At 45.6% G+C, this 133,578-nt stretch overlaps 11 protein-coding genes across 22 annotated transcripts; 8 read left to right on the top strand and 3 right to left on the bottom strand.

Moving 5' to 3' along the window:
• The first annotated feature begins 17,202 nt into the window (after positions 1 to 17,202).
• Positions 17,203 to 31,146, top strand: s1pr2 (sphingosine-1-phosphate receptor 2). Of its 3 annotated transcripts, none has more exons than XM_057014131.1 (3): positions 17,203 to 17,629; positions 27,466 to 27,629; positions 28,047 to 31,146. In XM_057014131.1, the coding sequence occupies exon 3, from the start codon at positions 28,172 to 28,174 to the stop codon at positions 29,285 to 29,287; it is 1,116 nt and encodes a 371-aa protein (XP_056870111.1). In that variant the 5' UTR covers positions 17,203 to 17,629; positions 27,466 to 27,629; positions 28,047 to 28,171; the 3' UTR covers positions 29,288 to 31,146. The 3 variants fall into 3 exon arrangements, with proteins under 3 accessions (XP_056870111.1, XP_056870113.1, XP_056870110.1); XM_057014133.1 differs by having other exon boundaries at positions 27,450 to 27,629; XM_057014130.1 differs by lacking the exon at positions 27,466 to 27,629 and having other exon boundaries at positions 17,204 to 17,629.
• Positions 31,147 to 32,862: 1,716 nt separating this feature from the next.
• On the top strand, positions 32,863 to 42,174 carry dnmt1 (DNA (cytosine-5-)-methyltransferase 1). Of its 3 annotated transcripts, none has more exons than XM_057014127.1 (35): positions 32,863 to 33,092; positions 33,521 to 33,557; positions 33,843 to 33,950; positions 34,045 to 34,255; positions 34,352 to 34,424; positions 34,530 to 34,614; positions 34,698 to 34,738; positions 34,826 to 34,877; positions 34,943 to 35,026; positions 35,132 to 35,241; positions 35,364 to 35,482; positions 35,574 to 35,666; positions 35,757 to 35,908; positions 36,054 to 36,241; positions 36,348 to 36,362; positions 37,069 to 37,252; positions 37,336 to 37,433; positions 37,592 to 37,739; positions 37,830 to 37,945; positions 38,019 to 38,220; positions 38,295 to 38,428; positions 38,497 to 38,673; positions 38,759 to 38,983; positions 39,070 to 39,262; positions 39,357 to 39,447; positions 39,526 to 39,660; positions 39,748 to 40,030; positions 40,109 to 40,250; positions 40,444 to 40,610; positions 40,693 to 40,870; positions 40,960 to 41,155; positions 41,241 to 41,404; positions 41,484 to 41,600; positions 41,728 to 41,821; positions 41,893 to 42,174. In XM_057014127.1, the coding sequence occupies exons 1-35, from the start codon at positions 33,046 to 33,048 to the stop codon at positions 41,928 to 41,930; spliced, it is 4,497 nt and encodes a 1,498-aa protein (XP_056870107.1). In that variant the 5' UTR covers positions 32,863 to 33,045; the 3' UTR covers positions 41,931 to 42,174. The 3 variants fall into 3 exon arrangements, with proteins under 3 accessions (XP_056870107.1, XP_056870108.1, XP_056870109.1); XM_057014129.1 differs by lacking the exon at positions 32,863 to 33,092 and adding an exon at positions 33,170 to 33,194; XM_057014128.1 differs by lacking the exon at positions 36,348 to 36,362 and having other exon boundaries at positions 32,864 to 33,092.
• A 225-nt stretch (positions 42,175 to 42,399) lies between these two features.
• On the bottom strand, positions 42,400 to 44,669 carry eif3g (eukaryotic translation initiation factor 3, subunit G). Its single transcript, XM_057014134.1, has 10 exons — positions 44,550 to 44,669; positions 44,418 to 44,464; positions 43,866 to 43,954; positions 43,634 to 43,693; positions 43,453 to 43,557; positions 43,162 to 43,357; positions 42,959 to 43,069; positions 42,749 to 42,885; positions 42,565 to 42,671; positions 42,400 to 42,487 (listed from the first exon to the last, which is right to left on the bottom strand). Exons 1-10 carry the CDS (start codon positions 44,570 to 44,572, stop codon positions 42,472 to 42,474), a joined length of 891 nt encoding a protein of 296 aa, XP_056870114.1. The 5' UTR covers positions 44,573 to 44,669; the 3' UTR covers positions 42,400 to 42,471.
• Positions 44,670 to 45,386: 717 nt separating this feature from the next.
• On the bottom strand, positions 45,387 to 51,131 carry LOC130515343 (suppressor of SWI4 1 homolog). The gene is made up of 13 exons (XM_057015506.1): positions 50,938 to 51,131; positions 50,532 to 50,702; positions 50,213 to 50,314; positions 50,083 to 50,133; positions 49,749 to 49,919; positions 49,468 to 49,544; positions 48,873 to 48,980; positions 48,677 to 48,800; positions 48,516 to 48,594; positions 48,195 to 48,324; positions 47,969 to 48,123; positions 47,542 to 47,892; positions 45,387 to 46,426 (listed from the first exon to the last, which is right to left on the bottom strand). Exons 1-13 carry the CDS (start codon positions 50,947 to 50,949, stop codon positions 45,456 to 45,458), a joined length of 2,502 nt encoding a protein of 833 aa, XP_056871486.1. The 5' UTR covers positions 50,950 to 51,131; the 3' UTR covers positions 45,387 to 45,455.
• A 1,157-nt stretch (positions 51,132 to 52,288) lies between these two features.
• Positions 52,289 to 56,050, top strand: LOC130514670 (angiopoietin-related protein 2-like). 2 transcript variants are annotated; one of them, XM_057014396.1, is made up of 7 exons: positions 52,289 to 52,473; positions 53,581 to 54,058; positions 54,123 to 54,260; positions 54,336 to 54,537; positions 55,103 to 55,296; positions 55,399 to 55,669; positions 55,748 to 56,050. In XM_057014396.1, the coding sequence occupies exons 2-7, from the start codon at positions 53,600 to 53,602 to the stop codon at positions 55,930 to 55,932; spliced, it is 1,449 nt and encodes a 482-aa protein (XP_056870376.1). In that variant the 5' UTR covers positions 52,289 to 52,473; positions 53,581 to 53,599; the 3' UTR covers positions 55,933 to 56,050. The 2 variants fall into 2 exon arrangements, with proteins under 2 accessions (XP_056870376.1, XP_056870375.1); XM_057014395.1 differs by having other exon boundaries at positions 55,745 to 56,050.
• Positions 56,051 to 56,195: 145 nt separating this feature from the next.
• Positions 56,196 to 62,034, top strand: LOC130514668 (hemicentin-2-like). The gene is made up of 13 exons (XM_057014388.1): positions 56,196 to 56,351; positions 57,186 to 57,437; positions 57,646 to 57,963; positions 58,049 to 58,285; positions 58,480 to 58,781; positions 58,877 to 59,128; positions 59,280 to 59,597; positions 59,683 to 59,919; positions 60,111 to 60,413; positions 60,509 to 60,760; positions 60,911 to 61,228; positions 61,314 to 61,550; positions 61,745 to 62,034. Exons 5-13 carry the CDS (start codon positions 58,652 to 58,654, stop codon positions 62,017 to 62,019), a joined length of 2,322 nt encoding a protein of 773 aa, XP_056870368.1. The 5' UTR covers positions 56,196 to 56,351; positions 57,186 to 57,437; positions 57,646 to 57,963; positions 58,049 to 58,285; positions 58,480 to 58,651; the 3' UTR covers positions 62,020 to 62,034.
• A 129-nt stretch (positions 62,035 to 62,163) lies between these two features.
• On the top strand, positions 62,164 to 64,293 carry LOC130514671 (peroxidasin homolog). The gene is made up of 6 exons (XM_057014397.1): positions 62,164 to 62,391; positions 62,543 to 62,859; positions 62,948 to 63,184; positions 63,283 to 63,510; positions 63,579 to 63,845; positions 63,925 to 64,293. The coding sequence occupies exons 2-6, from the start codon at positions 62,595 to 62,597 to the stop codon at positions 64,053 to 64,055; spliced, it is 1,128 nt and encodes a 375-aa protein (XP_056870377.1). The 5' UTR covers positions 62,164 to 62,391; positions 62,543 to 62,594; the 3' UTR covers positions 64,056 to 64,293.
• Positions 64,294 to 64,342: 49 nt separating this feature from the next.
• Positions 64,343 to 66,360, top strand: LOC130515342 (angiopoietin-related protein 2-like). The gene is made up of 5 exons (XM_057015505.1): positions 64,343 to 64,357; positions 64,636 to 64,948; positions 65,414 to 65,607; positions 65,709 to 65,979; positions 66,058 to 66,360. The coding sequence occupies exons 1-5, from the start codon at positions 64,343 to 64,345 to the stop codon at positions 66,240 to 66,242; spliced, it is 978 nt and encodes a 325-aa protein (XP_056871485.1). The 3' UTR covers positions 66,243 to 66,360.
• A 219-nt stretch (positions 66,361 to 66,579) lies between these two features.
• icam5 (intercellular adhesion molecule 5) lies at positions 66,580 to 75,830 on the top strand. 2 transcript variants are annotated; one of them, XM_057014386.1, is made up of 11 exons: positions 66,580 to 66,661; positions 72,001 to 72,252; positions 72,461 to 72,778; positions 72,870 to 73,106; positions 73,301 to 73,603; positions 73,699 to 73,950; positions 74,099 to 74,416; positions 74,502 to 74,738; positions 74,827 to 75,054; positions 75,123 to 75,383; positions 75,463 to 75,830. In XM_057014386.1, the coding sequence occupies exons 1-11, from the start codon at positions 66,607 to 66,609 to the stop codon at positions 75,657 to 75,659; spliced, it is 2,658 nt and encodes an 885-aa protein (XP_056870366.1). In that variant the 5' UTR covers positions 66,580 to 66,606; the 3' UTR covers positions 75,660 to 75,830. The 2 variants fall into 2 exon arrangements, with proteins under 2 accessions (XP_056870366.1, XP_056870367.1); XM_057014387.1 differs by lacking the exon at positions 66,580 to 66,661 and adding an exon at positions 71,432 to 71,666.
• A 252-nt stretch (positions 75,831 to 76,082) lies between these two features.
• trip10a (thyroid hormone receptor interactor 10a) lies at positions 76,083 to 87,643 on the top strand. Of its 5 annotated transcripts, XM_057014390.1 has the most exons (16): positions 76,083 to 76,481; positions 79,711 to 79,826; positions 80,295 to 80,351; positions 80,688 to 80,835; positions 81,713 to 81,775; positions 81,958 to 82,062; positions 82,152 to 82,280; positions 82,420 to 82,566; positions 82,661 to 82,849; positions 84,437 to 84,601; positions 84,797 to 84,820; positions 85,463 to 85,572; positions 85,754 to 85,886; positions 86,022 to 86,110; positions 86,189 to 86,322; positions 86,412 to 87,643. In XM_057014390.1, exons 1-16 carry the CDS (start codon positions 76,458 to 76,460, stop codon positions 86,561 to 86,563), a joined length of 1,785 nt encoding a protein of 594 aa, XP_056870370.1. In that variant the 5' UTR covers positions 76,083 to 76,457; the 3' UTR covers positions 86,564 to 87,643. The 5 variants fall into 5 exon arrangements, with proteins under 5 accessions (XP_056870370.1, XP_056870371.1, XP_056870373.1 ...); XM_057014391.1 differs by lacking the exon at positions 84,797 to 84,820 and having other exon boundaries at positions 76,094 to 76,481; XM_057014393.1 differs by lacking the exon at positions 84,437 to 84,601 and having other exon boundaries at positions 76,096 to 76,481.
• Positions 87,644 to 104,524: 16,881 nt separating this feature from the next.
• olfm2a (olfactomedin 2a) lies at positions 104,525 to 133,211 on the bottom strand. 2 transcript variants are annotated; one of them, XM_057014870.1, is made up of 6 exons: positions 132,750 to 133,211; positions 112,325 to 112,474; positions 109,079 to 109,234; positions 107,669 to 107,888; positions 106,993 to 107,099; positions 104,525 to 105,505 (listed from the first exon to the last, which is right to left on the bottom strand). In XM_057014870.1, the coding sequence occupies exons 1-6, from the start codon at positions 132,804 to 132,806 to the stop codon at positions 104,831 to 104,833; spliced, it is 1,365 nt and encodes a 454-aa protein (XP_056870850.1). In that variant the 5' UTR covers positions 132,807 to 133,211; the 3' UTR covers positions 104,525 to 104,830. The 2 variants fall into 2 exon arrangements, with proteins under 2 accessions (XP_056870850.1, XP_056870849.1); XM_057014869.1 differs by lacking the exon at positions 132,750 to 133,211 and adding an exon at positions 118,536 to 118,938.
• Between the last annotated feature and the right edge of the window lie 367 nt (positions 133,212 to 133,578).

The raw sequence follows: 133,578 nt of genomic DNA, 5'->3' as shown, positions 1-133,578 counted from the left end.
AGCTAAGCAGGCAGGAACGTAAACTTTGTGTCATCTGGACCCACAAAGTCTTGTTAGATGTTTTATTCTACATCCTAGCAATAAAATGCACACCCTCCCTATAGTAAAATGTGTTGACAAGACATTTTATGTGAACAGCAGCCTGGAATATCAACTTTGAATCACATCCTGCTTTTCCTCTGAGCCCTGTATTTCAGATTGTTACTGAATTTTAATTGAGGAAATGACAGGTCGTCATGAAAGCGGATTTTGGGGGAGAGCGTACAGCAGAGTGATAACATCCTCCCCTCTTGTGCTCTTGTGACCGACACCAATGAGAGCAGAACAATGAGCTCGTAGTCCAAAACTGGGCGGCCAAGAACGCTGACAGTAAACAGCGAGGCATCTCTAATCCCAGTGGGGTCAAAGGTCGTTCCATCTGCGTGGGGGGCGGTGGAAGAGAGAAGAGGAGATATGCTGAGGGAGGCAGGAGGACAAACGGCCAGCTTCATTTAAGAAAACAAGCCTTTGCGATTCCAGTCATGCAGCTGCTCAGAGACCAGAGCAAGAGAAACACACACGTTTCGCCTCAGCCTCGCGCTCGCGGCGCATTCAGAAGGTTCTCGCTCAGAGCTCGCACTGCTGCTGGCCTCCTGCCAAGCTTCAACATCCCAACCTGGTGTGTTCCAGTAACCCAAAAGGCTTTCCCGGAATCTGTAGGAAGGGGGGAGACTGGGGACAAGAATGTTACATTACACTGGCCTCTTTGATAGTTCCCCCGTCGTGTAGAAAGATCATATTTGGTGGAACCCTTATTGTCCCCCTATTCTTAACCAATAGGTGCAGAATTTTGTCCTTTTATCTGTTGTTCCGATGACAAGAACAATGGAATTTTTCATTCTGGACCTCAACTGAAAATGATTACCGGTAAGTAATATTTTAGGACACACGAAGGAAAGTCCCAGTGAGCAATGGGTGTCATGAGGAAGCCGTTCTATTAAGAAGGGTGAGAGAATCACACTGGAATCAAGCTGAGCCTGCAGGTTTCTGGCGACCGCTGCTCTGAGGACGAAAAACCAGAGAAGCTGCCCCAGTGGCTGCTGGGAGCAGGAAGTTGCTGTATCTATATGGCAGATACACTCGCGTTTCCACTATTACCAGAGTGGCTGGAAGGGAACGCTGAAGAGATGTTCTGTCTCTTTCTCTGCTTTTTTTGACACAGTGGCTTTGATTTCTGTGCACCACAGACCGGAGTTAAGACCCACATACCACAACACTGAGTAAGATGAAACCCTGCCAAGGATTGTTTCGCTGTTTTCCCCCCTCCCTCTTCATCGTTTAGCCCAGCGCCAGACATTGCTGGAATGCTCGCACACACTCAATGGCGACATTTCCAGACTGTGAAATACACAGCTTTGGTTTCAGAATCACAGATGCAAACATTGTTGTTGGGATTTCAAAAAAACAAACAAAAAGAAACGTATGGCCACCATCGTACTGTAAATACCTGGAGGATGAGACTGTCTTATGCTGTTGATGCTAGTGTTGTATTCTGAGTACTAAGCCAGCAGACACACACGGCGTTGCACCTTTATCACCGGGCGACCTTTATTTTGACCTCTGTTTGTTTTTATTTGGTCCATGATGGACCACCCTGGACTCAACGGGGCGTTTGTTCCAACCACCCCTGCTGGCTATGCATTAACTTGGTGGACTGACGTCAACGCTCTTCCAGCAGGAAGACGACTCTACAGAGAAGAATGTGGTGCTTTACAGTACCTGTGGCGTTGCCAGCATCTTTGTAAAGCTAAATTCAAAACCCAACACCGGATTAAACCTTCATATTTACATTAAATGTAAAGATGTGAATTTATGTCAATAGTTTGAACATTTGGTCGTGGATTGAAGACTCAAATCAAACGCGGCCGACGCAAACACACATCGGTAGCGCCGTCGTCCCTCATCAAATCAAAGATCACCAAAGGATCCACATATCAGCAAAGCTGCTCTTTATTCACCCACCCCACCCCCTCAACCACACACACACACACACACACACACACACACACACACAACCACACACACACACACACACACACACAAACCACACACACACACACACACTCACACAGCTCTTCCGCTCACTATGATAACTCAGAAAAATGATGAAATCTCCTGCTGACTCCAGACATTAAGGACCTTGACCTGTGGGCAGGAGGTGAAAGGAAGCCACAGCAAATCTCTGGATGTGGTGTCACATGCGCACAAATGTTGGATGTTAACCAACACAGCATTAAAACACGCTCCTCCTTTGTTGCTCCTTGTCTAAAGTATCTGCGACCTGGGGGACATTCTTAAAGAATGATTGCAGGAACTAGATAACAACAAGGAAATGTCAAAAACTGTAAACTGCAGGAAAAGGGTCTCTTGTGTGGGCGAGGGCACTGTTTTCCAGGAGTCAGACCACCTCTCGTGATCATGGGGAGGTGAATCTTTTCTTTCTTTAAATAACTGTCTTACAAAGGGTCTGCTTACATGGCCTCCGCGCCATCATCAGACACACAGCCTTGGTTTTGCTTCTGTTGCTACCCCTCCTTATATGGTTCTAAATGATCTACTTCCTTCCTCCTGCTTCTTTCCAGTGTAATGGGCCAATTGCCTTGAAAACAATGTGATGCTGATTCTGAAAACTTTCATTTCACAACTGAGTCAAAGGAGAAATCCCCTTCCAGGAGGTCCAGCCTACGCTCAGCCATACCCAAAGGTTTGTCAGCGAGCAGGATGCATCACAAATCCTCATCAAACGTGGGGGGGGTTTCCAGTAAATCACATTTTTACCCATCTCCCTCAGCCGGCAGGGAGTCTAACAAAGTCCAGAACAGGCCAGATGCACGCTGACAGACGATTCCAGGTCCTCTGTGTGAGGGAGGGTCTCTTACGCTTTTCCAACAGAACTTCTCACGGATCTCTTGACCTCGCTGTCTTTGTGGGAATGTTTAATTGCTGCAATTCACTTCTACTTTATTTAGGTGGCATCAGTGTTACAATCAAGACTGCTCATGGGCTACAGGGACACGCTCACACAGAAGCACTGAGCTGTGCAATTTAGCCCAGCTAGATTGAATTTTATAAAGATTAAGAACAAAACCACACAGGACCTGCCGGGGGTTGCGGACAGCCTGAAATCGATCCCGCGAAGAAAACTGGGACACATATGTTGTTCTGGAGAGTGTGGACGCTGATGTCATGCGCTGTGCATGGAAGCCGCACACTGTAAATATTTCTCCAGATGAGACAGAGACGACCTCCTCCCACGCTATCTGGGTGAGACTGTGGTGATGAAGTGACCTCCGACCCCGTCGCATGAGTCCTCCCATATGAGTGACATCTGTTCATGAGCCCAAACATGTCTGCAGGGAGGTGCTGAAGGAAACTGAGATTAGGTTCCTTATTCTAATGGCTTCGGGAAGTGGGGGGGAGGATTTGAATGGACCAATAGCTCCCCCACTTGTTGGATACGACATGGTGTTCTGAGAGCAAATCATCCATCCATCCATCCATCCATCCATCCATCCATCCATCCATCCATCCATCCATCCATCCATCCATCCATCCATCCATCCATCAGATTACTGATCAGATCCTCAGAACTTCACGTGAATCAACTTGTCTCAGAGGGCTTTGCTCTCTCTTACCATCAGGTGGCGCCAGGTACACCTGCAAAATTGTTTTGACACCTTTAGCCCCCAAAAAAATCCAATGAGAGAAAAAAATTGTTATAAAGTGGGAGAAATGAAGACGAAACAAATGCGCCCCGATAGATATTCAGGGATGCACGTCCTAATTACTCTTTATAGCCGCTAGATGGCAGCAGTGTCGAGATAAATCCGCAGTATCCGAGATAAATATACAATTCGTGAGGAGATGTTTTTTAAAGGGCAGATTTAGTTTAAAGGTGGAGGAGGGGGCTGCTGAGAGTAGTCGGGTATCATATGGATTTGGTAAACCTCAGCGACGACCACAGCGGCCACATACACTCACAGTGAAGCCATAACAAAGCCTTCTGGGAAGACCTAATTAGGAAGGTCAAAGCCACTGATGTTAAGACGAATGTAATTTGAATTGATCATAAAACAGCCCTGAGACCTCTGTGAAGGTAGATTTAGGTTAGAACAGCTTATGTTTGCCCTGTCTGTCACCACAGACCATAACAGTAAAAAAAAAGTCACTTAAGACAACATATACCTGTTTGACTCCATATCAATGGAATCTTTCCAGTGCATTATCAGACATGTTTGATCACTCTAAATGGAACTATATGATTATGAAGAGAAACACATATAATCTTAAAGAAGAGATGATTATTCAGACTACCTCCAGCATAATTTATGATTTAATGGAAAAGAGAAAAAACTTATATCCAAAACACAAATTTACCTTAATGGTTCCGTAAATTATCTGTATGGTTGCATCTAAAATCACTTTGTGGCCACTGCTGCTGACCCTGGATTGTGCATGATGCAGCAGCAGCAGAAATGGGCCTACGTCTCTGAATCAATAAACGTCTATCATGTTTTTGCGACACAAATCTGTCGGCTATGATTCTTTTGATAGGAACTGAGACTCAAGTGCAGTTCTGTAGGAGTTGTGTCATATACCCCCCGTAACGCATGTTTTCAACACTCACTAGCAGTCACCGCTATTGCAACACTTGCAACATCCTGCACACTGTTGCAGTTTCTATGCAAGAAATTTGCTGTAAAATGAGATGTTACATTTGGATTTGGTGCCTTTTGTCAGAGAATGGAAAAACGGATGTGATACTGAGGAAGTTATGTACCACAACTTTGTAGATGGCATTTACAGGTTGTTTTGTCACACATTCTAAAAATTCTACCTTCCTCGTGCAGCAGCCAGGTGCTCTTCAGTGGCCATTGAAGCTTGACTGGTTGTGTTGTGGTGTGATGAACAAAAAAACTGGCACTTTCTCAGACTTATGAAACGGTAACACCTCGGTCCTCTGTTTGTTTGAGCCTTGAACATGGAGATGGGCTGATTTTCTGTGGTTTAAATTTAACTTGTTTGCTTTGGGCTGGGTCCAGCGTTGCCGCACATGGAGGCTTTTCTCACAGCTCTTCAATCTGGAACTCTCTTCTGCTCTCTCCAATGCACTCCTCTCTTCTTAGGATTTGGAGATCACCCTTGACCTTTGAGGATCCGCGCTCCAGCTAAAATGTTTATGTTGTTTTGTCCCTTTGCCCCAGCCGGGCTAACAAAGCTTGTCCTTTGCTGCTAATTAAGGAGAACACCATAAAGCATCATTGCGAGCAGACCTTATTGATTACTGCCTCTCATCACTCAGATGAGCATTAATGAATAACAGCCTCTGCAGCAGCAGCTCGAGGAGCACAATTGCTGACTAGATAAGACCGTTGAATTTGAAAACAAGTCCTGGGGACACGGAGCAGATCATTACCCCTTCGAGCAACATGGTCGTACTGAGAAAACAGATGGGGCCTTTTGCAGATCAATAAAATGCAGTTTGTGACAAGATCAGACTGTGAGGGTCACGAGGAAAAGGGGAAAACATCGTCATAACACGGGTCGGCTCTCCAATGAGCTATTTTCTCCCTCCATCTTCTGAAGAGTAGGTCACAGCTCTGGAATATGGCAGAAGTTGATGAGCAGCTGAAGACCAAATGAAACCTAGTAGTATTTACCATTATTCATCTGGACAGCTGCAGGGGACTTTGTTATGCTGTTTGGAAGTCCACCTCCTTTTATCCGATACTACCAGGATGTCTTTTTAAACCACACCCATGCTCCTCACACAGCTTTTCATTTGAAACCCAAAGAAGGGAGAGAGATCGGTGATTACCCTGTGAAAGGGAAAGGATGCCGAGGCCTTTTCGTAGGCACAGTAGGAGCCCCAATGGTCTTGTGACCTCCCCTCCCCCCTCAGAGGCCTCATGGGCACCATTAACACCATGCACGGACTTTCAAAGTTTGGTGGGGTTGGAGAGTGCAGCATCTCAACATCTGGAAGGCATTAACGTCATTTCGGAACAACACTGGAACAGTGGGTCTCAATGATGGAAGAAAGCCTATGTGTGTTTCCAGCAGGCTGTGTGTGCTTAACAAAGAACCACTCACTTACATTGTTTTGTGAGCATTAGGATACGCAACTGTGACCTCTGGAGGAGTAGTCAGAGGTGAACGAGGGTGGCAAAGACAAGTCTAAACAGAGAAAATTGGAGATGGGGAACCCCTTTAATGTGAAGGGGTGCTGCGGGTGCCTGTGCGTAGAGTCTATAAGGCTCTTTGTCCCCGCTGTTCTTTCGAGAATCGGCCCTCCACTGGGCAGCAGGATGTAGATCTCTATCCTTGGCAAGAGAGCAGTTCCATTTGGGGCTGGCTTAAACAAGATGGCTTTGTATGTGGGATTGCCTTTCTGCCCCTCCCTTCCTTCCTCTTACTCTGTACCTACAGCCGCAGCCTCAGGCTCTGCATACCAGGTGTTCCCCCTTGCTCATTTTTTTTGTAGGGAGCACCAGTAACTTCAGAGGAACTTGCCTGGCGCTGGAACCGAAGCTCTTCGATCGAGAGCGCTCTGACGGCCTGCCACATGTTATGGGTTCATCACAGTCGGCGATGGTGTGATAAGGCTTTGTGCCCAAGGAAGTATTGTGTTTCAAATGGCAACAGACAATCAGCGTGTGGACGCTTCGTTTGATTGGCCAAAAAACACGATCAGCCTCGGGGTGTTCTGGCGAATGTCCCGTTTCCGCTCCGAGACTACAAATTAATGAATTAAATTTGGGCTCCACGCTTTGCCGAGCAAGCACTAATTGGCGCATATGTGATTAATGAAAGACAGACAGTTCTGTCAGATGGGAACGTTCTCAGCAGTTTTGTGAGATTTTCCTGGCTGTGCAGCGTTCATACCCCCCCTAGCATATATATATATATATATTTTAAGAGGGAACTGAATCCTCTCCATAACACCAACACAGGCTGTGCTCTAGCAACCGCCTCAGGCTCCGAAGATACAGGCGCTGGGTAGCTCCTCCACCCCCACGTCAACCTGTCATCTACCCCTCTCGCCTCACTCCTGTCCCATTCCCCATTCTGGATCCTCCCCCTTCTACGCCGATGTCCTGCCGCCCGTCGGTTGTTATTAAGCAGGGGTTTCACAGACACTCCCACTGAGACCAGTGACCTCATCAGCAGGCAGGAAGTCAAGGGTTTAAGTTCCTCCAGCGAGAGTAATCCCACACATCTTTACGCATTTGACTGAAAAAAGAGCGTCGAGGGGCCACGGGGGTGTGGAGTCCCCGCGCTGGAGAGGTTCTCACTCCTGGATCATGCCACATCATCATCGGAGGGGGAAGCAGAACAATACAGTATAAGTGGAAGCCTAAATCCAGGTGTCCTCACTTCCCCGGCGCTGAACACCAGCCGCACAGCGGTGGAACAATGTGAAGGAAAAGATGAGCGTAGAAGAGAAGGCAGCGAACAGGAAGGGGCTCTTACGGATGAAGACTTGTATATTTAACCATTAATGGACAAAGACACAGTGTGCATATGGTCAAAAACAGACAAAGACTGCCCTGTCCTGAATGACATCAGAGGATAATCATTAATGTGAAACGTCAGGGACTCGTCGACTGATTGGCCGATTTTCCCTGAAGTGGGTCAATGACCTTGAGTGTTTGACAGAACGTCCCGTTGCACAGCAAATAACAGCAATGAGGAATGAATGTTCAGAGTGGTATAGTTCATGGCTGCACAAGAGCCTATTCTTGTTACTCTGCAGATTTTCTTTGGTGAGGAAATGTTGCATGTGTGTTCTTGTCTCTAGAACGTTACACATTCAGCATATTTCAGCAGATCGCTGAGCAAGGTCTTCCATGGAACTGTTTTCAAGCTATAGCAATGAGCCATTTACCACTCATCACATCAAACTGTAGCAGATGACTTCATGTTTACAGCGGATCAATGAGGAACTGATTAAATGTATCCTGGAGCAATATCACGCAGGCACGCAAGGGCTTCCTAAAGCACGCACACCCGTAGCTCTTTAACAAGGCTGTAAACACACTTTCCACACACTCATGTCTCTCACTGGAGTGGCAAATGTGAGCGGCAACAGTCACAGGTCTCAATTTGCTTCCAACACGGTGCTTCATCACCACGATTCCAGAGAACTGCACATCGACAAGGCCATACTTGAGCGTTGCTTGAAGGATCGCCAAGAGAGAATATGTCGTTGGCGGTCACAGAGCACTGCTAAAGGCAACATTGTGCCCAGATGTGTGGGAGGGGATGAACAAATGTGCCGCAATACCAGGCGCTTGGCAGCGGCCGCTTGATGACACATCAGAATACACAGGCAATGAAAAACCGCTTTACAAGTGTGTTCTTGCACGTTTACCGCTTCCAATGCTGATTTAAAGAAGGCCTCAGTGTGCTCCTGAGCAAAAAAACTGTAGTTTCTGGGAGACAGCGGGCCGTATCACAATCAGCCCTCTCTGCAGCAGACGTGCAGTCAACATGGAGGCTCTGTGTGTCCTCAGAGACTTTTCTCCTCTTCTGTCTGACAGGGAGCCAACGTTCGTACTTTGGTGAAACGGAACATTCAGATACAGACAGCAGTGAGACTGGGAGTGTATTCACTGATAAACTCTGAAAGCTCACAATGAGAACATTCAGATGTCTCCTTCAGCGATGAGCGCCCGGCAGAGACCTTGAACTGGGAGTTTGGGACATTTCATCTCTCTCCGCTGATCTGAGCGTGTTGTAGCTTACGTGGAAAAAGCCGTGGCGTTCCGATAAAACCATCGTCATCGGTGCAACAAGATGGAGGTGCGGAGAAAGAGGAGCGATAGAGGAGGCATGTGAAAGTGAGAGAAAGCGGAGATAAGCGTGGGTTGGGGGAGTCTGGCTGCTCCGGGGTCAAGAAGGTCAGTGCTGATGCAGAGCCACGGAACGTCATGAACCGCTGCAGTGTGGGAAAAGAGTGAAGGGGAAGAGGGAATATTTTCAGGTCTGTTTGGGATAATTGAAGTGCGTCCTTCAGCTGGAGCGCACGTCGGTGGTGCTTTGGTCCTGCACAGGGTGGGGGGAAATGAAGGGGAAGGGGGCAGGTCTGGTTCCCATTAGACCAGAGGCCCTGGTTCAGTTTGTTTGTACAGGCAGAACGTCCCAAAGGAGAGCAGAGGCAGCTTGACGTGGCTCCTCCCAGCCTGACTGCCATGGAGGGAGTATCAGCTGCAGTCCTTCACTCTCTCTGTCTCCCTCTCGCCCCTCCTGTCCTCGTCTCCTTTAGTGCGTCCTTCTCTTCCACCCCTCTTATGGACCAAAGTCCAAAGCGCGTCTTCTAAACTGTTTACGGATGTTTGCTGGTTATGTGCACGCAGAGAATTCCTGCCAGAGCTCTGCTGTCCTTGAAGCGGAGCCATGGGATGGATGTGTGGTTCCGTGTGTTCTTCTGTATTAATTGGCTCGCCTACACCGAGCGGGCATGCAGAGACAGGCCCGTTACAGCACTCACACGGGTTGGGCCACAACACGGCCGTCAGGCACAGAGGCCGATCAATAAAAACATTTTTCAACTTGTGCTAGGCCGATGCTTATGTAACACTTTTTCCATTAGAGCGTGGAACGTATTCAAGAAACGGAATCTGCGGCTCGTCCCTCTCTGTCGCCCCCTCAGGAGGTCTCCCCGCAGGAAGAAGGTTTCTTCTTGTTTCTACACCAGTAAAACGGTGGTGGCCCAGACTTGACTGGCACCGTCTTTGTGGATTGAGGCCAATAAAGGCCCAACGACCCCGTGACCACTTGCAGGAACACTAACAGGTAAATAAAAGCACCCAGACCGACTGAAGCAGCATGACTTTGACGCCGCCATGGTGTGACAGACAGGGTCATAAAGATCAGAGCGTGCAGCGGGCGAGACCTGCTGAGGCTGCGGTAGGATGTGGAAGTTCTCCACGCTGCTTTAGAAGAGTCTGGGTTGGGGGGTGGCTCCCTCTGTCCTCTGCAGGGAGCGGCTGGGGATTTGAACTGTGATTTATGGGAGCCGGAATTTTGCTGTTACTTTTCCTGGAATTGTGGGTTCTGCCGAGGAAGAGGTGAGGGGGCGAGAGCGGTCCGAGTAAGAGCGATATTTCACTCGGGCTGATAAAAATCACTTCAGCTGTAACAGAAAGGCAGAGTGAGTGAATAATCTTTCTTTTTGGCGTAGAGCCTCTTCGGGGTCACACAGGTCAAAGGGCACCTCCTTAAAGTTGGACAGACCCCCCCGTTAAAAGCATTATTGCAACGGGCTGTGGTCATCGTGTGACTGAAGCATTCGCACGAGGAACAAAGCTGATGAAAAAAGCTGCAGCCAGTGAGGGAACCTCCCAGTCTTTCCCACTGGGAGCATCATAAATCTCTTCCAACCCAGTCGATAAAAAAACGAGATCATTTTGAAAAGTGAGACCCTGACTGGATAAATATTTGGAAACCTAAAATGAAGCCCCGTTACGTATTTATTGCAAGAGATAATGAACAGTGAGTCTGTTTGTCTTTACGATACGTAAAAGAAACGAATGTTGCATTCAGTCGACTTTCACTATGACGATTTTCACTATGACGACTCATTCGCCAAAGTCAGACTTTAGCATTGACTGTGCATTTCACGGTTGACCTGGGTCAGGTCCAACAGCCAGACATATCAGTACAGTGAGGTGAGAGGGAAGACGACATGGTGTCTGTGCCTTTCTCCAGCAGAGAGCTCCACCTGGAAGCTGCACTCTGCGTTTTCAGCCTCTTGCTTCTACTGTAATGACTCACGGATCTCAGGGCCCAGCCAGCCCATCTGGCAAGCAGCAGCATGACTTAACAGCCATCATCATCATGTGAGAAACTCACTCCCAGATGTGTGTCTGCCTGTCCGACGGATCCACTTGAAAACAATTGAGTGAGACGTCTAAATGGTGGGTGGCGTGCTGCAGTCCTCATTGCTCATCGTGAACTTGGTGCGGCAGTGAGCTAGCAAAGTGATTATTTGGCGACGTGATGCGCCAGTTCTTTAGTCTGTGGAACCCTTCGCTCCAGTTAATTATCTTATCGCACACAATATGCTTTTCTTTAATCCATAAAATGTCTATTTAAGGTTAAACTCCTTGACGGCAGCTGGAGACTTCCATCTAATTTCAGAGTATATTACTGACATTTCTGTGGGTGTAAAGTAATGTAGCACCGGTTTGGACTGGTTAGTGAGGTCATAACACGGTTAAAATTCAGTTGAATCAAGCTCCCCCTTTTCTAAAAGCCTCAACACTCCTTCAGGAACAAAGAGAAATGAAAAGGAAAATCCTCCACAGACGCCATAATTCTCTAATTAACGAGACATCCAGAAAATCTTCCGTTGATCCAGTGATTCAGTGCAATGTAGTATGAAATGTTTCTTTAATGATAAAAACAGCATGTTTGATGTTGTGATAACAGGGAAGTCGCGCTCACTCGCTTCCACATAAAGGTGTCAAAGGTCATGGAAAACAGAACAGATGGAGTGAAAGGGGAAGATATTATCTCTCATGTAACTCCAGGAACATGTCAGCAAAGCCACGCGCCAAATCAGGAATATGCAAAACTACGCACTGCTATGATTCCGCTGCACGTGCTAACTTAAAGAAAAGAAGGGGGGGGGGGGGGGGCTCAGACCCTGGACTGTGGATTCTGTCAACGTGACCTGGGTGATTTGTGAAAAACTAAAGGCACTCCAGCTGTCGTCTGTAACCCGCTAAAGACGAGGATGGGAAGAATGTGTTGATCAAAGCGTGACCTCATAGGTGGCGTGTGAAGCTCGACCACAGGGGAGGGAAATGTGCACAATCAGTTAACCTCAACCCCGTTTCTACGCTGACTCTGAGCTTACAGGCTTTCTTAAGAGCAATTAAATATGTGTCAAAAATAAAAAGGTGTCTCTGTCGTAATTCTACCTTCTAGCATGTTTCCCAGTTTAAAGGGTCATTTCCCTTTTTAAACAGGATGTAAATAATCAGTAGTCTTGAGAAGGCGGAAGACACACAACTCAATCTGCAAACAAATTCCATCCATCCGTGGAAATTTAGTTTATTGTGCCACAATAATAATTGCGACTGCAGGAAACTACAACTAGCTTCATTGAGCCGCCTCCTGGGAGTCACACTGGCGAGCAACAAAACAACAGTGGTGCTCGAGGCTGCATCAGGGGGGTGTGATATTTACTCCCCCATTGGTCCACTGTCACTGCGCCTCACACGCTCATTCTCTTCTTTTTTTTACCACTTCGACGAGAGCTTGGTTCACAGAAAGCTCTGAGAGGACTACAGGACACGAGAGCAGCTGGGCCAAACTAGTGGATTAAACTAACGGCCTTGCCCTGAACTATCTTATCTGATGACCCTCAGCATTGACCCCGGCAGTCAAGTGCCAGGAAACAGATGATAAGTTCTGCTGGGGGGGAGAAATGTGCACCTACTGACACACGTGTTTGCACAAATAGACTTTCGTAAACGCTCTTCTCCAAACAAAGACGGAAACAGTGCGCCTCGAGCCACAGCGCACATGTGGAGATCGGCCTGTTTTGGCCTCCGTGTTTCAGTGAGCACGTCAACCTTCTCCAGGCAAGATTCCAATAGGTGCACGCTTGACCTGGTGACTGAAAGCTTATTTTATCCTCTATTGACTGACTTCATTTCATTTCCTTCCCTGCCATGCTTGTGCGCATCCAGGCCTCTTGAACTCTTTAAATCCTCTTTCTTTCTCTTCAAGGGTGCAGGGGGTCTGTTTTGTGTGCCGTGCGGGGCCTCTGCTGTGCAACACGTGTTCACCGCCTCTCGCTGCAACCTTGACAAACACGTAGCAGCCCGAAACTAAACAGCGACTCGAGCAGATGGCTCTGTGGCCGCCGCAGATGAGATAAACCAGCCAACCACGCTGTGCTCAAGCAAACCTCACAACAATGAAACCAAGAAAGGAGAAGATTAATTCCAGGTAAGGAGTCATGTATTGGTTTCTGATCATGTGCCCCTTGACATGTTCGGCTAACCTTTTGACCTTGACGTTTTCATGAAAGCGGGTTTTGACCGACGTTTAAAGGACAGAGATCAGGCCTGTTGCTGCACTTTCAACAGGCGCATTCGAACTCAGAGCGAAGGCGCCGCTACATCCAAAACAGGGTCTGGTTGGCATGTAGACAGAGGTGACATGCAGGGGTTGCATCACGCCTCCCGCGGCAACTTCTGCTCTCTGTCAAAGCTTGCGCTGTCTGTTCCACTGGTAATGGGAAAGACGCTCATAATGGATGTGGGGATTTGACGTGCTTTGCTAAGGGTTCTCCAGCACGCTTCTATAAACACTGTACTAATCCACAGGAAGCCACAAAAGTCATGACTCCCCCTAAACCACGCAGTCCCCCCCCACTTAATTTCACTGCGACAGTTCACCATGGGACAGTGGGCACAACAGACACTTAATACTAAGTCTCGTGCATAGCAACCAGCACACAATCTATGGAAATGGGCTTTTCAAACATGACTACAGAACTGAATACTTCTGAGAGCAACTCTGCGAACAGAGGGTGCAGGGGGGGAGGTTTATATCTGGAAAAATGTACATGTTCAGTTGCTAAACCACACGTAGCGATGCTCATTACAATAACAAGAGACAAATGTTGAAGAAGCATTTCCTCTGTCTCACGGCGTGATACGGTCTTAAAGAGGACAGTTAGTGAGACCGAAAGAAGAACTCGATTGGAGGAAGAATTTGCCTGACGCTCTGGAGATAATCAGTAGAATAACACTGCGCGTCTTGCTGGGGAGGGTGAACGGATTCCTTCTAAACCTGTGAGCAGGCGAGACATGTGGCACAGCCAGCACTTAAGCCCATTGTTTGGAGTGCAGAGGGAGATAAGCCATCCTGACTCCAGGCGGCACTTGTTCTCTTCAACTGCCGGGAGGGGAAACCAAACCTCTGCTGCCACGAGCACTGTCTGTGTTGATTACTGCTACGCTCACTGCCCTAGATCACGAGGCCAGCGAGTTTTGAAATCATTCAACGTCCTTATAGAAACTCTCATCTGAGTTAAAGTGCGGAGGCGCGATCACAGATGGCATTGATGGCCTTTGAGTTAGTGTAATTGTTTAACTCTGGGGAAACAGCTCTGTCATCACTGCACAAATCAACGGTAACAACTGTCTTGTTTCCTTCTGCTTTAAGCTGCTGTGCTAATGTCATCCAGACCAAACCACCGAACCACGCACATGACCAGGAGAATATTAGCATAGCTAAAAATACACTTTTCAGAAAACACAACTTTTGGAAAAGAGGATGGTTTTCACCGCAGCTGGCGTGTTGTTGGGGTTTTTTTGGATGAGGAAGTGATAAGACTCGCTTTCATGGGCATTTCTGTTTTAAATCAAAACATTTGCTATCTGGAAATGTGTTATGTCTGGAAAGATTAGCGAGCAGGGAAAACACACCGACTGGCTCCTGCGATGAACACAATGAGCACACAATAGACCATGGCGCTCTCCCTCATGTCCTGCATCACATATTGTCATCAGCATCAGGGCTTCAACTTTACATTCTATAGAACTGCAGATTAACAATGGATGGAAAGTCCCTACGCTGAAAGGCTGATCTTGAGAACACGGAGAGTTTATTCGCGGTGACGTCCCTGGAGTCATTTAGCCAATTTGCTTTTTGGGGTTTGAGGGTTTCTGTTTTTTTTTTAGAAAAGAGAAAAGAGTAATATAAATAATATACTGTGGTCACAGTATTTGTGTGTCACTGCAGTCATCTTCATTCCTTCACCTCAGCTCACAGTCCCGTTTTTCAGTGCAGAGTTCAGGACTCGGTCAGGCTTTGCTGCCTGTATGTGTGACAGAAATATGGAAATTCCGGCATATTTTGTTTATTTGGGGGACTTTGGGACTTTTGTTGCAACTGCTGTTCTGTAGCTTTGGCCCGGAACACAAAAAAATGATTAGATTACACATAAAAACACCTCCCAAAACCTCTACCCATTAATTATCTTTACAAGCCATTAAAAAAGAGCGAGAGAACCACAAATGACCAGGTTGCCTGGCAACTAGCAAACAATATTATCGGCAGCCACCAAGAACACTTTATCTAAAAACCAGTCGACTAAAACAGAGGGTTTTATGTACATCTGTGACAGAATAAAGGGGCAAATAACACAGCAGCCCTGGACGATTTTAATGACTAAATGTCCCAGAATAAACAACACAGCAGCAAAGGCAAAGAGACAACAGCCACATTGCTCCAGCGCTCCAGTACAGACGGATAAGTTCTATTTTTATAGGAATTTTCAGGGTTCTGATGTTTTTCTTTATGAGCTCATTTAGGACAGTCTATCAGAACTGTATGACTAAATGCAGGAGTTGTAGATTTTTTCTTCACAGGACAGTTATGTAATACATGTTTTGAATCAGTCCTTTGATTTCTCCACAATAAACACAAGAGTATAATGCATGACACATGCTGGCAGATGGATCCTGTTTGGATAATAACCTGCTGATTGAAGTAGTGGAAATGGCGTGGCAGCGGCGGCGGCGGCGGCTCAGGAACCAACATTATCGCAGGGGATTTATTTTAAGGTGCACATCTACCAGCACATGTAGTAATCTTCCTCTGGGAGGCTAGAGCGGGAGAGGGGGTGAGGAAGGTTACTAATAACAGCTGCCAGATGTGCAGAATCCCCCAAGCACATGTACATTCTCACAGACAATGGAATGCTTGTGAGGAGCCCAACAGGAAGTGAGGTCAGGGCTCTTGACCCCTCCCCTAAAAGCCTAACAAGAGACGCAGCAGTGGGGCAGCTTTAGCTCCAAACTGTCCCATCATAAACCGCTGATGGTGAGAAGTCAGTCCGTAAAGTCTGTCTGCAACTTGTCCATTAATCACGTCTCTTCCCACCAGACGGTTGTCAAAACTCACAGACGTGTATCACACACGCCTGGCGACTGTTACAACCGTTAAAGCTGTCCCCATCTCCTGGAATTGCAGGTTTAAAGGATTTTGCAATTTGCACGTAGTGTCACGAACCCGTCGTTTTTTTTAAAAACCCTCTTCTTCGCAGAGTGTGCTCACTACGTGGAAGATGATGACGGAGGTGGCCAGTGTGGTGAGAGTGGTTATGCAACCTTCATCCTTTCATCAAGAGCTTAAGTAGGTGAAACTGTGGTGGAGAACATCTGCAACTCAGCTTTATTTGACAATTTCTGGTGTGTGTGTGTGTGTGTGGATGGGTGGGGGGGCTGCTCCAGCTGGAGCAGGTAAGAGGAACAGGCTCCTCTGACTCCAGGCTGGTTTCCCAAGTTCCCAAAACATCCTTACCTCCAACTGAACCATCACCAACATTCGTTCTGTTTTGTCCCAAGCAGAAACTTTTACTCTCCAGACGTGCTGGGTCCAAATGTGTCATTTGGAAACAAATCATGGCTTCTGGGCATTTCAAAAACAACGAAAACAACAGTGAGACCAATTCAAGAATATTATATTAGAATATTACAGCAACATTAGGCAACTCCCCCCTTTTACAACGGACCTATGACATCAGTGCCTCTTGGGATGACTTTGTCTTTCAGCACAATGACTGGGAGGACATTATTACCTGTTTTAGGTCTGCATAGAGGCTCTTTCACTCAAGCAAGCACCTGGTCTTTTTGTCTGGTTACTTACCGTAGAAGGGGGGGTTTCATCTTCACCCTTACACTTAGTGCTACACCGAGGTTACACGGGGAATGTGAGAAATCATCAAGAATAAAGATGAAAATCATGTCATTTGCTCTGCAGAGATCATTAGAGGAGTCCATCAGAGTCTGGAGGGTGAAGCGAAGGTGTTACTTCTACCAGGCTTTAGTTACGCATTTACAACTCTCCAAAGCTCAATGGGTTGGGAAATGTGGGATTTGCTAGGCAAGAGAAAGTGAAGATTTGGAACATCTGGACTTCATTTGTTTGCAAAATGAGGGAAACGTCCAGAAATAGATTTTTTTATTTAAGGAAAAAAAAGGTGTTTTCCCACATTGATTGCTGTTTCTCATTGCTATTTCTCGTGGGTATTTATGAGCATGTTTCCACAGTCTTTCTTTTGCGTGTGGGTGTGTGCTTGTGTGTGTGTGTGTGTGTGTGTGTGTGAGAGAGAGAGAGAGCCCGCGTGATGCGTGCGCCTCCCTGACGCTTCACAACCCCGCCGAGCCCTTGTTCCCAGACAGCAGAAGGACAATCAGAGGGACTGCTGGATTAGAGCAACAAAAGAGAAAGTGCAAACTCCACTTTAAAAAAAGTCTCCTTTGGCTTCCAACGTTCCTCGGTTCCGGGGGAATATTGTCGCGTTTCTGTTGCCTTTTTTGCATTTTCTTTTGTAGAATTTCCGCGGTGGCGTACAGACCGGCATGGATTTAACAACTGCCAGACGGGACGCGCCGTCTGAACCGAGACTAAAGTTTTGAATATCACCGTTGCGACTTGACAACAGAGCTAAAAAAAAAACAACCTCTTTTGAGGTGGTGAGATCATCTGGTGTCCGTATGCGCGAACCTGTGGAGACGCATAAATGCCGGAGTGACGCTTCGCTGCTACTTCTCATGGGGTAAGTTCGCTTCTCCAAACATTTCTGTGTGACAGACTGAATGAAGTCCAGAGCTCCAACAAAGGGCCCTACAGTATGTCCCCCCAACTGTCCTAAAACAGCAGAGGAAGTCAATTCCTCAAACTTGGATCGCTGATATTCATCCTTGTAAATTCACGCTCGTACAATAAAGTCGCTGTTTGGATGAATAGGTGAGGACCATCTCCTCGACCATCGCTGACAGTCATCACCCACGTTTGCAGGAGGGCCACTTCTGCACTTCACATGCATCTGCTGTAGGAGGCTCCGCATTTTGAAGCTCCTTAGTGCGTGACAGCTGCGTTTGGTCGGACGCAGCGCGCGTTTTAATGAGTAACAAAGATTATTTATTAACGCAGCACCGGAGTTTTGCAGTCGTGTGTGTGTGCGTGGGTGTGTTTTGGGGGGAGGTGGGAGTGATGCCGTGTGCCGCATCATACTTTGTGTAGCGGTCTTTGGAGCCTGACCTTAGGCGCGTCCTACAAACGCGCACGCATGCACGCACGCAGTTTCCCCCAGCCGTTGTGCGGCCTGCTGTGAACCCCCTCCTCCGCCGCCCCCTATAGCTCTGACCCCTCCGACGTTGTTGAGGCTTGTTCATCCGTCACTCTAAAGAAGGCATTGTGTTGCAAGGATGTATTAATAAGACAAAAGCCCCCATTATCCCCCCACAAACCAGAGTTAATCTGGGCTGGGGTGGCGGCAATTGCGGAAGTTTCGAACCTTTACAAGCAAAACCACAACGTGGCACTGCAATTTTTAGTAAACTAGAAAATACATCACACATTAAAAAAAGAGAGAGAGAGGCATTTGAGGGGTAATGTGTGTGCCACCCCTGGTAGATGATTTGTATTTGTACAGTCATAAAGATGCAACTCACTGAACAAACATCATTTCCTTTCGTGCCAAAGCATAAAACCTGCCGAAGAGGATGCGTAGGTGTCAGCAGGACAGCCATTAAGCATCCTGTGGTGGAAGAATGCTTAAATCTGAACGAGATAAGATGATAAGCTGCAGGAACTAATGTTTATTGCCCAGATAAAAGCCTCCATCCATCATTCTTTACCCTGTAGTTGCTGCTGTCTTGGTTTTTGTTTTGCTTTTTTCACCAACTGGCTGATGGAAACTGAAAAGGCAGCGAATGGTGGCATTATCTCAAGGTCCAGTCGTGGATACGGGTCTAGAAACCCAAACCCAGTAAAACGCGCATGGATGCTACAAAGCCCTTTGAATGAACCAAACACCTCTCTGTGATAACATCAGGAGTAGGGGGTGAGGAGGAAGCACGCTCAGCAGCAGCAGAAGGGGACTAGTAGGTGTTGAAGGCTCTGTCAACAGGTTTCTTGATGCACATGTTGTGCAAGAGCGGCTGGTTTTGCTTGTTTAGTGCAGTCTTCTGGATCAGGTGCTGAAGATGGGAGGTGATACAACCAGATGGATGGCTGTCCGCCTTTGGTCCACGTTTCTCCACTGTTCATTGCACCAGAACCCTCCACCCCCACGACGGCCTTTCAATTTTATTTCACATTTCCTTTCACGGGCAAGACAGTTTCCTCCACATTCACATGACATTTGTGCTAATAGTCAATGTGGGAATTTCGATTCTTTTCATCTTAGATTGGGGCTCCAGCAGACATCACAGGTTCAGGATTTGCATGTTTCTGACCCTGCTTCATGCTCTGTTCTCTGGCTTCCTCTATAAAACTGTTGTAAACAGACCCTTCTCAATGGGGACAGCCTGGGCTAGCGTGAGAATTGCATTCAAATAGATGAATAAATAAACAGATGTACAAGTGCACAGCCCGATAAGTAAATTCATGGTAGATCAGCGATGGGAACGACATTTTAAGGGCTTTTTTTTTTTTTTAGAATGGGTCACTTGGGGGTTGAAGGCAGGGATGGGCGGTGGGCGGGCGGCTGGTGTCGATCCCTGGTGGATGCTCGAGTTTCAGCACAGGCCTGAGAGCGGTTTGCTTATAGGATACGGCGAGAAGGCTTTTCCTTTGGGAGAATGACTTATCTTTTGTTGTCTACACGCACCACTTTATTCATCCATGCTGGGTGGGTAACGACACTGGGAGATCAGAGGAGCGACCTGCCTGAGGTGCCCTGGCTTTTTCACCCGGTTCAATGGAAACAGGTACAAAGGCTTTGGGGAAAAAAGAATAGGGACTTTGGAAGAACAGATGAGACAATGAAGGTGTTTCAGTTTTATTCGAGAGCTATTCTCTGACATGAATCTGCTGGCAGCCTGCTGGTGTGTAGCTGGTGCTCCCTCTTTGCCTGGAAAACACTTTTCCTTGGGTGTGGCAACTGGAGCTAAAAAAAACAAAAAAAAGCCTTGTGTTAACTGCTGAAGCACAAGTCACAACACACAGCTGACAACATGTAGCCGTGTGATTCATGTCCAATGGCTGGGAGTATCTCAGATCACACAAGCAAAAGCAGAGCCTTCTGCTTCTCACCCACTTTGTCTGTTGAATTGAGTTCATGATGTCACTCCAGATTGCGTTACTCCTCTCTTATTATATGAACATTTATATCAGCTGTTGTTTGGTGCAGGGGCGAAAGGTGCGGCGTTATCGTGGGACAAGGTTTGGATCAATGTAAGGAAAAATCCATTAGCTTAAAGTATCCTGTGACATTCCTTTTCCACTTGAGGGACTTGGCCAAACTATTTCACCCCCTCCATCGTGAAAAGGTGCTAATGCTTGTAGCAGCATGCAGTGATTTCCTGAAACCTTCCAAGGTAAGGATCGGGTTGATCTTGTGTCAAGCTTGGACCAGCTCTTGTTCTAAAAAGCTGCCAGGTGGAAATGATGCAGATGCTGCTCAATCAGCCATTTTCAGATCCTTTGGCAGGTCTCAGAGACAGGAGCGTTGCGTTTTGGGGTTAATATTGTGGGTTTGAGCGGGAGCAGCAGGTCAGGTAGTGCAGTTTATGAAGTGAAGTAGATCAGTCTCAGGGTGACAGATATAATCGCCGTGCTCATGCCGTGGTTTCTGCTCACCAGCACCATCCTGGAGCAGGTACACATGAAGATGCTGTGGCTCCTCTCTTGGAAGCTTTTGTTATCCACCGGGCTTTGTTTGTGCAGCTGGAAATCTCAACAGGGATAAGTCCAACACCCCACCTCCTCACATCCCAAAGCAGTTTTCCTGGATTAGGAATTGCCCCATGCAGCCAGCGAGAGCCTGTTAAAGCCATTGATTTTCTTTCCACCGAAGATTTTTGTCAGATTTGCTAAAGCCAGTCCATAAACAGAAAGCAAATGGTTGTGTTTTAGCCCGAGGCTCTCCTCAGCCTTGATTGATGTAACCTCCTGCCAAACAGACATCCTGACAGGGGTCAGACTGCTCCATTTCAACTGACAGACTTTCCGCTGACGTCAATCTAATGTGACATTTGCTCAACCGCCTGTGTCACATCATTGGGGTCTAGGTCACAGTCAAGGAGCTGGTACCTCATCCTCCCCAGCAAATGTTGCACCACGACACTGTTCTGAAGTGCTACTATAAAAGATCTCGTCAACGCTGGCCTTGGGGTTCACTAAATCTGCGTAAAACGAAGTCTTTACAGTGGGGGAAAGGAAGTCAAGCAGACGGTGCATCGCTCCGAAACTCTAATGTTAATTACCCTTGGCTCCCTCTCAAAACAAACACCGGCTGGTCTTTTGAAATCAGTTTGCGACTTTTTTTTTACCCTCTGCCCAAGGCTTCATACCAATTTATATTGACATCATAAGAGATTGTGTGATTCGAAGCAAAAAAGAAAATCTTCCATAAAATTGAGAGGAACAACTGTGGGCTGTGTGGACACAACACCGATCCCTCTCCAGGCAACCATGTTGTTCTCATGAGAGAGCTGTGTTTAATGGACGCCTTTGCCAGAGAAATCTGGAGCCTTTCCTTGTGCTCTACCACACGGAAAGATGGAGGGTCTCTATCGAGTCATCGTCTTGTTGGTGGACAGTCAGTGGGAGTAATCCCAGCTGCCTTGTGCTGCTGTGCGTCAGCCTGTATAGATGTTATCCATTGTCACTGTGTGCATCTTTATATGGCTTCCCTCCCCTGCTTCTGGCATGCGGTCCCATGATCGTCACAGCATCGGTGGAACAAACGCGATTGTCACACTTACTGCGACCCTCCATGTTCCCAAACATACAGAAATGCATGGACATAAAGGACAATTGCATGTCTTGTGCTTCCTGGCATGCCATACAGCAAATAATCACGAGCTGTCACGGCAGCCTCGCATTTTCACAGCAACGCACCAGAACATGAGAAGGGGTGGAGTTCAATGTCTAGCAAGAGAGTAGAATACGAGTAGGGATCGAGGACAAAAGAGGCTAAAAAGAGGATTCAAAGCTATTCATTAGTGGAGCCTTCTTTGTAAAAAAAATAAAAAAAAAAAAAAAAAAAAACCGTGGAAACGTGTGAACGTGCAGAACATCTGAAACTTAAAGCAAGCGTTAACACCTTGGGTTTGTGATGCAGCCCAGCCAGACCGGATCTCCCTGCATGCACACTCTGTCTGCCTGAGACACCATGTGGTTAACACTAGCACCCTTTGCACACACAGACCTGACAACTTAATGGCTGAGTGACTCTATTCGTGGTTTACGCTATTTAATTATGAGAATACGACTTTTTTTAAGCTCCATAACGGTATTTATATGTCCCTGGTTTGCATTTATTTGTTGTAATGAGCCAATGGTGTTAATAAACAAGCAGCTTGAATCATTCCAAATTCTTCTTCTAACCCTGAACAGAGATGTGTCATTGTGCTCTCATAGGGTCTCTAAGACCATGTCTGTTCCAGATGTGAGCTAAATGAATCCTTGTTGATGTGCCACTTTGTGGTTGTGTCCTTTGATCTCTGGTAAAGTTTAAAATATAGGAGGAGGACGAGGTGGTGATGTTGGTGGGGGTGGGGGGTAGCCACCCCCCACCCCCACCAACATGCCTAGGGTGCAGATGATGTGGCTCTGCAAGTCAGGGAGCGACATGAAAGCAAATATGGAAATGAGAGCTTTGCAAAATATACATAATTTGGAATCTAGCAGCTTAGTCTGACAGTGACGGTCCGAGGGTGAGAGCATTGCGATAATTGCCTTTCAGGCGCCACCCATTGAGATCCCACCACCCCACCCCAAAACTAGGCAACCTGGGGGGAGGGGAGTCCCTTTTTCTGCAACATGACAGAGAAGGCCAGAACGAAGCAGCAGAGATGAGTGGAGGAGGAGAGCAGGAAATGAGATCGTTCACAAAACAAGTCAAGTGCTGTTTGGTTCTGGCTGAACCGTGTCGGCAGAACGGACCCCCTAAGAAGTGGCTGTACCCAAACTGTCAGATGCATTCACAAGCGAAAGGGCAATCCCTAATTATCCGATAAAGCCCTGTATCGGGGACATCCCCCCGACCCCTCCAGCGGCTTATATGCCCAAATGAAGCACGCTCGTCTGGTCACAGTAAGAATCGAGAACAGGAAGGATGATAAAAATTTGATCTGACAAAGTTACACTTCTCGTCTGTACTCTTGTGATGATAACGCAACCCCCTCATGACCCCTTACGTTGGCATGTTTTGCATTTATCTCATCATTGTTTGAAGAATTCTCGTTTCCTCTCTTCCCTCGAGTCTGAGGCATTTTCAGCCCCCCTTCTGGTATCTGTGTCCTGCCTCTCGGCTGTATAACCGGCGCACTTCTCTCTGCTTAACTCGACCACCGACTTTATGCGTAGTGGGTGAGATCCTGTTAACTTTAATGTTTGATTTCAGCATAGCTCAGACGGTCACGCTGCCTTTTCTATTTTAGGAAATGTGGTATCGTAGCACCATGCAGCACCGTGAGACAGGACTGAAGGGCATTCATAAGCTGTATTTATGATTCTGCATGTCTATGCTGACATTCAGGAGGAAAAGCTGAAAATCCTTGTTAACTTGTTTGGAATTATGTGATTTATATTTTGACAGTTCTTAAATGAAAATTTAAATTGTTGGTCGTGAGTCGACTTTTCACTTCTGCTTTTTGACGCGATCATCTCCCCAAAGTTGTCATCATCAGTGCGCTCTCTGTGGCGTGTGGCCGAGATAATGGTGTCGGTTGAAGATTAACGCAGGCCCTGTTTAGGGTTTATACAAACATTATGTGAGCGGTCCCACGAAATAAGACTTTCTGCATGAATGCCGTCCCTGATCTGTCTGTGTGGGGGTCATTTGAAGGGCCTGAATGCAGAAGAGGACTCGTGCAACAGCAGAATGGATCCACTTCATCCCAGTTACAGTGATAGCGGAAACCCTGATGCTTATTCCCAGAAATTGACCGTGAACAATCAATGAGGTTGGTGCGTTGACATGAAAGAAAAAAAAAATCACACACACACACACACACACACACACACACACACAAGGCCTGTGATGCAGTGATGGACAGAGCTGTAGGTTTTAGCCGCCACTGAGTAGAAATAGTAAATCATTTTCTTTCTGTGGTTGCACGGCATGGTTGCACAGAGGCTTGAAATACATTTTTTTAAAAACAGGGCCCATCTGTTCTGGGCCAATTTTAAACTACTAGTGCTAAAAGCTGCACGCATGGGATCCTCCTGTTAAATCACTCACTCACTCACTCACTCACTCACTCATTTTCTACCGCTTGTTCCTCCACTGAGGGTCGCGGGGGGGCTGGAGCCTATCCCAGCACAATGGGCGGAGGCAGGGTACACCCTGGACTGGACGCCAGTCAATCGCAGGGCTAACACATATAGACAGACAACCATTCACTCTCACACTCACACCTACGGGCAATTTAGAGTTTCCAATTAGCCTAATCCCCAATCATGCATGTCTTTGGACTGTGGGAGGAAGCCGGAGTACCCGGAGAGAACCCACGCAGGCACAGGGAGAACATGCAAACTCCACACAGAAAGTCCCCAGCCTCAGTGCCAACCGGGGATCGAACCCAGGGCCTTCTTGCTGTGAGGCAACAGTGCTAACCACCACACCACCGTGCCGCCCCCCTGTTAAATCATTTTCATAAAACTGAAGCTCCTTTGGTAAAAGTGGTGAAGCTCTGTGGTAGGACTTGTGTTTTCTCCAAGAGTGTTTGACATGTCAACACTTGACCAGGGAAATGTTCTGACAATGTTGCTGTGCGTTGCACATGGAATTTTCCTGTTAGGATTACAGCTCTTCTGCACACGCTCTGAGGTCACCCTGATGCCTCTATGCCACTAATACTGAAGTGCCCCAAAAACCTCATTTGCTTGCTTATAGTTCCATATGAAATGAGCATTTATCTTTTCCATTGCACTTGTCTACCACACACACACATGCAAACAGTTTTCACGAAAAACTGCTACAGATAATATATTGTACGCTGATATTGTACGCACACCGATCTTGCCATTACACTGAACAGGAACCCATAACTCACTGTTGCAGATACTGATGGATTAACATGCAACTGTTACTAAACCCAAGAACAGATGAAAGAAGTTCCAAAAGAAAAGTCTGGTCTCTCGCTTCCAGAGTGCAGGAAGTCATTAAATTCCACTAAAATGTGAAAAATAGGCATTTATTCACTCATCAGACAGCATCCTAATGAACAAAACATCTATATTGCGCTGTTTTTACGAGCAGAAATGCCTAACAGTCACCTTTCCAGCTTCTTTAATTAGTTTTTTTGTTCTGTAAATTTCAACATTAAAGTAAGGAGTGGTGACCTCACACTGGCTTGTGGGTAATTAATATAATCTGCCACGGACAGCAATGTGCATGGAGTGTGAAAAGCACAAGATGTTTGAGGCCACAAACGGCGCCAACATGTGAAGCAGGCTGTGCGAAACAAGCTGCGACGGCATTTCAATGACGACCTGGGTCTATTTAACCTCTGGTTTTAGCTAAGTTTCCTCCCCTGCAGTGAAAACAGAGCTGGTTCCTAGAGGAGTGTCACAGGTAGCAGCTGGTGTAATGGTGCAGCATTACCTCTGTTTTTGGTGAGCAGATGCTCTGCTAATTGGGGCTTATCAGGTGTTTCTGGGAAAAAGACCTGAGGCTTTTGTCGAGTGGTCATCCCGTGATGGAGCTGTCTGTTGTGGGTTAAAAAAACAAGAGTCCAATTTCAGCGACAGGCTTTATTCTCTTCTGAGATGCTCTGTGTCTTAGATAAACTACCTAAACTAAACCCCCCCCCATTCTTAGTTGTTTAACTTTGTTTAAACTTTTGGTCGTTCGATTTATTAGCTAACGTTTTGTCTGTGCTTTCTGTGAACAGTACACAGGATATTGTGTCTGACTGTGTTTGCTCTCTGCTTCTGATTTGTGAAACCACAAAGGAAAAAAAAACATATGCAAGTGTTTCTGTGCCGTGTACTTTTGCATGTGCATTTCTGTCAACTAATTGAAACTGATCTGTGAGGTATAGATAACACACTTTAAATTTAAGGTATTAATAATTAAGAATCCAGGCTAGATGCTGATGCTTTATGTGCTTAGCTTTATGTAATGCTAAGGGAGCCGGAGCGATGATCGCGCCCTCCGTGAAAGTGAAAACTGGTGTCTGGCAGCAGGAAGTCTGCATTGTCGCCACGCAGTCGCTGAGGAAACTCCCGAGTGCCACATGGCAGGTAGAGGGGCAGGGCAGAAATGAGACCGAGCTGCAGGAGAACCAGCCTGTCAGGTTTCCCTGTACACAGTGAAACCCCTTGATGACTGATGCAGAGGACTGAAGGTGACAGGAAAAGCTTGAGCTGTCTGCACGACGGGCCAGAGAGCACTCAGCAAGTTTGTCCTCTCAGCAGACTGGAGGGTGTGGAGGTAGAGAACTGCTCTGTGTATCTAACTTTCCAATAAGAAAATCAATATAGGCTGCAGAACTGTAGCCTAATGTAATTGCACTGGTGCAGCTTACACACACTCTACACATACACACACAGACACATACATAGACACACACACTCATATTCAGGCTTCGTATTTGCGCCGAGGGTTCTAGGAATAGAGTGGGGTAAGGGTGTGTCAGATAAGAGCGCTCAGATCCAAATGGAAGTGTACTGTCTTATTATTGAGACTCAGGGGCAAGGCTCTCCGCACCGAGGGAGGCCATTGTTCTTTGTTCCTGCTTGAGGAAATGTGGCGTTGCTCATTACCAGTAACCAGTTGCATCTCCCCGTGCAAGCCGCTCACATCTCAGCCAGAGTTCAGTGCATGCGCTAAGTTGAATTTGGCGTGCCGCAGCACGTCACACGGATGAATCCGCGCGTGGACGTCACAGCGATGTCTCAGATTCTTGCCTTTGTGTCCAGATGCCATTCCACATGCATGCTCCCTTCTGTCTTTGTCCTGGTCCCTCTCCATGTTTCATTCCCTTCCATTTTGAAGCTCGGGCACCTCCAGCATCCACTGGCGCTCGCAGTACAGAGCTGCTGCAGCTGTTGGATGGAGGCAGCGGTGTTCAGTTACATCTGGAGCCGCTCTGCAGAGGGATCTCGTTACCACTGACAGGTTTAAAACATCAGCTCTGCATCTAATTAGATTTCCAGAGCAGCTCTGAGTTTCCTTTGTTTGCAACTCTAAATCTGCGGTCCATCTTGTTCTGTTTACAGGCTCCTCTATGAATAATTTACAGCTACACCAGCGTTAACAGACTTTTTGAATCATGTCAAAAAGACTTGACACCACCATAGGGCAAAGGTGTTTAATATTGGTCAGGACGTTTATGTTTTCAGTCACTTGATAGATTGACGGAAATCTTGAGAATGGTAATTATTCTGAGCAGTTGGCTGGGATTGGATTTTTACAGATATCTGGCCTTTCAGACTCGATATTTGATCTGCTGTTGACATCTGCGAGCTGGTTGGAACGATTAAGAAGTCTGGCTGATCCGTGAGCTATTCTGAAGTTACAAGAGGGGGCTCACTGGAGCGGAATGGTTCGCTCCCCACAACAATGCCATGTGTTGACAGCCGAGTGTGCGGACAGGGTTAGTGGAATTTCTCCTTCAGTCTGTGAGTGCAGCCCTTTGTGTAAGCCCCGGCATTCTGCCTCCCTCTTTAATTCTTTGACCTTATCTCCACCTGCACAGGTTGGATAGTCAAAAATAGGCAAAGTCTTGATGATAACACAGGACAATTCCCTGGCACCTTTACAATATTCCCTTTAGAGCAGTTACACCTGTGGCCTGTGTGCCTCTGGGGCTGCAGTTATAGATTTAAAACAGTAAGTACTGCGAGACTGTTTAGTTTTAATATGATTGTCAGTGTGCGTGAAATGTAAAGCTGAATGCATTTTGGAGGAAGACTGCTTAGCATTTGCTGAACAACTTTTCCATTTAGTTACAGTGATTTTTATCTGTGCAGCAAGTAACACAGGCCGTCTCTTCCTTTCTGTGTGTCCGCAGGTGACCCATATAGAGTTCCTTAGACGTGACTGTGGGACGGGCCATCTCCTTCCCAGCCTGGGCCCTCCCAGTGTCCTTGGAGGACAAAGATTGGCTTAGAAAGTTTGTACACTTCCACTGTGTGAATGAATCTTTGCCGTAAAGCCGCTGTGCTCTGCCATCCTGTCGCCATGAAGAGCAAGTATTCCCAGTACTACAATAAGAGCCTGATCCACTCCTACTATGTCTTTGCGAAGAACCTGACCACCCAGGATCTGGATAAACGAATTGAGGATAAAAAGCAGCTCCCCACCCTGAACATTGTCATTGTGGTCCTGTGCACCATAATCATCCTGGAGAATCTGCTCGTCTTAATCGCCGTCTGCCGCAATAAGAAGTTCCACTCCGCCATGTTTTTCTTCATCGGCAACCTGGCCTTCTCGGACCTGCTCGCAGGTTCGGCCTACATAGCCAACATTTTTCTCTCGGGGTCGAGGACCTTCGATCTGATGCCCATACAGTGGTTCATCCGGGAAGGTACAGTTTTTATCGCCCTGGCAGCTTCGGTCTTCAGCTTGCTGGCGATAGCGATGGAGCGCTATCTCGCAATCACCAAAGTGAAGGTGTACGGCTCCACCAAGACATGTCGCATGTTTCTTTTGATAGGAGCTTCTTGGGTCACCTCGATCCTGCTCGGAGGACTTCCCATTATTGGCTGGAACTGCATCAACAACCTCCCAGAATGCTCGGCGGTCCTGCCGCTGTATTCGAAGAAGTACATCCTCTTTGTCGTCACCATTTTCAGCATCATACTGCTCTCTATTGTCATCCTCTATGTGAAAATCTACTTGATTGTACGCTCCAGCCACCAGGAAGCAACAAACTCCGCTGCCTATGCCCTTTTAAAAACCGTCACGATCGTGCTGGGCGTCTTCATCATGTGCTGGCTGCCTGCTTTCACCATCCTGCTCTTGGATTCATTTTGTCAGATCCAGTTCTGCCCAATCCTCTCCAAATCACAAATGTTTTTTGGCTTCGCCACTCTGAACTCGGCGCTTAACCCGGTGATCTACACATTGCGCAGTAAGGATATGAGGAAGGAGTTTCTGCGCGTGTTGTGCTGCTGGGGGGTGCTGCAAAGCGGGAGGCCCACTGACCGTTGCCTGGTCCCTCTAAAGAGCTCCAGCTCTCTGGAACACTGCACCAACAAACATGAACACCAGACCACGCCTATCATGCAAGACTGCACCACCTGTGTCTAATGCGGTGCACAGAAGAGTGTGTGTGAGAGATTGTGTGTGTGTTTCTGTGTGCGAGCGAACCAAAGTATGTTTAGAGGATCCGAGAGCAAGGTAAAGTTTAAAAAAAAAAATTTAAAAACATGCAAGGACTTCCTGGACAGACTCAGGTCTGCCGAGGTGGCAACAGCCATCAAAAGAGTTTTTTTCCGAGAACAATCAAAATTGTGTGAATTCACAATCAGCTTTAAAGTGATTCCACCAGGTAAAAAGGCAAAGAAGTAATGGAACCAGTTTCTTAGGGATGAAAAATGTGAAAATAGATACTGGGTAAAATTGGTACTCGCAGTAGTTAATAGACACGCAAACCATTCTCAATGACTGTCGCATTGTTATGAAAAGCCAAAAACAGTATAACACCTATAATGTCATAGTTATGGGGAGTTGTTTGGGCCTCGCAAGAACTGCAATCAATGCAACGCTTTCAAAGCTGCACTTTGTAGATGACATCAGAGATTGTGACTCTTTTAAAAGTTTAACCTGTTACGCTCCTTGAATGATATGATAAGGTTTGTATCTTTAAGCCTGATTCGTTGCTCGCTCCCTCAGGAAACGGAGGCAGCGATGGACTCCACGCTTCACTCCACCGAAGCCAAATAACCACACGCACTCCCTCCAGAAAACCAGGGCTATGTATTCCTTATATAACCTTGTTTAAACGATTTGATTAACTACATCAAACATACTTAATCCGCGTACATTTAATGCATGAACTCCTAACTTATTTGTAAACTTGTATGACTTGTATGATATAATCCAGCTCCAGCTTGTACCACTAACACCTTTCCCATCTTGCTCTTGTTTGTTGTCTGGTGGATCTCAGCGTCTGCAGAGGAAGGCCAAATCAGACAGTGCATTTCCCGACATGAGTTTGGCACTGATGAATGTCCCTCGCGGACAGCTGGCCAGCAGCTTTGACTCACCTGACCCGCGTCCCGACAGTGTTGTAGCAGCAGAGTGCCGCCTCTGTCCCTGACTTCCTCTTTGGGAGCTATAGGCTGAATGAATGTATGTATGAAGTGTTTGGGGCGGTGCTCCGTTTTTGACAGTATTATCGACCATTATTTTGAATTACATTGACGTTCAGAGAGTGGAGAATTGGGGGGTGGGGGGTGGGTGTCACTGGCACTGTGAAGTCCTAAAAAGCACCATGAACAAAGATTTTGAACATTCCGGTCTGACCTATAGCCTTGCACAACTAAAGATGTGCAAAGGTTTCATCTTTCCAATGAGACCCTTCAGAATGGAGGACGGATCCGGTTACAGATGCAGAGAGGAGGGCTGCCCTCCCCAGGAAGTCAGCTTCATTCTCATTCTGCGGCGTCCAGCAACCCCACGGCTTCCCTCAGCCGAAGGAAGTCCTGCTTTTCAGCGTCCGGTTCCTGTTGTTTAGGGATACAATAATCTTCTTCCTCTAGACATCACACATTTAAATCTCTTCTTCCTCTGTATTTCTTTTTGGAATTAATTTTTCAAGTAGAAATGGTGAAAAGCACTTTGGCAGCTTCGCTTGTTTTCCCCGACTTGTTTTTTCCAGACGCAGAGATGCTCTGTTCTGCGTTACCCATCACTTCCATGTGTTTTGCTTGACTATGAATTCATGATCAAGACGAACTCTGTGTGTTTTGTAATTATGTAAATATCTTTGTATAATATGTCTGAGTTGTGATGTATGAAATAATGTCTTGTGTGCAATAGCCTTGTGTGTCCAGTAGCACGCTACCTGTGTTCATTTGGTACAATCTGAAAACACTAATGTAGGTACATAAACATTTTGTTAACTGCATTCCCTTTTCTACAAAATGAATAAAATACTAAAAGAACATCTTTTGCATGTTTGAGTTTGTTTCTGAGTCAAACTGTAATTGCAGCTTCTTTTTTTCTTTTGGACTTTTTGAAACCATGATTAATTGTGCACGGAACTAAAAAAGTATTCAAATCCAGCATGCAATTAAACATGCCCTGACAGGGTCACCACACACTTGAGTCAACACGAAAGCCCAAAACTGTACAAACAAATACTACCTAGTCATTAATCACAGCCTTTTTACCTTGGCTAAAGCAAAATAGGACAAGGAAGGGAAATATGGCAAAGCATGGAGAAAAGCAGAAATTCTCAGCGACATAAAGAGAAGTCCGAGGAGATGCTTTTTTGGTAAGGGGGGACTTTGGGCGAGGAGAGAGGTTGAATTATTGTGGCCTTGGGAAAGTTGGGTCTGTTTTTTGTCAGACATCCCAGATTCCTGGGTGGGAACAGGACTGAACTAACCCCAGGAGGCTGCACTGGTTGGGAGGTCTGCCAAGACTCTGCAGTCATCCTCAGGATGACACCAGATTCAGAAACCTGAAAGGCAAAATAGAACTGTGTATACAAAAGCTGATTGCCCCACAAATACATTCAGGATTTATGTACTTTATAATTGCCAAGAAACAAAAAAATACTATCATGATATAGACATTTAATTCAAAGAACATGCCTTTTAAGCCATAAACATCAGGTGAGATCCGTTGGTTACTGCTCAATAAATAAGTGCAATTTGAGCAGATGGTGATCAGAAAAAAAATTGATTTAAGTAAAATGATATAGCTGTGGACGTATTGTCGCATACTATTTATTTCATACGGGAAAAAACTCAATTCTCTGGTTTTTCAATCAATAAAAACAACATATTTTTTCCAGAGGTGACAGACTGCCACCTTGCGGTAAAAGCTAGGCATAGCGAGTAAACGAAATTGAAGTGGTTAAACATGAAACACATACAAATATTTAAGGAGAAGGTTTATGCGAGGTAAGACTCATAAATATGCATCACCACATCCACACCTTTTCTCTGCAACTTATTTTATAACATCCTGAACACGTTTTCTGCAATGACTGGTTAGACTGTATGGAACATTTGATGAAGACGGCATATTTTACTCAGCGTTTAATTAGTTCATTTACAAATTGAATATGTAATCTCTCTAAATGTTGTTTCAAAAGTGAATTTGCCATTTTCAGAACGCGTAGTGTAAATGTCTAAGATATTTTGTCTTGTGTTAAATATAGATATCGTTTAACAGATAGAAAAGAAGGAACAGTGCTTTTCTGTTGTATTGGTGTTGGACAAACGAGTCTCCATGAGCGTGCGTGTTTAATTAATTAGTTTTTACATATAAAAAGGTGGGACCGTGGTTTCTGTGTGCATAACATTTCACTACTTGCATTAAATGATTATTTCACTGAAATGGCAGCGATTTGTAAAACGCGGCTCCTGTCCACCCGGACAACAAATCAGTAAACAACATTCAGAGTGCTTCCGCTTGGTCAGTGGTCCACAACCTCTAGGGAACAGTCAAGGTGTGACGACTTAGTTGATATTTTCTTGAAAAATATATTTTAGAAAATTTGAAATAAATATTGCAACTATTTTCGTTTTCAACATAGTTTTGTTTCATGTTAGTCTCTTATACGCTTAGATAGTACACGAAATTCCAAAATATAGAGCGCCATATTAGTATCTTCCACCCCTAGATTAATATAGTGGTACAATCCACAACACCCAGGTTTCCGCGCGAAAAGACGGCCCGCGCGCCTGAATCGCTTATAGCATCCACTGGAAGAAGAGTCAACCAACGAGTGGTGTCGCCACGTTGTGATTGCTAACAGTGGGTTTAGGCGTCGTTTTATCTGGTTTTAGGACACTTTTATTGCTTCCATTTTAAAATTTTCGTGAGTTAACATGCCAACCAGGACTTCCCTGTCTTTACCAGAGGATGTCAAGAAAAGGTGAGGTGATGGTAATAAGATGAGTGCTAATAATATTCCGATGTAGCATCTTTGCCTCTTGTCTAGTTTCAAAACCACGACACCGCACATCATTGTAACACGGTAAATAAGCCGCCTGGGAGTTTGACTATACTTGGTCCGCTTAGACACTGCTCCTCCGTACGCTTCGACTAGCCCCCGCTGCTAATGTTAGCTTGCTATCGCATAAGAGGCAAGCTTGAAAGCGAATGCAGAGTTGGAAAGGCTTCTGTCAACGCTAGCCAGTTAGCTGCTTGTCTGTCAGTGGATGAACAACATCTCGGATTTGGCGCCACTCAGGAAGTTTCGTTAGCTTCTGCTAGCTCGCATCACACTGGCTCTATTGCTTTTCCATTGAAGTCACCAAAGCTGCTGATTATTATTAATTTATTATTTCCTCTCGTTCACAGGCTGCAGGTGCTGGATGAGGATGGATCCACAGAAGAGGTGCTTTCTGCTTTCGACGCCTCTTTCCACTTAATCTTTAAGAATTATTCGTCATTAGGTGTTGATTCGCAGTGTATCATATTTACCAATAGATCTTACCTCTTTTAGCTTTTCATGAATAATTGCTTATATTTCAGATATAAATCTCAATTAGGTAAACAATCTCAAAGTCAGCTAACACTAATTCTGCTAAATAATGTATTATATTTTAACCACAGCTTTTCTAAAAATGGATTTTAACTAATCTGATGGCTGCTGGCCATTTTATTTGACTTGCTGTTCCAGGATCATGTAAAAGAAAAGCTCAAGCTGGTGCAAAAGTTCCTGCATATTGATGCTCAGGATCAGCTTACCAGCTTAGAGGAGAGCATGAAAAACTCTGAGATATCAATGGTACATCACTCGCTGCAAGATGAGAATGATTAAGACTCTTAATGTGTTGCTCAGTCATATTTTACTTTCCTGTCTTTATCTATTGTTTTTCCAGGATGTCTATATTTCTAAAGTAAAGGCTTTGCTTGGGAAAGAGCTTCATCTTGAAAATGGAAATTCAAATGGTTACACAAATGGTTCTCACAAAGATGAAGATGGTGAAGAGGCCAGTATGGATGTACAGGAGGGAGAGGAGACTATGAAGTCACCAACTGCTTCTAAAGGGAAGGGTGGGCGCAGGAGCAAGGCCAACTCTGATACCAAAAGTTAGTCTCCAGTATTTATTATAATGCAACAGCAATTCAGTTGAAATAACTACACGGCAAACTAAAAAAAAATTTTTTTATTTTTTTATTTTATAGAGTCTCCAGCCAGCACCAGGGTTACACGAAACAGTGGGAAACAGCCAACTATTATGTCTATGTTCTCTAAAGTGTGAGTATGTTGGTGAAGCACACACTATACTAATGTTTTGTTTTTGTTTTGTTTTTTTATAAAAATGAATGGGCAGTTCTCTCATTTTAAGTTGATTTCTCCTAGTCAAAAACGCAAGTCCGAAGACCTGAATGGAGACTCTACAAATGGTCAAAATGAAGACAAGAAAGAGGACAATAACACTGAAGAGGTTGGGTGTTTTGTTGGCAATTGTTTAATGTCAGGAGTTTGTTTGGAATGTTATGCTTTAATATGAGTTCCAAATGTTTGCAGGCACGGGAAGAGAAGCGCCTTAAAGTGGAGTCGAATGAAAAGTAGGTTCTGAATCTGCACAAAAATCTGTGTACGCATATTTGAATGGTCTTCAATATTCTAACACACTAATGCTTTTCTTCATGCAGTGAGTCTACAGAAGAAATAAAGCCTGAGACCAAGCCTGTTCCTACTGCCAAGGTAATAGTGTTTTAAATATTTTATTTGACGTCGATGTTTCATACTGACGTGCTCTCTCTTTAAAGACCCCTCCCCCCAAGTGCCAAGACTGTAGACAATACTTGGATGATTCCGATCTCAAGTTTTTCCAAGGTGATCCCGACACTGCCGTAAGTGTTTTCACATTCTAAATTATTTTTATAGAAAGATGAATAGTGATCTCTCAGTACCGGTCAAAAGAATGTTGAAGCTGAAACGATCTATTTTGTCTCCAGCTGGATGAGCCTGGAATGCTAACAGATGAGCGCCTCTCGCTGTTCGACTCAAATGAGGACGGATTTGAGAGCTATGAGGATTTGCCGCAACACAAGATTACAAACTTCAGGTAAGTCGTTTTAATGTCAAATGGCACTCACTTGCCTCGTGTGTTTATCTTTCGCAACAATGAACTTCATGTGGGAGAATCTGGTGTTCAGTTAATGACGTTTGGAACTATTGTGCCTGCAGTGTGTATGACAAGCGTGGCCACCTCTGTCCATTTGATTCTGGACTTATCGAGAAGAACGTGGAGCTGTATTTCAGCTGTGTCGTCAAACCCATTTATGATGACAATCCTTGCCTGGATGGTATTAAAAACCTACAATATTTTGTTTTTGAATGAAATGTTGCTTCCATTTTGGCATTAGTCTTTGTGCTAAGCGTTGAACTCTGTCCCAGGTGGGGTTCCTGCCAAGAAGCTTGGACCTATTAATGCCTGGTGGATCACCGGTTTCGATGGAGGAGAAAAGGCTTTGATTGGTTTCACTACAGGTGCTTCAGTACTTCAGCTCCACTTCTGATTTATTATATCTGTATTGGTTTATCTCCATCCTAATGCTGCTTCTTTTTTCTTTTCTTTAGCATTTGCTGATTATATTCTAATGCAGTCCAGTGAGGACTATGCTCCCATCTTTGCACTGATGCAGGAAAAAATTTATATGAGCAAGATTGTGGTGGAATTTCTCCAAAAGAATCGGGAAGCTACATATGAGGATCTCCTCAACAAGATTGAAGTGAGCATTTGTGTGCACTGGAAGTGGTAGACTGGTCGGTAAATGTTAAAAGTGTGACACTTTAGGAGGAGGTTTGGTCAACCTTTTTGGGAGGGGGGAAAAGAGACAGTATAGCTTTGACACACTTGTGCATTGCTGCTTTCAGACCACGGTGCCTCCGGCAGGACTCAACTTTAATTGTTTCACTGAAGACACACTTCTGCGCCACGCCCAGTTTGTTGTGGAACAAGTGGAGAGTTATGATGAGGCCGGTGACTCTGATGAAGAGCGAATCATCGTGACGCCCTGCATGAGAGACCTAATCAAGCTGGCTGGAGTCACTCTAGGAAAGAGGTACGGATGAAGACTGTTTGAAGTTATGCATTTTTTTTAACAAATTGGTTTTTCTGCCCCTTTTTTATCCTCCCTAATGTGTTATGTCTGACATTTCCTAATGCAGCATGCTGCTGTCCTGGTAGGTTGGCCTTATTGCGAATGCATCCACAGCTTGTATTGTGGTCTGTTAGTGTGCCTTAGCAGAAACTACACAGACGGAGATTTACATCAAAGCTCATGCTGAGGGTTTTTGTTTTTTTCCCCCCTTCTCATTGTAACTTATATTTATTTTGATGACAATTAAAGTGACCAAAGAACAAGCTTTGTTTTGTAGGTGGGCAGGAATCTAGATGAAATTTGGCCACAAATTAATTTGGATTGAAGTTACATTAATAAGGGAAGAAAATTCCAAAATGCATGTGTGACATTGTGGAGAAGCAAAAGACTTTTTTTATTTTTTATTTTTTTTTTTTTACTGAGGGCAGACAAAATCTGTTTAGATGCTCTGAGAATCTGACCAGGCTAAACTTCACATGTCTGCATGTAGGGGGGAATTTAAAGAGTAAAGGAAAGATTTAAAAAGAAGCTTTCCTGCAGTTTTCAAGTTGTGGATAGCGGTAAAATACACGCGCTAAATACTTCCCTGCAAATTCCTGATCTTTTCCAGTTGTTCATACCTCATTACAGGTCTCTTTTGTACATTTGTTTGGTTTTGTTTGCCTTTCATGTTGCATGGCCTGATGTGATGTGTCTACTGCCAGGGGCTTCAGTGCCATCGCTCCACAACTCGACAGGCGTTTAACGGTGGACTCAACTTCTGGACTTAATTGTTCTTTCATTGACAGGAGAGCTGCCAGAAGACAGGCCATTCGTCACCCCACTAAGATAGAAAAGGACAGTAAGGGCCCGACGAAGGCGACCACGACCAAACTGGTGTGTCAGATCTTTGATACGTTCTTCTCTGACCAGATAGAACAGAACGATAAAGAGGTCGTAGGGGTGAAAAGACACCGCTGTGGCGTCTGCGAGGTGAGCCTCGACAGTTTTTCAGCATCAGAATAACTGCATGCATTATATGCTGGTTTTACATCTGCACATTTTCTGTTTATCAGGTGTGCCAATCTCCAGACTGTGGCAAGTGTACAGCCTGCAAGGACATGATCAAGTTTGGTGGAAGTGGGAAAAGTAAACAAGCTTGTAAACAAAGAAGGTATGTCATTCATAATGGACAATTTTAAAGGTATAGTATGAGTCTCCACTGATATGGGTCTAGTTTTATTTTGGTGCTAAATGTATTGGTATGATTAAGATTATGTCTGAGTGTGCTTCATTGTTCATCTTATGTGGCACTTTTTAATGTGCATCCAGGTGCCCTAACCTTGCAGTAAAGGAGGCTGAGGATGATGAAAATGTTGAGGAAGACGACGCTCCAGTAGAGAAAACCAAAAAGGTTTCTCATGCCAAGAGGAAGAAGCAGACAGAATGCAACCTGACTTGGATTGGTGAACCAGTTTTGGTAATTTCCTTCCATGATGCTGTTATTTGTAAGATCCCAGTATTGTGTGTACAGTTTCTAAATTATGTTTTTGCCTCCACTCCTTTTCAGACTGAAGGGAAGAGGAACTACTACAAGCAGGTGTCTATAAATGATGAGGTGTTGGAGGTGGGAGACTGCGTCTCTGTGTCTTCAGAAGATCCATCCATTCCTCTGATTCTGGCAAGGTGAGTATTTTGTTTTGTATAAAATTCAGTAATTGCGTGAGAAATAAAATGACCCTAACGAGTTAACCTACAGGATCACGTCTTTGTGGGAGGACACGCATGGAAAAATGTTTCACGCCCACTGGTTCATGCGTGGGATTCACACGGTGCTGGGAGAATGTTCTGACCCCCTGGAGCTGGTGCTCGTGGATGATTGTGAAGACATACAGCTCAATTATGTGCAGGGCAAAGTCAACATCATGTATAAAGCTCCATCTAACAACTGGTTTATGGAGGCAAGTATGAGCTCTGAGCAGGTTTTTGTCTTCATACAAGATTTTTTGACCCTTTTTGGTTGATTCTGTATCAGGGCGGCTTGGATGTTGATATCAAAGTAATAGCTGATGACGGGAAGAGTTTCTTCTATCAGTTCTGGTATGACCCAGAGTTTGCCCGCTTTGAGACTCCTCCCAAGACCACACCATCGGAGGACTGCAAGTTCAAGTAAGTGCTCGAGTACGTGTAGTGCTGCATCCACGGTGTTTTTAATCTTACTGTTTTGTTGCCCTCAGGTTTTGCAGCAGCTGTGTTCGTACTACCGAGCAAAAAGAACAGGAAATACCTCATGTGTTTGAATTATTGGATGAAGATAGTGACTCCAAGGCTCTGTTTGCTCTGGCATGCTTTAAGGGGGAACAGTTCAAGGTGGGAGACAGTGTCTACCTGCCTCCTGATGCTTTTAATTTTAGGTGAGGAAACGGTTCAAAATGGGATACTTGGTGAAACCGTATTCATAAAAGACAATTACACACCCATCTTTTGCTCCCAACCCAGTGTTAAACCAGCCAGCCCGATGAAACGCTCCCATCGGAAAGATGACGTGGATGAGGAGCTTTATCCAGAATATTACAGGAAGTCTTCGGACTACATCAAGGGCTCAAACCTGGACGCTCCAGACCCTTTCCGGATCGGCCGCATCAAAGAGATCTTCTGTCACAAGCGCAGCAATGGGAAACCCGACACCTCGGAGGTCAAACTGCGACTCTACAAATTCTACAGGTCAACGCATGAAATGATGATCAAAGTCTGTCTTCTGTAGCACGTTTCTTTCAACATTGCCAACTAATCTCTGTTTCGTCTACTAGACCTGAGAATACTCACAAAGGTGTTAAGGCCACGTACCACACAGACATCAATCAGCTGTACTGGAGTGATGAAGAGGTGACCGTCGATATGGCCCAAGTGCTCGGACGCTGTCAAGTGGAATATGGGGAGGACCTGAATGAGCCCGTCCAGGAATATTCTAGTGGCGGACCCGATCGCTTCTACTTCCTAGAGGTACACTTGCGGGTGTCATGCAGCGATTTGTTGTTTAGTAATCAGGCCGCAAGCATTAAGCTGCAGGTCCTTCATTTTTGGATTGCTTTCACAGGCCTACAATGCAAAAACAAAGAGCTTTGAAGACCCTCCAAACCATGCTCGTTCAGCCGCCCATAAAGGCAAAGGAAAGGGCAAAGGGAAAGGTAAAAGAGAAAAGTGTAAAAGTAACTGATTTCAGAGGTGGAGAATCCTAAACTCTTCTCTTTGTTGGGGTGTAAAAGGTAAAGGCAAAGGAAAGGCTGCGCAGGACTCCCAGGACACTCCTATTGAACCACAGATGCCTAAAGTGCCCAAATATCGCACATTGGATGTGTTCTCTGGTTGTGGTGGACTTTCTGAAGGATTCCACCAGGCTGGTAAATGCTGCTTCACACCCACAAATACACTATACTACCAAGCATTTCTGCTCTTCACAAACAAGTATTCATTTATTTGAAATGCAGGCATCTCTGAGAGTCTGTGGGCCATCGAGATGTGGGAGCCTGCAGCACAGGCATTCAGGCTCAACAACCCCGGGGCAACCGTGTTCACCGAGGACTGCAACATCTTACTGAAGCTGGTCATGTCTGGAGAGAAGACCAACTCTCTTGGGCAGAAGCTGCCTCAGAAGGGTGATGTGGAGATGCTTTGCGGAGGGCCGCCCTGCCAAGGCTTCAGTGGGATGAACCGCTTCAACTCTCGCACATATTCTGCCTTTAAGAACTCTCTTGTGGTGTCTTACCTCAGGTGTGTGATCAAACGTTGGGATGTATTCTATGCTGTGTTTTGCTTGGTTTATGGTTAATTTTTTTTCCTGTCTTGCAGTTACTGCGATTACTACAGACCAAAGTTCTTCCTGCTTGAGAACGTGAGGAACTTTGTCTCATTTAAAAGCTCCATGGTCCTGAAGCTGACCCTGCGCTGTCTGGTGCGCATGGGCTACCAGTGTACTTTTGGCGTGCTTCAGGTGAGTGACCTCACTTATGTAGCGTCTGGGTGGTGATCAGGGCTGCAGGCTAATCTTTGGGTTTATGTTTTATCCTGAGTGGTCATGGGAACGCTTTAACATGTGATCTCGCACAGCCTAAACTTCAACTTGAACATTTCAGATGATCTGCTTTACTAAACCACCTAACCTGGTGCCCCCCCCTCCTCATTAGGCTGGTCAGTATGGTGTTGCCCAGACCCGCCGCAGGGCAATAATCCTGGCCGCTGCTCCTGGTGAAGAGCTGCCCCGTTACCCCGAGCCTTTGCATGTGTTTGCTCCCAGAGCTTGTTCTCTAAACGTGGTGGTGGACGATAAGAAATTCGTCAGTAACGTGACACGGTAATGGAAACACTCCGCACTTGTAGTTGGGAATCTGACATGGAACATAAAAACGATTGTTTGTTTGTTTGTCTGCCACCAGAGGAAACGGCGGAATTTACAGAACCATCACCGTCAGAGACACCATGTCCGATCTGCCCGAGATCCGCAACGGTGCATCCGCACTGGAGATTTCCTACAACGGCGAGCCGCAGTCCTGGTTCCAGAGGCAGATCAGAGGCACCCAGTACCAGCCCATTCTCAGAGATCACATCTGCAAGGTGGGGGTTTGTTAGCACCTCTGTTATTCTGTGACCAACTCTCAATTATAACTTAGCAGGAATAAACGTAATTGGGATTGTGCCCGCAGGACATGAGCGCTCTGGTGGAAGGTCGAATGCGTCACATCCCACTGGCTCCAGGCTCTGACTGGAGAGATCTGCCCAACATCGAGGTCAGGCTGCGAGATGGCACCATGACGAAGAAACTGCGCTACACGCACTCGGATAAGAAGAACGGACGCAGCAGCACCGGTGCGCTCAGAGGCGTCTGCACTTGTGCCGGAGGTATTCAGCTTTATTTCTCCTTCAACTCTGGAGTAGAAGCGAACGGTTTGGAGACATCTGATCATGTGTTCGCGTGTGCCTTTAGGGACACCATGTGACCCTGCAGACAGGCAGTTCAACACCCTGATTCCTTGGTGTCTGCCCCACACCGGGAACCGCCACAATCACTGGGCAGGACTCTACGGCAGATTGGAGTGGGACGGCTTCTTCAGCACAACCGTCACCAACCCTGAACCGATGGGCAAACAGGTAGAACCCGTCCTATATCATTCAAACCAGACCTCCAAGTGCCATTTTCTTATATCAACTCAAACTTTTTGAATTTAAGGGCCGTGTCCTGCATCCTGAGCAGCACCGAGTGGTCAGCGTGAGGGAGTGTGCACGTTCTCAGGGATTCCCCGACACTTACCGTTTCTTTGGGAACATTCTGGACAAACACAGACAGGTAAGTAGTGATTATGTTGAGATTTTTGTTCTTATTTATACTGGGAGATGAGGATTATCTTCCAGTAGAGACCCTGCGTGCTGCTGCCCTCAAATGGTTTGAAAGATAAAGTTTATCCTGTTGCCAGGTTGGAAATGCCGTTCCTCCTCCACTGTCCAGAGCGATCGGCCTGGAGATCAAGAAGTGCGTCACGATGCGAATGAAACAAGAGCAGGCGTCAGGTGAGTCTCGTCCCTGCGATGCCCGTTTGAACGTTGAACAGTTTTTATAAACTTAAGTCTCCCGTTTGCAGAAAATGTCAAACACGAGAAGATGGAGCTCTCTGAATAGTTCTTGGATAACCTCCCAGCAAGAAATGGTTTCAAAAATCCTGTGATTCAGGCACTCATTCCTTTTAAATAAGCTTTCAACTGTGTCATTTTGTGGTCACCATGGACATTCTGTGTTGTACCATTTCAATTGTTTTTTTTATGTGCTTTTAATCATGTTGCTGGGAATCGACCATCCAGTGTGGTACATATTGTATGTAGTTTTTCTATGTGTAATGTTTCAAATAAAGCCCTTATGAAATTTAGCTTGTGCAATTGCTCAGATTATTTCACATTTGATTTTAATGAATCTTCTTAATCGCAAGAAAACCAAGAGTGCAAATGAATCTCTACATTACATTTCTGGGACAAAGAGGGATCAGAACTGTTGGATCTAGTGTAAAGCGTCAGGTAAACCTTGGATCATTTCAAGTCTCAAACTAACGCTGAATTTAAAACATGGCTGGAAGCAAAAGTTGCAAGACAAGTCATTCTGATACCAATTTTTTATTTAAGAAGCCTTATTTTTCTACACTTGAATCTGGCCTCCTCTGCTGGATTCTTCAGTTGTTTGAAGGCCTGTGAAGAGGTTAAAAAAAGGGTGTAAACATGAATAAATAAATAACACCTGTTAAGCAGTGGGAGATCGCTCTTACTTGGCCCATTCAACATTGAGAATAAGGTGATCGTATCCAAATCCTGACACTCCTGCGATGGCTCTGGATGCGTCCTCCCGACGATGGAAACTGATGAAAGCAAATCCCTGAGAGAAAGGATGAAGACATTTTAGCAAACACAAGTAGACAACTGCCTCATGCTGGGGTCAAGACCAGCACCGACCTTCGACTGCCCAGTGTTCTTGTCCTTGGCCAGGTAGATCCTTGAGATGGCACCAAATGGTCTAAAGAGTTCTTGCAAGTCTGTCTCCCGGGTGTCCTCGGACAAATTGGTCACGCGAATAGTTGCGTTGTCGTCAGCTGTTGGGTGCAAACGCGCGTCTGATCAGCATTGTGTGACGTAGCGTGACCAAGGGCAACAACTTGAACGCACCTCTGCGGTTGGGTTGCATGGACTCCCCTCTGCGCGTTCCTCCATCCCTGAGGCTCGGAGGCACATACTTCCCGGTCTTGCTTTGTGCTGGCTGTACAGGTTCTGGTTCTGCTACTCAAGGAGAAGGGGAAAAAATGCATCAGAAATCAGCTGCACCTTTAAATGCACTCCAATGATGAAACGTCTTGGAGGACCGGTCGCACCAGAGCCAGCAGGTTTGTCCTTGTCTGCAGTGGAAAGGCCGAGTTGCTCTGCCAGCTCCTTCTGCATTGGACCCAGGGTGTCCTTGTAGGGACAACGGGTGGTCCAATGGTCACCTTTGCAAATACGACAGGACACAATCTTCTGTCCTTTAATTTTATTCATGGGGTCCTCATCCTGGTCTTGGGCATTCAAATCCTAAAAAAAAGAGATCAGACGCTGGGTTCATATGTGCCTAACATGTGGTCTGAAACCCGACATTAAAAGTGCAGAGTGAAAATACAAACACTCACTTCCTTGCTAGAAATGAAGGTCATGAAGACGTCATCGCTGACAGTGGTGGTGGCAACATTTGGGCCAGGGGGGTCAAACTCAGAGTTCCCAAATTTCTTCCAGTTCTAAAATGGGGGAACAAACCTGATGTTAACCAAAGTCGTGTCACATTCAGGATTAAATTTGTCGTCCAGTTAAGACCTTTCGCCTTGCAATTGCTTTTGAGGCTTTTCTCGTCTCAATCTTGAAGGTCCGCACAATCTGTACGGAAGAAAAAAGAGTAGCAGGAACCCTGTTATTTAGACCATTTTAGTTACGGCACTAGTGTACAACTCAGAATTAGCTGAGCTTTACAAAAACGTTATTACTGGAGACTATGAACCGAAAGAGGGTTTACAGACTGGAAACCCTTGCTAACAAAGTCTGAAATTACCTTGATCTTTTTCCCATCATCATCTATTTTATATTCCGTCACAGTTTTTATATTTCCCTTAATGGTTTCCTTGGGGGATGGTAGAGTACCTGTCAAAAATACGGACAAGAATCGTGATGTTTTCTTTTACATATACAGTAGATTATCAATAAGACTGGGCGTCTGACTAATACTTCTGCGATTACTCTACACGAGATCTGAAACATTGTACAAAAACGTACATATTTTAAAAACAGAATTACATTTTAAGCTGATATTTATTGAGTAAAAGTCAGAAATACAGCTAGATTGACACTGCCTACGTCACTTTTTAAGGCCCGCAGCATATGTCGCGAGTCATTTAAGTCATTCTTTAAAACTGCCAGTTTACGTCAGCCACTCAAATCTATAGACTGGACTTGTAAATGATCTGACATTTAAAGGTGCATATAGATGTAGGTTTAAACAAGAGTTCAACAAACACGTGGAAGTGGAGCCGCCTGACCGGCCTCTGTCTCAAGCACCAAACTAATGCTAGGCTATGATAAGCTAGCTGGTTAGCTTGCTACTTACCTTCATCTCCTTCTTCTTCGACTTGGTCGGCCCAACTGGGCTTGGAACTGTAGGAAATGGATAGATGTAGGATATTAACAAAAAGCAGTGGACATAAAAATAATCCATTATGAGGAAGTGAACAAAACTCACTCGTCGTATTCAATCGAGGGCATCCTCTCGGCTAGCACGGAGCAGTGAACGCGGCAGAGCGGACCGAGTCGCCGTCACACGCACTTCCGGTTAGACGTCCGGCAACATTCAACGAGCCGACTTTATGAACCGCTTAGTTTGCCCTAAAATCGTCGACGAACGAGCCGTTTGATAGAACCGCTTTACTTTAACTTTGAAACTTTGCCAAAACGGAACAAACGCTGCACGTATTTAGACAATTCAGTTTGATCAAAAAACACAATTCAAAGATCTTTAGTGATTAAGGGATTTCAAACCCAGTATTTATAGTAAATTTGGATACCCATAAAGTGTCGTTATTAGTAAAAATGGCCACTTTTGCTATTTCCTAGCATTCCTGGAGCATGTTTTTACAAAAGTAAAGTTAAAACCATTAAAATTATGACTAGTGGTAGCTTAGTCGTAGGGGACTAGGGAGAGGAGAGGATGAGAGGCGAGTTCCAGGTTTAAACCCTAGTGTAGACATAACATAGAAGCAGTTCTGATAGAAGGGGTAGGTGCCAGAACACCTTTAGAGCACTGCCAAGGTACCCTTGAGCAAGGTACCGAACTCCCAAATGCTCACTTAGCAGCCTGCAATGAGCTGGAAACTCATCCAGGGGGGTACCCTCCTTTCACCCATATACAGATGGGATAGATTCCAGCACCCTCTCCGTGGCCCCGAAAGGAATAAAGTGGTCAAGAAAATGAAATGAAATTATGACTTGCTTTGATATAATATACTTAGGATTGATATAGACGGCACTTCATTCTGCCAAGTCAATTAGACGTAATGTGAGAGAGAGGACTGGGACAATATTATGGACAATGCCTTTATTAGTAGTTCAAATGTTTAATTGTACTGACGTCAATGAAAAATCAAACATTTCATAGATTGTCACTGAGCTCTTGCCTGTCTGATGTGCCTTGCTTTTGTTTTGGGGTCCTCCTACAACACATTAGACTGATGCCGTCAATTACAGCCATGTAAAGGATTGGATGGATACACATGTTCAGTGATGCCAGTCCCTTGGATACCTGGTACATATCAAATACCCAACAGCTGCTATTTTCATTTGGTTGGATTTTCTGGTATAAATGATAGAGCAGCAGGATGTTGTATGGCAGAAATGAAAAGACGTACAATACGAGCACTGATGCGACCAGCAGTGCCACCTTGCACTTCTCCATTGAGGTTATGTTCACATTTCTCCAGACCACATGGATCACCACACAATAAGAAGTGAAAGTCACCAGGAAGGGAACAAAGCACCCAAACACACCGAGGAAGAGTTTGTACTTGAAGTATAAGTTTACATCGTCCTGCTTGTAGTCACAATAAGACACACACAGAGTTTTGTTATGTTGTTTGCAAGTTGAGGAAAATTTGAACACAGGGCACGAAATGAGTCCCACAACGATCCAGATGATGACGCTGATGACCTTGACCTGGGCTGGTTTTACGTGGGATCGAGCGAAGAAGGGCCACTTAAGGGCCACGCAACGGTTCACACTTATCGCCATGATGAAGAAGATGCTCACGTATATGTTGCAGGTGAAAAGGAACTTTTCGATTTTGCACAAAGGAACGCCAAACGTCCATTCTTTCCCCCGAGAGTAGTAGATAATCAGCAGCGGCAGAGTCAGTATGTACAGCAGGTCGCTGACTGCAAGGTTACACGACAGAACCACGCCAGTGTGCCAATTCCTTCTTTGTCTGGCCACAAGAAGCCATAGAGCAAGCAGATTTCCAACCAGAGCCAGTATGAAGACAAATCCATAGACTGATGGCAGCAGGGCAAGCTGAAACCTCACGCAGTCAAAGTTATTCATCTTGGTTTGTGCCGGATTTCCAATATCTGGAAAATCACATGATAATTCACTTGAATTTCAACACTAAAAAAAAAGACATTATTTTGACCCAAAAAGCAACTTACGGTGAGCTCTCGTGTGCCAAGGAAAGGAAAGAAGATGCTTACCGGTCGCTCTGCAGATTAAATCGGTGCCCTGAGATACATATCAGCGTGGAGGAAACACTGAGCCCAATTTTATTTATCTCTGTTATCTCAGAGGTGGAGAGTCTGCCAACGTCTGAAATAACTCATCACTTCCTGTTCTCTGCAGAGCCGCGTTGCTCAATTTGTGAAAGCTGAAGTAGTGAAAGGCATTAGAAGCAGCCTCTTGTGAACGCAGTGTTCGGTATCCACCATGAAACGGACAATAAACGTGGATAAACCACCGCTGCACGGCATTTTTCAATAGGATGCATATTATTCCCATTTCTACTGTATTTAAAATCAGTATGCCTCTTTCTAAATTTGAACGTTTCTATCAGTTTCATGATTCGGGCATCGAAACCACATGACAGGGAAACTTTTACCCAAAGAAAATGTTGTGTGCAAGACTGCGTAAAAGCTTTCCATGCGTTTTTTGAGACATCGCGGCTCAGGGCGCGCTTTATTCTGACGCGAACGATTTTGGGATTCACTTAAAGTTTAAAATAAGTTCATAGAACAATTCCAAAAAGATGTTGATACTTACAAGCCGGTTCCAAAGATTCGAAGTCTGCATTAAAGACAAGTTATGACGCGCCGTGAACCGCGCCTATTCTGGCGGTTGAGGTAATCTGTCAAAGCCAGATTCCAGGAATTCCCAAGCAAAAGGGTAGAAGAACTTATATATGCACACCATCACTAAATTTAAATCACCGAGGCAATAATGAGAGTCTGCATTGAAAAGCTCTTCTGATTGCTTACATGAGATTATTCAAAGTAAATGGAAAACATAAAAACATCGATGGAAATAAATGAATCCATGTGCACAGAAACATTTATTGGTACATTTAAATTGAAATACAAAACTAAAATATAGCACTTCTGCTCCGATGACTCCACTGGAGCTCCTGCCACCAGCTGCACCAGTATGGCAGCACAGTCACCGTCCCAGTCCCAGTCCAGACTAAGGTCTGCAGGTCAGCCTTTCCCCTTCCTCTTTTTAAAGCCTTGCCTTGCTCCTGCGCCTTTCTTCTTGAAACTCTGGTTGCCATTGTGTCCTTTAGATTTAAACAGCTTGTCCTTTTTGTTCAATTCAAATTTCTTCTTCTTCGCCCCAAACTTATTCTCTCTGCCACCTTTCTTTGCTCCAAAAGTCTTTCCTGCTGGCTTTGTTTTTTTCCCAAATGCTTTCTCTCCATCTTTGGACTTCTTCCATCCTCTTCCTGCTCGGACTTCTGAAACACTTCTCTTGGCAGAGTGGGCTCCTTTATCTCCGCCTGGATATTTAGCCGGGAATGCTCTTTTCCTCTTCTTGGCACTAGGAAACATGTCTGCACAAAAGTGCCATTGAATAAATGAATTTAAAGTAAGAACCCAGCGTCATTATTTGAGAACGGTTTCACGCACCTTCATCTGGCTCCGCGCCGACAGCCTGTCTGTAATACTCCACCTCGTCATCAGACTCAGCTGCCGCTGCCTCGTTCTGCATCCCTGGATCCTCCACTTCGCTATCCTCTTCAGCTGACGAACGCTTCCTCTTCATACCTTCCAGACTCTTTTTCCTGTTAAACATTCTACTTTAAACTCCAATCCAAAGCTGGTGGAAGGATCATTTCACCAGAACAAAAATTACTTGTTTTCCTCTCGCTTCTCTTTCTTCTTAGTGACATTTTGCTCCTGGTGCTTGCGCCGCTCCTCTTTTTCTTTAAGCTGCACTTCTTTCCTGTTTAGGAGTTCCTGGATTTCCTCCTCCGACTTGGAGACTAGGTAATATGGATTATAACAAGAAGTCATTAAAAGAGCATCTTCATCTCTCTGTAATAGAAATATTAAATCACAGGGTGCATCAGTAAGCGTTTACTTTTTAGAAATAATCATTGAATTCATAAATGCATTGTCATCTTGTACACCCGAGCAGAGCAGAGAGAAAAGCACTGGCCTCACTAGTACTCACTCATGGAGTGATAGAGGACGTTCCCTTCTCCCATGCCTTCCTCTATCTTCGTCAGCTGCAGAGTCATGCGAGGACCAATCTACAGACAGCACAGTGCAAAAACCTCAGACGGGGTTTAAAAACCAGAGGGCTGTTTTTAAACCTTCCCTCCGCTCGCTCACCTCAGTCAGGCGGACGGCGCTCTGTTGTGACGCCATGTTTCCCCTGCCAGAGTAGGCCTGGGGAAGCTCCGTTATGTTGTGCTCGCCATCTTGTTCTGCTTCACTCTCTGAAAGGTTCGCCCCCCTGGGAGACGACGACGATTTTACATTCACAGAAAGAGAAATGTGAATTAAAACTCACTTCTGAGGACCATACTTCATCAGCAGCTCGCTGATGTCCTCAAACTTGCTCATGTTGGGGAATTTCTCCTGCATCAGCTTCTTCACGCCGCGGCTCATGCCCACGGGGACGACCTTCAGGCTGCTGCAGGTTAGGGACGTGATAATGTGTGTCAGAGTTGTGTCTTATCAGCACAGCAAAGAATTCTAGCGGTCACAACCAGGCTCATCAGTGCGTTTACTTTGAAAACATCACTGAACAGTCAATTTACAAGATGTCATCATCTGAGCCCAAACTGTGACCATGAACAGATCTGATGCCGCTGCAATATTAATATTAATAGAAAAAATAAATGAACTTAGTATTTAGCAGAATATCAGAATACGCTGGTCTCAGCATGATATAAAAAGAGATTTAAAACTAAACTAAAGCCCCAGGAAAAAAACTCAAGTATGTTTTGTTGAGCAGAAAGGGGAGGATCTGCAAGCATTTGGAGATGCACGTAGATTCCAGAAATCTCTAACGAATGATTTAAAGATAAACGGGGCAGTGCTGCCAAACTGTCATGATCAAAAAATAAAGCACCAGAAACAAGCGTGCAAAAGCTTTTTTTTTCTTTTTCCAAACTTACTAATGTCGAAACTCAATTTCCTTGGTCTCTGTGTTGTAATTCAGCAGCACACACCTCTTGATGTTGTTGAGGTTTACCTGAAAAACAAAAACACCCTTATTTTCCTTTCCAGGAGGGTTAAACCTATAAACTTCCACTCCACTCAAGATTAAAAATTCAGAAAGCGTTTACTTTTAACAACTCTTCAGAGGTCACCTCAGAAGACTATACTGTCATCATGCCAACGAGGCTTTAAATCTTGAGTCAACCAAAGTGTAGCAGGTTGAAATAAAGGAACCCACCTTGTGCACATTAATGGAAGGGAACATGTGCTGAAACATGGTGGCCATGAGTTTGACCTGCATGCCATCCGAGCCAAAGTTGTTAAGGACGAGAAGGGGATGATGTGTGAACTGCTGGTCGTGCATCCGGTGTTTCTTCAGAGTCGACACCACATCTTTGATGAGGGAATACTGCGAAAAATCCAGTCATTAAGAAACTGAGAAGGGCCAGTAGATGATTCAGGATGGCAGTTTGGGCACCTCGTGAATTTACTTTGAAAACATCATCAATCAAATGTGAGCATCTTAGCATCTGAGCCCACAATATTTGTTGTTCTCTTAATCATGCGCCTACCTTCAGCACTCTGAAGTGAAGCATTGGGCCTTTGGGAAGTCGAGCAACCCTCTAAAGGTACATGAAAAGTGTTAACAAATAGACAATCAGTTGACTGGATGACAGATGTCCAGTACCAACCAGGGCTTACCATATTTACACTGCTGGGAGTTTTGTTGAAGATCATGAAATGCGTCACTCCTAGAGGTCCAGCAACAGCCACGAAATCTTTCAGCACGTTCTTTCTCCTAACCTGGCACATTAAAACAGGACGGTATAGGTATGGTGAGGATGGAAGAGGAAAAAACATCAGAAATTAACAATGTGGCTTCAATATGGAGGCTCATCAGTGCGTTTACTTTGAAGACATCACAGAATTGTCACGTCAAAAAGTGGTCATCATCCAAGCGAAACCATTTACCTGTTCTATGATTTGGCCCCTATTTAGCTGGTTCTATGCGTATACGAACCTTAAGAGACTCTGCCGTGTAAGGCTCCATTACTTTCCGCACGTCCAGAATGAGCTGACCCACGTTTTTCCCAATCTGACCCCGATGAAACACAAACGAGTGCGGCACGGAACTGTAAGCCTCCTGCGCCACATGGTTGGCTGCTGCTCGGGCTTTTTTCTGGCTCTTGGTCTACGGATAAGACATCCACAAAAATGCCTCTTAGCAATTACGTAATATTTTAAACGGGTGAAAACAATGTGATGAATATTAAAGCAATCTATGTTAACAAGACATGCAATGCGCCACATTTCCCCTTTTACACGACAAACAGATTACGATGCGTTTCTCTTTTTGGTTAAAAACTAGTACAGTGTCTGGGATACCTCTCAAACGTGGCTAAACTGAGGCAAAGGCCGCTACTTACCTTTGACTTCATGCTCAATCGAAAACAGAGCAGAAAACTCTCAAAACGCTTATTTCACACCGTGAAATGTCGATCAAATGTTACCGATTCTTTATATTTAAAAGAGTAGTCGTATACAGTTCACATAATTCAGCTACGCAGTCAACCAGACACCCTCCACATGGTTCTAATGAGGGCGTCACACACTAATCTTTCCGTGTTGTTCCTAAGCCAGAAAATCGTTCCCGGCAAAACTGACACAAATTGACGTCTGTTACATGGGTTTTTCATTGTTGAGATCATTGTGGATTTAAAAACAATCATTCATGTTAATAAATAAATAAAAGTACAGGGTTTTGTACTGGTGCAGTTGTAAGTAGAATTTTAGTTATTTTTAAGATAAGTTTGGTCTTTCATAATTTCATGTATTCGTTGCCCTCTAGTGGTTAAATTGATAAATGACAGCAAAATCTTGCCGGCGTGTGAAATAACGGATGTATCAGTTTAGACAAGTGTTGTCAAAATAAAACACTAGAAGGAAATTACACACGACTTTCTAGTAGGACACAACTCCAACCGAGTTAAAATAGGTCTTTCAATTAGTGATCACAGATCAACACAATTGCTGTGTATATCAATAATAAGTGTATATCAACACAGGCTATAACACAAGACATGTGTTGAGACATTATTTTCCAATAGTTGAAGTGGCGGGAAAAAGCAAAACCACTAAGTCTGTTGGCAGCTGAATTGTGAAAATCTACTTTTCTTTTTATTGAAGTATGATTATTAAATTATAAAATGCGGTATTTGCAAGCACAGGGCAAATACCATGGGCACGAGCCATCTCACGGTTGATCACTTTGTTCACATGGTTCCAAGCAGCACTGAGGAAGTGTTGAATGTGTTATTTTTGGTGTGCGTACACCAAAAACAACACATTCAACACTGTTTTTTATAGAGAAGAGGAGGAAGCTTTGCGAAACCACAAAGAAAAGAGTCTGTGAACATCTACTCTTCTTGTGAAGTTTTGTATCAACTACTGGGATATATCACAGAGGAAGAGCAATTTAGAAAGTAAAAAACCACCCAAAAGCACACTAATACCAGAAGCAACACAGTAAAATACTTACATAATCCATAAAAAATATAATATATTTCATTGACACACATGCAGAGAGCGTTCAAATAAAATCAGTGCTTGAATTCCACCCTTGTCCAGCTCGTTACATGACAGAGCATGTGGACGGACAGCATGGTGGAGGGAGGAGACGACCCCAGATTCCAGCGTCGAGTTACCCCACAACTAAGGAGGCGGCATCATTTGGGTGGCTTCTAATTAGGCTTCTCCTTTTTTGGGAATCCTGACACTGGACGTTCAGAGAGAAGATGTAGCTGCTGACCTCTTCACTCCATTAAGGCATTTGTAGGAAGGAGCATCCGTTTTTGGTGGAAAATGTAACCTTTTCTTTTATTGCATTCCTTTTCCTTTTCTGATCAGTGTCCTGGAAGCTGCAGCACATCCAAAACCTTAGAAAACACATTTTACAGCTGCTGGTGAGTTCCTAAATTCAGATTCAGATTCAGATTCAGATCCTTTATTGTCCCACACGGGGAAATTTACAGTGCAACAACAGCAAGAGCACGCAGAGAAAAATAAGATAAAATAGAATAGAATAGGATTTGGAATATACAAAGAGGATGTATATTTACAATAATCCAGATAAATGGATACTCGGCCTCTGTATACCTGTACATAGTACAGAGGGTGAATACAATGTACATATCAGAATATATAATATTCAGATTGTGTTAGCGGGCGTTATGTTTATTGTGCAGTCTGACAGCAGCCGGCAGGAAAGAAATGCATCACTTGGGAAGATTAACAGTGACCTTATTAAGATAGAATGTTGACCCACTCAGAAACAAATAGTTTATGGTTTAGGTGTCTTTTTTGGCAGCATATTGTAGGGATACAGTGTCAGAGGTCAATATTGACTTCTTCGGCTGTGTGTGTTTATGGAGTCAACTGTAGTTGCTGTGGCTGGTTGTGAAGGCTGCTTCTCTGTTGACTGTCAGATGGTCACATGTTGATTCTGGCTACTTGATGTTGACTGTTGTCCCCTTTGCCGTTGACCCGCTGATAAATACCATTCTAGAGGAAACTTGGAGACATCTGGCAAACACCCAAAAACCATAAAGAAACTTTTCAACCTTCTTTTGTAAAAATTCAGACTGACACAACTTTGAATGATTCTTGGTGAAGCATGTTTCCAGAACTTCAGAATTTACATTTTGTTGCACTTTAATGTCTGACACACATGCTTAGCCTCCAAACATTTGTTCTTTTTCTCCCCTAATAGATAGATGACAACTTAATTTGCTATAGAATAAAGCTGCACCATAGAGAAATTAGTGCATTTTCAAGCATACACTGAATACTGAAATATTGAAGGTGTAGTTTATCCCAGAGTTTAACAAATTCGCACTTGATTCTACTGAGAAAAATGTAATAATACAATTTATCCAGGATTTATAGTATACCTATGCTGTATGTTACTTCTGACATGGTGGATTTCAGTTTTTACAGGCACATTATATTTTATAGATCTTGATCTCTAACTCAAATTCAAGGCTTTTTCTTTTTTGAACTGATCCTCTCAGGGTGCCCTGACATAGGGTCATGGAGACAACCCTCACTCTGGGCTTGGTTCTTCTCTTAACGCTCTGTGTGGGCGTAGCAGCGTCCGGGGGGACTCCTGGCGACAACGCTCAGAAACGTTCTTCGCGACCCGTGGACACAAAAGCGGGCCGCTGCTCCTACACCTTCATCGTCCCGCAGCGGACACTGACAGGCGCGCTGTGTTTGAACACCCAGTCTGTCGCAGCCAACCGGTCAGAGGTGGCTGCGCTGCGGACAGAACTCGCGCGGCAGCAGGAAGAGCTGGAGCACCTCAGGGGCCAACTGCAGCAGGAGGGGTCGCTCGCAATGGAGGTGAGAGCTCTGCGCAAAGAAAGCAGCAGCATGAATTCGCGCATTGCCCAGCTCTATGCACAGCTGCTGCATGAAGTCATTCACAAGAAGGACCAAGCTCTGGAGCTGAGGCGGGTTGAGAACCTGCTCCTCAATGCCACAACACAGGTGAACACACCTTTTACATTTCTTGCCGATATTGCAGCGTCTTTATCAAAGCGTGTGCGTTCAGGCCCTGCAGGTGTCCAGTAACTACAGGGAGCTGGAGAAGAAATATGGAGTCCTCACCTCCATTATGACCTCCCAGAATCAGTTTATCGCTCGCTTGGAAAAGCAGTGCAAGTGCGGGGACTCCTCCCAGTCCTCCCTGGTAGGGAACATGCCTGTTGCAGATCTCTTCTGGGATGTCGCTCAGAGACTAAGAATGTTGCCTCTGTGCTGACAGGTGCCGACTGAACCACCAAAAAGCCACTCAAACGTGCATCCTAATTACAGCTCTGAAGGTATCGAAATGACTAACGACGTTCAAAGGGACCAAAGTGCTTCTTCTTCCCTGCAAGAAAAAAACACTCCTGACATCACCACCACTGCAGCCAGCACTCTGACAGACCCTCCTTTCATTAGTTTCCCTGCCACAAAGGCCCCAGGTAAAACATCTCAAGCATGTCTATGTGTGTGTGTGTGTGTGTGTGTGTGTGCATGTATGTGTGTGCTAGTGCGCTGTATTCATGCATCAATCTTCTAAGTTATTTAGTTGTTTAGATTAGCAGAGATTGCTGGAGTTGGTGACCTGCCTGGTAGGGAGCTTGTCTCCCTGAGAATGTCTAAACAGTGTCAGAAGCAGCCAGCAGCAGCTCTTAATGTAAACAAGCCTCCGATAATGTACAGCTGCAGCAGTGGAATGTCCACAAGGACAAACTAGAGGATTCACGCTGCCATTTCAACACGGCGAGTCACTCGTCGCTTCCTAAAACAAAATATAGTGTTTGTGTGAGGGTGTATGAGGGTGGCGGTATGTCATCAGGGACGAGCAACAAACACGATCATCAGGGACGAGCAACAAACACCATCACAGTGTGCACGGGGGATTTTCTTCTGTGCATTTCCAGGCGCTTCCCAACATCTGTCTTATCGTTTTGTAAGTTTTGTATTTGAGCATACTCCTCCAACGACGCCTGACTCGGCTGCATGTATGTGTTTCTCCCTCCCCAGGGCCGTGGCACGACTGCCAGCACGTGTTGGACTCTGGGGAAAACACCAGTGGGATCTACCTGCTGCGTCCGCAGGGAACCAACCGCCTCCTGCAGGCGTGGTGTGAACAGAGTCGCGCTCAGGGAGGCTGGACGGTTATCCAGAAGAGACAGGACGGCTCGGTCAACTTTTTCAGGACCTGGGAGCAGTACAAGGTGACCGCATACATGCCTGAAAAAAAACCCACAAAACGTACAAAAAGTTGTACCAGCATCCTCCAAAAAATCCCCGAGATTAAACATGTGGGTCAATTCCAGCTCGGCTTTGGGAACCTGGATGGAGAATACTGGCTTGGCCTGGAACACCTCTACTGGATAACCAAACAGGCCCAGTATAAACTGAGGGTGATGCTGGAGGACTGGCAGGGTCGACAGGTATTTGCCGAATATGACAGCTTCAGCCTGGAACCAGAGAGTGACTGGTACCGACTGCGTTTGGGCCAGTACAGCGGCAACGCAGGGGACTCACTGTCGTGGCACAACAACAAGGCTTTCACCACTCTGGATCGAGACAAGGACAGCTACACAGGTCTGTCCCCCCGCCTTGTTGCTGTCGCTCTGTTGGCAGCCGAGCTTTGGCTGTTAACTGTTCTCAATTTGTCAGCAGGTAACTGTGCTCATTACCAAAAAGGGGGTTGGTGGTACCACATGTGTGCCCATTCCAACCTGAACGGCGTGTGGTATCGGGGAGGCCACTATCGAAGCCGGTACCAGGATGGGGTGTACTGGGCCGAGTTCCACGGGGGGTCTTACTCCCTCAAACGAGTTTCCATGATGATAAAACCCACATGACATGGAAGACTGATGGACATATTTGAAAGAAATGCAGTTAGAAATAAAGTGCAGATAATGTGTTTTTTTTGGATGTTTTGCAATTTGTACTTATCAATAAAAATCTATCACACTTGTATTCTCTTATCAAATACTTATAAAAACAACAGTTAACCCCTAGAAAGGGACCCGGATACTCTGTGGTTATGTTGTCAGGGTTTCATTTCATGACCAGTTTCTTGGAAACTAGGGTGTTGCACACTGTCATCAGGTTCTGCCCAAAATGGGTAATCATCAGCTACTGGATTCAGAGCGTTTGCTTGTTCTTCTGAGTCTGAAGAGCATCTGGATGTTCCAGTTCCATCAGCCTACCTGCTGGTCCAACATGTCCCATCTCAGGAGGATGCTGGGCTTTCTCATACTCATGTTTTTACAATGTGGTGAGTGAATATAAACTTCAAATATGTCCAATACAGTGATCCCTCGTTTATCGCGGGAGTTGCGTTCCAAAAATAACACGCGAAAAGTGAAATCCGTGAAGTAGTCATCTTTATTTTTTTTATTATTTTACAATGCAATACTGAACTATAGAATGAAACCAAAAATCAAAACCTGTTTTAAAGCCCAAAATTTGTTTAAAACAATAATTTTAATCTAGTAATACAAGGTTGGAAACATTGTCACTGGCGTATTTCAGTCCCAGCTGCGCCTCTTCGTCCTGACTCCGCTCCGCTGGAGCGTCTGTTTCTACTGAAGGCGCAGGAGTCTTTCTCCGAGAGAAGAACATTGTTATGGGTAGTTGTTGGCGCTCTTTCTTTTTCTGAGCAAGAAGATTTTTATAAACGGATATGCCACCTTCGATTATATTTGAGAACTGCAATGAACGACTCGCAAAAAAAATCCGTGAAGCAGCGAAGCCGTGAAAGACGAAACGCGATATAGCGAGGGATCACTGTATTACACTTTCTTAAGTGCAGACATAAAACTGCCAAAAAATAGAAAAAAGAACACGAGAGTTGAGAAATGTATATTTCCAAGTAAATTTGTCATGTTAAATTTCATGACCCGTATTTGAGAATTCATGCAGTAGAGGACTGGTAAATACTTCCTCTGTACCTTGTGACAGTTGAATTGTGTAGTTGTGTGTAAACTGGGCCAAGCGTTCAAATGAAATAGGCAGTCACCCCATCCCTTTGCTCATTTATGATCATTGATGTATTTAGATTTACTGAATTGTTGCAGAACATTAAATGCTCCTGTTAATCTCTCCACAGAGGCAGACAAAAGCTGTTCTCCTGACCTCATCAACCTGGATCCTGAGGTTGTAGTAGAATATGGAGAAATTGTAGTATTAAACTGCACCAGCACTTCTGAGGATGACCTGGATGTGTTTTGGAAAATTGGAATGGAAGAGAAGCTTAGTTACGTCGAAGTTCCTGTGACAAAGTGGGATATGAAAGTTGAGTGTGTCATTCAGTTGAATGACTCTTTTCAATGCAGCAATGAAGTTAATATTGTTGTGTACAGTAAGTGTCACTTCAAATCATGGTCCCTGTTCCATAATAATTAACATTGCTTGCAGAGACTCCAGAGTCTGTCAGGAGTAGCTGTTCTTGCTAATGGAAATTACTCTGTAAAATATGATAGAAAACAGGAAAGGGCGTAAATTCCTTTTACATTTAAGTTCATACATGTAAGATAGGGTTGCATGTTCTTCTCTTACGTTGCTTACAGAGACTCCAGACTCTGTGTCAGTCTCTGCTGATGTGACGCAGGAGGGAGCAGAGATGGTCCTGAGCTGTGATGTCACTAACGTGGCCCCTCTTCAGGCGCTCAGAGTGAAGTGGTACATAGGCAATGACACGGTGCACACACAAATGTTTGATGACACCAGTAGGACTCCAGCCAGCGTCATCTCCACCTTGAGAACCACTGCTGGGAGAGAGGACAATGGAGTGGAGTTCAGGTGTGCGGCTGAGCTGCACCTCGGACCCAACGGACCAGAGCTCGTCCCTACAGTGACCTCATCAGCTTACACTGCTGTTGTGCTCTGTGGGTTCTTATCATTTCACCCGTCGCTCCAGTTTTACCGCTGGTCCACATTTTCTGGTTAATTTCTGTTCCTGTGTGACTGCAGATAAGCCAAGGATCCAAGGGTGTTCAGGCCACTTCAGCGGTGTGGAGGGTGACATTACGATAGACATGTTGCCCTGTTATGTAGATGGGAACCCTCCACCCACTGTCCAGTGGTACCATGGGGGGACAGCGATCAGTGCATCTGTGCCTCTCACCAGGACTGGCTCAGGAGAGTACACAGCTGAAGTTGTGAACAGTCTCGGCAAAAGCATCACCTCTGTCTACATCACCGTTGAATGTGGGTTTATCGTTACTGTGCAGATGAGAATTTATGATTTTTGGTTTTATTGGCACTCTCATGGAAGTAAATATACCTGCAAACTTGTTTCTATCCATCGTGCAACCCAAACTTTAGTAGTATGCTCAACGACATGTTTACAGCTGAGGTGTTTGATGGGTTTTGCATGATGCTGTCTGTGTTCATCTCCTCAGATGCTCCCACCTTCAAGGAAAACTTGTTGGAGATTTCTGTTCCTGTAGGAGCAAACGTTGACCTGAGCTGTGATGCAGAGGGGCACCCTCAACCACACCTTAACTGGACCTGTGATGGTGCACATGAGAAGGAGACCACAAATCATCTCTACATTGGCCAAATAGAACACATATGAGATGTCAATGTACAGCCAGCAATTATCTGCACAGTGCAACAAAGGAATTCATCATTGTGGTGGTTAAACCAAGCACAGCAGTGCCCCCTGCAGCCATAACCACTCCTGAGGCAGTGCCACAATCTGGTACTGCTCATCTTTTTTTTCTGCCCTTTACTTTTCACTTTTTTTACACTTAAAATGACAGCGATTGAATATTAATGCATTGAAACTGATTGCAGCATGTCCTGTAATACTGACCCCTGCTGAAGTGGTGGTGAGATTTGGAGATCCACTTTCAATTAACTGCAGCACGTCGGCTGCAAACGTTGAGGAGATCGACTTCATTGTCTCATTTGGAAAGAAGCAGGTTGAACAACCTTTGTCTGTCAGCTGGGATGTGGAAGAAGTCAAGGAGTGGGCGGTAAACGCTGAATGCTTTGTGACTCTGGAACAAAATCAGTGCTCTGAGATGCCAAACGTCATCGTTTATAGTGAGTACTGAGCAACAGGAGTAGCTGTTCTTGCTAATGGAAATTACTCTGTAAAATATGATAGGAAACAGGAAAGAGTGGAAATTCCTTTTACATTTAAGTTCATACATGTAAGATAGGGTTGCATGTTCTTCTCTTGCGTTGCTTACAGAGACTCCAGACTCTGTGTCAGTCTCTGGTGATGTGACGCAGGAGGGAGCAGAGATGGTCCTGAGCTGTGATGTCACTAACGTGGCCCCTCTTCAGGCGCTCAGAGTGAAGTGGTACAGAGGCAATGACATGGTGCACACACAAATGTTTAATGACACCAGTAGGACTCCAGACAGCGCCGTCTCCACCTTCAGAACCGCTGTCATGAGAGAGGACAATGGAGTGGAGTTCAGGTGTGCGGCTGAGCTGCACCTCGGACCCAACGGACCAGAGCTCGTCCCTACAGTGACCTCATCAGCTTACACTGCTGTCGTGCTCTGTGGGTTCTTATCATTTCACCCGTCGCTCCAGTTTTACCGCTGGTCCACATTTTCTGGTTAATTTCTGTTTCTGTGTGACTGCAGATAAGCCAAGGATCCAAGGGTGTTCAGGCCACTTCAGCGGTGTGGAGGGTGACATTACGATAGACAGGTTGCCCTGTCATGTAGATGGGAACCCTCCACCCACTGTCCAGTGGTACCATGGGGGGACAGCGATCAGTGCATCTGTGCCTCTCACCAGGACTGGCTCAGGAGAGTACACAGCTGAAGTTGTGAACAGTCTCGGCAAAAGCATCACCTCTGTCAACATCACCGTTGAATGTGGGTTTATCGTTACTGTGCAGATGAGAATTTATGATTTTTGGTTTTATTGGCACTCTCATGGAAGTAAATATACCTGCAAACTTGTTTCTATCCATCGTGCCCAAACTTTAGTAGTATGCTCAATGACATGTTTACAGCTGAGGTGTTTGATGGGTTTTGCATGATGCTGTCTGTGTTCATCTCCTCAGATGCTCCCACCTTCAAGGAAAACTTGTTGGAGATTTCTGTTCCTGTAGGAGCAAACGTTGACCTGAGCTGTGATGCAGAGGGGCACCCTCAACCACACCTTAACTGGACCTGTGATGGTGCACATGAGAAGGAGACCACAAATCATCTCTACATTGCCCAAATAGAACACAATATGAGATGTCAATGTACAGCCAGCAATTATCTGCACAGTGCAACAAAGGAATTCATCATTGTGGTGGTTAAACCAAGCACAGCAGTGCCCCCTGCAGCCATAACCACTCCTGAGGCAGTGCCACAATCTGGTACTGCTAATCTTTTTTTCCTGCCCTTTACTTTTCACTTTTTTCACACTTAAAATGACAGCGATTGAATATTAATGCATTGAAACTGATTGCAGCATGTCCTGTAATACTGACCCCTGCTGAGGTGGTGGTGAGATTTGGAGATCCACTTTCAATTAACTGCAGCACGTCGGCTGCAAACGTTGAGGAGATCGACTTCATTGTCTCATTTGGAAAGAAGCAGGTTGAACAACCTTTGTCTGTCAGCTGGGCTGTGGAAGAAGTCAAGGAGTGGGCGGTAAACGCTGAATGCTTTGTGACTCTGGAACAAAATCAGTGCTCTGAGATGCCAAACGTCATCGTTTATAGTGAGTACTGAGCAACAGGAGTAGCTGTTCTTGCTAATGGAAATTACTCTGTAAAATATGATAGGAACAGGAAAGAGTGGAAATTCCTTTTACATTTAAGTTCATACATGTAAGATAGGGTTGCATGTTCTTCTCTTGCGTTGCTTACAGAGACTCCAGACTCTGTGTCAGTCTCTGGTGATGTGACGCAGGAGGGAGCAGAGATGGTCCTGAGCTGTGATGTCACTAACGTGGCCCCTCTTCAGGCGCTCAGAGTGAAGTGGTACAGAGGCAATGACATGGTGCAGACAGAAATGTTTAATGACACCAGTAGGACTCCAGCCAGCGCCGTCTCCACCTTCAGAACCGCTGTCATGAGAGAGGACAATGGAGTGGAGTTCAGGTGTGCGGCTGAGCTGCACCTCGGACCCAACGGACCAGAGCTCGTCCCTACAGTGACCTCATCAGCTTACACTGCTGTCGTGCTCTGTGGGTTCTTATCATTTCACCCGTCGCTCCAGTTTTACCGCTGGTCCACATTTTCTGGTTAATTTCTGTTTCTGTGTGACTGCAGATAAGCCAAGGATCCAAGGGTGTTCAGGCCACTTCAGAGGTGTGGAGGGTGACATTACGATAGACAGGTTGCCCTGTCATGTAGATGGGAACCCTCCACCCACTGTCCAGTGGTACCATGGGGGGACAGCGATCAGTGCATCTGTGCCTCTCACCAGGACTGGCTCAGGAGAGTACACAGCTGAAGTTGTGAACAGTCTCGGCAAAAGCATCACCTCTGTCTACATCACCGTTGAATGTGGGTTTATCGTTACTGTGCAGATGAGAATTTATGATTTTTGGTTTTATTGGCACTCTCATGGAAGTAAATATACCTGCAAACTTGTTTCTATCCATCGTGCAACCCAAACTTTAGTAGTATGCTCAATGACATGTTTACAGCTGAGGTGTTTGATGGGTTTTGCATGATGCTGTCTGTGTTCATCTCCTCAGATGCTCCCACCTTCAAGGAAAACTTGTTGGAGATTTCTGTTCCTGTAGGAGCAAACGTTGACCTGAGCTGTGATGCAGAGGGGCACCCTCAACCACACCTTAACTGGACCTGTGATGGTGCACATGAGAAGGAGACCACAAATCATCTCTACATTGCCCAAATAGAACACAATATGAGATGTCAATGTACAGCCAGCAATTATCTGCACAGTGCAACAAGGAATTCATCATTGTGGTGGTTAAACCAAGCACAGCAGTGCCCCCTGCAGCCATAACCACTCCTGAGGCAGTGCCACAATCTGGTACTGCTCATTTTTTTTTCTGCCCTTTACTTTTCACTTTTTTTACACTTAAAATGACAGCGATTGAATATTAATGCATTGAAACTGATTGCAGCATGTCCTGTAATACTGACCCCTGCTGAGTGGGGGTGAGATTTGGAGATCCACTTTCAATTAACTGCAGCACGTCGGCTGCAAACGTTGAGGAGATCGACTTCATTGTCTCATTTGGAAAGAAGCAGGTTGAACAACCTTTGTCTGTCAGCTGGGCTGTGGAAGAAGTCAAGGAGTGGGCGGTAAACGCTGAATGCTTTGTGACTCTGGAACAAAATCAGTGCTCTGAGATGCCAAACGTCATCGTTTATAGTGAGTACTGAGCAACAGGAGTAGCTGTTCTTGCTAATGGAAATTACTCTGTAAAATATGATAGGAAACAGGAAAGAGTGGAAATTCCTTTTACATTTAAGTTCATACATGTAAGATAGGGTTGCATGTTCTTCTCTTGCGTTGCTTACAGAGACTCCAGACTCTGTGTCAGTCTCTGTGATGTGACGCAGGAGGGAGCAGAGATGGTCCTGAGCTGTGATGTCACTAACGTGGCCCCTCTTCAGGCGCTCAGAGTGAAGTGGTACAGAGGCAATGACATGGTGCAGACAGAAATGTTTAATGACACCAGTAGGACTCCAGACAGCGCCGTCTCCACCTTGAGAACCGCTGTCGTGAGAGAGGACAATGGAGTGGAGTTCAGGTGTGCGGCTGAGCTGCACCTCGGACCCAACGGACCAGAGCTCGTCCCTACAGTGACCTCATCAGCTTACACTGCTGTCGTGCTCTGTGGGTTCTTATCATTTCACCCGTCGCTCCAGTTTTACCACTAGTCCACATTATCTTACCGGTAATTTCTGTTTCTGTGTGACTGCAGATAAGCCAAGGATCCAAGGGTGTTCAGGCCACTTCAGAGGTGTGGAGGGTGACATTACGATAGACAGGTTGCCCTGTCATGTAGATGGGAACCCTCCACCCACTGTCCAGTGGTACCATGGGGGGACAGCGATCAGTGCATCTGTGCCTCTCACCAGGACTGGCTCAGGAGAGTACACAGCTGAAGTTGTGAACAGTCTCGGCAAAAGCATCACCTCTGTCTACATCACCGTTGAATGTGGGTTTTGCCTTATTACAATTAAATAAATGAATCCATACGTTCCACATGCACCACATGCATCGTGTTCTGAAAATATTTGGTCTTTACTTTTGCAGATAGCCCTTCCTTTACCTGCAACCAACACTATGAGATTAAAGAAGATGCTCAGGTCCAGAGTGTGTGTGAACCAGATGGTCTCCCCCCTCCTATCATCACCTGGACAAAAGATGGAGCAGTGATACCAACCCCGCCTCGGTGGACAAAACATGACAGTGGAAACTACTCACTTACAGCAACCAACAAACATGGCACAAGGAGTCATTGGCTCTATCTTAACGTTCTGTGTATGTTGTCTAGCAATGGCTACAAAAACCTGTGTGTTGACTTTCCTAATCAAACATCTTATTTACAGATGCCCCCGTGTTTAACCTGGAAAGTTACACCCAGGAGGTTTACCCAGGAGAAAGTGTCAACCTTAATTGTTCGGCTGAGGGTAACCCTCCCCCTGAGATCTCCTGGGAATATGCCCCTGCAGACAATGCGATGGTCACTGGGGGGCGCCAGAAGAGCATCAGGATCAGGATCACAGGAGCCACGTCTACCAACGCCGGTGTTTACGTCTGCGTCGCCAAGAGTAAAGCCGGGCGTGTAACAAGATCCGTCACACTGCTCATGAAAGGTGTCACGATTGTGCGATGACACTGAAGGATGTGAATGTAGCAGATCAATTTTTAATTACATCTTGTCTGTAATTCCAGGTGAAAGCAGCCGAGTCCCACCGGAAGTTCTCTGGCTGCTGCCGTTATTGTTAATCATCATAATCCTTCTTGTCGTCCTATTTGTATCGCACGTGCAAGAAAAAGCACGGAGAGTACAGATTTGTGGCTGACAGGGCCAAAGATAGCTCTGATGTGTCCATCCCTTTAACCACCAAACACAAGGGAGTGCAGGCCTAGTGTTGTTTTGCTTTACGTGAAATTGTAAAATAAGTATGATGGGAATAATCTCAAAGACTCGATATTTAATTCCACTTTGAATTTAGATTTTTCCAGGATGAGATATGAACTGTTTTACTACAAAATTTTACCTGATGTTATTTAACCTAATAAAGGCTTTCTGGTACTCCAGCTTCTGCTGTTACAGTTGGTTTGACGGGAGTCTTCTGGGAAGAAGCGGATGCTAGAAACGACAGTTAAAGCCCATTTTCACGAACGGTGTGAAACGTTGCAAATTACTGAGGAGCGTCACAAGCTTTGCAGCCATTTCTGCTGCCAACGCAGCTGTGGTGGCGTCGTGTCTGCTGGGATCAGCCACCGCCTCGGTTTAATGATTAAATAAGTCTTGGCTGACAACAGTTGGGTGTCTTGGAGCCCAGGAGGACTCGGGATAAAGTGTGGCCCCCTGCGCTCAACGTTTCTGCGTGCGGCCCCTTTAAGGTTTAGGATTTCGGAGTGACGCGGATGTGAAAGCTACTTTATCCCGTTTTCCTTCCACACCAAAAGTTCCCGTTCAAACTACACGAGATACTCTCAATCCTTCATAACCATCTTATCACCATCCTAGTTCGCGTTAGTTTCCAATCCAAACGCGGTTGTGATGTGTGGCGGTTACTGATTTATCCACTGGGGATTATACTTAGGAGCCCCCCTCCTCCTCCTCCTCCTCCTCCCCCTCTTCCTCCTCCTCCGAGCTGCTGGATAACTTTGGAGAAGTTCTTTGTATTCGGCATAGTCGCACAGCTTGGCCGACAAGCTGAACATGGACTGGGGAACGGAGCTTTGGGTGAGTCCACCGCACGTTTGGCTTTGGCGACGATGTTGGAAATAAAACGATCGTTGTCGATGGCGCCCGTGGCTCAGGCTGGGCAGGAGTCCACGTCTGAAGGAGCGAGCAGGGGCTGCACAGCTGCACGCTTTTCTACCTTAAACGGTGCATTGGCGAACCGAGGCGTGTTTTTGAGACTCGTACTTTTAACGAAGATCGGCTCAGCTGGCGCACCGTTGCGCCTCATGTCGCGGCGCGCTTTGCGCGGCAGCTGCGTAATTGTCTTTTGATTGGATCCAGTTATGTTTTGGGATTTGCGCAAACTGTCACGAAAATCTGTCCATCAGGAGGTAAATCAAAGGGGTCCCGCTGTGCAAATCGGTGTTTCTGATCTTTTCTGCAAACATGAGTTCAAAAACGACGAGAGCATACTCCTCCAACGACGCCTGACTCGGCTGCATGTATGTGTTTCTCCCTCCCCAGGGCCGTGGCACGACTGCCAGCACGTGTTGGACTCTGGGGAAAACACCAGTGGGATCTACCTGCTGCGTCCGCAGGGAACCAACCGCCTCCTGCAGGCGTGGTGTGAACAGAGTCGCGCTCAGGGAGGCTGGACGGTTATCCAGAAGAGACAGGACGGCTCGGTCAACTTTTTCAGGACCTGGGAGCAGTACAAGGTGACCGCATACATGCCTGAAAAAACCCCACAAAACGTACAAAAAGTTGTACCAGCATCCTCCAAAAAATCCCCGAGATTAAACATGTGGGTCAATTCCAGCTCGGCTTTGGGAACCTGGATGGAGAATACTGGCTTGGCCTGGAACACCTCTACTGGATAACCAAACAGGCCCAGTATAAACTGAGGGTGATGCTGGAGGACTGGCAGGGTCGACAGGTATTTGCCGAATATGACAGCTTCAGCCTGGAACCAGAGAGTGACTGGTACCGACTGTGTTTGGGCCAGTACAGCGGCAACGCAGGGGACTCACTGTCGTGGCACAACAACAAGGCTTTCACCACTCTGGATCGAGACAAGGACAGCTACACAGGTCTGTCCCCCCGCCTTGTTGCTGTCGCTCTGTTGGCAGCCGAGCTTTGGCTGTTAACTGTTCTCAATTTGTCAGCAGGTAACTGTGCTCATTACCAAAAAGGGGGTTGGTGGTACCACATGTGTGCCCATTCCAACCTGAACGGCGTGTGGTATCGGGGAGGCCACTATCGAAGCCGGTACCAGGATGGGGTGTACTGGGCCGAGTTCCACGGGGGGTCTTACTCCCTCAAACGAGTTTCCATGATGATAAAACCCACATGACATGGAAGACTGATGGACATATTTGAAAGAAATGCAGTTAGAAATAAAGTGCAGATAATGTGTTTTTTTTGGATGTTTTGCAATTTGTACTTATCAATAAAAATCTATCACACTTGTATTCTCTTATCAAATACTTATAAAAACAACAGTTAACCCCTAGAAAGGGACCCGGATACTCTGTGGTTATGTTGTCAGGGTTTCATTTCATGACCAGTTTCTTGGAAACTAGGGCGTTGCACACTTTCATCAGGTTCTGCCCAAAATGGGTAATCATCAGCTACTGGATTCAGAGCATTTGCTTGTTCTTCTGAGTCTGAAGAGCATCTGGATGTTCCAGTTCCATCATCCTACCTGCTGGTCCAACATGTCCCATCTCAGGAGGATGCTGGGCTTTCTCATACTCATGTTTTTACAATGTGGTGAGTGAATATAAACTTCAAATATTTCCAATATTACACTTTCTTAAGTGCAGACATAAAAAATTTCATGACCAGTTTCTTGGAAACTAGGGCGTTGCACACTTTCATCAGGTTCTGCCCAAAATGAGTAATCATCAGCTTGTCACACAATATTCTCCAGCCTCACACTCACTCAGTGCCAGATTGTTCTTCTGCTCTCATGCAAGACTTTCCAGCGTTGTTTCCCTGCCGGATTACCCGTTACCGACCCTGCCTGTCTTCGTTCTGCCTGCCTTGCCTGTTCCCCGGACAACCTACCAGCGTTCTGCCCCTGACTACGACTTCTGCCTCAGCGTCTCTGGTTCCTGTCGGTTCACCTGGTTTAGACTTCTCCGCCCGGCCCCGACTTCGCTGCTGCTCGTCCCACTCCCCGAGCCTGCAACTCATAGACTTTGTGCGGGCCCAGAAGAACGGACTATTTCCTGTGTTTCCTGGTCTGCCTGAGTTCCTGTTTGCCCGTGGGTTAATAAAAGTCATTACTACGGTCCAGCTTTCCAGAGTGCTGCTTTTGGGTCCTAAACTGCACCCGTCACAGTACAATCTGGCCAAACATGGACCCAGCACACTCGTCACCACCTCAGTCTCGTTTGGACCAAGTGGAGGGAAGGCTCCAACAATTCGAGGCCCAGCTAGCCTCCAATGCTGCGGAGGCTCGGGAGACAGCATCGGCCCTAGAGCAGGCATTAAGGTCAGTAGCCTCCCAGGTCCAACAGCTGGTGGTCTCAGTGTCGCAACCGGCCGCTCCAGCTCCTCCTCCTCCGGTTCCTGCTCCCCCACCAGGCACTGTTCCAGAGCCCCGGGTGGGAACCCCAGAGCGTTATTCTGGGGACCCAGAGGGCTGCAATCCGTTCCTCACGAACTGTTCAATCCTGTTCGCTCTGCAGCCCTACACCTTCGCCTCAGAGGCGGCGAGGGTCGCCTTTACCATCAATCACCTGACTGGCAGAGCACGCCTGTGGGGAACGGCAGAGTGGGAGAGGAGCACACCGGCCTGTTCCTCTTTCCAGGCCTTCTCTGCGGAACTTCGTAAGGTTTTTGGGCCTGTTTCTCTGGGTCCGAATGCCATCGGGGGACTCATGAGCGTGAAGCAGGGAAGTCGGCCCATTGCTGACTACGCTATCGACTTCCGTACCCGGGCCCGGCTTAGTGATTGGAACCCAGCAGCCCAGTGCGACGCCTTCCTCAATGGGCTAGCGCCATATATAAAGGATGCGTTGGTTCCCTTTGATCTTCCGCCCTCCCTTGATGGACTCATCAACCTGACTTCAAGGCTGGACAGGCGCGTCCAGGCAAGGAGAAGAGAGCTACGCCAGGGAGAGGCGGAGCACCGGTCGTCTGGCCGCCTGCGAGGATCTCCAGCCGCCTCCAACCTTCTCACAGGGCCCGCATCTGGGGGGGCCGAACCCATGCAGGTGAGACGCACCAGCCTGACTCCTGCGGAGCGAGAGCGACGACGACAGGGGAACCTCTGTCTCTACTGCGGACAGGCTGGGCACTTTGTCTCTCATTGCCCAGTAAAAGGAGAGGGCTCAGCAGTAGACAGGGGCGGACTGCTTAGCCGGACTCAAGACTCTGCCCCCTGCCCACGGCCATTGTTTCACGTCCGGCTTCTGTTGGCGGGGGGCTCTCACACCCTCGCCACCTTCATAGACTCCGGGGCTGATGTCAGCCTGATCGATGAGGAGCTCGCCGTCCAGCTGGGTATCGACCGGGTTCCGTTACCACATTCAGTTCCTGCCAGCGCCCTGGATGGCCATCTCCTAGGGACTGTCACTCACCAGACCACGCCCATCCACATGCTTCTGTCAGGCAACCACCACGAGACCATACAATTCCACGTCTTGAAGTCACCTCACCTCCCACTCATCCTTGGTTACCCCTGGCTCCGTCGTCACAACCCCCACATTGACTGGGCGACGGGTTCCATTCTGGGGTGGAGTTCCTCCTGTCACCAGGTCTGCCTTAATCAAGCTGCCGCGCCTCTATTATCAGTCGAATCCATTCCGGCCCCCGACCTGTCTGCGGTACCCTCTGAGTACCATGACTTCCGGGAGGTGTTCAGCAAGGCTAAGGCTACCTCCCTGCCCCCTCATCGACCCTACGACTGCGCCATAGACCTTCAGCCCGGCACCACGCCTCCCAAGGGTCGTCTCTACTCACTGTCTGCACCAGAAAGAGAGGCCATGGAGGTCTACATTAATGATGCTCTGGCTGCCGGGATTATCCGTCCCTCCTCATCGCCTGCTGGGGCAGGGTTCTTCTTTGTGGAGAAGGACAGGTCCCTGAGGCCCTGCATCGACTACAGGGGCCTCAATGAGATCACGGTCAAGAATCGATACCCTCTCCCACTCATCGCTTCAGCCTTTGAGCTGCTTCAGGGGGCCATGGTCTTCACCAAGTTGGATCTCCGCAATGCCTACCACCTAGTCCGGATCCGGGAGGGGGACGAGTGGAAGACCGCCTTCAACACACCCACTGGACACTATGAGTACCTGGTCATGCCTTTCGGCCTTACTAATGCCCCGGCCGTCTTCCAGGCACTCATTAATGACATTTTGAGGGACATGCTCAACAAGACTGTGTTTGTCTACCTGGACAACATCCTGATCTTCTCCCGTTCCAAGGAGGAACACGTGCATCATGTCCAGGCCGTCCTCCAACGCCTGCTGGAGAACTCGCTGTTTGTCAAGGCCGAGAAGTGTGAATTCCATGCTACCTCCGTCTCTTTCCTGGGATACATTATCGGTCAAGGCAGTGTAGAGATGGACCCCTCCAAGGTCTCTGCCGTCACCTCCTGGCCCGTCCCCGAGTCCCGGAGACAGCTGCAACGGTTCCTGGGATTCGCCAACTTCTACCGGAGGTTCATCTGGGGATACAGCACCGTGGCCGCTCCGCTCACTTCTCTCACCTCCTCCAAGGTACCCTTCCGTTGGTCCCAGGCTGCCGAGGAGGCATTCCAGAACCTCAAGGCCCAGTTCACCTCAGCTCCCATTCTCCTGGTTCCTGACCCTGAAAGGCACTTCATAGTAGAGGTCGATGCTTCTGATGTGGGGATCGGCGCCGTTCTCTCTCAACGCTCTGCGGATGACCAGAAAATGCACCCCTGTGCCTTCTTCTCCTGACGTCTGTCTCCGGCAGAACAAAATTATGACATTGGGAACCGAGAACTGTTGGCAGTGAAACTGGCATTGGAGGAATGGCGTCACTGGTTAGAGGGGACTAAATTGCCCTTCCTGGTTTGGACGGACCACAAAAACCTGGAGTACATCCGGTCGGCTAGGAGACTGAACTCCCGTCAGGCCAGGTGGTCCCTGTTCTTTACCAGGTTCAACTTTTCCCTCTCCTATCGGCCGGGCTCCCGCAACATCAAGCCTGACGCTCTATCTCGCCAGTTCCTGGGAACAGAAGACACTGCCCTCAACCCAGACACCATTCTCCCTGCTCCCTGCCTTGTGGCCTCTCTCACCTGGGAGGTGGAGGAGCGTGTAAAGGCTGCCCTGGAGAACCAACCTGGTCCCAGCTCCTGCCCTCCTGACCGCCTGTTTGTCCCGGACGGTCTGAGGTCTGACGTCCTACAATGGGCCCACGGCTCCCGGCTCACTTGCCACCCAGGGATTCAGCGCACTAAAGAGGTCCTGCAGCAGCGGTTCTGGTGGCCCACTTTAGAGGAGGACACCAGAGAGTTTGTCAACGCCTGCCCGATCTGCAGTCTGCACAAGTCCTCCCGCCAGGCCCCTGCCGGTTACCTGCAACCTCTGCCCCGTGCCATGCGGATCCACCCAACCTTCCATGTCTCCAGGATCAAGCCGGTTCGAGAGAGTCCGTTAATGCCTGCTTCTCAGCCGCCACCACCTCCACGGATTATTGATGGGGGTCCTGCCTTCACAGTTCGCCGCCTGCTGCGCTCCCGCCACCGTGGAAGGGGCCTTCAGTATCTCGTAGACTGGGAGGGATACGGCCCAGAGGAGAGGTCATGGGTCCCGGCCCGTCACATCCTGGATGCGCAGCTCATCCGCGAGTTCCATCACTGTCACCCTGACCAGCCCAAGATCCCCAATGCTGGTGGCGGTGCCAATTTAGAGACTCTGTCCTCCCTGTCATCCGAGGCTTCCAGCGACGAGGACGAAGAGGAAGCTGAGACGGAGGCCTCTGAAGAATTTTAGCCCTCCTCCAGGCCCCCCTCCACCCACCCGGCTCAGCTTGGCCTTTGTTTTTGGGACGTCAGGGGCCGTCCCTTGAGAGGGGGGTTCTGTCACAGCCCCTTTTCTCCAGTTCCCTCCTGTCCCAGTACTTTTCCACTGCCCTGCTCACACCACACCCTCTGATCACCACACCTGCTCTCAGTCACTGATCACACACCTGCCCTCACTCATCAATCAGCTCACCTACCAGTGTATATATTCTCCAGCCTCACACTCACTCAGTGCCAGATTGTTCTTCTGCTCTCATGCAAGACTTTCCAGCGTTGTTTCCCTGCCGGATTACCCGTTACCGACCCTGCCTGTCTTCGTTCTGCCTGCCTTGCCTGTTCCCCGGACAACCTACCAGCGTTCTGCCCCTGACTACGACTTCTGCCTCAGCGTCTCTGGTTCCTGTCGGTTCACCTGGTTTAGACTTCTCCGCCCGGCCCCGACTTCGCTGCTGCTCGTCCCACTCCCCGAGCCTGCAACTCATAGACTTTGTGCGGGCCCAGAAGAACGGACTATTTCCTGTGTTTCCTGGTCTGCCTGAGTTCCTGTTTGCCCGTGGGTTAATAAAAGTCATTACTACGGTCCAGCTTTCCAGAGTTCTGCTTTTGGGTCCTAAACTGCACCCGTCACACAGCTACTGGATTCAGAGCGTTTGCTTGTTCTTCTGAGTCTGAAGAGCATCTGGATGTTCCAGTTCCATCAGCCTACCTGCTGGTCCAACATGTCCCATCTCAGGAGGATGCTGGGCTTTCTCATACTCATGTTTTTACAATGTGGTGAGTGAATATAAACTTCAAATATTTCCAATATTACACTTTCTTAAGTGCAGACATAAAACTGCCAAAAAAGAACACAAGAGTTGAGAAATGTATATTTCCAAGTAAATTTGTCATGTTAAATTTCATGACCCATATTTGAGAATTCATGCAGTAGAGGAGGACTGGTAAATACTTCCTCTGTACCTCGTGACAGTTGAATTGTGTAAACTGGGCCAAGCGTTCAAATGAAATAGGCAGTCACCCCATCCCTTTGCTCATTTATGATCATTGATGCATTTAGATTTACTGAATTGTTGCAGAACATTAAATGCTCCTGTTAATTTCTCCACAGAGGCAGATAAAAGCTGTTCTCCTGACCTCATCAACCTGGATCCTGAGGTTGTAGTAGAATATGGAGAAATTGTAGTATTAAACTGCACCAGCACTTTTGAGGATGACCTGGATGTGTTTTGGAAAATTGGAATGGAAGAGAAGCTTAGTTACGTCGAAGTTCCTGTGACAAAGTGGGATATGAAAGTTGAGTGTGTCATTCAGTTGAATGACTCTTTTCAATGCAGCAATGAAGTTAATATTGTTGTGTACAGTAAGTGTCACTTCAAATCATGGTCCCTGTTCCATAATAATTAACATTGCTTGCAGAGACTCCAGACTCTGTCAGGAGTAGCTGTTCTTGCTAATGGAAATTACTCTGTAAAATATGATAGAAAACAGGAAAGGGTGGAAATTCCTTTTACGTTTAAGTTCATACATGTAAGATAGGGTTGCATGTTCTTCTCTTGCGTTGCTTACAGAGACTCCAGACTCTGTGTCAGTCTCTGCTGATGTGACGCAGGAGGGAGCAGAGATGGTCCTGAGCTGTGATGTCACTAACGTGGCCCCTCTTCAGGCGCTCAGAGTGAAGTGGTACATAGGCAATGACACGGTGCACACACAAATGTTTAATGACACCAGTAGGACTCCAGCCAGCGTCATCTCCACCTTGAGAACCACTGCTGGGAGAGAGGACAATGGAGTGGAGTTCAGGTGTGCGGCTGAGCTGCACCTCGGACCCAACGGACCAGAGCTCGTCCCTACAGTGACCTCATCAGCTTACACTGCTGTCGTGCTCTGTGGGTTCTTATCATTTCACCCGTCGCTCCAGTTTTACCACTAGTCCACATTATCTTGTTACCGGTAATTTCTGTTTCTGTGTGACTGCAGATAAGCCAAGGATCCAAGGGTGTTCAGGCCACTTCAGCGGTGTGGAGGGTGACATTACGATAGACATGTTGCCCTGTTATGTAGATGGGAACCCTCCACCCACTGTCCAGTGGTACCATGGGGGGACAGAGATCAGTGCATCTGTGCCTCTCACCAGGACTGGCTCAGGAGAGTACACAGCTGAAGTTGTGAACAGTCTCGGCAAAAGCATCACCTCTGTCAACATCACCGTTGAATGTGGGTTTATCTTTACTGTGCAGATGAGAATTTATGATTTTTGGTTTTATTGGCACTCTCATGGAAGTAAATATACCTGCAAACTTGTTTCTATCCATCGTGCAACCCAAACTTTAGTAGTATGCTCAATGACATGTTTACAGCTGAGGTGTTTGATGGGTTTTGCATGATGCTGTCTGTGTTCATCTCCTCAGATGCTCCCACCTTCAAGGAAAACTTGTTGCAGATTTCTGTTCCTGTAGGAGCAAACGTTGACCTGAGCTGTGATGCAGAGGGGCACCCTCAACCACACCTTAACTGGACCTGTGATGGTGCACATGAGAAGGAGACCACAAATCATCTCTACATTGGCCAAATAGAACACAATATGAGATGTCAATGTACAGCCAGCAATTATCTGCACAGTGCAACAAAGGAATTCATCATTGTGGTGGTTAAACCAAGCACAGCAGTGCCCCCTGCAGCCATAACCACTCCTGAGGCAGTGCCACAATCTGGTACTGCTCATCTTTTTTTTCTGCCCTTTACTTTTCACTTTTTTTACACTTAAAATGACAGCGATTGAATATTAATGCATTGAAACTGATTGCAGCATGTCCTGTAATACTGACCCCTGCTGAAGTGGTGGTGAGATTTGGAGATCCACTTTCAATTAACTGCAGCACGTCGGCTGCAAACGTTGAGGAGATCGACTTCATTGTCTCATTTGGAAAGAAGCAGGTTGAACAACCTTTGTCTGTCAGCTGGGCTGTGGAAGAAGTCAAGGAGTGGGCGGTAAACGCTGAATGCTTTGTGACTCTGGAACAAAATCAGTGCTCTGAGATGCCAAACGTCATCGTTTATAGTGAGTACTGAGCAACAGGAGTAGCTGTTCTTGCTAATGGAAATTACTCTGTAAAATATATGATAGGAAAGAAAGTGGAAATTCCTTTTACGTTTAAGTTCATACATGTAAGATAGGGTTGCATGTTCTTCTCTTGCGTTGCTTACAGAGACTCCAGACTCTGTGTCAGTCTCTGCTGATGTGACGCAGGAGGGAGCAGAGATGGTCCTGAGCTGTGATGTCACTAATGTGGCCCCTCTTCAGGCGCTCAGAGTGAAGTGGTACAGAGGCAATGACATGGTGCAGACAGAAATGTTTAATGACACCAGCAGGACTCCAGACAGCGCCGTCTCCACCTTCAGAACCGCTGTCATGAGAGAGGACAATGGAGTGGAGTTCAGGTGTGCGGCTGAGCTGCACCTCGGACCGAACGGACCAGAGCTCGTCCCTACAGTGACCTCATCAGCTTACACTGCTGTCGTGCACTGTGGGTTCTTATCATTTCACCCGTCGCTCCAGTTTTACCGCTGGTCCACATTTTCTGGTTAATTTCTGTTTCTGTGTGACTGCAGATAAGCCAAGGATCCAAGGGTGTTCAGGCCACTTCAGAGGTGTGGAGGGTGACATTACGATAGACAGGTTGCCCTGTCATGTAGATGGGAACCCTCCACCCACTGTCCAGTGGTACCATGGGGGGACAGAGATCAGTGCATCTGTGCCTCTCACCAGGACTGGCTCAGGAGAGTACACAGCTGAAGTTGTGAACAGTCTCGGCAAAAGCAGCACCTCTGTCAACATCACCGTTGAATGTGGGTTTTGCCTTATTACAATTAAATAATGAATCCATACGTTCCACATGCATCGTGTTCTGAAAATATTTGGTCTTTACTTTTGCAGATAGCCCTTCCTTTACCTGCAACCAACACTATGAGATTAAAGAAGATGCTCAGGTCCAGAGTGTGTGTGAACCAGATGGTCTCCCCCCTCCTATCATCACCTGGACAAAAGATGGAGCAGTGATACCAACCCCGCCTCGGTGGACAAAACATGACAGTGGAAACTACTCACTTACAGCAACCAACAAACATGGCACAAGGAGTCATTGGCTCTATCTTAACGTTCTGTGTATGTTGTCTAGCAATGGCTACAAAAACCTGTGTGTTGACTTTCCTAATCAAACATCTTATTTACAGATGCCCCCGTGTTTAACCTGGAAAGTTACACCCAGGAGGTTTACCCAGGAGAGAATGTCAACCTTGATTGTTCGGCTGAGGGTAACCCTCCCCCTGAGATCTCCTGGGAATATGCCCCTGCAGACAATGCGATGGTCACTGGGGGGCGCCAGAAGAGCATCAGGATCACAGGAGCCACGTCTACCAACGCCGGTGTTTACGTCTGCGTCGCCAAGAGTAAAGCCGGGCGTGTAACAAGATCCGTCACACTGCTCATGAAAGGTGTCACGATTGTGCGATGACACTGAAGGATGTGAATGTAGCAGATCAATTTTTAATTACATCTTGTCTGTAATTCCAGGTGAAAGCAGCCGAGTCCCACCGGAAGTTCTCTGGCTGCTGCCGTTCTTGTTAATCATCATAATCCTTCTTGTCGTCCTATTGTATCGCACGTGCAAGAAAAAGCACGGAGAGTCCAGATTTGTGGCTGACAGGGCCAAAGATGGCTCTGATGTGTCCATCCCTTTAACCACCAAACACAAGGGAGTGCAGGCCTAGTGTTGTTTTGCTTTACGTGAAATTGTAAAATAAGTATGATGGGAATAATCTCAAAGACTTGATATTTAATTCCACTTTGAATTTAGATTTTTCCAGGATGAGATATGAACTGTTTTACTACAAAATTTTACCTGATGTTATTTAACCTAATAAAGGCTTTCTGGTACTCCAGCTTCTGCTGTTACAGTTGGTTTGACGGGAATCTTCTGGGAAGAAGCGGATGCTAGAAACGACAGTTAAAGCCCATTTTCACGAACGGTGTGAAACGTTGCAAATTACTGAGGAGCGTCACAAGCTTTGCAGCCATTTCTGCTGCCAACGCAGCTGTGGTGGCGTCGTGTCTGCTGGGATCAGCCACCGCCTCGGTTTAATGATTAAATAAGTCTTGGCTGACAACAGTTGGGTGTCTTGGAGCCCAGGAGGACTCGGGATAAAGTGTGGCCCCCTGCGCTCAACGTTTCTGCGTGCGGCCCCTTTAAGGTTTAGGATTTCGGAGTGACGCGGATGTGAAAGCTACTTTATCCCGTTTTCCTTCCACACCAAAAGTTCCCGTTCAAACTACACGAGATACTCTCAATCCTTCATAACCAGTTTATCACCATCCTAGTTCGCGTTAGTTTCCAATCCAAACGCGGTTGTGATGTGTGGCGGTTACTGATTTATCCACTGGGGATTATACTTAGGAGCCCCCTCCTCCTCCTCCTCCTCCTCCCCCTCTTCCTCCTCCGAGCTGCTGGATAACTTTGGAGAAGTTCTTTGTATTCGGCATAGTCGCACAGCTTGGCCGACAAGCTGAACATGGACTGGGGAACGGAGCTTTGGGTGAGTCCACCGCACGTTTGGCTTTGGCGACGATGTTGGAAATAAAACGATCGTTGTCGATGGCGCCCGTGGCTCAGGCTGGGCAGGAGTCCACGTCTGAAGGAGCGAGCAGGGGCTGCACAGCTGCACGCTTTTCTACCTTAAACGGTGCATTGGCGAACCGAGGCGTGTTTTTGAGACTCGTACTTTTAACGAAGATCGGCTCAGCTGGCGCACCGTTGCGCCTCATGTCGCGTCGCGCTTTGCGCGGCAGCTGCGTAATTGTCTTTTGATTGGATCCAGTTATGTTTTGGGATTTGCGCAAACTGTCACGAAAATCTGTCCATCAGGAGGTAAATCAAAGGGGTCCCGCTGTGCAAATCGGTGTTTCTGATCTTTTCTGCAAACATGAGTTCAAAGACGACGATATGCTGAAAATAATCTCTTTATTTTGCAGTCAACGGGGGCAAATAAAGCGCTGCGGCGGGCTGTACCCGCTGGGATGTTTGGCTGTTTACAATCTGGGAGTCTTGCTCCCATAGAGATGAAATTAGACGCTGCCATTTGCGCCGACTCCATGTTAACACTTTTTCAGGCCTCGCGCATTTTTGTTGACGTAAACAAGTTCCATCTTTTAGGCCATGTGTGTTTAGTGCAGTCATTTTTAGAAAATGGTGCCTGTTTCAATTTCCCTAGTTTACAAAACAAGATAGAAACCACAGAAGTGACACAATCCAGTCTAAACACACCATCTCCACGCAAACATAAAAAAAAATCCCACAATATACGTTACCTAGGCGACGGCCCTGCCCGTACACAGGCCGCACATTTGCAAACAAACATGCCTCTTGTGGAGGAACCTGAATATGTAAACGGAGTAATGCAAAGTTGAGGACAGCGAGGTGGTGACCTCATTACACATTCTCCCCCCAGGCCTCTTTTTTTCTGTCCCTTTTCATCCTACGCTGGTGCAACATCCTAATTAGTTTTGCCCTACTTTGAATGAGTCAGAATCCATCCCAGAATTAACCAGATTTTTTTTTTTTACGTCCGGATGGGAGTCATTCCCGATCAGCTCATGGAGCAGTTTGACTTGAGAGAAGCTCAACAGTGAAGCCGCCAGCTTAAATACTAATGATTGCATCTATTTAGTTTAGTTGGGGTATATTTTTCTGCCTCTGCCTGTCTCATCAGACAAACCCCTCACACCTAATTGGGTTTGTTACTGTTTGGTCAGAGAGCCATCCCTTGGGCCCAGTCAGTCCTCTGGCATCCGTCCCCTGACTGTCGTTAATCCAGAGGCTATTTTAAGGCCGTGCAAGAACAGTGTCTGAGCATTAGCCTTGATAGTAAGTGCTAAAGACTGACTCCCAGAAGCGCTTTGTGGCAAGTCTGGTCGGGCAAGGCCCCTCATTTTCTGAAAGATTGCCTGACTCAGGGTTGAAGTATCCAGCCGAGCTCGTAGGCCGGTGACTCTCCGGGTGACTCCTTTTTAGAAGACATTTGGCATTCCCTTGATGCCGCATGCAGTTCTGGTATTACTGGAAGTTTTCTGATGATAAATGAATCACTGGGTGGCTGCAGATTCAGACCTTTGGATTTGGAATGGCTTTAGGGATAGTTTAGTCCTAAATCAGTCATAAAAGCATCTTTTGCCTCCTGTTTTATGGGAAACAAAATCAGAACTGCAGAATCTTCATCTTACAGTTAAAAAAAAGTTTTCTTTTCCTCCAATAGCAGAACATTTGCTGTTTTGCTGTTTTGATTTATGCTCTGTGAAACACTGTTGACAACATAGTGATCATGTTTTTTTTAAGATGTTTTGATGCATTTTCAATGATATTTTTCTTTTTTTTTAAAAAAAAGTAAACCCACGTTTACTTTACCTGCAGTCTGTGTGTGTGCGGAAATGTTTCTAATCCTGGCTCAATATTGAACAATGATATTCAGATCTCTGCCCGTCAGACAGCGTGATTATAGTCTTGTAGAAAGCAGCGTTTAGTATCAAATTGGAAATCCTGGAACGGACCTCCTCTCTGTCCAGACAGCACCCACGATAGTCTGCCCGCCGACGTCTGACATCTTCCCCATCCATCTCTCTGATTTCATTTCACCCTTTACCCGTTATACTTCCATTCCTGCCCTCATTGCCAGTCAATAACATGATGTGCACATCGCTGCTACTCCTGATGGGTCTATAATTAAGACCTGACCCGATGTTTTCGGTGCCGGCCGCTCTGATGTAAAGTGATAAGTAAATGGGCGCTGGAGCTGAGGGAGTCAGACACGCTAGGTCTGACTCCCCAGTTGTGGCCTGTATAATTGCAGTTTTTCTGGGTTGTTTTATGTTGATGTGGTTGAAGAGAATTGAAAAACAAACACTATCAACCCGCAGTCCTGACATTGGATTATTTTAGCATTATTTTAACTCTACTGTGATTTCCACATAGTCTAAAAAAGTCCAAACATCTTTCTAGGTGTGCACCATGGTTGTATTGGCCGTCTTTTTTCTGTGATTAATGGCACCTAATTTAATGGCTAAGAGTCACATGTTATTGTGGTCGTAGATTGCAAACCTCCATCTTGGCCTTTAACTGTGTTCTGTCATTAGACTAAACGGTGTCTCATTCATTTGGGTTTGTAGCCTCTTGTTTTATTGGGAAGGTGGAGGCAAACATGGCCCAACTTGTCAGGAATCCCCTTCCATAGTAAGAAAAAAAGAGAAATTTAGTGTAGAGTGGGAGAAGAATGGCTGAGATATCATTGCTCAGTCTTTGCAGGCATGTCTGAGCTTGAAGGTGTCATTAACCTCTAAGATAAGGGAAAAGAGTATCTAGAAACAACACACTGCCTCTGAGTTGGACACCTACAGCTAATGAAATTTAATTATTATTCTCAAGACAAGACTATTCTATATGTTTCACTGCACAGAGGACAGCAGGATGTGAATGAGAAGAGCGCCTCCTTTTCCTGCCCCTGACCTCCGTCACACCCAGTGTCATCTGAATAGCACAGGGTGCCTTATAATTTAAAAGCAGTTGGAAATTCACAAGACCCTTGCCAAGATTAATTGCATATGTGGAGAGAATCTGTGGAATCCAGCGTGGGGAACAACATGGGTATATTTAGTTGATTTTCCTTCGTTCTGGATGGCTTTAGAGTAACATTTCACTCGTTAGCGGGGAGTGCACGATCCATTTCCTGTTACTTAATTTTTTTCCTTATTTGTCTGTGGTTCTGCTTTCTCCAGGACCAGTATGACATCATCGAGAAGCATACACAATCCGGCCTGGAGCTGGTGGAGAAGTATGTGAAGTTTGTGAAGGAGAGGACGGAGATTGAACAGAACTACGCCAAACAACTGAGGCAGGCCTCCATTATTAGTATTGTTATTTTACTTATTTTCCTCTGATGTCTGACCCAAATCCTCAACCGTGGCTGCCTGCTCCTCTTTGCACGGCTGCCTGTGGCTCTCTCTAAAATGTCTGTGCGGTCTCGTGATGAGTTTGGGACAGAATCGAACTTGTCTGTGAAGAACACACAGCTGCTGTGTGCTCGCTCCAGCCTGCTCACCCTCTTCATCCATGATGGCTCCCACTCCCACTCTGCAGGCCCACATCTGGTGGGTTGCTGAGATAGCTGGAGAGGAGAGGAAGTAGGAGCAGACTGGCACATGACAGATAGGATGTGGCTGGAGGGAGTGTGAAAGGAGGAAGCACATTTTAGTGTTCAGTTTCTTTTTGTTTCAAGCTCCTACATTTTCAAGTAAATATTTATTATTACAGCCACTGTCCATGTCCACTGTTGTTATTAATGCAAGTTCATTGTTCACAGGAACCTTTCTAAGAAGTATAACCCCAAACGGAGCAGCAAGGATGAGCCAGAGTGCAGGTGAGGACTTGTAGGTTGTTTTCTTGTCATTATACGCACGCTTGTGCCTGAAACTCCAGAATTTTGCTTTGTAAAATGTAATTAATGTGAACAGAAGCCAAATGCATCCCGCTGCAGCCTACGAATAGATCACAAGTGCTACCGCTGCTGCTTCATGGGAATGCTGATAATTGCTCCTGGAAGGAAGCAGGAATAAGGAAGTCAGGAGCTTCTCATTAGGACTTGGCCTCCTGTTGACTTCTTTGGGAACCTTTATTTATCTGGCTCTGTCTTATCTCTGCTCCCATCACTGCGCTCTCTTCTCTCCTCCCTTTCCTTTGCTCTTCTGTATGGTAGATTGTCAAGCTACCAGGCTTTTCTGGACGTCCTGAATGAAATGAACGACTACGCGGGTCAGAGGGAGCTGATTGCCGAGAATATGATGATGAGCATCTGCATCGATCTGACTAAGTACCTACAAGAGCTCAAGCAGGAGCGAAAGACGGTGAGCTTGTTGGGTCACCTGAGGCCAGTGGAATGTTTTTGTGGCTTCACCACATTCATTAAGATTGTCAGGTTTGATTGGCGCTCATGACCAAGCCAGGATCAAGCTGGGACAGTTTTCCACCGCAGGAGCCCACCAGAAAAGTACCTGATTGGTGCTGGTACCCTCCACATTTTCCAAGATCCTTTTAGGCCTCGGATGTTATGCTGAATATTTCTGAAATCAGACCTCAGCTTTCAGCTGCATCTGCGTGATATGTTTTAGTAATTATGCAAAAAAAAGCTCACAAATCAAATCGAAAGAATTCCTCCTGGGGCCATGTGACACAACAAATTTAATCCATATCTGTGCAAAATGGACAGCACATCCTGCCATTAAAATTCTGGGAGCTATTTTATTTTTACACCAGAAATAATTGATTCGTGTTCCAAGTTCTCACACTTTTATGAGTCGACTCTGCAGCTGTAGCTGTACAAATGCTGTGTGAGCTGCTTCTGGGGGATGGAATTAGTGTAGCGGGAGACTGAGAAAGGAGGGGAGAGGTGGATATCTTACCGTTGTGGCAGGAAGGAAGCCTTGGTGTCTCCAGAGATTTATGGTCTGAACGATGGTGTTCCATTTCTCTGCAAGGAATGCGGCAGCGGCCCCCGCCACTTCGCAAAACCCCGAATCCCAGTGCGGATTCCCACTGCAGACGTGATGTCTCCAACAGACGCGCTGCTGTTTGTTTTCGGGTGATGCCGTGTGACTTTTGCGTGTTATTGTTTCTTCTGCGTCTGCCCCTGCACGTGGCTGACACTCTCTGTCATCTGACACCAGCCCCCCCCCCCCCCCCCCCCCCCCCCAAACTAAGCTCTATTTTTATGACTGTCTGCAGTATCTCCTGGAAGCCAAGAAGGCCCAGCAGAGTTTGGAGAGCACCTACAAGCAACTCGACGGCGTGAGTTTGGAGGAGGAGGTCAAACTGATGTATTCCATTCATATTTGGTCTCAATGAGGGGAAAAGTCATGCGGCAAACATGGTTCTGCGCGTTCGTTTTCACAAACGTTAAACGTCCGCTTTAACCCAGCGGCCTCATTCAGTTGAAAGATCTAAACATGGCGTTTTCCCCCTCCCTCTAGAGTAAAAAGCGCTTCGAAAGAGAATGGAGAGAAGCGGAGCGCGCGGCACAGTACGCAGAGAAGACGGATCAGGACATCAATGCCACAAAAGCAGATGTTGAAAAAGTAACCGTTGGAAAGGGATAAATAATTTCTTAAAATCGAACGCCATCGGGTGCATTGGGTCAAACTGTGCGCCGTGCGTGTGGTTCCAGGCAAAACAGCAGGCTCATATGAGGGCGCACGTAGCGGAGGAGTGTAAGAATGACTACGCAGCCCAGCTTCAGAAGTTCAACAAGGAGCAAAACCAGTTCTATTTCGATGATATGCCACAAATTTTCAACGTAAGTAAACAAGCCGTGGAACTGAGATATTTCATTCGTGCTTTAAAGCTTGCTGAACCTGTTAAATGACAAACGCGTGCACGCTCCATGCGGCATATTGAGGTGTTCAAATAGTCAAGTTTTTTTGTGTCTTCACCAGAAAATGCAGATTCTGGATGAGAGCCGAGTGCAAAGGTTGGCGCAAGGATACATCCTATTCTCAGAAACAGAGAAGCAAGTGATGCCCATCATTGGCAAGTGCCTGGAAGGCATTACAAAAGCCGGCACCAATGTTAATGGGAGAAATGTGAGTTGGTCTGTAAATACTCTTTGCAGTGCCGTGATGCTTTGTGCAACTGTTGGATGAAAAGTTGGCTGATTGCTTTTATCCTTAACCACAGGACTCCATGGTTGTGATCGAGCAGAACAAGTCTGGCTTTGACCGTCCTGGCGATCTGGAGTTTGAGGACTACAGTCAGGGCATCAATCGAGCCTCCTCTGACAGCAGCCTGGGCACGCCGAAGGGCCCCATGGACATTCTGGGAAAGAACAGGAGCAAAAATTTCTGGCTTTTTAGCAAAAGGAGTAAGGTAGGAAACGACACCGTTGAGACATTGTGCTGATTCAGTCGATTGAAGTAACCTCACACCTAATCTGAAAAGAAATGAAAGTGTTAATACACAAGAAAACAATTGAAATGACCGGCTGATGACACCAAACGCCCACAGGCAGGCGGTGGGTGAATTCTTGTTTGAAAGGTTAAAGTTTTCAACTAAAAGTCGTGGCACTCAGCGGAACTGCTGCGCTCGTATTTCCACATTTATACTCTACATTCTTTCCTTTACAGCTCAGCATGATAATGCATGTAGCTCTTTTATTGTATTAGACACAAATGGCCCTCCTCTCGGCACTTCTAGAACAGGTCCTCTGCATGACTGTCCTGGCTGCGTGTGAATCAACCTTGGCCACACTCCCTCCCTCTCTCTGCAGTGTGGTTTCCAATAGGTCAACCGGTCGTCAGCATTCTGCTGTGCTTGTGCTTTCATCAGCACGGGGCCCAAACAACATTGGGTTTTCCTCTCCAGGCATCCACAAACACACTGCTTCCATTATACTGCCCCGAGCCCAACATCACATCTCTCATCACAATAAAATCTTTGTGCCAGCAGTCAGGGATGCCATCAAGTTTGCCAGGTCAGAAGAGCTGGATCACGCCCAGCCTCACATTAATGGACGATAACACTGACATGTGTCAACTCGAGATTGACAGCCTGTTCTCAAAGGAGCGCTGTTGATGTTGAGTCTAAAATCGAACTAGTGACATGTGTAGCTAACAACTAACAAGCCAGTGCCCCGCCCTCCTACTACCCCTTCTCTAAATGATCCCTTCTCTCTTTCCTGCGGCGTTTGCTTGTTCAGCACCTCTCCTCTGTCTGCATGTCTTACTGCCTCAGCTCTGTTTATGTGTGTGGCACACAGCTCTGTGTCATCAGTCATGCTCGCCCAATTAGGACCGGAGCCGTATGAATAGGAGGCTGAAGCTACTGGCATGACTGGGCTTTTGGTCTGCGCCTGGCTCCTGAAATGCTCCTTTTTCTTCGCTGCTTGCCTGTACTTAGAATCCCATAACGCTCATGAAAAGTAGTGCTTACCTAATAGATGTCCGCATAAAAACTGAGCTGTACGTCCAGCTCTGGGTATTTTGGGCGGTCACTGTTAGTAGCAGAGGTCATCACCCTTTTCCAGACCACACCAGAGGTGTGCATGTGAAAATCCCTAAACGTGCACATGCAGTGATGTGGTTACAACCACTTTGTCGATGTATGAATTTAGAGTTTATATGTGAACATGGTTTTTCCCACTTATCTCTTTAATAGGGGCCTTATTTTCAGGTAGGGCCATGTGCCAGGTGTGTGTGTGTGTGTGTGTGTGTGTGTGTGGTCATGCTGTGTGGGCTTATGTGCTTGGTGTGCTCCGATGTTGTCTTCCTGGCTTTTTGGTGTGCTTAAAGGTGTTGATGCTGTCTTTTTCTTTCCCTTTTCACTGTTTTGTGTTATGTCGCCCCCTTTTTCTTTCCCCCCCTCTCCTCTCTCTCCGTCCCATCCCGTACAACAACTCCTGCCCGCATACCTCATGCTCGGGTGCTGGTACTTTGGTCCCCCCCCCCGTGACCCAAGCTCTCTCCCTCTACGCTCCCACCATTTTCCACACCCCCCGCCCCCTCGCCCGCTAATGGACCCCCTTCCCCCAAGTTTGGCCGGGACACCTTGTCGTACTGTTTGAAGGAGATCAATAAGACAGTCAAACCCAGAATCTCTTCCTTCCGGACACTCAGGAGATCGGTGAGTTTACTAGAGGACCTTTGGGCTTCAGGAGACTTCTCACTCTGTTACAGTTTCTCTAAGACTAAATCCTTAAAATATTTGCTTTTTTTTTTTTTTAAATGAACAGGGAGCACTGATTTATAGTTTAAATCGTTAGTGGCATCTTCATAGAAAAGACTGCTTTTTCACACATGCTATTTCTTCTTCCATCAGAAGTTTACTGCAGAGAGGAACTTGGTAATGTAGACAGAGCTGTTGTGGGGGAGGGGGCTCTCACCTGGGTGATATATAAAAATGGCCACCTTTCCATTACACTTTTTTATATGCTGATTATAATTCCCTAATCACACCACTCTGCTTGAGTTTCATCATCAAAGGAAAAACCAGCCTATAGGTTTAACTGTATGTATTGAAGAGGTGGCCACCTGGTGGTGGAGCAAGGGACGACACCTGTGGTAGCAACACTTTCCAAATTGAATTTCAAAATGATTTCTGTCATTTCTGCAGTGCTTTTCTCACAGTCTTTCCATCCCTGATGTTATTGTAAGCTAAAAGGGGAATTTGGGTGGTGAATTGGTGGTCAAATTCTCATGCACACCAAATGACAACTTGAAACACCCACACCAATTCTTAGATAATCAAATTACCTCTTTAATACTGATAATGTTTGTTTCACAGGTGTTGTTTTCTTAAGATTTGCTTGTTCTATGGGCTCTCCTTTCATTTGAAGCAAATATATAAATGGGAGATTCAGAACTGGGCTTTGGTTGGCTAATTGTTGAAAATATGACTCTTTTCAGGTGTCTGTCCCTTCTTTACGTACGGAAATTGCTGTTGCTCAGTTTTAAGCTAAGCCAGACCTATTGTTCACTCTTGCAGCCTACTGTGACAGAGGACTTCTCCCATCTTCCACCAGAGCAGCGGAGGAAGAGGTTACAACAGAAACTGGATGACATCTGCAAAGAATTGCAAAAGGAAGTAGATCAGAGGTTTGTTTTCATGCGCATGTTTGTCTGCTCTGCGTATTAATAACCAGCTCTGACATGTGGGAGCGTCGGGTAATATTCATGCAGCCGAGACGAACGCGTCTGTTTGAACTGTTTACTCCGCAGGGAGCAAATGCGACTAAAAGTCACTTTCCCTTTCTTCGCTTGTTACTTTCTCACTCAGCGAGGCCCTCGGGAAGATGAAAGATGTTTATGAGAAAAATCCTCAAATGGGAGACCCGGCTACTCTGGCATCGCAAATCAGCCAGACGTCACAAAACATAGAAAGGCTTCGAGGAGAGCTCAGCAAGTATGAGGTAATCTACACTTCACTTTTCATTTATACTCGAAGATAATCACTCCCACTCTTGATGCTACCTGCTCTAAAGTAAATCTATAAATTGGACAAATGAGCCTTGAGTGCATGGTGATGTATTTTTCTGCGGCTGCAGGTCTGGCTGGCTGAGGCAGGCGGACGTGGGGAGACGCTACGCTACAAAACTCACACATTCAATAATAACGGGGCACATGACATTCACAGGTAGCCCTCAGATCTGCCCAGAGAAGCCTGTTTATGTCTGCTCTGCGCAGGAAACACAGTTTCTGTTTGTGTCTGCAGCCCCGATGGAGCGCACTCGGATGAAAGCACTCCCGATCCCTCCCAGGCCATCTACGCAGAGTTTGACGATGACTTTGAGGACGAGGAAATAGCGTCTCCCATTGGAAAATGCACAGCCATGTATAATTTTCCCGGTATGTCATTGGATGGAAATGTACGTCTCCCGATGCTTGTATTCATAACGTAATGTATGTTTTCCATATTGTTTGTTTCTGTCATACAGGTGCCAGTGAAGGGACCATCGCTATGCAGGAGGGGGAAGTACTGGCTGTAGTGGAAGAGGACAAAGGAGATGGCTGGACGCGTGTCCGCAGGAACAACGGGGACGAGGGCTACATACCTACATCTTATGTCACCATTTCTCTGAACAAATGAGAGGGAGAAAAAGAAACCTTCAATTCCTAAAACTATGTAGTTCCTCCAGTGGGACCGAGCAACGGGGAGCACGATGGGCTTCCCCAGAAGGGGATCCAAAAACAAGGTGCTCTCAGTTCTCATGAGAGAGGTGCCTCAGAAGAACGGTGCTGACACTGTTCTCTACGGTGTAGTTCCACTTATCTAAGCCGCATAAACAGCACGCTCGATATTGTGTCACAAACTCTTTTTTGTTGACTTTCATAAAATGTCACATGCAACGTTATGGTACAAGGTTTGGCCTCATTGTATTGTCTCATTAAGCATCATTTTTGGAATGTAGATGAGTGGAATATGAGTGCTGCTGCCATCTTCAGCCTGAGTGTTAATGCCAGTAATACACAGGAGGACGGTACCTCACCAGGAGAGACCTGCTCGGCTCTTCAGCAGTCCACCCCTCTGCTGAATCTAAAGTATGTGACCAGATTTATTAGCACTTGTGAAGATCTTTGGCACCGCCACTTTGCTGTTTGGATTTTTCTCATCCTCTCGGGGAGAGCGAGTGAGATTTCTGTGGAGAAATCGTTGCCTTTGGTTTTCCGCGGCTTTTGCGACGCCGAAGGTGCAGCCAACAACCGGACACCCCAGAGATCAGACAATCGCAAGCATATCAAGTCCATTTTCAAAGATTCGCATCATCAGTAGCTGGTTTTTGTATAGTGCAATTTTCAGGCTGTTACTAAGAATAATTTATTAAAAGGAATGTTCTATAAATACAGGATTTGTACAAGTTTATCAGTGCTTTTGTTTTTAAGGAGTTTCTCACGCTGTTTCTTATCCCTTTGCACAGTCTGTAGCCACGAAAGGGAGAAAGTAATAGACACGTAAAATGTGCTACATAAAGACTATTTAAGTAATAGATAATATATATTATAGCTGTCACTACACCACTGATGTCTTATTAGCTTTTTAACCATTCAAATAAAGATTGTTGGATATAAAGGTCGATTGAAAGTCTCATATGATTCACATCTGTCTTTTTTCTGTTGTGGCTCATGTGTCTTTGGTGCCTTCCTGATTAAAAGCATTGTGTATATACCATTTTTGCATTTTTCTTAAACAATAAATGTTAAATACATTGTTTGAAATTTGTCGATCCTGGATGTCTTTTTTACTGGATGCCTTACAGATTCCGAAATGTGTGGTCTTTAAACAAAAAATACTCATTTTTGTCGAGAGAACACGCTTTTCAATATAATCATGGCCTGAACACATACCGCCATGATGCAGTAGGGGGCGCTTTTGCGCCATCGCGGAAATGGCAACATCTGCCATTCTCTGTCTGCATAATTAGGTTTCCAATATAGGCCATGCATTTGCATACCTGATTAAATTGCACAGGCTTCAAACCATACTGCTTATAATGACTAATTAAATAACCCCAAATTAGCATCTGCCCCACTTTTATATTTACCTAAATTACTGCACAAGTAAAGCGATAGACAATGCGAAATTGCCTGGACCCGAGCTTTGAAACCAACAGCTGTGAGTGACGCTCAGATGAAAGATCCTGCAGCAGCGGGGAGGCTGTGGAACTGACTGACTGCTCAGATGATGGACAGGCCGGATCTCCATTTGCATGCAAAGTCTTTGGTGTCAAGATTGACTAAAGGTCAAATTTTCATTAAAGCTTTTGAATCCTGCAAAATCCCATGAGCAGACGCTGCCACCTTCAGCTCTGCTGCCGACACTAAAGGGATGATCTTCATCACATAGAGCAGCAATGTCATATGACGCAGGTGCTTTCTGGGTGGTAACTCAGGCATCCGAACTTCAAACGCACGCACCGACTGCTGTGAGCTCGAAAATGAAAAGTGGATGGAAAAGCGACATGCAGCAACACAAAGAAGCCACAAAAGGGCCTTATTTCAACCCCAAATGCCACTGTTTACATGTCTGCCGGTAAAAACTCCAGTGTTCCACCTGATCCTGGAGCAGCTGCAGTGGTTGAGAAACAGCAGTGGCTTAAAAATCCAAACCTGAATTAGTGAGGATGAGGATCAGAGCATCGGGGACCTGCAAATCTCTGACAGAGTGATGCAGCGTCCAGGCTTCCTAAGAGATTTAGATCCGTGTTAGTTATCAGTGAGATAATCTTACTGTACGTGGGATGGAGTGTGTTGAGAGCTGCTGGTGGATTAACGGCAGCTTTCACCCGTCTCATGCTGCACGTGCCACAGTTCCAGGAAGCGACGCTAAAGTTGCTTATGGTTGAATATATGGATAAAGGTGTCACAATATACAGCTTTCGGCAACATTGTGAGTCTCCATCTGTAAATTATACATACTGTTGTTCTAACCGCTTTAATGATGGTGGCTGCTGTCACAAATAAGCAATTATTTCTCTACCTAGTGCACCACAGGTGATTAAAGATTTAAAAACTTGAGCTTTCCGCTGTTGCTGTGGGGGGGAAAAAAACAAAAAGAGGTTATAGAAAACAGGTACAGGATTCACAGGGATGCTATTAATTCCCAGGCAGTGAGTCACAACATGAGAAGGACAAGCTGGAAATAAATAGCATGTAAGGGTTGTGTATCACCTCCACACCTCCTCCACTGCAGCATGACATCACACACAGACCGGCCTTAATGGCTCTGGAAGGCCGTTCACACAACTGTAGTGTGGATTGTTAAATAAATGTCCCTCAAAATAATCGCTGCTCGTGGTCTTGTGGCTCAGCTTGAGACCAACTTTGCCTGGTTACCATTTCCTGCCGCCATTTTGCTGGATTTGAATTTGTTCTGTCCACTCTGTTGCCATTAGATGAGTCCAAACAGCTTGAAGGGAGCAGAGTTCTACCAGCAGATCATCAGAAAGTTCTTCAATTACAAAAACTCTCTCAGCACATGCATTTTCCCTGAAATTAAAGGAAACTAATTCTGATCACTTGGAAAAACTGTCGCTTATTTGTTTTATTCGACTCCAAAGATTAACAGCAGATTAACCTGCCGTGACATAAAATATGTCCAATGCAACAGATGGCGTCAATTAAGGAAGAAGAGAGTTGTGCTCAGACGCATTTGCCATTCTTCTTTACACAGAACTGACCTTTTTATGTTACCTTTTGGTTTGAGGGTTTGGCTGAAATAATTTGTTTCAAAACTGAAGGGAGCAACGGTGTAAGAAAACAAAATAGGGACGAAGAGGCCTAGCTTAAAGGTCACTCTCACTTTCTGTAGTCCAATGACAAGAGAATTCTCCCGGAGTGGTGGTCTGTGAAATATCACAAAATAAAACCACCTGTCAACGTTCAGTGAGAGGAGCCCAATTAACCCCATTCGTTCTCTGCCTCACGTTCCCTCATTTACTTTTAAAACGAGTCCACTTTACAGACGGGAGCAGCAAAAACTACTGACGTGTGACCGCTGCAAGATATATGTATCTTAGAAAAATGAACACAGAAGTCCAACGAAGAGGTCGAAATTCCTATTTTCACAGCTGAAACGTTGCCGCCTTTACTGTGTGTTTCAGATTTATGGATGGATTGTTTGCGTGATTTCTTTTTTATTATTTCCGTTGTGGGGCCGCTGCATTGACAAGTAGCGTCTCCTTTATTCCTGTCATTATTCATTTTACGTACGGGTCCACAGTACTTGCTAAAGATGGCTGATACGCTTGGCCGAAGGCATGAATCTCATCAACATCCTGGAAACATCAGCTCCATTAGCTGCTAAAGAAAGCAGATTCATTGCGATCCAGATTGCACAGTCCGTCGTTCCGATGCAGTTTTTCCCTGCGTGTTGGTTCGGTGGCAGCTGTTTGTTGACTCATGGAGTGAAAGCAGCAAAGCCACGAGGCAACTTTGAACAAAGGTAAAGCAGCACGGCTGCACGCTCTCTGCCACCGGGGAAGAACGAGTCTCTTTAAATAGCACTGATTAATTAAGAGCTTTTAATTGGGAGTGTGCCGCCGCTCTCTGCTCCCCACCTCCTCTTGAGCGGAGGATAAATGCAGCGGGTGGGGGGCCCGTGTCAAAAGGACGTGATTCCATGCCTCAGCCTCTGCCTTATCGACGGTCCACAATAAGGCTCTGCCGGCCTGTATCCTCTCTGTGTAGGTGTCAGTGACATGCTGCAGCTTTCCTGTAGGTGTCAACCATCTATAAAACATTAGCGTGGCTTCTCTTCCTCGATTCACTCTTTCTCCTCGGTTGCATCAACACTCCTCTTCTCTTGTAGTGTGAATGGCTAATGCCTCCCATACTCTCAGCACACGCTCGTCGGTCTTTCATTTCATCGCCACGGGCCCTGCTTACCTCAGTTCGCTCTCTTTATCAGTCGTTTCTGGACTCCTCATTATCATTAAGTCAGGAAAGTGGCTTCTGGGAGATTACTGCTTCTCTATATTGTCCCTCTTTTTCCAGTCATTCCAAGATTGATGCTATCCTATTGTTCTGGCTCATATATTTATTTGGATTCTCCATGTGGTCAGTAGTCAATAAATCACAAAGATGCAACTCAGGGAGTGGCATTAATATTGTCATTTCCGCGACATTTTTGAGGTGATATTCTTCCGTACACGGTTGAGTGAATGGCATTGTTTGGCCTTTTTCACCCTCTCCAGCCTACTTGAGTATGCATAGTGGTCTCTGATGATTGATGAGTGGGCAGGAGGAGGAGAAACCTATCCCCAGGTTACAGTGTGGCACTGGTGATGGATGATTCTTTGCAAGTCTTTGCAGGAATGAGCGCAGGCGGCCGGAGGGCTGAGAAGAAGACAGAAGAGGAGGAAAGGATGGGGGCCAGAAAATATATATTATAGAATATCACGTCTATATTTCTATCATTGTGTGTTTTTATTGCCAGCACAGAAGTTACGTTTCCATTACCCTTGAAATCGACAATAATTAAAATTTAAATAAGAAAAAAAAGCTCATATGAGTAAATATATAGGCTGTTCCTCATTCTGACAACTCAAATCTTCCCCTGTACATGGATTCTTGGTTCTAGCACAAACATAAATATGACAGACCATATTCAAATAAATGTTTCCCATTGTTCTCCTGGGATTCATAACAGAATGAAGCAGTATCACCTTCTCATCATCTCGTATTCTCTCAGGGCATCTTCATGTCATCCCGGATGGAGCGTCAACATCACCCTAAATAAGACTTTACATTGGGGAAATACTACAGCTCTTGTAATTGCTCTGTGTTCCTGCTGTTGAGGGATGCGTTTGATCAGAATGCTTGGAAAAACCGACAGAAAATAATACATCCCACCACTGGCAATGCTCCAGAGGGCTCGGAGTGATGCTGGAAAACTCTCTGACAGGTTTCCCTTTGTGAACACAGACTAGTTCTGCTCTTTCATTGACAACCTCTGATATAAAACTGAGAATATTACCACACAGCTACCGACGATTCTCCTTATTAAAGAACTGGTTTGTTGGTGAATATCTCACTGTCCCATAAAAATAAAACACTTTCTTTTACGACCAGAAAAAAAAGAAGCACCTATCGCCTGTCACCTACCATTTGCTCTGTCTGTGCTCCAGAAGTCCTCTTGGAAGCAATATTCCAGCCCGTCATGTCCACAGCGGTGGGCTGCTGCAGTGATAAATTGGCATGGATTAAATGTCAACCCCTGAGCAGATTCAGCCTCCCTGGAGCTACATTGAATCTCTTCACAGGAGAACAGGTCAGAAAAAGTGGTCTTAAGTACGAGATAGAAATATGAAAGATACACAAGTTAAATAGATGGAAAGATGAGACCCTGTCCATGATTTACCGTACAATTCTTCTGGTATTGATGAGCGGGAGAAACATGAACTTAATAGAATAACGTGTTACAGTTCAATAGGGCAGAGAGGTTATGAGGATAGTTCAGAGCAGAGTTAGTGAAGTCTGAAATGATTAGTGTATACGTGTGTAGAAGCCATTTCAGGCTCATTCACTCAGCAGCTAAATGATTGGAAATCAGAGCAATTCCTTGAAGGAATCTGCAGCAGGAGCACTCGCCCCATATTTGTCTAACCTTAGGTTTGTACAAATCCGGTGTTTCTTTCTACTCTGTATTCTGTCTGATTCCCTGAGATGTGATTTACAAGCACTCTGCCCCCCTTATGGCGAGTCTGCATTTATATTTTAATTTAACAGGGACCTCTGCACCCTGTCTGGTCACAAAGCTCCTGCTGAAATTACTAATTGGCTTCTCTCCGTTTAAATTGTGCAGCCTCGGCACCCCCAGGCAGACCTCCAGATATGCTGTTGCTCTGTTATCATGCTCAAACATGTTAGGCAGGCACTTATAGAACATATACAACACACCAGATGTGTTCTCCCAGAGGCCCAGACAACCAAACATGGAAAGCAACAAGAAATCAGCCACTCGCCTCCGCAAGTCCAACTGCCAAATACCTACGTTTAATAAATGTAAACCACCTTTTTCATGGCACTGAAAAAAATAGCCTCATGATGTTGATATATCCTGCAGCTCTGGTGGAATAGATGATAGGCCAGCGCCATTCTTGGGTTTGCTGAGTTTTTCTGGCAGGTGACCAAGCACAAGTGGAGGGCTTAGAAAGCAGCATGCTGGACAAGGACACTGCCTGTGGACTCTAATAGATAACTGGCCAGAACTAAGTTGTCTCTGGGAATGAGGGATTTAGAGTACAACACTTTCTCAAAGCCTTTGGAGCAGGCAGGAGGTTTTGGTTCTCTTTCATACAAACGCAGAGAGGAATTAAACCAAGCTGTTCGGCGAGCTGGGGGGTGGGGGGGTCAAACCGCCTCAGAAATGATGTCCGTCAACTTCTCCTCCACGGAAGGCCGCTCGTTGGCGCTCGACAAGCTTTTGTGATTGGCAGCAGGTCAGAGCGCAACCTGTTATGATGTCAGGCACGGGCGGCGCTTCAGCAGAAAAGTAGAAAAAGCAGCGTAGTTGCAGCGAGGCTTCATCAAGGTGGGTGAAAATCGATGTGCAGCTTCATGCACGTTAGAGGGCTGCACCGTAAAGAGGAGAGAAGCAATTTGGGGCTCAGCTAGGAGCCTTCTCAGCGGCTTCAGCAAGCATCACCACTCCCCTTTCATTCTGCCTGGCACTTTTGTTTGTGGATAAGCGGCGTGCTGTGAATTTCCCAGGATGGTCAGGGATGGATCGGGCTCTTGCACTCAAAAGGAGGTTTTGAAGGCATTGAATGGCGCGCTGGTTCCCGCCCCGAGCAGGAGAAACTGATGTGTTTGAGCTTTTATCAGAAACGAGAGGCTGTTTGGGCTGAAAGGAGAAGGGAGGAGAATAAGCTGGTTGCATTTTTGGCTTTCAGCTGTGCGGAGAATCGCTCCCGTGTGAGCGTCTCTGTAAATATTCCCGTTCCTAAATCTAAATCATAGCGCGCACATACAGGAGCAGCGTGCGCCTCCTGGCACCTACAGACATCAATATCAGCACATACTGTTAATGAAAAGCCCTGTCAGAGTTCAATTTTGCACAGAAATTAAACACTGCTGCCAGTGTGTGTTCCCAGCGAGCTCCATCATGCCATGACAAGCAGGGTGAGACATATTTCTCTTGTGCACGCTAAATTTATCTCACATATATATACGCATGCACACCCACGAACTCACGCCTGGGAGTTTCATACTTGCTGCAATAAGTACATGTTTTCCTTGCCATTCTATGGCTTCTTGTTTCACTCCTTGAGCTGCAGGAATTTAATAGGAGTTAAGTGTCTTTTCTGTTAAATGGAGTTTCTTGCAGGACATATAGGGGCTCTTATATTGCATCGTTTTATTTTTTTGTTCTGCTAATAATTGACCTTTGTATTGCTGCTTTCCTGAGAGCCTGAAACAGCAAGACTTCGCAGGGACTTTTTGACACTGACACCTCATCTTAGTTTCCTAACTGCTTTTGAGAGAGCCACTAGCCTCATCATTTATGATCCATGGTCATAAATGGTCAGAATTAGAAGGACTAGTTCTGAAAAAGAAACAAGTGGAAAAGAAGGAAGTTAGCTTCTATCGATACAGTTAAAGGGCTTGTTTCTCTTTTAATTTGTGAGCTCAATGGAATGTCTTTTTATGCTTTCTTTCCCAAAGGTCAGGAGCTGAGTGCGTGTCGATGTCAAGTTTGCCCACCTACTGTCTGGCTCCTCATGCCCCTCCTTTCCAGTCTCCTCAATATGCAGACTATTAAATCTGCTTGTACCTCCTGTAAACACTCTCAGGGAGCTGTAAAGAACCGGGTAGGAGAAGAGTGCAATAGATGACAGAGGGTCGTAACTGTACTGCTGGACAAGTGTGCCTGTGTGTGTGAGAGATGTTGAAGTGAATAATGAGTCCTTGTGCTCACCAGTGGCCCTGGGAGTCTGAGAAGATGCTGCAAATCCTCATTTTTGCAGACAAAGCACAAGCTTGGGGTGGGGGGTGGGGGGGGGGGGGGAGTTTTATTTTGTGGATTTGTCCCATTCAACAGATTATATTCTCCCCCATTTTAGACGTCTGCAATCTGCTCACTCATCAAGCCACACTGACAATATGGAACCTGTCATCCACTTTTACAGCTTGACTTATAATGTTATCACAATTTACAGCCGAGCATAACTCCAGTTTGCACTTGGAGTTATTGGATATATACTGTGCATATATATATATATATACCATATATACGGTATACAGTATACAGTATATATATATACATACACATATACACACACACACACACACACACACACACACACACACACACACACACACACACACACATATAGCTGGAACATGGTTTTATATAATAGCCATCTTTTCAACTCATTATTACACCACTATATCTATCGTATATTTATCAATTTTTAATCAAAAAGAATAGTTGAATGCTGGTAATTCAGATTTTCAAAGTCAAAGAAGGAAGCAAAGTGAAATGCATTAATTATTCCTGTTGTTTAATGAATTCACCCTTGTCTGTCACATCTAGCATCTTTTTACTGATCTTTTGGGAGATAAGGGGCTGTGTGGTGTTTAACACTCTGGAGACAACTAAAAGCACTTTGCAAATTAAACATTTGGGAAATACTAAGAATACATAGCAAAGCAAGCATTCAGTAACTGGTCAGTATTAAAAATTCTTTGATTGAAAGTTAGAAGTAATACCTTTGCCGGCTCCATCTTGGTTCTGGAGGACCCGGGCGTGTTGCTTTAGGAAGGAGTGTGTTATAAATTCACACAATACCGAATGACTGTGAAAACCCCAAATAGCCAGCTCAATCACAGCAGGGTTGCCACACATTCCCGGGCTGTAATGAGCTGCTACAAACAAGTCTGTAATTCACCATGAATAATTTAGAACAATTCATTCTTTTCTGGTTCTCATGCACTCCCTCTTTCCTTGTTCTCTTTGAAAACAAGCTCCCAGAGAATAATTGAATAAGTAACCCTCAGACTGATACAAATGACTCTCATCTCTGAGTGATTGGACTGGTTGCTGACTTGCCCTTCACTACCTCACATTTCACTGCTCTTCTTCCTTCCTGCCTTCCTCCCTTCGCCAAATTGAAATTTAAATGAGCCCCCGCAGCTCGACAACAAGCAACATGTTTCTCACGAATGATCAAGGTCTGTTTTCCAAACACAGACCTTGAAAAGAGGTAAAATGAAAGTTGAATATCACATATTTACCTAACATTCATGTTCATGCCTGCTGAACTATCTGCATCCTGCAGGAACCACTTCATTGCATCCATACCTGCTCCATACACATGAAGGCTGCTTTAATAGTGTATTTCTTTTCAATTCTAGCCTTTTAATACAAGTATTTTTCATTGCTGCAGTTCAATAAAATGCACCTATTTTTAACTGTGAGACCTTGCTCTTGGCTGTAGCTACTGTACATGCAGGCAACTCTTTTTTGAAATATTATTTCTTTTGCATGCTTCTTTTTAGATTGCAAACTCTTTTTGACCAATGCTGCTTGACAATTAGGTGTTGGACCATCAATGCAATGCCATTCAATGCTTTTGTGAATAATAGATTTCATTCACCCAGTCACCATATGTTGGCTGGCCTGCTTTCCCTTCCCAGAGAAACAGCTTTGGAGGGTGATTAAATCTGCACAGATCACGTCTTCTGTAGCACCTTCTGAAGTATTTTCCAATGTGATTTGATGAAATGAGACAAAACTGAATCACATGTAGCCTGTGCCTGCATATATAGCTGAAGGGCCGCACCCGTCAGCGCTGTGGGGTTCACAAATGATCCGTGTTCAATCTGCAACAAAGAAAGTCATAAAAAGGCTCAATTTAACCTTTTTATTTTCTTTCAGAGAAAATCATATTCTTGTCTGCCGCTGTGATAGGGAGTCATTGTGTTACTTTCAATAGAGGTGGGCTATAATTTATAAAAGCATCTGTTTATTCAGCGAGACTTTATTAATGCTGGATGAATTCTCACTGATCAAAAACGTGATCATTGTCTGATCTCATTGTTTGTTATGAGATGTTCAAAGATGATTCGCATTTTCAATGGCGCCTGTCCCCATAATGTCACTTCTTTTTAAATGTGCTGCCGATCGAGAGAGGGAAACTCTTTCCATCGCTATCAAAGATCAGGATGACCTCATTCTCTTGCACATCATGACAGCCTCCATTCATATTTGACTTTATGGGAACATTGCTTAAAACATCCCATAATGTAAATGTATATTTACCTCCATCATTCTTCTATGTGTGCACATGATTAAGCAGTTGCATGTTAGCTGAATACAACGCTCAGGATGACAGCAGGAGTTTATATATATACATCAGGCTTTGTGTGCTGCTTTATCACATTTTACACATGGATGTGCACATATATGTCATGTGCAGAGGGAAGGAAAAAAACATATGCTGCATGCTTTTCTGCACAGCTCCCTATTGTTGTAGACATCAGTCGCTGCCAGGTACAGTTCCTTTGGTGCGATGGAAAGTGTTTGGGAGCCTGCTGTGTGTTTTCTCAGTGCATTTCTCTGATTCTCACCTCAAACTGGCAGAGCTGAAACCCGTGGCTTCTAATTCCTCCTCTACTCTGGGTTCTCCTCAGTCTTTGCTTCTTTGCCTCCAGTTGGAAATGAAAGAGGTTTGTTTCCTTCGCCTCTTCCCATTAAAGCCTCCTTTCTCCTTCCTGTCAGGCACTCGGCTCCAAAGCAGTGACCCACAGAGGGGCCAGCACAATTTTCTGACTACATGAAAGAGCAAATAAGGCAGTCATTCAGTCGCGGCTGAGCAGGGGTGACGGAAAGTGTCAGGAAAAAATTGACAGAATGAAAATGTGATGGGGATGTGGTAAAAATAGAAAACACAGAACAGCATGCTTGCTTCCACATGAATAACTCACTGCTGTTGACATCTCATAATAAGCTCTAGAGATGCTCTTTAGGCTGATGTAGTTTTATTTGCTTTTTAGTGTATTCAGCACCAGTGGGTAAGTTGTCAATGTTAAATAATCTTACAATATTTCCCTGATGTTGGAGCTACGGCTGAAAAAAGAAAGAAATTGTCCCTGAACCAGGGACGACAGTGAACACCGTTCTGATCTGAATCACTTTTAATAACCTGACATATCCCATGATTGCACTTTGTGAACACTACTCTTTTCATCAGCCGCTCTTCTTTTGCTCAGATGCTCATCACATCCTCTTCATCCCCTCACATCTGCGCCTCTGTCCTTTTCTTTGACGATGTATTTGCTCTTGCCCATTGGCCTGACGTCCCCACATTTCGGCATTACCTGATAAATCTCCCCAACAATAAGAGCCACCGCACTGGCCGTGTGTTTGAGTTATGAACTGATATAATACCCGGACATCAGTTCACTAATCCACTTTATTTATGTGCTCAGTGAAAATGCTCCCTGTAATTGCGCTAAATTTAATAACTGTCACGACCGTATTTAGGTAGATAAAAACAAAATATCCCTAATACCTCAAGATATATATCAAAGACTAACCTTAGTTTCACACTGATGCACCATCAATACCAACCAGGGAATCCATCCCCAGAAATAGGCTGCTTGTTTATAATTTGATAGGATATCAGGAGATTTCAGTGCAATTTAAATGCCTGAGAAATTCTGGCTCAACACTTCTGTCACAGCTGTTAATTATACATAAAAGGTGGAACAACTTATTCCTTGATGAGCCGTCGAGCTTGGGGCTGCTGCTCACCGTGTTCCGGGTGTGACCTGGTTTTAGTGAACGCTGCAGCCTGGACGCAGCTGGAAACTGCTGAAGGCTGATGCGGCAGCAGACGGGGGTGGTTCACACTGACCCAGACAAGAAATATGGCTTGTCCAAACATCGGCCATTGTGGAATTTGAAAATGGAATGCCACCTTATTTTGTGCATTTAGAACAGCTGTTTAGCCAGTTTGAAGGAGAGTGTAACCCCCCCCCCCCAATCCTCACCTATCTTTCTGGCTTTGCAGCAGCATGTATGGCACCTTTGTTCCTCATTTGATCCACTCGGTGGACAGTACGTGCGCTGTGCCTGTCTCTTTTAAAAGCCAAGCACTCTGTCACATGACTAATTGTCATGCTGGGGAAATTCAGATTTTTCCACACATCCCAACACCTTGATTGCATTAGGCTGTTTGTCTATCAATGAACATGCATTCACTGAAATTTCATCAGCAGACACAATAACATCCTGTTGCAGACGTGTCATTGCAGTACTTCCTTCCCCCCACCCTTACTTACCCTTTTACATTCTTGCACATGCTCCTTTACCTGCTCCTTATTCCACCTCAGTTTTGGAAAAGGGCAAGAGGAGACTGAATGTGATACGAAATGTTCTGAATCTTGTATTCTTAAGGAAATTGAACTGACTGGTGGTAAAGTCTCAATACAGTGAGCTCAGTGACCCCCCTCCACCTCGCCGTTATCAGCTCAGCCTCAGACTGAGCCTCAGTGTGGCATCAGGCCAGCTTGTTTTCACTCACATCTGGTAGTCTTGGGTCTGTGCACGTCACTATTAGAGCTGTAGGACTCAGCCACCTGTGCTGATGGATGCATCCTGCCTCGTGCTTCGCTTCCTTCTCCATATCCATCCATCCATCTAGCTCCTCCTAATCTCTTTCCTGCTAGCTTTCCTGCAGAGATGTAAATATGAAACATAAATCTCTGTGTTCAGATGCGTTGCTTTTCTATAATCCTGCACCCAGAAATTGAGTGCCTACTGTACTTCAGCCTGGAGAATCCTCTGTTTCATCTATTCTTCTGCTTGTATTTCCTCTGTTTATTCATATGTGCCCTCCCGAACTGCTGCGTTCACCCGTTTGATGCTGCCGATCCTGAGAGACTGCAGCATTTTCCCAACCTGTTGCTGCTCTGGTGGCTGCAACAGTCTGATCACGCCCTCTGTGAACGTCTGCGTATACGGTGTCTGATTGATGAGTGTGGGCTTATGAGGGTAGGGCTGCGAGATTATATGGAGATCCTGGTCTCTGCATGTCCCCAGGGCTCTCCAGTGATGGACGACTCTGTGAATGTCTGTGACTTCAGGGCTGGGTGGTCTGCCAAAGAGGCGGCAGCGTCAGCGTGCACCTTCCCCTCTGCCACTTTGCCGTGATGGCCGCTCATTAATACGCACTGGAAAACAGGGAAATCTCAGCCACTGCCTCAGCCACTGCTCCTGTCACTTGTTCTGGGGAAATAATTTAATAACTGAAGGAGTAAGTGCAGCGATCACTCACAACTCCAATTTGCATATTAATGCACCATGAAGTTTAGATTTGGAGGTGCACTGCTTTTAATTACCATTAGTTTGTGTCACTCTGAAGGCTATGGGGGGGTGGGGTGGAGTGTGTGTGTGTGTGTGTGTGTGTGTGTGTGTATGTGTGTGTGTGGTTGGAAACAAACAAACAAACAAACAAACAAAATGAAAAGCATTTCTGCATCTGTAAGGATGGTGTGTTTTTTTTCTTTTAATGTGTGGGTTTTAAGATTTATGTAATGATTAAAACAATATGGATTCTTCTTATTGGCATGAATAATGCATCAGCTTTATGGAAGCAATGTGAACGTGCAAGCCTCAGTTTAAAAAAGAAATCAGTGTAGGTGGGGATAGAGAGGTGGGGAGCAAACAACACAATAAAGAAGAGGAATGAGAGAGGTTGGAAAACATTTTATTACAATAACATAATGTATAATGTTTATAATATCACCGCCATCGTAATTAAAGAGGTAAATTGCCGTGGTTCACAATTTTTTCACTGTGTAACAAACATTTCCTCTCAGTGCAGTTAGAAAATTAACAAAGCACCACAAAATTACTGTGAGACCTACTGGTACAGCTATGGTATTTGTATTATATGTATGTTGGCTTGCTTTATTTTGGTGACGGTGGCATCGTGTTGCAGTTATCTTATGCAGCCCGTTTCTTGAAGGTTTGCAAAGATCGGTGGTACAACAAACTGTGGGAGAATAGAGCCTGGACTCTCAGAAAGGAGGTGTCTTTCTTCCAACGGCACAGCTGGTTTAAAGACAGGGTGAATATGCGGTGAACCTCACAGCTTCTCTGTGAGGGTGTCTGACACTCTCTGCAGGAGGAACACATGCTTTCATCACCCAGTCAGCACTGAAGAACTGAAACTGTGGTGGTGTAGCGTCTAAATGTGGGATCTCTAAAGAACTAGCCTGCCTTCTAGCTCAGCTCAAGGATAAGATCTGCTCATGTTGGAGATACTTGAAGCCCCGGGGCCACGCTGACAACATCTGATAACATAATGATCTAAATTATTTAGAGATTAGGGGACAGATTCAGATTGGTGCACATGCCGTGTCGCCTCCCGCAGGGGGGGTGACGCAGTTAACCTGAGGAGCTCTATTCATCTTCCCACATGGAGCTTCATCTATCATTCATTTTTCTTCTCATTCATCTTTCCTTCTTGCCCACTTGAGTCAAGTCGGGGCATGTGTGTATGTGTGTGCAGATTCAACCACTTAAAAACACTCAAAGACTAAACAAGCCGTACAATCACCACCACAGGATCCCATCAGCAAAAACATTACACCGCTTTCAAAGTAAAAGTCTGAGGAAATCTAAAATTGGCTGATTTCTTTTGTCACTTTCCCCTGGTCTCATCCCTGGAGTTTTCTGACAGACGACTTCTTTCTCCTGTTTTAAAACTTCTTTTTTTAAAGTCGCAGAAAAAGGACGGAGGAAACGGCTCTCTCTCTTCTCAGAGCCCTCCTAGACTCGTCTGATCTCCTGGTGGAGGGAACATCTCCCTGTCAGAAGAGAAGGCTTGTGATCTGACAGCCTTCTCACCTCCGCTGCATTTTGCCTTTTTCTTTGTCACTCCATCTGTCTTCAATTCGAGTGCCTGAATTTAATCATTTTGAGCGCTGCATTTGGAATTCTTATATTGTTTTGCTGCTTTTTCACAGTAATACAGTCAGGATTCAAAAACATTGAAAAATGAAATAAAACTGACTTAACATCTGGCCTAAGTGTTTCAACACAAAGCCAAAATCAGAAAGAACCCCAGTAAAGCGAGGCATGCAGAATATTGGGTTATCTGTCTTTTTTGCAGTTTTTCTTAATTAGGTTTCCTCAAGAGTTCACAATAAATTATTATTCTTGCCCTTGTGCTCTGCAATCTTGTTTTTTCCGTCAAAACATGAAGCAGGGCACATTGGTGCAACTACAAGCGTTCCTACGAAAAGAAACGTCCAACTCGCGTGTTCCTGAGTCGCATTGAATGCAGGGGAAGAAAAAAAAGATTTAATGCTGGAACAATGTGGTTTTGTACTGGAAGTATTTGAGTGGTTCATAAAAAGATACTTGAGTGAATAAAAACTTTGATCTCGGGGAAACAAGAAAAGGGCAACAGGGCAAGTAGATTAAATAATAGCACAGACTGTGGACCGGTCAAGAGTAGCTGCTTCAGAAGAGCTTTCATCAATAACACTCACGTTTGCTGGTCATGGCCTTTGATCAGGGATGGGAACGTGCATAAAACAACCTGATACTCCTGTGTAGCCTGTTTTTTGGTATTTCTGCTCTGCATAAATGCAATGTGTATGAGTGTGTGTGTGTGTGTGTGTGTGTGTGTGTGAGAGTGAGTGTGTGAGTGTGTGTGTGTGTATGAGTGTGTGTGTGTGTGTGTGTGTGTGTGTGTGTGTGTGTGTGTGTGTGTGTGTGTGTGTTCCCTGCATTAATGCATAAAGCTTCCAGATTTATGCAGACTCCAAACAAGAATTCTCAACTTTAAAGTTGCTCCTTTAATTTTCCCTGGGCGTGTGGTCCTGAATATGAAACCAGGCTGCAGGAACTACAACTGGATGCTTCATCTTTTACAGAAAAATAATTTATTTTACAATATACCCACCACAGATCACATCTTATACTCTCCTCCATTGTCTTCCATCTGGAGCTTCTTGAACTATTTTTTTCTTCAGAAGAGAGACAGCCACAGTTGTTGACGTGACATGATATTTCTTGATGATGTGTGCCCCTCCTTTATAAGGGAAATCCTTCAGGATGTGTACTTCATCCACCCTTGTGCAAGGCTGGGCCCCTCATTGAAACAACGAGGCCTTGTGTCTCCTTTAATCCGTATGCAAGTCAAATGTCAAGGTCTCATTTTTCATGTTTGTAGACGTGCAGAAAAAACTAAACATCTGGGGAGCAATCCAAGTCCACTTTTCTTTAATATCCTGTATCTGACAAAATACCAATTTGCATTACAAAACCAAAAACATCAACGGTTTCTTCTCAAAAGGACAATTAGAGCATGCAGGCACAACAATCACAGCAAATATAGTGCGGTTATGAGGGCCAGTCTTGGCACACAAACTCCCACACGCTTTCATAAAAATTGCATGTGCAGGCGCTCTCTTAAAACAACTGCTTTGTTGGCTGAAAAGTCAATTTTAACTATTCATTCGTCTGATCCCTTTGTGTATTTGTGAAAAGTTCATCACACTTTTTTTCTAACACAGGACAATTGTCTTAGCAACAAATAACGGTTGATATTTCCCCTTTTGTAGACAGAGAAGAGGAGAAAGTTCCTCTCACCCACATTTCCTCCGCCTCACCACTGCTGTTTATTCGGCACTACGGCTCAGACCTGTCGGGTGCTCTGTACGTTATATTACCTTAAATGTCAGCTGCTCCTTGGGCCGACATTGCTCAGAGTGAACGTATTGTGCTCTGCTCAGCACAACCATCTATTGATAAAAAGGTCACTCTGAATGAAAATCCCCATGGTTAAAGGAGAAAAGTTGCATCTTTATTCTTTATCTTCAGTTTCCACAACAATCTCCAAATCTTCATAATCAAAGATCAGGAAATGACAAAGCACCGCAGCTCAACCTGAGCTTTCTTGTTCCCGCCTGCGTCTGATGTAGTGTCGTTCAGTAGCCTGAAACAATCGAGTAGGACTAGAATAGGAAATGTGCATTAATATTAATTGTCAGTGAAAATTGATAGAATCTTTTCTGCAGAATGCTAATTAGGAAAATATATATTCTTTTGCAGTCTAAGTCCTTTGAAAACACCTGGATGTGGCTTTTAATTCAACATTTCTTGCAAACCTTGTCCCTGAAGAAGTTATTCTATAATAAAGGAACTTTTCCCCTCTGTAGGCTTCACAACCCCATACAGCTTAATGTGATAATAAAGTGAGTTGAATATTTCTGTATTAAATTGTAAAAAGCATTTCTAAAGTAGCTTTGCATATTTGCCATCTTAAATTTCTGTCCATCTTTCACTTTAAATGGAAAATGTAATCTTTAAATGTAAATATGACTGTTTTAGATTTATTTTATTCTACAGAAGAATTACTATTAGTGCACCCGCCCCTGTTTTCCAATGAAATATTTTAAATCGATGCTCAATACAGGTTTATGCTATTTGGACCATTTTAACCCTCTTTTTTAATAGATCCACTTTGAATAAGAACTGTTTTATGGTTAATTATTATATGAAAAAAGGTGACAAAGAAATACGACTCAGTAATGGTAAAGACATATATTTATTTCTCAACACAAATAAAAAAAACATGCTCACCCATCACATAAGGGAAATAAAAGAGATAATCTCTCCATTTTTAATATCTGTACCGACATTGCTGTCAAGTGTCTTTTTGAATTTAATAGCACTCTATGAAGACAGAAATTCTTTAAAAAATCCAAGTCTATGCCCTTTACACTGAAGCCCCCCACCCAGACCTCCCCCAGCCTGTAACCCCCCTCCGCCCGGCTCCTCTAAACCCACCAGAACAATAATCACAGCATTATTTGAGCAGGTTATGCTGAGAACTCAGTCCCCAGAAGTCTTAATAACCTGGAACAGTGTGACGTTGTAGAGCACCTGGTGTCCGTTGTTCCAGGTGTACAGGACCCTCTCCCTGGGGTTGTAGTCCATCATGGAGATATGGGAGTACTGGTTATGGAAGGGGATGTCTGTGTACTCATAACTTGACGTGTTGGTGTAGTAGGCAAAGTAGATTTTGGCACCAGCCAGGTGGGAGTTGGTGACATAAAGCGTACCACAGATCATGAAAGACTCTCCAGCGCTGCGCTTGGGAAAACCCGTGTCCCAGGTCTGCAACACTTCCAGACTCTGGGGCTCCAGGCGGCTGATGACAATGTTCCCGGCGTTGGGGATGGTGGTGTAAACGGCCCACAGGCCATTCTCATCCGCCATGAGGTCGATGTCAGAGGAACCACCCCAGGAGTATGGAAAGGTGTTGTTGTATCCGGCTCCGCTCAGGCTCCGCTGCACGAGTACGCTTCGAGAGCGGAAGTGGTATTTGATGATGATGTTACTCTGGTACTTGTTGTAGTAGAGCGAGCCGTTGTAGACCACGTGACCAGTGCCTGCCCAAGGGTGAGGGAGCAAGTGCTGCACGAAGTTCTGCCCCTTCATGAAATCCGTCATCGTGCGGTACTCCAGCACACGCCGTCCCTTGAAGTAGCCGTCCATCGACCACACCTGCGGAGAGACGACAGCTAAATCTTCAAACATTGACATGATCTTTTGGTGCGTCCCCGGAGGAACCTTTCTGAAGGTGCCGTGAAGTCCTCGGCATATGCCATTTGCATAAAAGTGCAGGGGTTTGTTCGATTGTTCAGAGTGAGCGCAAAATGATTGATCTGTCCTTCACGAGCGAGTGGAGATGTACTATGTGCTTTGGAGTCAACAAACTACTTGTGCTCCCACTCTTCCTAGTCACCATTAACAGAAAATCAATGCGTTAAGCAGCTCCGTGTTTTCTCTTGAGCGCTCTCGGTGGACCTCGCCACAGTGGTGCCCCCTTACCAGCTGCGTTTAGGTTTTGTTCTCCCCACGCTTCCACCGAGGATGAATTGGTCCCATAATTGATTCAGTTAATCTGCAGTTGGCCTAGAGGTTTATTCTGTCCTTCATATATCAGGGAGAGCTTTGCTAAGACGTCGCTCTCATTCATGTGATGCGCTAGGCATCAATGTTCTCTTCTTTCTCCTGTCTTTCATGGTCTGGTACTCGTAAACACAATCCCAGGGAGGGAGAAGGAAGGAGGGTGGGTGTGTGGTGTGATACAGCAGCTGAATTATAGAGAAGGGGAAGATAATTGATCATTAAGCCTCCTTTCTCTTCTGCTTGCTAACAAGATTGCCAAGAGCAGACTAGCAGCCACCCTGAAGCTGCAACACAATTACCCCAATCTTTTTCAGGATTTCTTTACTCTCCCTCAGTCTCAGCGACATGACTCAAATACGATGAAATATCGTTCAAGTATCGGTGTGTTCGTGAATCAGTTATTGATTTCAAGAGTGTTGGGTGATATAAGACCCAGCCAAGGACATTCAATCATGTCAAATGACCTTTTCTGTTGGCAATATCTATCAAGCCTGTTATGATACGGGCTGGGGAATGAAAAAGGCCATTGTGAAGTGTTAGACTTCATCAGTTTCCATTCCCCTCTGCAGATGACTAATAATACAGCCCTCCCCATCACGTTTGTTCAGTGGGCTTAACAGGTCACTCCTTTTGGTTTGTTTTTTGTTAGTTAATTTTTCCCAATTTTCCTACAGTAGCATATGCCTGCCCCCACAGCACCGCGTGTCATCTTTAATCAGCCTAAGTGATCACCCTGTCGGCCAGGGCACAGGACATCTTAATACACTCCATTTTCAAAACTTTCGCCCCCAACAGCTCATTCATCTCTCTGCAGGCGATGAAGCGATTAATCAGCTGAAGTCACACAGGAGGCAAGCGGATTCCATCCGTCAGGGACTCTGCCTGTTACCTTCACTGTCATTCCATTCGGGGCCGACTGCTCTCTCAAGTATCACACCACGGATGGGGGGAAATGTGGAAGGGGCGAGTTTTTGACGATGACCTTGTCTCTACTTATTGTTTGTGGACTATGTCTGTTGGTGCTGAGGGATAAAAAGGTTCTACTACAGGGAAGAGCGTAGGAAAAGTAGGAGCCTTACTCTGTTGTCTGAGCTCGGGATCATGGTGTCCGTCATCCAGGAGCCAAAGCGTGACCCTGACGCCCGCACTGTGATGGGATTACTGACACCGGTCAACTTCCCACAGCCTGGGGAGGTCAAACAGGCAACATGCACGAGGAAAGTGTCACACCATACCAGCAACGATTAAAATTAAAAAAGGCAACGATTAAAATTAAAATGAAATGATTTATTGATTGGCCTTTTGAAGACAGGCAGCCATTGATATTCTCTAAATCTTCTTTTAGGTTTCTATTTCCACTTTCAGCCCTTTGCTTTAAAGCAAAGCTTCTAAAAACAAATGGAGGGCCGAGGAAACAAGCACATTCTCACAGACTATTTGTCTTTCAGCGGCCATTAAAATGCTTTGTAAGGCACTGCGGTGTTGCATTCAAAGGCTCCAACTCAGCGCCTTCTTTAAGTGTGACCAGTCTATCTATCCTGACAGTCTTTCACACCAATTCCAGAGAGGAATGAGATGAATACGCTGGTCATCTGAGGTCACGTCTTTAGAGGACTAACTGATTTTGGAAAATACTATCACAGGAAATTATGGTTTCATTCACCATCAGCATGTGCCAGAATGGTTTCTGATAACATCTTGATGGAGTTTAATTCAATCTGTGCTTTGGTTCCACTCATTGTGTGTGACTGATACCTAGTTTCTGCATGCAGGAATGGAGTCTGGTCTCCAGTAGCAACACTCTCTGGCGCAGCTCCTCGTAATCGTAAGCTCCCATCTCCTCTTGGATGGCCATCAGCACCAAGGACAGATTTCTCACCTCCTCCCGGAGACGTAGAATCATCTTAGCGTCTGCCTTGTATTGTTCCAGCACTGGCAGCAGAGGGAGCAGCTGGTTCACTTTGTCTTTCAGCTCCTAGAAGCGTTGTTGCGGAGACACAAAGTTCAGGGAGAAGATTAATAGTTCAGTGAGATGCTGCCGTCAGACTCTGGCGGATTTTCACTGCCAAGGTGTTTCGAGACACACACGCAACACTCAGCAGGAGTGTGTGTGTCAGACACTGTCAAACATAATTGGTACCAAACATATGCATATTCACACATGAGCCCAAACAGGCTTGTGTGATTTTCACACACAGTAAACTTGCACAACGTGTCTCGGTGTAGGATTGCAGGGCACATCAGGAGGGCCAGGTCTCGAGTGTGGAAATTAGGATTCTTTAGAGATAAATAAGCATATCAATAAAAGTGTGGCCACCACAGGACGGGCTGTTTTCTCCTTGTTAAGGTTTTATCGTAAATCTGGTGATGGAGCAGCTCTCAGCCCCGTGGTGCCACATCATAAATCTCATTTTCCCCTTTTCAAGCTGTGAAAATCTGGCCTCGTTAATCTCCCGTGCTTTGCTATTGGCAACTTTGAGCTGTAGAAATTCATCAGGACAAACCCCGCTTTTTTATTATGCACCTTTATTCGATTTGAGTCCAGGTTATTCTTACTGTTTCTGCATATTGCATCCAGCTGAGACCTGACTGGTAGTTTACTTTCCAATGTCTAATTTCAATACCTCTGACTTGTTTTTAATAAAGCATCCTGTGTTCCTTTGTTGAGGAAAGGGCCACACACTAATCCAATTTTCTGAGCACCATCTGTAAGATTATGACAAACACGGAGCCTTGACCCAGCAACCTTAGGGCTGGAAGGCAGAAACGCTCACTTATAGTGGCTGCTGAGCCGGAGTTTGCAGAGAGATAAGGTGGAAATAAACAGGAATGGATACGCTGATCTCTGAATGTGGAATCATATACAGCAGGAAACTTGTCTGAGTGAAGGAGGAAAGGGGAGATGAGGATATAAAGAGAGGAATACTCAAACTGACAGAGAAAGTTTTCTCTTTTTAGCTCAATCATTCATGAGAATGTGCCTAAATTCCATCTCAGAGGCCGAATGTTTCAAAGATAGCATTTAAATTGAATTTGTGCACTTCTGTCTGCATCTGCAGAAATTATCTGTGAAGACTGAAAGAGGTTGCAGTCTTTGTTTGGAGTGAACAGCGATGGAATGACAGAAATCTGCCCCTACACAACAGGCGATAGACGCCCAGTTACCTGGAAGCCTTTCGGATTTAGACTGCGGGGGTTCTCAGACGCCACCTTCAGCTTTCCATCCACCACTTTCATGAGGTTCTCTGTATTCCGTACATACTGTAGATCTCTGTACGTCCGCAGGTCCAGCACCTCCATTGACTGGCTAATGTTTTGAACCTGAGGAAACACAGACACACACGCATACACACCACTGTCAATTATTCAGGGAAATATCTTAACACGATCTTCATTAATTATCATCTGACACGCAGCTGAACCAGCTGCATAATTTGTCGGCTGGCTGAAGTTTCTTCCATGTTAATGCTGTTAAATCTGTGTTTAATCAATTGCACCTCTCAGCGGACATAGTTAGCACAACTTGGTCTGTTCGCTCTCAACCCACTCTGCTGCTGCACACCGTTTTATACACCCCCTCATCTCCCGCACGTTGTTACGGACTGTCCAGAAATTGTCCGAACGCCGACAAATGTTGCAGAGCTATAGAAGAATCACGTGTGCATATGTGCACCTGCCCACACAAACAGGCATCCACTCACGCAGCCGCGCATCACTGAGGCGCACAGATATTTTTTAAACCTCCCAATAAACACAAAACAGTCCCAACTTGCAAAGGTCATAATTTGGCATCAAGTCTGTTTTCAACCAAATGCTTGCCAGGCCTACTTTGACAGCCCACTCAGTGACTTTGTACCCAGCCTACTGCATTCTGCACCCAGCTCATCTCCCACATGCGTCACGAACTGGCCGGGGAGAAGTTGGACTTTGGAATATTTGAAAATATTTTCACCAATAAAATCTGATTTGACAGCCATAACAGACAGTCAGGGAAATATATGACTGACATTAGCCTGGCGTGTAAACAAATGCATGGAAACATTGCAGTGGATTAACTGGGAACATAAATAACACCCGCACACACACACACACACACACACACACACACACGCACGCACACACGCACACACACACACACACACACACACACACTTTGTACAACCTCAGATTATGAAATGCAACAAACGCACCCAGATTTTTGTGCTTTGTCTAATTCCTTTCAAATCAAAACTGCAGGAGTTCATTCAGTGATCTAAACCAGACACAAATAACTTTGCTAATATGTTTAATGCCACATAAGCCTATAATTCAAATCAAAGGCAAACAGCTCCAAATGTAAAATACCGTTTTATGAAGGAACAGCGAGGGATCGATTTCAATTATGCGGTCTGTCTCAAATAATCAACGTGGCTACCAAAGAGGATCGGCTCCTCGACCACAAGAGCATGCAACGAGGACTGTGAACAAGAAATCTGTCAAATACTTGACTGTGTTCTCCGGTCTCATTTATGCCATCCTTGCTCACTCAGCCAGACGGGGGGTAAAAGGTGTTCTAAAGGCTGCGCCAAAAGCATTTTCCCAATTAAAGTCTGTACTAGGTGGCATTTTGCCTGCCTTTGCAGAAAACTGGACGGAGACAGCTGCTTTGCATTCTTTAAACAGGGGCCAGTGTTGACATTGTTGGCATAACCTTGACTTTCTGGATCAGGGAGCACTTTACACATCAGCTCCAAATCCTCCTCCACGCTCGAACGTCAACTGAGGATGTGCTAGCAAGCATGAGGGTCTAATCTGGACGTACACGCAGGTTAACACACACTCTCTGATGTGCAGCCGAGATAACGATGAACCTGGCTGTTCTTGTCTCGTCACGTGACCGGTGGGCTTGACTCTTTACAGTCAGACACTGTGTATTCTACATATTCATTCACCATACATCTATAACAACAGTGAAAATCTACAGAATGCCTGCAATAGCAGGGATGGGCATTTGAATACAAAATTATCAGTATTAAAGAAGACGAACTTGGAATGTGAATACTTGGTTGGAAGGCTTGCTCAGAGACCTTTGCCCTTACTGACCTGATGACATTACTCCTGCAGAGATGATGGAATCTCCTGTTCCACCACATCCCAAAGGGGTTCAGAACAAATGTGGAGCACAACTGGCTGGAGTCGTGTTTAAGCAAACACTTGAAATCGATCACCTGGCCTGACGCTCGACTCACGGAATCTCCTGTGACAACACTTACTGCACGATTTCTTACCACATTCTGACCCAGCCTGTCTTTAGAATGATTTACAATTCCATCAATAGTATCAGCTAGGGGCAGTTCCCCCAGTACACTCCTACCAACAACCACATTGTGAACTTTTGAATGTTTAAACTTCCACCGTTCCACTAGCTGCTTCAGTGCACCCGGCTGCTGCCCCCTGATTGTGTCAATGCCGAATAGATCCTCTGGGCAAATACAAATAGATGAACATTGGAACATTTCTCTGAATATCCTATTCAGCGCCGACTGCTTCTTTGTCGTGAAGGTCTTTTTTCTCAAAATGCACTTGTCTGAAAGCATTTCAGTGTCTCCTCTTTGGCTGCCTGAACATGTAGTCCATGAAAAAGCAGCCGAGAGACTCTTGGGGAGGCGGGCTTCAATAAAAGTGAAGGTAATATGTGTGAAATCAGGTGTAGCACTGATCTATCAGGACCTCAGAGTCTGTCAGCGTGTCAATCTACCCCTGTCTGTCTGAACAAAACCCCATCAATATCACCCCCGCATCGTCTGAAACCCCCTCTGCTGTTTTTCTCCTCACAGTCAGATATCGGTTCTAATCCCCCAAAAGAATGAGCTGCCGCTATCAGACAAATGCAAACTCCCATTTCTGGGGTTGTTATTGTTTCGTTGGAGAACGATAAGTCGATGATGGAAAACTCCACACCGATTTCCAGTTTCGCATCATTCAAAAGCGATGACTTGATTTGTGGTCTTTGTGTTTCTGCTTCTCAGTTGTGTTTTTTTCTAAACGTCTGGAGACCCAAATGAAGCCCTTGTGGGGGGAGATGCAAACAAAACACCTGCGGTCTTTGTATTGGAAATCTGCACACACAGTGCACTTTAGGTCAAAACCCCTCAGTGAATATGAGGTTTTGATTAATTATCCAGTTCCTGGAAGTGTGCGCTTGTGCTTCTTGCAAGCAGGGTGATAATTTGTCAGAGCCAGAAAAGAGCATTTCATTTGCTTCACATTCTTGTGAAGAGAGAAAATTCCCTTCAGCATCCTGCTCACGACAGACTGGATGAAATACAGGCGCTGGTGGCAGTGGCGGTTTGCATTACGTGGCGTTTTTGCGCGCGTGCTGCGTGGGTAATAGTCGTGTCTCAAAGTGAGCGTGTTATTGACAGCTGTCACCTTCTCCATGAGCTGGCGGAGCTGTCTGCTGCGTGGGTCGCGGTTACACATGTTCTGGGCCGGCGCGACCACGGTGCAGATGCACTTCCCATCTGCGTCCTGTGCCGAGCTGTAGATCTGCCAGCCCTCCTCTGGGCTGGGGTACAGAGCCTGCAGAATCAGAGAGAATCACAGATATTTTTTCAAGAACAAGTACAGAAACTGGATGTTTGTGTCCTCTACTGTTTATCGCTGTTGCCACCCAGCAGAACTTGTTAAAGTTGCAATGGCAGACTGTCAGAATACTGTGACACTGTGCATCCCAACATTTCTAGACTAATATATGTACAACTACTTGAGAGTTCACTGTGCATTACAGTCCATAATGTGATTAGTTGTGCCCATTCTGCCAGTTAAAGTTGGCAACAGCGTCATCATTTCTGGCTTTCCTGTCAAAAGATAGTCTTCTTGGAATGTAGCTGATACCGATCGATCCCTATTTCAAATCCCCGGCAGCACGGATGAAGAATTAACAAACGCACAATGGACAAAGTGGAGCCAGAGATGACGGGAATTACAGCGGAATGGAGGGTGGATGGAAACCTGAGCAGACCTGCAATGGCTGAGAAAAACGAGTTGGTAGGTACGGGGATGCTGCGAGATGCTGAGCAAAGAGGAAAGATTGTCCAAAAAACAGGTTTTTAAAGAAAAGATAAAGAGGGATGGATCAGATCTGCCAGCCTGAGAACTGAGCAGAAAACAGATGTGGATGCAGAGAGGAAATTGAGCTGTTCCGGATCAATAAGACAGTTAGTGGAGGGGTGGGGGGGTGCTGAAAGGGTGGATGTCTTCCTCTGACTAATCCAATCAAATGTAATGCTTGTATGTGTGCACGCGCGTGCACAGACGCAGGGTTGAACAAGGCAATGCATTCATTCATGCTGCATCTATCAACACACACTCAGCATATAAAGTAACATGTACTGAAGAAAAAGAGCGGCCGCTTTAGTGGTTAAGATGAATCGAAGCACCGTCCATGTCAAATAAGTGGGAGGAAGAGGCTTTTTGTGTGTGTCTGAGTTGTGCTGCTTCCTCCCAAGCTGTCTTGTTCTGCGTCGGTATCCTCAAGTTGAGAGATCAAATTAAAACGTCTGGCTGGGGGGAGGGGTTTGTGTGATTGGAGTGTAAAGTAGCAACTGCCCTGTGAGCCAATGTGCACGCTGTCAGGTCCTGTCACTCTGACCAGTCCCTCAGCACTCCCTCCTCTCCCCCCGTTCCCATTCAATTACAGCCGATTCACCGAATTCAGAGTTGACCAAATACCGTTCATGTGGAATCTCAAATTAATTATAAATCCATCCACTCTGCACCCCCCCAACACTTCCTGACTCATCCCAGGTGTCCCCATATGGGAGCACACTCTAATCTCCCAGCTGGGGGTTCCGAGAGGATGGGTAGAATCATGGAGGCGACTACGACCATGTCTGGATACTCCAGGCAATCTAAACTCAACTAAATGCAACTAAATCCAAAACAGCCGAAGCAGATCACTTCTGGATTGGTTTTTATTACGGCAGCGTTCCACAATCATGAGGGGTTTGGATGGAAATTCATGCAGGCGTCTGAGAGATGAGGGGTCGTGAGACCGGTGTCTCATTCCAGCTCATATCCTGCAGTGCTAACGGGTAAAGGTTGGCATCTGCTGATGGTAAGTGCAGTGCAGCCTCCCTAGAACAGGAAAACGGCCACACAGCCATAGGCAGGATTTCCGCCTCTGTATTAGATATTCTCTTTCCATTCAGAAAGATTCTTTCAAATGAATAGAAAGCTATGCATCAATATTTAAGAGAGTTATCAGCTTAAAGGGAGCTACTGCTACTGGCACACTGACATTTCTACCTCCAGTATGTTGCTCAGTGGGCAGGAATAAACATCCACCTGAGCTGAAAAAAGGTTTGCAAGGCCCCTACTATTTATTTCTTCATTATCCAAATTGTGCAGACCGTGTTGGGTTTTCACAACCAACAAATCTTCCTCTTCGTATATTAATGTTTCATAAATGCTGGGCTGAAGTTATTAAAAGCTCATCTACAGCAGATCCAATTTCATTACCGCACACATCCATTCTGCAACTTTCACACGTTCGCAGTAATTTAAGGAGTGGGTGGGGGGGGGGGGGGAGTGGGGGTAATTCGTAAATGCAAATGCACCGTCTCCCAATACGCTTCCTGCCTGAGATTTATATATCTGCACGCAGCGCTGATATATCAGGGAGCCACTATTGAACTCAAATAAGTTCTTATGTATGGTTCATAATTTAGAAGCCCCCTCCCTGGTGTGGAAACGCTCCATTCCCCTCAAATTGGGGATCAGTTTAGAATCGAACTTTTTAATATTACACAATCACAAGATATGGGGAGAGAAATCAATGGTCCAGTTGCGGGCTTGAGGAAATGACACCTATTTTATTGTTTTCCTGCCTCTACAGCTCTCAGGTAGCTCTGAAAACAAATCCTCTCCTCCCAGAAGGCGGTGTTTAATTCACTGTCCCAGAAAGTCTTCTATTAGATGTGAGGGATGAAAGAGAATATGTGAGCGCCAGACTTGTCACAGTCACAGCACCCATGCAAAAGCCCATTAAGGATGAAGGCGGCTGCAATGACAACAACAGGAAACCACAGAGAAGGAGAGCGGTTTAAAAAAAAAAATCAATTGGGACCACTTGATAAACACTCGTCTTCAAGAGTCCCACTTTGTCCGCCTCTCAGCACCACTTCCTGTGACATCACCACTGAGGGATGTCCGCCCATCAGCCCATCAGATCAACTACCTTGGGATTAACCGAGATATTAAAAGCAATAGACACAAAGCTCTCCTCCACTTTTGTCCAAGGCAGCGAGCTGATGATGTAAAGTTCTGATTCAGTTCGTGTTTCGAATGAAAGCTTGGCCAAACTCTTCACAAAACACAGGGATTTAGGGTAAAACCACCACAAACGCTAAAACAATTGACAAAGTTTGGAGAGCTAATCCAATTAGATAACCAAACTGATGCTGGCGCTGTCAGACGCCGCGCGGCGAACCTCCTCTGGCAAACCATCAGACTGACCCTGATGCTTGCAGCTGTAAAGCCAGAGCTAAATGAGGTCATAAATCTGCAGCTTCCTGCTTCATGAGCATGACGGGAAGTCTAATGGAAGTTTTATAAGCAGCGGGTTGATGGGACAAATGTTGGCACGACTTCTGGATCCAGCGTGTGCTGACAGCTGCACCATTTACCTTTGACCCCCTCAGTGTTTGACCCATGAGCACAAACATCCCTCTCCCGTTTCCCCATGTTGGCACCTTGGTGTAATTACACAAAAATGGGCAAAACACAGTTTAAATGATGCTTTACTCCTCTCAACCAGATAACAGCCCCTCCACGAGCTCTCCTGTGAAGGTTTCTCTGGCTCATATGGGAAACTGATCACCACAATAAGCCCAGCGGGGTGGCCAGTCAATAATGTGACTCACAAGCCCATCACGCTCCTTCCTGCTGACTCCTTTTTCCTCCCTGCTGCCTCCAACTCTCCCCCAGTCTATCTCACCCATGACTGCCAGCCCACCTGTGTGGCCTCCTGCTAACCATCCATCTGCAGCTCACTTGTTCCAGCCCAGATCTCCACTAAATGACAGGACAGCGGCACCATAATGGATTTTGAAGTGGAGGGGAGGGACACTCAGCTGGACAGTTCTTATCCACACTTAATGCTCGACAAATACAGTAAATGAGAGCACAACTGTGTATTTTTAGCTGCCTCCTTTCAAAGCATTTGGTATCTTATTTGCAGTAAAAAGGGACAAGATAACACCGTCATGGTGTGAGAAAGGGCAGGGAGATAACAGCACCGGGGAAAATGGAGAAGGAAGCTGTGCAAAGTGTTAGAGCACAGTGTTCAAGTGGAGGAAAATGTAGTGTGGAGGCTGCGTGACCCCTAAATCTGAGGCGTCACCGTTCGTCTGCTGCTGTGTGTTGTTTTAGGGTTTTCCATTTTTAGTAGGTTGCTGCACTGAGCTATTTCACATACTGGAGATACTCAGATCACCTATGACATTGATGACAAGGCCATCTGCTTGATATCATGCCCAGACGGCTTTAATACTCTAGCATAATTGTGTGAGGAAGCACTTTTGCACAGCACTTTGTTGTAGAGCTGCGTCAGCACAAAAAAGCACCGAAAACCCCTGCAATTGTTTAGGTGTCTTTAAATGAATCACAATAGTCGTCTGGGCAGAGTGCAGCGTCAGCATCACAGCAAAAGAGACGAGTGTCTGCAGACGGGCTAACGGCTAAATCACAGCAAAAGACTGTTGAAACCTTCCACTGCTTCAGTACTGCTCTTATACTAATAGCAATAGAACATGTTTTAGCAAATTAGCATCAAATTAATGAGGAAAGGGATCTGCGTGAGGTAAGAGGTGATAATAAAATACTTTTCTTTCTAATGCAAGAAGATTCTGTTCATGTAGCTAAACCTAATCATTTTGAAGCTGCCTAAATACATTCTAAATGTCTCCGTGTTTTCCTTTAGCACTTTTACACCGATGCATTTTTTCTTCATTATAAACAATGTTTAGGGTTATTAAATGCTGTAAAAGACAGTAAGAATGATAATGTTATGCATGAAACATCTGGCAGATGTCTGGTTGATGCTGGCCAGACCGTTTAGTCACACCAGTTCCCTGTGAGGAATGACTTTAGTGCCGTGTGGACCAGCGATGGCCGACAACATCTCAGTCAAGTGTGTTCTCAGACCAGCTGCTTGGATGACAGACACAGAAAGAAAGCAAAGCGAGCTTTGAAAATAGCTGCGAGCTGAGAAAATATGGGCCGAGCGCACACGAGGAGCAGCAAGGCAGCGGCCACCGGCGCTCCACCGCGTCACAAGCAGCTAAATCATCTTTGATCGGAGCTGGAAACCCCGAGAGGGTCACGAGGTGCCCCTGCCATCATCACAACACGGGTCTCATCAATAGTGATGGGACTTAGAGGCGAAGCTTTACACTGAACTTTTATTTGGTGCCAGTGTTTATGAGGGAAATGATTTCTGTCTCAAAGCGATGACATTTCCCATAACCACACACACACTGTTACCCTCTAATGTTTCTTGGCACCGTTGCGCCGCCTCATCGGTCTTGATGAAAATTTGATGAAATGAATTTAAACGGTTACATTTTTTCCCCTCCCTCTGTTTCTTGTAAAAGAGGTTCGCCTGAAAGAAAATATCCACTTATTACTGCCAATGTTCCATTCAATCCAGTCAGAAACGTTAATGTCGGAGCTTCCTGTCGGCCTTAAATCCTCATCAGAATAAATTTACTCAGGGAAAAAATGGAAGCGTTTTTATTGCCGCTGACAGGGGAGGAGCAGGATTCTGAGAAAAACATGAGAAAAAAACACCAGTGTTGTTTTAAACCAGCCTTGTTTCTTTCCAACGGCTCTCAGGAACACAATTATGCAGACAGAAAGTGGCACGTTGGTGCTCAAACAAAGTATAATAAATTATAAAACTCTTCTTCAAACAGATGGGCCTTCACCTGTGAGACGTGTGAATGCTTAAATGCACTTAGAGGAACACACACACACACACACACACACACACACACACACACACACACACACACACACACACACACACAGACACAAACACTTTTCGTATTGAGACAAGACATTAAAGAAGACATGGAGGGGGAGGCTTTTACTATTTTTTCCCAGCTTAACACCTTTTACTGACAAAATCCAACGTGTTTGTATATGATACTCAAGTGTTTTTCTTTCCCAGTTGAATGAATTTCAAGAAATGAGGCATAGTTGCAGCTCTCGCGCTGTCTGCACCTCCCAGTCGTCCCCATCACCTCTAAATGCGAGCATCACCCGTCCAACCCCGGAGGAGGCTGACAGATGGGATCAGCCAGAGCATCACTCAGAACAGCTCCCTACCTCTCCTCACCCTGCCAAAAAAACCATATGATTTACCTCAGAGGGCTGCGCAGCTTCCTCGGTCTCCCGCCACCGCTCATGAACGGTTTAGGCGCTGCTCACGTGAAGATCTCTATGCCCCCCCTTACTAAGTCCCAAATCCATAGTTACTGAAACACACTCTGCTTTGTTCTATGACCCCGCTCATGTGTAGAGGGACAGCATGCATGCACTGAGGTGCAGAAAAGCTAAAAAAAATTGCCATACGCACACTGACAATCCGCTCTGAGCTCCCCCCTCTGGAGATGGCAGTCCCATTGAGTCCCACCAGGGAAGGCAGAGTCTGAGACATCCAGTTGGTCACCATGGCCATCGTGCTGAGCACCGCTCCGATCTTCAGCATGGGGACGCTCATGTCTGCTTCCTGTGGTGCTCTTCAGCCAGCCCAGCCGTGCCCTTTGATGAACCTTGGCTCCAGACAGCCCGGCCACCGAACCAGCCTGTCAGACCCGACCACAGCCCCGGCAGCTGCCCAGCCTCCCAGAGCGGGTGAAGGACAGTTACAGGAGTCCGGCAGCACTGGCTCGGTCACGGGGACGCTGGGAGACTGGTTCTAGGAGAGCAGATCACATCCAGCAGCATTACGCTGGAATCTTCCCTCTCAGAGTGACTGCCTCCTCCTCACCCTCCCTCCCCCCTTCTCTGTGTCGCTCTCTCTCCCTCCCTTTCTCTCTTCCCTGAGCACCGGCCGCCTCGATCTCACAGACCAGCCTCTGCAGACCAGTTTTACAACTTAATAAATTCTCCTCTTTTTCCATCTTTGTCAAAATTTTAGTTATTAATGTGCCCAGCACTTTTTTATTCAGGGTTATATGCACGTATAAAAAGATTAAATATAAAGACGGCTGGCAGTGTAGACATGTGGAGATGGCAGTCACATCCTTTAATATACGAGACGCCCGCTTTCAGCAGCATTATTCTGCTTTATGACACGTCATAGATTACGGTAGCTTGTATCTTATATAGCATTTTACCTTCTGCATGAATCATATTTGTATTTATTAAGGTTTAAACCTTTCAAAACATGTTGAACTGAAAGTGAAAGTTTAGTTTGACACCATCGGGCTGGTGTCAATAACAGCAATAACACTTTAATAACAATAGAATTGCTGCACTAGATGAAGGGACGTCAAGACGTCAGTTTTTCCTGTGATGGTTTAAGTTTACATTAATCATCTGCTTGGTGGCTGTCTGAATATACCACCCGCTCCACTTCTTGTCTCCTTGCAGCAGTTTCAGCAGTTTGCTGGGACTCATATGGTATCACGTTGTCTCCGAGTCGTGCATAATGATGACAGAATGGCTTCCTCAGGCAATCCAGCCAAGTCGTATCATTTCCTGGATCTGCTGACTTATTCAGTTTGGTGGTTGCCCTCCACCGTCCTGCCACACTAGGTGAGTGTTACCGGCTGTGTGAGGTGGACTCTGACAGGACCAGAGAAGGGACAGCTTTTTGAGCCTCATCCAAAAACGTTACTCCTTCGACCTGCTGTCGACATCGTCGACCTATTTTTGGTGCAATTCTGCCCCCACGTGGAAAAAACTGGAAAAACATCAAAATTATGAACAGATTTAGCTTTTTGATAATTAGACGTTTAGGACCAAGATTTTTTTTTTGGAAGGATTCGAGCGTTCAATTATTTTCAGGTTTTTGTGCATAACACAGTAGCATTGGATAATATTGGACTTCGTTTCAAGCTAGATTTACAACGAGTTAAAGAATATAATTATCGGTTCAGTATTTATAGAAGAAAATGTGGTAATTAGGAGATACATTTGCTTGGAGGCTTCTTCGGGAAGGCGAACTGTCTGAGCTTGCGCTTCTGATAGTGCAACGATTTTAGTTTCCACAAGGTGGCAGCAAATATCAAATAGTTGAGCAGCTCACTGCTAAATTTTTATTCAGCTATTAAATTCTTATCGGACAATTCTTTAATGTCTAAAAAAAAAATAAACACACGATGTTCATACAATTAAATGCATTTTTCTATTTTTGAGCTACGTCTCAGCCAGGCCTGAAAATAGGCTTAAAGAAAGGGAGAGAAAAATGTTCTATTTTCAGCTAGCGTCAGTATATAGTGTGTGAAGCTGATTTATCAACCACCGCAAAGGGCTCACAAGTATTAGTGTTCTGCTACATTTGATAAAACCTATTACCAAAATAGGATGGCACTTTAGTTGAAACAGTAACATGCAAAATCGATTGTATCCAGATGTATTATATGATTCCAGTTGAGATGAAAAATAAATCCTTCCTATTTATTGTATTTTTTGAGTTTAGTTAGCCTTTTGGTGTTGCATCATTAGCACAGACTCCTTTCTTCCTGTGTGCACGCTGCACCTGATGGATGCACAATAACTGAATCCAAAGTGGCTGCTGTCAGAAGCTCTCATGTCTCCTGTTCTATATATAAGTCTTCTTTTTGTCAAACATTAGTATGGACAATTCTGCATATGTATTTGATTTAGCAGTGCATTTCTGATCTCTAACAACTGAAACAAATGCCCCCTTGAGCGAAGGTCAGATGTCAGTTTTTGTTGATTTAAAATATAGGGAAATGATGAACATATCTAAAAGATTAGATTCTGCCAATCATTTGTCCAATCACAGGGTCTTTGTCACAATAAGCCTCGATTCAGTAGGAGCACAAGGAAGTCTTTAACTTTAAATGTATTCATTTTATCTTGTTTTTCAAAGCCGTTCCTCATCATTTCCACTCTGATAATTAGCCCTCTGACGTTGACTGTTGCCATTATCTCCCCTCTTCTGCTGCTGCTTTTTTTTTGTCCCTGGGAATTTTATTTCGCCTTTAAGTCTTCTCACAGTCTCTGCTGTCTCTCTGGGGCCCTCTGGGGAAAATGGCATCATATCATGCGTCTCCTCCTGTGCCCTGCGTGTGTCCTCCCTTTGACTATTTCTGTCATGAACTGTCTGAGCGCTAATCTTGGGCTCATCCTCGGACCCAGACATGCAAACACGGAGGGAGACCGTTTCTCCACAAACATCTCAATATGGCCGTATGCTGTATGGACAGAAGCTAAAAAAAACCCCCAAACAGTCCTCTGCATTTCTTGCCAGGGGCATGCTCTCTAAAGGACAGTTTTAATCAATTCAAATAGTAAAATAAAATCCTGCGAACTGCAGAAAAAGCATCCCATCGATGGATGGCAGTAAAGTGCTACAAAGCCCCGAGGCCACAGGGACGTGCTACGAGTGAGGTAAAATTACTGGGGAGGAGAAAAGACCATGCACTGCCTACTTACTTGCTGGGAATACAAACAGATGTGGCTGAAATAAAGGACCGAATTACACCTCAGCTAATTACAAAGACATCCGTCACCATGATGAAGAGTTGTTATGACTGACACGGCCAGGCTGCACATAAACACAGCCCCCGCTTGAGCTCTGGAAGATGCCAATGTCGAAGAATACTGTCCTTCAGAAATAAGATGATGGACACGAGGGCCCGCTGCCTTCTAAATATATCAAAATCAGCTTAAATTGAGTGTGACCTCCATTACCATGGGAACAGTTTAAATGACAGAAAGAGGTTATAATGTAGGGTTGAAGCTGGTGCATATCGCCGCGCTTCAACGAGGAGTATTTAATCTATTCGCAGCTCCTGTGGGCCTTGACCAAGGATATTCCTCTGGGGTTTTACATTTTATTATTGCAGCGCTAACCCCCACATGCATAGAGTACAGAGAGCACAGCCTCTCTAGTTCAATATGCTGTAAAATAGGAGTGAGTGTGCACCATGAATGCATATAGACTCAATATGTCCAGCAACATCAGCACATCTTTAAGCACTACAACCTCCAAAAATAAAATACAGGAGCATTTAATGCGTTTGCGACAGATTTGTTGATGCACGGGAGGCCTGCTTGAATTCGCAGCCACAGATCTGCACGTGTGTCGACACTGTATTTTCTCTCCTCACATCTACAATAACCTCTAACAAGTTTTCAGTGATCTGCAGGTTACGTATGCAGCATCTGCATAATATAATAGAAAATAAAGGAAGAGACCAATAGCCTCACTGGCCTATAAATTACAGAAAAAAGATCACGTTTGTGCAGTCATGTCTGCTAACAAGTGAGAAGCTTTCCTTCCCGTGGAAAAAAAATCAATAGCGTAAGTGTGTCAGGCTGACCGTATTGACTGTAACACACCTACATTACCCTGTGGTGAGTCCATCCGTTGTCTCCAGAGACTATTCTATCTAATCAGCCTATACTGATGCCAGCTCACAGTACACTCGCCTCAGAGAACCTGCTAAATCCTGTTGACAGAGTCATTCTGGCACAAATTGTTACATTTATATGTGGGGTGAAGCGAGATCACCTCACTTCAGTGTTATTAGTGACCCGTAAGATGTTCAACCTGTAAACTGAAACCAATGTGATATTTGTTCAAATGCAACATTCAGCTTTGATTTAAATGACATAGGTCTGATTATCTTTGCAGTAATGAAGATATCCATTTGGCCCATGCGGATCCTTTCGCTCAGCGCTCATGAAGGAAAAGTGCGATCAGAGAGAAGAATTGCATGCAGCAATCAGCTGCCATGTGCTCCGCATCGCAGCGTGAGTCCTCCACTGTTCTGCACCAACCCATGCCAGCCGCACCAGCTGAATACAGTCTGCACAGCATTTCCGGGGCTAAATGGGCCCGGTTAAATTGCCCGCACATGGAGGCAATCAGGCGTATATGGACATGCAGACGTTCACACACTGTATGCAATTACGATGATCACCCCTGACTACACGCCTTGATTACCAGTGTCCCATAAAAAAGATCCTTCTTTGCTGTGCTGACACATCCTGACCTTTGCTCCTGCACGCTAATCAAGAATTCAAGATATTCCTGTCGAGAGAGTGATGCCCTCACGCAGTCTGAAACAACCACTGATAATTACAAGGGTAAGGGTTAAACATGCTTATGACCTCATCTCTATCTGCAAAAACCCCCCCAAAAAACCCACAAAGATTCACAGCAATGTCAGACTGTGCACGCGGCGTCTTTTAATTGAGTAGAAAGGAATTCTCATCATTTTAATATCATCTGTTTGCAGTGGCAGCATCACAGTGATGAGGTGATGACCACGATCCTCAAAACTCAAAGAATAAGGTGATGGGGAACACAAAAGAGGACAGATTTTCATGTTTAGCCGAGCCTCAGAGAGACAGAGAGGAGGAAAACCAACAGCAAGGAGAGAAAAAGATGGCGATGCTTTTGAAAATCCCCAAGGTGACGAATTTACATCTTGTCTCCTTTTGCGCCCTGTCTGCAATAGCAAATCGAACAAAACCAGAGAGGAGCGGCAGGATGCTGCCAATTACAGCTGGAGAGTTTACAGCAGTTATTAAAAAAAGAGAGAAGAACCCTTAATGCTCTGGATCCAACAATGGCCAGAGTCCATCAGTTACCACTGTGTCTCAGTAATGAAGGGACAGAACCAGCCTGCAGTCTTTCATCCAGCCACTTTGTCCAAGCTCACACTGAAACCTCCATTTGTATCCTTTGTCTTCAGGTCATTAATGCTCAGGGAAGCTGTAACATTTAATTAGGGCCACATTATTAGCACAGCACAGGCACGATGTGCAACGGAGAGAAGTCGAAAAACCGCCTCGAACGGAGTATTACATTTACTGCTGCATGGAGTTGTGGGCAAAATGGTTAAGAGAAACACCAAAATAAACAAATGGGCTTGTCTCTGTGTGCTTTTGTGAAGTTGTGCCTCAAACGCTGAAGGAGAGGAAGGAATTATTATTGAAAATACATCGTTAATTGTGTGTTAACGTGCGTTACATGCTATGAATTCAAAAGTCTTCACGAAACTGATTAAATAAACAAACTGACAGGAGGACATTTCCATATATGAAGAGTGGTGCCCACACCTCACAGAGCACCCCCCTCCTCCCCCTCTTTAGGCTGCCATTTGGCAGCCATTTGTGTGTGTGTGTGTGTGTGTGTGTGTGTGTGTGTGTGTGTGTATTCGTTATTAGGTAGGAGAAGGCAGGCTGGAGGAAGGAGCAGAGGAGGACCATGGTGATGGATCTTCATTCACATCTCTTAGAAGATGCAGAGCACAGCTGATCATAAACTACACCAAGATGCATCTCTGAATTTATTGCTCTATCAGACTACGGTGAGGAAATATACGCTAGAAAAAGCTGGTGTCATTACAGGCTCGGTTTATACAGATGTCTGGATTTGAAGCTATAGACTGAACATCTACAGGCTTCACACCCACCCCCCACCCCCCCAAGCAGTATATTTGTGGGTGATGCCTGGGTGCACAGGAAAAGCAGAAGGTGCATTCAGGTGTCAGAGATGAACCTCAGAAGTTAGAGGAGTGCAGATGAGAAGCACACTTTATTGAAGGTCCGTGCACCAGCTGGATGGGTGCTGCTACTTCTACTGAGAGCAGTAAGAGATGAGCACCAGGCCCGAGGGGAGCGGCAGCCTGAAGCTTTAGGCTTTCAAAAGCGAGACTTCTCCTGAAATATCTATTCATCGCATCACCATTACTGTGGCTGAAGCTCTCGTCTCTGACACACACAAACGCAACACGGACGCCTGCAGCCCAGGCAGACACCACTTGACTGTACTGTATATTTCACTGATATTTAAAGCTTCTAGCTTTTCTTCCAGGGCCAGAGGGAGATGTGGGCTCAGGTATTGTGCTGGATATCTTCCAGCACACAAATATGATGTCATAGCAGCTGGTTGTGATGTCCCCACACACACACAATAATGCCACTCTACATTATATTCCTTTTTCTTTTTTTCTGGCCAATTCTTCATCTTCCCTCCCTCTAGCTGCTTGAGTGAACGCACATGCTATTGTTTTGTCCTGAACGGAGCTGTATAGACAAGGCAGGATGAGGGTAATTAAAGACAATCTGCATGAGCCCTGAGTGCCAATAAGGAAGTACTGTATAATGGCGCCGCAGTGTAATAGTCCTCTAATTATTATTCTTCTTTGGGTTAAGATGCGAAAGATAATCATCCTGCAGGCAGTCTGGAACAGAAGAGACGCGCTTCTATTTCTACCTCTACCCAGCCCGCAATCTTCCATTTCTACCAACTCTGTCTGTTCCTCTTTCTCTCAGCCTCTCACACGCTTACTGCTCATGATTGTGAAACTGATTCCAGCCCAGTGTCCAAAAACACAACCCACTAAAACCTCATCACTAAATCAGTGTGTGTGTGTGTGTGTGTGTGTGTGTGTGTGTGCATGCGTGCGTGCGTGCGTGCGTGCAGCACTTTATTTAAAGGCACAATCAGCATGAACATTTAAGTTGGCCAAGATGGAGCTCACTGGGTGATTTGTTTTTAGAGACTTTTTTGGAATATTTTGCAGTACTCTGATGTCTTTTGTTATAAAATAAAATAAAAGGAGTGGCTGTGTGGTACAAGGCCACAAAGTATTTGTGAAATGAGCCTAGCAAGGAATCGATAGGGCTGCGCATGGATGGATGGTTCCTGGACGACACTCACTGTAGGAGCCTTCAGACTAATGTGCTTAACTAAAACTGAGCCGACTGATCAATAATAAATGAATCCAAAAGTCGGCGTGTTACATCACTTTCATCTAATTTATGTAATTCATCAAAGCTAGATCCAATTTATTGCAGTAAATGTCATAATTCTAATTTGATTCATCTTTAAAATGATGCCTCCAGAGATTCTAATTAGCAGTGTGTTGTTCCCTTTATGGCACTCTGCTGTGGCCATACCCACATATAGAATCCAGACTTATTTTTCTTCTACTGTAGCATGTTGTCCTCTCTCTCTTTGGCATCTCGTGTCTCTATCAAAAGACCTCAGCGCCCTTCTCAGTGTGGGTCTGCAGACAGCAACTCTGCCAGCCTGCTTGATATGCAGCAGTGTCTGGACTCCTACGCCTCCCTGGCTGGAACCTTAAAGCCTTGTCAGCCACTCACAGAAAGCCTTCCTCATCAATGGCCGTGCATAGTGGCTTACTTATTCTGACAGCGCCGCGCGAAAAGTGCATCAATTTAGAGGGCCACTGCTGAACCACGTATCTCTCATCCTTCAGTCCACAAAACCAGAGCCCCCGCAGGAGGTAATTCTGACCCGCAAACACGGTGAGATGAGCTGGTGTGAGATCAGGTGATTTCAGAAAGGGAGGACAGGCTGCAAACATGACTGTGCCACTGTTCCTAAAAATGCAGGGAGGAAATAAACCAAAAAAAATCAATTTCAGAGGGAAAAATATTCCCCAAGGGTTTTTTTCCCCCTCTTCTTCCTCTGTCCATGTGCTTGTGCAGGTGGGAGAATCTACATCTGACGCGCTGGTGTGAAATCCGCGTCTTTCTGACAAAGACAAAGAGACGCGAAGAGCACTGCTCAAGTGGCAACTTGTCCAATCTGCTCCGTCATCTGGAAGCCTTTGTATCAGAGCGGCAAGTGGAGCTCTAGGCGCAACAAGCCATATTTATATTCCAATCTTCTACGCAGAAACCCACATTGCCAGGCTCATAAAAGATTCATTGAGCTGGGGAAAGCAAGGTCGTACAGAAAACTGGTCAGAAGGTACCGCGATGCAATAAAACGGGGGACGGACCAGAAAAGCCCCAAAGTCTGGAAGCCACGGTAACCTCTGATTGTTGTGTATCACCAGCGGCTGCACTGATCTGATGATCAAACATGTCTGGACTCTAATCAGCATCCGTCAGTCCCACTGTCACCTAGCACCGACTAAGGTGCCTCAGCCATCTTTGTTGGTATTGATTTAACGTGTTGGTTGGCTCTGGATGCCATTGCTGACATGTTTGTGAGCTGCAGCGCAAAGGAGAATCAGAAAGGCAGACAAAAGCAACACGTGCACGCGCGTGTGTGAGAAAGACAGACAGCGTTTCCGCGCGCATGAGCGAGTGCATGTGTTTGCCTGTTCTGGGTGTTGTCAGAGAAATGTCACTGTTGCTCAGAGTCAGAGGCACAAACCTCTGGGAGTCCTGCACCCACCAGCACACGCACACAGACAGGAAGAGAACCTAGAGGAGATAATGCGATCTGGGAGATGATTTTCATCCCACCAGTCAAGCTTATCATTTCATCCACCATTGACAGCCAGCATACCAATAACATCCTATAGAGTCATCTGAAGCTGTCTGAAGTAATTAAGGCAGTAAATGAGGTAAGAATGGGCCACTATAAGCTCAGCAAACGCAAGTCGTTTTGATCTTCTCGCTCCTGCATGCACTGAAACCAAGGATGCGCCCTGTCTACTGGTGAATTATGGGACGATAATGGAAATTTACAATAAAGCCAACGATAATGGTTTCCATTTATCTAGCAGGCCCACAAACTCCAAAGCTGTAGGTGGTGGAAAAACAGCCAGGAGGAACAAGAGCCATGGAGAAGATGTGGCGAGCTGCGAGGGATTAGTGTGGCGCCACGCTGGGAGGCTGTTTCCTCTGAAGAGGAAGACCTCAAGTACAACGAATGTTATAAGTCACCTTAAAATTTGTTAGTGTGAAGGAAACAATACAAAGGTTATATAAGAACCTGACGCTGCGGTGGGGAATGTGCTTTTTAAGGACTTCCTACAGACTCCTGGCTGATATTTATCCCTGTGTTTATTTCTATTTATCTCAAAAAGAACTGGTTATCAGCATTAATGCAGCTCGTGGCATTTTTTTTCAACCCTTAGGTCGACATAATCTGAATGTTTTTCATCCTACTGTTTAAATACAACATTCGTCATCAGTTCTTGCTTATTATTATTTAGTCATCTTATTGCTATTGACCACCGTGAGCAGGTAATGATGATTATTGTATTGGCTAATAACAATAGATTATCACACATCCCTAAATCAAACTTAATCGGGCTGTGACTGTGCAGCTGGCACCAGCTTGTCCCTAAAGCTGTAACATCTGTATTTACACTCCCAGAAGACATGTAAGACCTCTCTAATTACAGTAACTATGGAAAGCCCAAGCCATGTTGATGGTCCTTCAGGTCAGCGGGCCACCAGGGTTTCTGGCTAGACAATGGACCATCATCATTACCTGACTTTGAAACCCATTTTAAGGTGTAAGTATGGTGGCTCCCGAGGGATAACTGATAAATGCTGACACCCAAAAGGGAAACTCTCATGAGGATAGTAGTTGAAAACAGAGCTGCTCTGTTGTTTTAAAGCTTTTGAAATGTTGAAAAACCAACAAAGCCTCATCCAAATGAAGCTGCTTTTCCCACGACGAGCGGGAGGAAAGAGTCAAGGGAAATATGACATCTGATGTGCTTCAAAAAGCTAAAACAGGTTGTTGGAAATGAGAGATAATTACATTGTCTATGCTAACCAGTGGACCACCAGGTCCTGAGTGAAGACATTGCTTGTTGACCTCATATGTTTCTCCGCCTGACTACTCATCAATTAGCCAAGTACATCCAGACTGTAGCCTCATCTACAGGAAAAATCGGACATCCATTTCAACCCTTGGCTGGAGCCTGGGAAGTTTACCTCCATCATCAGGTACTAATATCGCCCCCATCTGAGTCATTCGGTGCCATATTTAGAAGACTGACCCAGAAACAGGTAAACAAACCAGTACAACCCTCAGCACTGCTATCACAAAGCATGCACAATGACCGGAAGCCTGAACGAGGACACATTGTTAGGCCAATACATAGCTCATAATTTATTTATTTTTAAAAAAATCAACGGCAGTTCCAGCACTGTCAGAGCTGTGTGGTGAGGAGGAGCCAGCTTTATTAAAGCTCATCACCAGAAAAGTACAAAGGTTCAGCGGATCCCTCCTCTGTCTTTATGCAGGGCGGCTTTTATGACACAATTCTCTTTGGAGGTGCGACTGTGGCTCAGGCACTGTTTTATCATCACTGTGAATTGATTGAAGCGCTACCCTAATCAGTCATGACACAGGAATACACAATACAATCTCTTCAAGCAGCCCCGAATCAAACGTAATGCAACCTCATTATCTGGGGCTGATTGAGAAGCAGCACCTTCCTATAATAATGGGGAGTGCATCAACGCCGGCTCATTGTGTTAAACATGATTGTAACGCAGTCACAGTGAACATGACAACAGGCCGCGGACATAGAAGGAGATATGGTATACATTATACACACTGCGTACATATCAGGCAACTCTTGGCCACAAAGTAAATTTGAGTTGTGTTTGTGTTGCACGTTGACCTTCGCTGGGCATACGTGACCATGCAGTGCCACTAATGTAAGCCAGGCATTTTGTCTCTGCCTGGCAGATTTACACTCCCGTCCCTGCAGCTTGTCTTTTTTTCAATTCTAGCTCGGGGTCTGGATGCTGCATGGCAGAATGCACTCTGTTTCCTAGTGTGCCTCCTCCTGAATACCTGTACCCTCCCCCCTGCAAGGGTTGACAAGCTTTGGCATTTTGGTGAAACTGCGGCGTAAGAGGCTTTTGCTACAAAAACAAGAAAATGAAATTTGCCACAAGTGGCTCCATTATATCCGTGTCAGAGGGAGGGCTTTTACTGTGTTCCCTCTGGTGTGCTCCCTTTGGAACAGCACCAGGAAAAGAGTTTTCTGTCCAGAGGGTTCCTGCCAGGTCAGTGGTCGGCTCAAAACTGTCTGGACTGGATATCGGCCAAGCCAGCTGTCTGTCCTCCCCGACTCTGATGCAGCTCTGTCCTTGTTGCCCTCGCATGTGGAGGGACTGCAGACGGTGTCAGTTTTTGGGTCATCTGACTGTTCAGTGCAGATTTATTAATGCGATATAATGCAATATAAAAAAAGTTCACCCTTAGTAAACGGCTATTTTAAACAGCAAAGGTTCGTCTGGATTTATATTCGCTCGGACCGGACAAGTAAAAATAATCCAACCGTTGTCAAATCAGCAGACACAGTTTAAGTAGGTCCTTGCCAGTGGTTCACACAGGGTGACTGAGCCTTTGAGAAGGAAATGCAATTAGTTTTTTCTCCCATAAAACCAAAGCGAGTGTTTGTTCACTGCCCACCACACAGCGGAGAGCGTTTGGGGCCACAAGTCTTGGGCCAATGACTGTTCAGCTTACTGTCCAGTGAGAACACAACAGAATGTGTTGTGGAGGTTTTTTCATCAGAAGAATAATTTGACATTGATGCTTCCAGTCTTCGTTTTTATGTTTTGGTTAAGAATAGATGCAATCAAGTTCCTCAAAGTCCAAGACAGGAAATCAATCAACTTTATGTCCACCACAAATTTCTCGTGCCGCTGTATTTATTTATTTTTTGAGAGTCTTTCTATGATGATTACAATTAATCCAATACTGAAGTCTCACGAAGAAAGGAAAACCTCTTTGGTGAAATGGACGTCAATGAATTTAGTCTATTTTCATGTTTTTAAATAAATCTCCTTTGGAAAAAAATCCACAGTGAAATAATTCACACTACAGAGTTTAAAGCATAAATTATTTGGAAGATTGGGTTCTTCAGGAGATAAATCTCCTTGGGCACATTTGAAATGACCCTTGTGTTTTAGGTGAAGATAGCACATAAAAAATAAATTCTGCAAAACGTTTTGGTTTGTGAAACAGGACTCAGAAAAGAACACGCGACCCAGGTGGATGCTTCAGAAAGAAGCTGAGCCACAAAGGCCCTGTCAGGAACGGACTGATGTCAAACAGGTGCCTTTCTGTATCATTCACGCCAAAGACTCCAGGGGTTCATGGGTACTTAAGAAACACATGCAGCATGTGTACAAGCGCACTGCATCTGTCTCATTAAAGCAGCCTAAATATTTCATACGGACGTGTGCTCAGACTGAGAACACGTGGATGTCGGCTCTCACGTATTCGATGTTGTTGGTGTTGTAGTAGACAGACGATTTTTTATGTTTTCCATATTAATGAGTCAAGTGGAATCAAATTAAGGATATTCTATTTTAATATTTAATGCAACACTTAGAACAAATGTTCCCCCTAACACCAATTACAAGCGGACTGGGATAAGATATGATAACGAGCCAGCTTGATCTCCGGTGTAAAAGTCTGTGACATGATTTATTCTTCATTTATTTAAATATATGGGTGAAGGCGTTGCTGTTTGTAGGATAGCAAAGCTGATCTGTATTCATCTCACTAACAAAATAATCTGGATGCTTTAAATGGAGTCAAAGGGGAAAGTGGGCACATCATCGTAGAGCGGTTTGGGTCCGCTTCGTTTCACACCGCATGAAATTAAATCAGTTTCCTGGTAAAGCTGCGACTCGGGCACTGAGGTGGATGGCACGGCCTGTTCACCAGACTGAGAAGAGGCTGCAGGTTCAACTATTGCTAAAGGTCAACTGCAATTTTCCAACTCTCCTTGCAGATGTGGCACAAAAACACTAATGCGCGGTGCAACGCGTGCCCTTTGCTGTGTTTTCACATCCAGGCATCATTTTATAGATAATTTATTCCTCAACCTCACAAATCTACGGGCTATTTCTTTCCTCGTAATGACAGGAGGGAAAGGTTGCGCACGGTGCGATGAGTGCACCGGCCTCGGCCTCAACACGTGTTGCAGAACTGCACTGTTGCACGCGACTCCGTGAAGCCTTTAGTCGTGCCATCACCCTGATCCTATTATTCACAAGCATATTTCTTCTAAATCGAACAGAGCCTGATGAGATTATGGCGCTGCTGCCAACACTGGGACTGACTGGCTCCGTCTGAGGTGATAATTGAGTCAGAAGGCAGCAGCCCTGCTCCTGAATAAATTGCTGCACAGAACTACTAAACAGTGCTGTGGCTCTGTCTGCAAACCATATAATGTCTGCACGGTGCTGACCAGCTGAAGCCCTTCAAGTTCAAATGTCCATGCCTTGCTGAGAGCTTTTCTGGGTCAAATGATTTACCGCCCTTCACTTCAATTTACAACCGTCACATCACAGCTCATCATTTATTTTTCCCAAAGGAGCGCGTATTTCTTCTGTGCTTGTCATTCATCACTGCGCGACACTTTCACACGTCACACGTCTCTACTTTACAACCATTTGTGGGTTCTGGTCTAATTTAGGGCTTGGGTTATGGCTGCAGCGATTTCGACCATAAATCGCGCACAGATGATTTCAGCGGATTTGGTCATTTCAATAAATGGGGGTGTTTCCTTTGGACACCTGTATCTCTGCAACAGAGACAGGTACGCGCTGTAAACAGACAAAATGTCCACAAACAATGAACAAGATGCGTCCTATTCTACTCATACATCCCTAATAAATTTATTTATTACGTTTACAAAAATCTAGAATGAAATTACTCCGGATTTTGCAACATCGCGCAAATCCTCGAACTTAGTATCTATGCGTAATTTTAACTTTGCTCTCGGAATAAAGGAGTTGCCTGTATTTAATCGAGCCTAAACAGTGGACCTGCACTGTCTTCGGAACTTTTGCACAACGCGTTTTCAGAGGTTGATGCGGGAGTTCTTACCTTACAGGGCATCGCAGCTAACATCACAAGCAGGAACATTGCACTAAAGAGATGCATGTCAGCCGAAATGGTAGTGTCCAAGCAGAGGTTCCTGCACCTCTGCCTGCTGTCTCTCCCGTTACTGGGGCGGTTTCTTCAGACACGGACGGATTCCTTCAATGATGTGTCGGCCGTGCGCCACCAGCCTCATCACCAGGACGCGCGGAGCGAGGTGACCAGCCGCGATTCTTCTGTGGATCACAGACTGTGCGACAAGGAGAGGAAAAGAAAAAGCCCGGTCCCACTGCTCCACACTCTTCAGAGGCTGTCGGTGCCTTGCTCTGGACCGGGGGAATATGTGCGAACGAGCGGAGCAGAGGAGAGGCGCAGAGGTTGGAAGGTGACTGCTGCGCTTGCAAGGTGCAAACGCTAGGAGCAGCACGCCCGTGGTCGGACGCCGTATGAAAGAAAGAGGGCTATTTGACGCAGCCAAGCCTGCCAGTGCGTGCGTAAGTGCGTGCGTGAACTCATCTCTCTCTCTCTCTCTCTCTCTCTCTCTCTCTCTCTCTCTCTCTCTCTCTCTCTCTCTCTCTGCCTCACTGACCAACCAACTGATAGAGAGATGCTTTTTTCTTTTCATTGTTCAATTTTCGTGTCATTTTGGAACGGTGAACAGTTCCCTATTCACATTATAGTTAAATGTGTTTACTTGAATATCGTGAATACTCCTTCAGCAAACGTATTTGGTATAATTGAGTAAAGCCTTTGTCCTTACCCATGTTGGGTGTTCTAGTCTTATTTTTAAGCCAGATGTTGAAACTGAACTGGGAGAAAAATTGCATTTCAACCA

This window comes from Takifugu flavidus, chromosome 18 (assembly GCF_003711565.1).
Source record: "Takifugu flavidus isolate HTHZ2018 chromosome 18, ASM371156v2, whole genome shotgun sequence".
Taxonomy (NCBI): Eukaryota; Metazoa; Chordata; class Actinopteri; order Tetraodontiformes; family Tetraodontidae; genus Takifugu; species Takifugu flavidus.
Note: the sequence above shows the minus strand (reverse complement) of the source record. Positions and strands in the feature narration are given on the sequence as shown.

What these genes read in the sequence shown, in the direction of transcription:
- LOC130514670 (XM_057014395.1), top strand. Translation starts at nt 53,600, where the DNA reads ATGGAGACAACCCTCACTCTGGGCTTGGTTCTTCTCTTAACGCTCTGT. An exon ending in ACTCCTCCCAGTCCTCCCTG is followed by an intron (nt 54,261 to 54,335) that starts GTAGGGAACATG and finishes CTGTGCTGACAG; the next exon opens with GTGCCGACTGAACCACCAAA. An exon ending in GGACCTGGGAGCAGTACAAG is followed by an intron (nt 55,297 to 55,398) that starts GTGACCGCATAC and finishes GGTCAATTCCAG; the next exon opens with CTCGGCTTTGGGAACCTGGA.
- LOC130514671 (XM_057014397.1), top strand. Translation starts at nt 62,595, where the DNA reads ATGGTCCTGAGCTGTGATGTCACTAACGTGGCCCCTCTTCAGGCGCTC. An exon ending in TTACACTGCTGTCGTGCTCT is followed by an intron (nt 62,860 to 62,947) that starts GTGGGTTCTTAT and finishes GTGTGACTGCAG; the next exon opens with ATAAGCCAAGGATCCAAGGG. An exon ending in GCTCTATCTTAACGTTCTGT is followed by an intron (nt 63,511 to 63,578) that starts GTATGTTGTCTA and finishes TCTTATTTACAG; the next exon opens with ATGCCCCCGTGTTTAACCTG.
- trip10a (XM_057014390.1), top strand. Translation starts at nt 76,458, where the DNA reads ATGGACTGGGGAACGGAGCTTTGG. An exon ending in TTTTTAGCAAAAGGAGTAAG is followed by an intron (nt 82,850 to 84,436) that starts GTAGGAAACGAC and finishes CCGTGACCCAAG; the next exon opens with CTCTCTCCCTCTACGCTCCC. An exon ending in TTACTGCAGAGAGGAACTTG is followed by an intron (nt 84,821 to 85,462) that starts GTAATGTAGACA and finishes TCACTCTTGCAG; the next exon opens with CCTACTGTGACAGAGGACTT.
- s1pr2 (XM_057014131.1), top strand. Translation starts at nt 28,172, where the DNA reads ATGAATCTTTGCCGTAAAGCCGCTGTGCTCTGCCATCCTGTCGCCATG.
- LOC130514668 (XM_057014388.1), top strand. Translation starts at nt 58,652, where the DNA reads ATGAGATGTCAATGTACAGCCAGCAATTATCTGCACAGTGCAACAAAG. An exon ending in GCCAAACGTCATCGTTTATA is followed by an intron (nt 59,129 to 59,279) that starts GTGAGTACTGAG and finishes CGTTGCTTACAG; the next exon opens with AGACTCCAGACTCTGTGTCA. An exon ending in TTACACTGCTGTCGTGCTCT is followed by an intron (nt 61,229 to 61,313) that starts GTGGGTTCTTAT and finishes GTGTGACTGCAG; the next exon opens with ATAAGCCAAGGATCCAAGGG.
- eif3g (XM_057014134.1), bottom strand. Translation starts at nt 44,572, where the DNA reads ATGCCCTCGATTGAATACGACGA. An exon ending in CCTTCATTTCTAGCAAGGAA is followed by an intron (nt 43,358 to 43,452) that starts GTGAGTGTTTGT and finishes TCTTTTTTTTAG; the next exon opens with GATTTGAATGCCCAAGACCA. An exon ending in GGACAAACCTGCTGGCTCTG is followed by an intron (nt 43,070 to 43,161) that starts GTGCGACCGGTC and finishes CTCCTTGAGTAG; the next exon opens with CAGAACCAGAACCTGTACAG.
- LOC130515342 (XM_057015505.1), top strand. An exon ending in ACTGGGGAACGGAGCTTTGG is followed by an intron (nt 64,949 to 65,413) that starts GTGAGTCCACCG and finishes CTCCCTCCCCAG; the next exon opens with GGCCGTGGCACGACTGCCAG. An exon ending in AGACAAGGACAGCTACACAG is followed by an intron (nt 65,980 to 66,057) that starts GTCTGTCCCCCC and finishes ATTTGTCAGCAG; the next exon opens with GTAACTGTGCTCATTACCAA.
- olfm2a (XM_057014869.1), bottom strand. Translation starts at nt 118,679, where the DNA reads ATGAGCGTCCCCATGCTGAAGATCGGAGCGGTGCTCAGCACGATGGCC. An exon ending in TCCGCCAGCTCATGGAGAAG is followed by an intron (nt 109,235 to 112,324) that starts GTGACAGCTGTC and finishes GTGTTTCCTCAG; the next exon opens with GTTCAAAACATTAGCCAGTC. An exon ending in TTCCTGCATGCAGAAACTAG is followed by an intron (nt 107,100 to 107,668) that starts GTATCAGTCACA and finishes TGACCTCCCCAG; the next exon opens with GCTGTGGGAAGTTGACCGGT.
- dnmt1 (XM_057014127.1), top strand. Translation starts at nt 33,046, where the DNA reads ATGCCAACCAGGACTTCCCTGTCTTTACCAGAGGATGTCAAGAAAAG. An exon ending in CCTGATGCTTTTAATTTTAG is followed by an intron (nt 38,674 to 38,758) that starts GTGAGGAAACGG and finishes CTCCCAACCCAG; the next exon opens with TGTTAAACCAGCCAGCCCGA. An exon ending in AGGAAAGGGCAAAGGGAAAG is followed by an intron (nt 39,448 to 39,525) that starts GTAAAAGAGAAA and finishes GGGGTGTAAAAG; the next exon opens with GTAAAGGCAAAGGAAAGGCT.
- icam5 (XM_057014387.1), top strand. Translation starts at nt 71,576, where the DNA reads ATGTTCCAGTTCCATCAGCCTACCTGCTGGTCCAACATGTCCCATCTC. An exon ending in TGTCAACATCACCGTTGAAT is followed by an intron (nt 73,107 to 73,300) that starts GTGGGTTTATCT and finishes TCATCTCCTCAG; the next exon opens with ATGCTCCCACCTTCAAGGAA. An exon ending in TGTCAACATCACCGTTGAAT is followed by an intron (nt 74,739 to 74,826) that starts GTGGGTTTTGCC and finishes TTACTTTTGCAG; the next exon opens with ATAGCCCTTCCTTTACCTGC.
- LOC130515343 (XM_057015506.1), bottom strand. An exon ending in GAAATTGAGTTTCGACATTA is followed by an intron (nt 48,981 to 49,467) that starts GTAAGTTTGGAA and finishes CCTAACCTGCAG; the next exon opens with CAGCCTGAAGGTCGTCCCCG. An exon ending in AAAGAGGAAGGGGAAAGGCT is followed by an intron (nt 46,427 to 47,541) that starts GACCTGCAGACC and finishes GTGATTTTCCAG; the next exon opens with ATATTGGAAATCCGGCACAA.